General features: G+C 42.3%; 2 protein-coding genes across 6 annotated transcripts; both read right to left on the reverse strand.

Annotated features, from left to right (window-relative positions):
- Positions 1-1539: 1539 nt before the first annotated feature.
- IGSF9 (immunoglobulin superfamily member 9) lies at positions 1540-115038 on the reverse strand. 2 transcript variants are annotated; one of them, XM_073566975.1, is made up of 21 exons: positions 114904-115038; positions 93236-93623; positions 92799-92987; positions 68903-69055; positions 47804-47955; positions 43939-44056; positions 43716-43857; positions 43406-43551; positions 43173-43315; positions 42952-43092; positions 42757-42873; positions 41606-41756; positions 37681-37804; positions 35790-35965; positions 35398-35648; positions 33109-33193; positions 30769-30942; positions 22501-22546; positions 19928-21481; positions 5560-5696; positions 1540-3817 (listed from the first exon to the last, which is right to left on the reverse strand). In XM_073566975.1, exons 2-21 carry the CDS (start codon positions 93312-93314, stop codon positions 3597-3599), a joined length of 4299 nt encoding a protein of 1432 aa, XP_073423076.1. In that variant the 5' UTR covers positions 93315-93623; positions 114904-115038; the 3' UTR covers positions 1540-3596. The 2 variants fall into 2 exon arrangements, with proteins under 2 accessions (XP_073423076.1, XP_073423077.1); XM_073566976.1 differs by lacking the exon at positions 114904-115038 and adding an exon at positions 103586-103987.
- DUSP23 (dual specificity phosphatase 23) lies at positions 110007-116472 on the reverse strand. 4 transcript variants are annotated; one of them, XM_073566977.1, is made up of 3 exons: positions 116385-116472; positions 114904-115175; positions 110007-113204 (listed from the first exon to the last, which is right to left on the reverse strand). In XM_073566977.1, exons 1-3 carry the CDS (start codon positions 116419-116421, stop codon positions 113019-113021), a joined length of 495 nt encoding a protein of 164 aa, XP_073423078.1. In that variant the 5' UTR covers positions 116422-116472; the 3' UTR covers positions 110007-113018. The 4 variants fall into 4 exon arrangements, with proteins under 4 accessions (XP_073423078.1, XP_073423079.1, XP_073423081.1 ...); XM_073566978.1 differs by having other exon boundaries at positions 116352-116460; XM_073566980.1 differs by lacking the exon at positions 116385-116472 and adding an exon at positions 116178-116319.
- Positions 116473-144179: the final 27707 nt, after the last annotated feature.

The raw sequence follows: 144179 nt of genomic DNA on the forward strand, positions 1-144179 counted from the left end.
AACAGATGCTGTGTAGAAGAACTGAGGAACGGGAAGCATGTGAAGAGTCGGAGTAATGATTGCATGTGAAGAATGGGATGAACAGATGAGTGGAGGTGTCCAGAAAAGGACTGAAAATATAGGAAAGAACCTCATAATGGAAAATAATCTTCTGGAGGGTTGGTCCTCTTAAGTAACATGCATAGTACATGATGGCACTGAAAAGGGTGGTCTTAAACAGCTGGTCCTTTGGAGAGGTTTGTTGATATGGAGAAAATTAGAAAGAAATGAACCTTGGCATGGAAATTTGAAGAGCAGAAAGCAACAGTTAATTTGGCATAGGTGGGTATTGGTGAAAATACTCGATGGGTAATTGTAGAGGGAATAGACTGCTTGACGAGTAGAAGGCCCACAGAACTGCCGCCAGAGAAAAGCTACTCGGGAAGGCAGCGATTAAAAGTGAAAAGACATGGTGAGGATGCCCTGAGTATAGAGGCCTATAAAAAAAATGTGGAAAAAAAGCCACAAAGATTATACCAGAACAGAATAAGAAAGATAATTATGACAGTACTCACAATAACAATGGAAAAGATAGCATAAAAGATGATAAACCACATAAGGAGAGTCAACAGAATGGTGACAGAAAATACCTTACAGTAACAGGATGATTTCCGGGTTTTAGACATTATAGTCTAAACAAAAATTGTTCTGGGTTTTTCTGTCCATGTATCACTTCCCAGCCTGTCCATGTAAAGCTATTCTCAATGCAAAATTGTAGGTGGATGTTACTTACGATAACACTGTAATTGCTGATTTAATTTTAATAATTCACCCATTTTTATAAACAAGTTTGCATAAAATAAAAAAAAAAAAACAATATGCGACCCTTTTGCTCCTTTGGTGATTTGTTAATTGGGTTTGGAAAAGGAAGGGACTGAATGTATATCTGATAACATCATCATACAGATGACACTTCTTTAGAGGAAACCCAGTCTGTATATTAAGCAGAGACATCTGCTCTTAATCCTGGGCCTGGGCAAAGGGACATTTGCTAGTATATGAAGCAGAAAAAGAAAATCATGATCTTAAAGCTGCGATGCACACTGTACCTTATGTCTCCTGGTTGTCACAAATTTTGAAGGCTTTAATTCAATTTAAAGCCACAGTTATGTTATAATATAAATTATACTGTGTGCACAACACCCCATTAATCATGATTAATAGATGATTAATGGAGTCGTAACATAGTAATATAGAAAGAATTTTGGAATAACTTGCCTGCCTCAAAAAAATGCTAATACTCAACTAAGTGGTTACAATTATATACACTCTAGGGCAATAAGACGTCACCAATTAGCCCCAAATGAAGCGAACCAACCAATGTATGTAATAAAACTACACAATTTTATTGGGTATCAAACAAACAGAAAAAAGCTACATATCCATATTCTCATAACATACCCCAAGGGGGCAAATGCACAGACCAAATAGAAACAAGGGAAAATAATTTTCTATTGATAAAAAATGCATCAAAAAATGGATTCATATAATAACATAATACCTTAAATGGTTCATATTTCAATATCCCTACAGCACCACTAGAATAGAATCCCACGTCTTTTCACTTTTAATCGCTGCCTTCCTGAGTAGCTTTTCTCTGGCGGCAGTTCTGTGGGCACCCCCGGAAGAAGCAAGAGGGCGAAACGCGCGTCGGGGCACGGGGGTCATTGCACTGGACCATAATCACCACCACTTTCTGGCTAAGGTAATTACAAGCTATACTGCTACTACAATTTGGCTATATTTATTAGTGTGGCATTTATTAAGGGATGGGCTTAGGCTTATGATGCACTGGCATTTTATGAGAGCTAGATCTGTTTACCCCTTATAATGCTGCTTACTGAGATATTGCTGTAAAGGATTCTATTCTAGTGGTGGTGTAGGGATATTGAAATATGAACCATTTAGGGTATTATGTTATTATATGAATCCATTTTTTGATGTATTTTTTATCAATAGAAAATTATTTTCCCTTGTTTCTATTTGGTCTGTGCATTTGCCCCCTTGGGGTATGTTATGAGAATATGGATATGTAGCTTTTTTCTGTTTGTTTGATACCCAATAAAATTGTGTAATTTTATTACATACATTGGTTGGTTCGCTTCATTTGGGGCTAATTGGTGACGTCTTATTGCCCTAGAGTGTATATAATTGTGGTTGAAGTGCCAAATATTATCTTGGGGACACTTTAGTGTTTTGTTTAAGTGGTTACAAATGCCTGCCTGCACTTAGGACATACAACACTACCTGTCACTGTGTGCTGGAGGCCTTCATCGGTATTAGCACAGACCATGAATCACAGACTGGCCATGGGTTTCCTTACCCGAATTTCACCTGTCTGAATGCCACCTTATAGTGAAGGAGACTTATCAAGGGTCTATCTTGATTTTCCAGCACATGCCCAAGTAGGACATTTTTCATGGGATTATCTGAAAAATATATCCACAAAGCAATTAACACCAACTTGTCAAATACAAAATAAAGTACTGTGATATCCCAAGTTACGCACCCAAGTGGGAGTGAAAATATGGCCATAGGCACAGTGATAATTTGGCCAGTGTGATTCAAAAATTAGTATTCACATCAACATCCTATGCATCTATAACATACAGCTGTAATTTTAATCGTTGCAATGGCCAACACTTCCACTTTTCAAAAATAATCCTGGTAGACTCCATAGGGGGCCAATTTACTATAGTGTGAGCATCTAGGATGTGGCAAAAAAAAATCGCCAAATATTGGCACATTTTGGTGCCAACTGTCACATCAAGTTTTAGATCTATTTACTATGTGCTTAAAATCCTTTCACAGCTTACTCAAAGGAGTGTGGCTGACCTCTACAGAGAAACGGCTTGTGGTGTGCCAAATTTATCATCCAGCATGAGCCACTGTGATAAATTTAGGTGCATACTTAGACTCAGTTTACACTGTTTGTATATATTAGAAAGGATTAGTAAAGTTCCACTAGTGTGTTTGAAGTTTTTTTTGAATGAAGAAACCATGGCTTTTGGCAGTGAAGGCGCTAAGTTGAAAAAGATTGGTTTGGGGAAATGTGGCCGATTTCAATTCCGTGTTTAGAAGAAAAGTGATGAAAGGTTTCAGCTGCTTTTGTCTCCTCGGGGCTAACTCCTCAAAGCCAATAAAGAAGCTTGCGTCAAGGTCAATTCTAACATTCACATCAATATGCATGTATGGAGGTGTCTGTAAAAACACACCTCTCAGCTCTGTCTGAGAATGCAACAAATGGCAACAAGAAAAAAATACTAGAAAAAGTCCCCCTGAGAGACATCTGGAATATTTTATATAAAAAAAATTGTAAAGGTCTGTAGCCAGTATTTTTATTATGTGGGACCGCTATGGGATCACAGATGTTGAATTTATTTATCCCATATCACTGAACTAACCGACAATAACCCCGATGTATATTTGGCTGGTATTGGTAAACATGATGGTAAACTCAGAGGCGATATGGAAATACCCCTGATAACAAACTTAATAACAGTGTCCCTTCTGGTCTTGCACATAAAATGTTCCAGTCTAGGGAACTGCAATGGGGGTCATAACAGTGTCGCTTGTTCAAAACATTCTTCGTAGTCCTTGTTCCTTGTGTGTATTTTCTGTGCTGCCTGCCTGCGCCTTTGATATTCTAAAAATTCCTCCTTCAAGGCTGCACAACGTTCTTCTGGGCTGGATAAAGCCTGAGGGTATCGACTGTCCATTGAATCCACCAGTCCCGAACCAGCCGGGCATGGAGCCACCTCTGAAGGGAGTTTTACATCTGCACAGGAGAAAAAAGTTTTAGCTGTGAAATTCATCAATTACTACACACATGAAGCTTGATCTGTCCAACATCTTACTAGATCTATGTACAATTAGTGTTCTCATACCTTCACAACAAGTTATTTCCTCTGTAGACAGTCTAACAGTCTATGTAAGGAACTTGACGGAGATATATCTGACAGGAAATCTCCTTCACATCCTACGTATTCTATATTAAATCCAGAAGTAGGGTCTGATGAAGTTGCATAAACATGAGGGTTTGATATTGCCAACACTTTCAGGACATCTGCAAGATAACTTTGAATCTATTCGGATGGTATTTTTCTGGAACATAAACAAGTAATCTAATTCTTATTTCTTGTAAAATCCACCGGTTGAGAGACCAATGCAACTGAATATGTTGACAGTATTATGTGTAACATCTAAGCCCTGTCGAGTCATGACCCTATTTGTACATTTTGTCTCATCTCATAATACCATGATCAAGCAATAGAAATATAGATAAATTCAATGGACAATAAGCTTGTCACCGAGAATATGAGGGGATGGAAAATTTCTAAGCCGCTTTCTCTTTGGCAAGGGAGGCTCCATATCCCCAAGGAACGATTACTGTAATTACACACAGACTCATGTTTTTCTTGTAAAACCCTTTTGAGATATTGTAAGTCACAGGTCTTGTTAAAATACAGCCATGTCTTCTTTGTTTTTATTTCCATGCAACGCATAATTTTTCCAACTGGATACCTTTAAAAGTCAAATGGTGCTAATTTTTTTTACATGTTCCCTGTGTTCCTGACTGGCTCACGATAGTCTTGTCTAAGCACAAAACGTTAGTTTGTCGGTTGAAATTATCTTTTGATTTGCACAAAAGATCATCGTTCATGGCAGCACATCATTTTGTGTAAACAGGAGTAGTGCTGCTGAGAAAAATGGCTTACCTATCTTTTTCTGAACTTTATGCGGCTTTATGAACACAAACCACATCAAAGTTGAGCTGAACTTTGATGCGATCATCAATCAGCTTAGTGAAGTTTAGAAAAAGACAAATAAACTGTGTTACAAACTCTGTCAGAGCGACCTTCTTGAAGCAGGCAAAATCAGAAAGGACGGTCTAGATGGAGCGCCAGGCAGGCGGCCAATTAAGAGAGGTCCACTGCAGCTCCGGTCAGGTACCTCGGGAGAGGAGCAGACGGAGTGATGAATGGAAAAACCCGGTCACAAGGGAGCGCGAAGGACACAGATGAGGTTATTTAAATCTTCATTTACTGCTATCCACAACGCGTTTCAACGGTGTATATCCGTGTTCATCAGGTGGCAGTGACCTTTAGACTAAACTCTCAACCAAAATATATATTTTTTCTTTTGTGGGAATTTGCAGGACCTCTGATCAGGATATCCTGGCAATTCCAACAACCATGGGAGAGCCTAAGATTTCTGATAATAGATTCCTTCTGTTTTGGAGTGGGAGGCTTCTATGATCTCTGTAGTTAACCCATATTTTATGAAAACCCGCATGACTCCATGCTCGCAAGTGTTCAGAAGCTCATATGTTAATTCAGTTTGACAGCACTTAATACTGTCACATGGCCTGGTTACTCCACAGACTGCAAGTAAACGAATGGAAAAATCTATTTGGCATAGCCAGAAACATTGTATTTTCCAAACAATGGTTAAAGGCACTCCTATTATAACATGTTCTGCAGATCATAGCGATAGTAACATAGATAATGATTCACTCACTTTGTCTTTCTACCTTTCCTGCAGAGATGGTTTGGCCACTGTTACCGCTACGATAGATTTGGAGAGCATCCATAAGATCAACTTCAAGGGTAAACTCTGAGTCCCATTCATAGTTCTCATCGACAGATGTATTCCTCCTGTACAAAACACAAGCACTTGTTATCAATTACTAGGATAAGCTTGAAGAAAATGTTATATATACTCAGGGCTGGTTTTAGGCAAAGTGGGGCCCTAGGCAAAAGTTTAAAATGGGGCCCCAAATGCTAACATATTGTACATCACACAGAAGCATTTCTGTTGTAGTTACATGCGCTGAGTTCAGGCCGCTAAACGAATGTGATCGACAATATTGAAGTTGTTCGCTTGTTTCCCGGCCTTGTTACACCAACTGAGAAAGAATAATAGGAACAGAACAATCACTATTAGATCAATCTGCCCCCATACAGTATCGTCTTATGAGCAGCATATCTACAGTTTACACAGGCGATGCGCTGCTGAGAACAATGATTTTTGTTGCAGCATAAACAATCCAATCGCTCGATGAATATGAGGCATTTTGCTTGTTTAGTATAATACACCCCATAGTCCTCCACATGTGCACCACAGTCCTCCATATTGTAAAATGCACACCCCATAGTCCTCCATATGATATAACGTGCCCCATAATCCTCCACATAGTATAATACACTCCTCAGTCCTCCATATAGTATTATACACTACCCATAGTCATCCATATAGTATAATACACTCCTCATAGTCCTCCATATATTAATACACTCCTCAGTCCTCCTTATAGTATAATATACTTCTCATAGTCCTCCATATATTAAAATACACTGTTGAGTCCTCCTTATAGTATAATACACACCTCATAGTGCTCCATATAGTATTATACACTCCCCATAGTCCTCCATATAGTATAATATACTTCTCATAGTCCTCCATATATTAAAATACACTGTTCAGACCTCCTTATAGTATAATACACACCTCATAGTGCTCCATATAGTATTATACACTCCCCATAGTCCTCCATATAGTATAATACACTCCTTAGTTCTCCATATAGTATAATACACTCTTCAGTCTTCCATATAGTATAATACACTCCTCATAGTCCTCCATATGTTAAAATACACTACTCAGTCCTCCATATAGTATAATACACTCCTTATAGTCCTCCATATATTGAAATACACTCCTCAGTCCTCCATATAGTATAATACACTCCTGAGTCCTCCATATAGTATAATACACTCCTCATAGTCCTCCATATATTAAAATACACTACTCAGTCCTCCATATAGTATAATACACTCCTCATAATGCTCCATTTAGTATAATGCACCGCCATAGTCATCCATGTACAATTCACTTCCCATAGTATAATGCACCCCATAGTTCTTCATATAGTATAATATATTCCCCATAGTCCTCGATACAGTGTAATGCAGCCCACATATAGTATAATGCTGCCACCCCACAGAGTATAATGCAGCCACTCCACAGAATATAATGTAGCCCCCTGAGCATAATGCAGCCCCGCTATACAATATAATGTAACCCCCATAGAATATAATGCAGCCCCCCTCATAGTATAATGCAGCCCCTCCATATAATATATGGTAGCCCCCTCACAGAGTATAATGCAGCCCCTAAGAGTATAATGAGTCCCCCATACAATATAATGCAGCCCCTATAGAATTCAATAATACAATGTAGCCCCCCTCATATAGGATGATGCAATCACCCCTCATAGAATATAATACAGCCCACCTCCCCATAGAATATAATGTACTCCCATAGAATATAATACAGCCCACCTCACCATAGAATATAATGTACCCCCATAGAATAACACAGCCCACCTCCCCTTAGAATATAATGTACCCCCCACTGAATATAACAGCCCATCTCCCCATAGAATATAATGTACCACCATAGAATAAAATACGGCCCACCTCCCCACAGAATATCATGTACTCCCATAGAATATAATACAGCCCACCCCCCATAGAATATAATGTACCCCGCATAGATTATAATACAGTCCACCTCCCCATAGAATATAATGTACCCCCCATAGAATACAGCCCACCTCCCCATAGAATATAATGTACTCCCATAAATAACACAGCTCACCTCCCCATATAATATAATGTACCCCCCATAAAATATAATACAGCCCACCTCCCCATAGAATATAATGTACTCCCATAGATAACACAGCTCACCTCCCCATATAATATAATGCACACTACTGTTCAAACGTTTGGGGTCACTTAGACAATTTTGTGTTTCTCAATAAAACTCATACTTTTATTAATCAAATGAGTTGCCAAATGAATTTAAAATCTCGTCCAGACATTGACAAGGCTCAAAAAAAAAGATTTTTATTTGAAATAATAATTTTCTCTTTCAAACTTTGATTTTGTCAAAGAATGCTCCCTTTGCAGCAATTACAGCATTGCAGACCTTTGGCATTCTAGCAGTTAATTTACTGAGGTAATCTGGAGAAATTTCACCCCATGCTTCCAGAAGCCCCTCCCACAAGTTGGTTTGGCTTGATGGGCACTTTTTACGTACCACACGGTCAAGCTGCTCCCACAACAGCTGAATGGGGTTGAGATCTGGTGACTGCGCTGGCCACTCCAATACAGATAGAATACCAGCTGCCTGCTTCTTCCCTAAATAGTTCTTGCATAATTTGGAGGTGTGCTTTGGGTCATTGTCCTGTTGTAGGATGAAATTGGCTCCAATCAAGCGCTGTCCACAGGGTATGGCATGGCATTGCAAAATGGAGTGATAGCCTTCCTTATTCAAAATCCCTTTTACCTTGTACAAATCTCCCACTTTACCAGCACCAAAGCGACCCCAGACCATCACATTACCTCCACCATGCTTGACAGATGGCATCAAGCACTCTTCCAGCATCTTTTCAGTTGTTCTGCGTCTCACAAATGTTCTTCTGTGTGATCCAAACACCTCAAACTTGGATTCGTCTGTCCATAACACTTTTTTCCAATCTTCTTCTGTCCAATATCTGTGTTCTTTTGCCCATATTAATCTTTTCCTTTTATTAGCCAGTCTCAGATATGGCTTTTTCTTTGCCACTCTGCCCTGAAGGCCAGCATCCCGGAGTCGCCTCTTCACTGTAGACGTTGACACTGGCGTTTTGCATGTACTATTTAATGAAGCTGCCAGTTGAGGACCTGTGAGGCATCAATTTCTCAAACTACAAACTCTAATGTACTTGTCTTGTTGCTCAGTTGTGCAGCGGGGCCTCCCACTTCTCTTTCTGCTCTGGTTAGAGACTGTTTATGCTCTCCTCTGAAAGTAGTAGTACACACCGCTGTAGGAAATCTTCAGTTTCTTGGCAATTTCTCAAATAGAATAGCCTTCATTTCTAAGAACAAGAATAGACTGTCGAGTTTCACATGAAAGTTCTTTTTTTTCTGGCCATTTTGAGAGTTTAATGGAACCAACAAATGTAATGCTCCAGATTCTCAACTAGCTCAAAGGAAGGTCAGGTTTATATCTTCTCTAATCAGCCAAACTGTTTTCAGCTGTGCTAACATACTTGCACAAGGGTTTTCAAGGGTATTCTAACCATCCATTAGCCTTCTTACACAATTAGCAAACACAAAGTACCATAAGAACACTGGAGTGATGGTTGTTGGAAATGGGCCTCTGTACACCGATGAAGATATTGCATTACAAACCAGATGTTTGCAGCTAGAATAGTCATTTACCACATTAACAATGTATAGAATGTATTTCTGAATCATTTAAAGTAAGCTACATTGGAAAAAACTGTGCTTTTCTTTCAAAAATAAGGAAATTTCCAAGTGACCCTAAACTTTTGAACAGTAGTGTAGAATATAATACAGCCCACCTCCCCACAGAATATAATGTACCCCCACATAGAATATTAAACAGTCATCTTCCCATAGAATATAATGTACCCCCATAGATAACACAGCCCACCTCCCCATAGAATATAATGTAGCCCAAGCTATCGCCGGCCCTGTATATACTGGTTTTTCTTCAATTTGGGATGCACAATATTTGTTATATATTTATTATACATATATACACTACATTATATATACCAGTATATATACAACTCTGGCAAAAATTAAGAGACCACCACATCAAAACCCTGTGATGGGCAGCCCAATCTCTAGACTTGAACCCCATTGAAAACCTCTGGAATGTAATCAAGAGGAAGATGAATAGTCACAAGCCATCAAACAAAGAAGATCTGCTTACATTTTTGTGCCAGAAGCAGTGTGAAAGACGGGTGGCAAGCATGCCGAGACGCATGAAAGCTGTGATTAACAATCATGGTTATTCCACAAAATATTGATTTCTGAACTCTTCCTGAGTTGAAACATTAGTATTGTTGTTTCTAAATGATTATGAACTTGTTTTCTTTGCATTATTTGAGGTCTGAAAGCACTGTTGTTTTTTTTAATTTTGACCATTTTTCTTTGTCAGAAAAAAAAATACAAAATTTATTGCTTTGAAATTCGGAGACATGTTGTCAGAAGTTTATAGAATAAACTAGATGGTGGCCCGATTCTAACACATCGGGTATTCTAGAATATATATGCAGTTTATTTTTGAAGATTTAATAATAATGCAATAATGCACCCCCCAATCCTGATATGTATGGTTCTCTCACCCCCAATCCTGATATGTATAGTTCTCTCACCCCCATTCCTGATATGCATGCTACCCCTCAACCCCCATATCCTGGTATGCATGGTCCCGACCCCCCAATCCTGGAATGCATGGTCCTCTCACCTCTCTTTCCTGGTATGCATGGTCTTCTTACTCCCCTTTCGGGGTATGCATGGTCCCCTCACCCCCCCTTTCTTGGTATGCATGGTCCTCTCACACCCCAATCCTGGTATGTATGCTCACCGTCACCCTCCTTTCCTGGTATGTATGGTCTCCTCACCCCCCAATCCTGGTATGCATGGTATCCTCACCCCCCTTTCCTGGTATGCATGGTCCCCTCACCCCCCTTTCCTGATATGCATGGTCCCCTCACCCCCCAATCCTGGTATGCATGGTCCTCTTACCCCCCCTTTTGAGGTATGCATGGTCCCCTCACCCCCCCAGTCCTGGTATGCATGGTCCTCTCACCCCCAATCCTGATATGCATGGTCTCCTCACCCCCCTTTCCTGGTATGCATGGTCCCCTCACCCCCCTATCCTGGTATGCATGGTCCCCTCACCCCCCTTTCTTGGTATGCATGGTCCCCTCACCCCCCAATCCTGGTATGCATGGTCCCCTCAACCCCCTATCCTGGTATGCATGGTCCCCTCAACCCCCTATCCTGGTATGCATGGTCCCCTCACCCCCCAATCCTGGTATGCATGGTCCCCTCACCCCCCTTTCTTGGTATGCATGGTCCTCTCACACCCCAATCCTGGTATGTATGCTCACCGTCACCCCCCTTTCCTGGTATGTATGGTTTCCTCACCCCCCAATCCTGGTATGCATGGTATCCTCACCCCCCTTTCCTGGTATGCATGGTCCCCTCACCCCCCTTTCCTGATATGCATGGTCCCCTCACCCCCCAATCCTGGTATGCATGGTCCTCTTACCCCCCCTTTTGAGGTATGCATGGTCCTCTCACCCCATCATGATATGCATGGTCTCCTCACCCCCCTTTCCTGGTATGCATGGTCCCCTCACCCCCCTATCCTGGTATGCATGGTCCCCTCACCCCCCTATCCTGGTATGCATGGTCCCCTCACCCCCCTTTCTTGGTATACATGGTCCCCTTAACCCCCTATCCTGGTATGCATGGTCCCCTTAACCCCCTATCCTGGTATGCATGGTCCCCTTAACCCCCTATCCTGGTATGCATGGTCCCCTCACCCCCCAATCCTGGTATGCATGGTCCCCTCACCCCCCTTTCTTGGTATGCATGGTCCCCTCACCCCCCAATCCTGGTATGTATGGTCCCCTCAACCCCCTATCCTGGTATGCATGGTCCCCTCACCCCCCAATCCTGGTATGCATGGTCCCCTCACCCCCCTTTCCGTGTAGCCGCGACCAATCAGCGTCGCGGCCCTCTGTCCGCGACCAATTAGCAACGCGGCCCTGTTGCCGCGACCAATCACTGCAGCGGCCCTGTACAAAAATATTAAAAAATAAAAAAAAAAAAGTTATTCTCACCTTCCGACGGCCTCCTGTCTTCTTTCCACGTGCCCGGCCTCGCGTTCCCAGTAATGCTTTGCGGCTTAGACCGTTGATGACGTCGGTCTTCTTTCTCGCTCTCGCGAGCGATGTCATCAGCGGTCTAAGCCGCAAAGCATTACTGGGAACGCGAGGCCGGGCGCGTGGAAAGATGACAGGAGGCCGTCGGAAGGTGAGAATAACTTTTTTTATTTTAACTCTCTTCTTTACAGATTAAGGCCTGCGCTACAAACAGCCGCGCCTGTCGCTGATTGGTTGCGGCCTGGCGGCTGCGACCAATCAGCAGCCCGCGATTTCGGTTACAGACAGACACGATAAGGCGTATGTGTATATATATATATATATATATATATATATATATATATATATATATATATATATATATATATGAGCAATTTACATTTACTCAGAAATATACCTATAACGAGAAAAATCAGAGAAACTGAACGTTTTAAAGTGGTCTCTTAGTTTTTGCCGGGCTTTTCACATAATCTCAGTGCATATCTGGGCTGCAGAATGTTGACAATAAATAAAATTTACCTTCTGTGGCCAGTTTGCAGATATGATCTCTTGCTTCTATGAAAAACGTCCAGGGGGGGTGTGTTCTGTCATTGAAATGAGAACTGGTCGTTTCCTCCTCAATAGTTTCAATTTCCATAGATCACTGTTCAGTGTGTGTCTGGGGGAGGAGCAGCTGGGTGGCCCTGCTCTCTGCACTAAGGCTGCTAGAGGGGGAGGATTTGTTACTGTGTGAGGAGGGCTTGTTCATGTGGTCGGGGAGGGCCTGTTGCTATGGAAGGTGGGGTTGTTGCTATAGAGGGCAGGTTTTTAGTAGAGTAGGAGGAAACGACCAGTTCTCATTTCAATGCCAGAACACCCCCCCCTGGACGGTTTTCTTAGAAGCAAGAGATCATATCTTGGAAACCCTGCAAACTCGCCACAGAAGGTAAATTACTTATTGTCAGCATTCTGCAGCCCAGATATGCACGGAGATTATGTGAAAAGCCCGGACAACCCCTTTAATACTGTGTATTGCTCCCTCTAACATCAATGACAGCTTGAAGTCTTTTGTGGTAATTGTGGATAAGGTTCTTTATTTTCTCAGATGGTAAAGCTGGCCACTCTTCTTGGCAAAATTACTCCAGTTCCTGTAAATTCCTGGGCTGTCTAGCATGAACTGCGCGCTTGAGATTTCCTCAGAGAGGCTCAATGATACTGAGCTTAGGAGACTGAGATGGCCACTTCAGAACCTTCACTTTGTTCTGCTGTAGCCAATGATAGGTCGACTTGGTCTTGTGTTTTGGATCGTTATCATGTTGGAACGTCCAAGTATGTCCCATGCACAGCTTCCGGGCTGATGATTGCAAATTTGCCTCCAGTATTTGCTGATAAAGTGCTGTATTCATCTTTCCTTTAACTTTGACCAAGTTTCATGTTCCTTTGTAACTCACACATCCCCACAACATCAGCGATCCACCTCCGTGCTTTACAGTAGGAATGGTGTGCCTTTCATCATAGGCCTTGTTGACCTCTCTCCAAATGTAATGTTTATGGTTGTGGCTAAGAAGTTCAATGTTGGTCTCAACACTCCTAATTACCTTGTTCCGAAAGTTTTATGGCTTTTCGCTTGTGCTATTTTGCGTATTGTAGGCAGTATTATCTTGTACATAGGAGCGGTATTATAGTAGTTATATTCTTGTACATAGGAGCAGTATTATAGTAGTTATATTCTTGTACACAGGGGCCAGTATTATAGTAGTTATATTCTTGTACATATGAGCAGTATTATAGTAGTTATATTCTTGTACATAGGGAGAAGTATTATAGTAGTTATATTCTTCTAAATAGAGAGCAGTATTATAGTAGTTATATTCTTGTACATAGGGGGCAGTATTATAGTAGCTATACTCTAGTACATAGGAGCGGTATTATAGTAGTTATATTCTTGTACATAGGAGCGGTATTACAGTAGTTATATTCTTGTACACAGGGGCCAGTATTATAGTAGTTATATTCTTGTACATAGGAGCAGTATTATAGTAGTTATATTCTTGTACATAGGGAGCAGTATTATAGTAGTTATATTCTTGTAATTAGAGAGCAGTATTATAGTAGTTATATTCTTGTACATAGGGGGCAGTATTATAGTAGTTATATTCCTGTACATAGGAGCAGTATTGCAGTAGTTATATTCTTGTACATGGGGGGCAGTGTTATGATTGAGTCACCGTAGGAGGCAAAAATAGAAATGCTAGCTAAGTCCAGAAAACCAGAGAAGTTGGCAGCTATCGGATTGCAGACCCCTGAACCTATCAACACAACTAGCAGTAGCCGTGGGGGGCTCCTACGATGCCCTAGGCCCCTCGATCACTGCCGGAGGACTACATAGCCTAAAGACAGAAAGGGAAATCTAAACTGCCCCAGAGCAGACCCCAAAGCAAAAGGCAGCCCCCCACATATAATGACGGTGAAGCAAGAAGAAAGAACAAAACACAGACAGAAAGATAGACTGAGCAAGCCCATGCTAGCTTAGATAAGAAAGGACAGGAAGGCTGCTGTCTGCAATCCGTGAAAAACCCTATGAAAATAAGAGCCAACAAACTGACAGTAAAAAGGCCCTGAAGACGCTAGGCTTCAAAAAAGCCATGTCAGTACTCAGGAATATTCTGAAGACAGAGCAACAGGCAAAAGTAGATTCAGCTCACCCCAGCAGGGAATGGCAGAATCCAGAAAAGCAAGGAAAGCAAAACACTAATGCAAAAAGGCAAAGCAGAAATCTTAGCTTTAGAGCAGGAATCAGACTGGTTTCCTAGAAGTCCACAGAGAAATCACCCGCAGGCCAGAAGGGCGTCGGCAGCCTTATATCCAGTCATTAACTCCACTCAGCCAGTCATCATCATCGGCCCCAGGTGTTTGACAATTATTATAGTAGCTATATTCCTGCACATAGGGGGCAGTATTATAGTAGTTATATTCTTGTATATAGTGACAGTATTATAGTAGTTATATTCTTGTACATAGGGGGCAGTATTATAGTAGTTATATTCCTGTACAAAGGGGCAGTATTATAATAGTTATATTCTTGTACATAGGGAGAAGTATTATAGTAGTTACACACTTGGTCAAAATTATTGGTACCCCTCGTTTAATGACAGAAAAATCCACAATGGTCACAGAAATAAATTGAATCTGAGAAAAGTAATAATAAATAAAAAATCTATGAAAATGAACAAATAAAAGTCATACATTGCTTTCCAACCATGCTTCCACAAAATTTTACTTTTAAAAAAAATAAAACTCATGAAATGGGTCTGGACAGAAATGATGGTACCCCTGAAAATAATAAGACAAAAGGACATGTTAAATCAAGGTGTGTCCACTAATTAGCATCACAGGTGTCTACAATCTTGGAATCAATGAATGGGACTGAATAGAGGCTACAGATACTCACTGTGCTGTTTGGTGACATGGTGTGTATCAACTTGGACCAGAGGAAGCGAAAGAGTTGTCTCAGGAGATTAGAAAGAAAATTATTGACAAACATGTTAAAGGTAAAAGTTATAAGACCATCTCCAAGAAGCTTGATGTTCCTGTGACTACAGTTGCACATATTATTCAGAAATTTAAGCTCTATGGGACTGCAGTCAACCTCCCTGCTGGAGGAAAATTGATGACAAATCAAAGAGACGGATAATACGAATGGTAACAAAAGAGCCCAGAAAAACTTCTAAACAGATTAAAGGTGAACTTCAAGCTCAAGGAACATCAGTGTCAGATCTCACCATCCGACATTGTATGAGCCAAAGGAGACTTCATAGGAAACAACCAAAGAGGACACCATTGTTGCAAAAAAAAATCATAAAAAAGCCAGTAAGGAATTTGCCAAACTACATGTTGACAAGCCACAAAGCTTCTTGGAGAATGTCCTATGGACAGATGAGACAAAAATGGAACTTTTTGGCAAGGCACATCAGCACTATGTTCACAGACGGAAAAATGAAGCATATCAAGAAAAGAACACTGTCCTTACTGTGAAAAATGGAGGAGGCTCTGTTATGTTCAGGGGCTGCTTTGCTGCATCTGACACAGTGTGTCTAGAATCTGTGCAGAGTACAATGAAGTCTCAAAACTATCAAGGGATTCTAGAGAGAAATGTGTTGCCCAGTGTCAGAAAGCTTGGTCTCAGTCGCAGGTCATGGGTCTTGCAACAGGATAATGACCCAAAACACACAGCTAAAAACACCCAACAGTGGTTAACAGCCCTGTTGGGTGTTTTTAGCCCTGACCTAAATCCTATTGCGCATCTTTGGAAAGAGCTGAAACATGCCGTCTGGAAAAAGCAACCTTCAAACACGAGACAACTGGAGCAGTTTGCTATTGAGGAGTGGGCCAAAATACCTGTCGAGAGGTGCAGAAGTCTCATTGACAGTTATTACATGAATCGTTTGATTGCAGTGATTGCTTCAAAAGGTTGTGCCACAAAATATTAAGTTAAGGGTACCATCATTTCATGAGTTTTATTTTTTTAAATTCTGTGAAAGCATGGTTGAAAAGCAATATCTGATTTTCATTCGCTCATTTTCATAGATTTTCTATTTATTATTACTTTTGTCAGATTCAAGTTATTTCTGTCACCATTGTGAGTTTTTCTGTCATTAAACGAGGGGTATCAACAATTTTTACCCCATGTGTATATCCCTGTACATATGTGGGAATTATAGTAGTTATATTCTTGTACATAGGAGCAGTATTATAGTAGTTATGGTCTTGTACATAGGAGCAGTATTATAGTAGTTATATTTGTCATGATCCCAGTGCAGGTTTTGACCTGCACGTCAGGGGTTAATGTCTTGAGCCCAGTGCAGGCTTTGACCTGCATGCCTGGGGTTAATTATTGTGGCCTCCCTTTGGTTCAGGGAGAGTGTCTTATAGCCCTGGGAAACTCCAATCCCCGTCAGTTATACTTTTGCCTTTGGCCGAGTGTGTTGACCCCTGTGTGCCTGTGCCTGTTCGTCGTCTTCTAGCTTGCTTATATGGTCCTGACCTGGTTCTGTCCCCCGTTGTGAGTTTGCCTGTTGATTCGGTACTACGCCACCCTCTCTGTGTATGACTCCTTCCCTGTGACCTGATTATTCTTTCCTCGCCTCTCTTGTACTTTGCAGCTATCTCCGTGTATGACTCATTGGCTACATCTTGACTCCCCGTTCTGTCTATCCTCTGGTTTTGTCGTGCTACCTCGTGCTTTGACCCCAGCCTGTCTATGCCCCTTGGTAACTTTGTCCCGTAGTTACCCTGCTAGGAGTTTTCCTGCAGCTCCTAGCTCTCTGAGGTTTAGGCCACGCCCCCAGCAGTCACGTGCTCTAGGTCCTGCTGGTCTGAAGCACGCACCTTCTCTGCTGCTGCCCGCACCACAGGTATCGCTGAGCACAGTTTGTCTTACTCAGGACACGCACACTGGTTCAGTGAGCAAGTGCAGTGCGGTGTTCCTGACAATATTCTTGTACATAGGGGCAGTATTGTAGTAGTTATATTCTTGTACATAGGAGCAGTATTGTAGAAGTTATATTCTTGTACATAGGAGTATTATGGTAGTTATATTCTTGTACATAGGGGCAGTATTGTAGTAGTTATATTCTTGTACATAGGGGCAGTATTATAGTAGTTATATTCTTGTACATAGGGGCAGTATTATAGTAGTTATATTCTTGTACTTAGGGGAAGTATTGTAGTAGTTATATTCTTGTACATGGGGCAGTATTATAGTAGCTATATTCTTGTACATAGGGGCAGTATTATAGTAGTTATATTCTTGTACATAGGGGCAGTATTATAGTAGTTATATTCTTGTACATAGGGGCAGTATTATAGTAGTTATATTCTTGTATATAAGGAGCAGTTTTATAGTAGTTATATTCTTGTACATAGGAGCAGTATTATAGTAGTTATATTCTTCTATATAGGGGCAGTATTATAGTAGTTATATTCTTGTACATAGGAGCAGTATTGTAGTAGTTATATTCTTGTACATAGGGGCAGTATTGTAGTAGTTATATTCTTGTACATACGGGCAGTATTGTAGTAGTTACATTCTTGTACATACGGGCAGTATTGTAGTAGTTATATTCTTGTACATAGGGGCAGTATTATAGTAGTTATATTCTTGTACATAGCGGACAGTATTATAGTAGTTTTATTCTTGCACATAGGGAGCAGTATTATAGTAGTTATATTCTTGTACATAGGGAGCAGTATTATAGTAGTTATATTCTTGTACATAGGGAGCAGTATTATAGTAGTTATATTCTTGTATATAAGGAGCAGTTTTATAGTAGTTATATTCTTGTACATAGGAGCAGTATTATAGTAGTTATATTCTTGTATATAGGGGCAGTATTATAGTAGTTATATTCTTGTACATAGGAGCAGTATTATAGTAGTTATATTCTTGTACATAGGAGCAGTATTGTAGTAGTTATATTCTTGTACATAGGCATAGTAATATAGTAGTTGCCATATATATTCGAGTATAAGTTTTTCAGCACATTTGCATGTGCTGAAAACGCCCCCCCCCCCCCCCCCCCCCCGTCTTATACTCGAGTGACGTTTCAAGAACATGGAGGGGCAGCGGTGGAGCTGCGGGTCACAGAGGCAGGAGCCGGCTGCTGTGGCTAACTCCGGTACTCACTGCTAAAGAGAAATTAATATTCACTGCACTGGCAATGAATATTCATTTCTCTGTAATAGTGCGCACAGTGTCAGCCGCAGCAGCCGCCTTCTGCAGTTGCCGAGTGGTCACATTTGCCACTACTTAAGAGAGGTGAATATTCATTTCTCTAATGTAGCTGTACACATTATTGCCCGGCGGCTGACATTGTGCGTGCTACTTAATACTCACTGTCCTCCATGCACATAGTTCCGGCATTGGGAGCGGTGAGTATTCTGTGCTCTACTTGTGAGCAGCGCATGATGTCCCTGCCATGCGCTGCTTACAAGTATAAATCAGCTGCTGGCACCGCACGCTGCGAGGGAGCGCAGGAAGGTAAGTGTAATGGTTTATTTTTTTATGATTTTTGATGGGGACCAATCATACCAGGATAAGAATGGGGTCATGAATACACAGATAGGGATGGGGCCATGCATACAAGGATAGGGATGGGGCCATGCATACAAGGATAGGGGTGGGGCCATGCATACAAGGATAGGGAGGGAGCCATGCATACAAGGATGGGGATAGGGGCTAATAATACCAGGATATGGACAAGGAGTCTTGCATACAAGGATAAGGATGAGGAACCTTGCATACAAGGATAGGGATGAGGAGCCATGCATACAAGGATAGGGATGGAGCTATGCATACAAGGATAGGGATGGAGCCATGCATTCAAGGATAGGGATGGGGCCATGCATTCAAGGATAGGGATGGGGCCATGCATTCAAGGATAGAGATGGAGCGATGCATAGAAGGTTAGGGATGGAGCCATGCATACAAGGATAATGACTTCGGACCCATCATACCAGGATAGGGATGCAGAGCCTTGCATACAAGGATAGAAATGAGGAGCCATGTATACAAGGATAGCGATGAGGAGCTTTGCATACAAGGATAGGGATGAGGAGCCCGTGCATACCAGGATGGGGATGAGGAGTCATGCATAACAGGATGGAGATGAGGGGAAAATGCATACCAGGCTTACACTCGAGTCGATAAGGTTTCCCAGTTTTTTTAGGTAAAATTAGGTGCCTCGGCTTATACTCAGGTTTATACTCGAGTATATACGGTGTATTCTTGTACATAGAGGACAGTATTATAGTAGTTATAATAGTTATGTTCTTCAACATAGGAACAATGTTATAGTAGATAATCTCTTGTGCTGACATGTACATCTTTTCAGCATTTCAGCAGCTTATACAGTAAAGGACAGTTACGAGTACAGGAGATATTGGGCAAAAACAAAATGTAAATAATTGTGAATGATTGCACAATTAAACTTAATCTCACTTATGATTGGAACAATGTATGATCCAACCTTTGCAATTATATACATTTCTAGCAGAACGTGTTCTTAAATAACATTACTGGAATATCGGATTATCTTGGTCACCAGTACAATCATTGAAATAACTGAGACCTACTGTTAGGAGTTAACATACCTGTTGCATACAGTGGCCAACAAAGAGTCCTTTCTGTGTCTATAGTCCTCAGCACTGGAGCCCTGGGAGCCTCCTCCACTGTACCAACTAGATGTTTCACCTAATGGTGAGTTGAGGTAGCTGCCCCCCACAGACTGTGCCAAAGATGGGGGTCTAAGGAATGAAACACTCCCTCTGCCACTGCTCTGACTGGTGAGACTGCTCCGCATCACCTTCTCCGAGCCATGCAAAAAAAGGGATCTGTCTATTGGCGGCCTTTGCTTTTCCAAAGCATGGAAGTCTGTGAACACTGAGAGTGGATGGTCTTTTAAAGGAAATTCAAAATGAGAAGGATTATGATGGCCAAATCTACTATCCAGGTGGGTATTTCCATGGTCCCAATGTGCTCTTTGCCCTACCTTTAAACGTTCAGCATGTTCTGGTGGCTGAGTCCACATGAGACTACCAGGTAAGATTGCTTTTGCCGGTCCTAAATTAGGCTCTGGTGGTTTCAGAAAAGACTTAACAGGCACAGATTGCTCTTGTTTGCAGCTCAAGTAGTCAAGAGATAACAACTGGTGGGGGGCACACGGAGATTCTTCTTTCCGAACCCCGCTTGTGCCATCAACGTCCATTAATGTCCTATCATCCAAGTGTGCATTATTAGAAGAGTCTTTATTATCAGTCTCTGATGAGCTTTCCTCCGATGTCACGGTCTGAGCCACGTCTTCTACAGGCCAGTCTCCATCCACGCTCATCTCCTTGAAGAAAGGTAAACTCAAGTATTGCAGAATCCCACTTTGCGTGGACAAACTATGTGTCAGCTGATTCGTTTGGTCACTGAGTCCCAAGGGTTTCTGTAATAGTAAAGAAGGTGCCCTAATTACTGTGCTCAATGTCGAGAAACAGTCAGTCTCTGATTCTCTGAGGGTAGAAACAGTCCTTTCCATTTCACTTTCCATTTGAGTAGATTCCCCACATCGGGCCTCTTCGACTTGACTGTATGGAAGGGCAACTGAAGAAGTCACAGGACTGATGTCTGGAATTCGAAAGGGTTTTCCTTCATCCAAAGGGCTGCTGCTACAACCAAAGTATCTCCCTTGACGGTAGCCAGAATCTCTTGCTTCCTTACGAGCTTGACCTGTAGCTTTTGGTCTCAACTGCACTTCATCTCTCCAGCACTCTGGAGGTCGTTCAGGTAGTTGGCAAACCTGCAAATAAGTTTTGGCCTGTGAGCATTGGCTCAGGTCAGATGAGTCCCTGGCATTGAACTCTGGATACAGATCAGTCTCCGTCACATAAGGAAAGCCTCGGATGCTCCCTCTGTTTGGTTGAGTGTCAGTTTCCACCACAAAACGCCCATCAGGTCCTCTGCTTATCCTCTCCAAAGGAACACACTCTCCAACGTGACTCTCGTAAATGGTGCATTTGCCACTTGTGCTGCTCCCATAGCTTACGCCAACATTATTCACAGTCTTCTCGCCCAATTGGAGAGACTTCCGGAAGCTTTCGTACGGTGACACTTGAAACTTGAGCCTCACGAGACTGTCGGGGCTGTTAGAACCATTAGTATTTCTACGAAATAAAAGAACGAAAATGAAATTGAACAAAAATTGTAAAAAGCAAACAAAAAAAGAAAGAAGAGGGTGAAAATGTCACTAAAGGCACAATACAGCTAATGACTAATGGGTTCATAGTTAAACAAAATTAGGTATAAAACTGTCATAATGATGGTTTCAGAGTGGAATCTCTTAGATGAGGTTACCAGCGATTTTTGATAAATTTCATAACCAATTCAGGTAGAACAGAATTGGAAGTCTTTAACGTTAAAATGGATGACAAAAGCAGAGTTAACCTAGAGCAACCCTCAGAAAAAATAGTATACATAGTTGCTGCGGATTAACTCACCATACTGTAAGAAAAAGATGTCCGACCAATCACTTATGGGACAATTTTTTCTGCTGAAAATGTTCTTTCGGAAATTGAGATTTTTACAGGGGAGTTTTCAGGCTCGAGATAAATTTCTGCAGTCTATCTTTGTGGCTGCAGATTAGGGAATTACACACACTGTTAGGATTCCCCCTCAATTTCCTAAACGAGCATGCGTCACATTCCATCTAGATTTTCATCTGCTTCTTTCAATATTCTAAGAAGTGGATGGGAATCTAGTTGGCACATGACTGCCTTTTCGATCTGGTAGTTGAAGGAAATACTGTCAGTGGTCATAATATACACTGTCAGGATTCAACAATTTGCAGTCACATAGATTGACTGCAGAAATTTATCTCAAGTCCGGAACACCCCTTTAAGCCAGATAAACCTTTTTATCGAGGGCTTCAAAGTCACCTTGACCCTACTACAGGTCAACACTAAAGTCTGTGCGACTGTAAAGGAGATGCTTCATCAAGAGGACACAACACTGTTAAATTTAGACTTGCAACCACCATCGAGCAGGATCTACCAGTCGTTGATCGGTGATTGGAGCATAAAGACGTAAAGCAAAAAAGTAAACAAATACAGCAATGATCAAAGCAACAGACAGGCAGCATGAAATGAGTGAACGGGAAGTGACGTATGAGCATGAAGACACTTACTGTGAAGGAGAAGCTTTCTTGGGTTGGGAGAAGACCATTGGTGCATCTGGAAGGTTATGAGAACACAACAGGGATCAATGAGGAGTAGAACTCGAGCCAATGTGACCTGTACGTTTAGTGACCTACTTATCATCTTCATGCATCTAATGCTATCCAAAGAACTTAATCCCAAGAACACGTGGATCTAACCCAAGTGAAGGCGTCTAAAAACCTCAGAATTGAACTCTGTATTGCATATAAACCACTCAACTAGTTTAACAGCCATAAGGGACCATTCCTAATTGACATTTTACTTCATGCCTCAGTACCCCCAAAGAAACATTACAATTGAGCTTAGTGTTTGAAAAATTAGCTCAGACAAAAAGTAGACGTGTTGCCCATTATAACCACCAGATTTTAATTTTCTCCCCAGTGGCAGAAAACAGCACCGCCACTACTAGTCTGCGCTAGTTTTCATAAATCAGTGACTATATATGAATGTCTATTAATTTACACTTATCATCTATAGTCACCCTACCTCATGCCCTCCATTTATCTCCCGTCGCTGGGACCTTCCGGTCCCTCCTGCATCAAAGATGGCAGCCGTAGTGGCCTAGAGTTCAGTGGTAAGTTTGAAGTGTGCCTACACAGCACTAGGAAAACACATTTCAGACTTTCAGCTTTGCTCGCCATGTTGATGTAAGAGAACCAGAACGCCAACCTCAGGAGGCACAGAGTGCACCAGATATGGTGACTATAAATGACAAATGTGTAGTCACTCTTGAGTACCAGGACAGAAGGCCACTTTAAGTGCATGCCTAAGCTACATTGTAGAAGAATTGTGCTAACCATATTACACACATATGGTCAGCTGATTTGGACTTCTAAGACCATGACTTTGATTTCTAGCATACTGCTAATAGGAGATAGGGCCTATGGTAGAAATAATAGACATTTTAAAACCATAGAAGCAATCACAAAATTCTTTGATATAAAGGTTTTAGGTCACAGTCCAATATAATGATCTTAAAATCGGTCCCCTATGCTCCAGCTCTACTGATATGAATGTTCCAACATGTTTAGAAGTATGACAGGAGGGACATGCAGGGTAAACAGAAAGGTAAGGGCCACGTAATGTACACAATAAAGAAAAATGGATCCCAAACAGGCTGGGGGGCATATACTCCAATCCAAAAGAAAAACTGCACAATGTTTAGATGGAGCTGATGAATGATAGACAAATACATCACTGGAAGAACCGTACTCATGCAATGTCTGCGGTCATGGAGTAATGGAATGATTCGAGTGGAGCCTTTAGTCTGAAGAAAAGTGTTGTTTATTCATTATGAAAACAATAAGATACCTTACATATCTGAAAAAAACTAAATATTTGAAACTTAGTCCAAATAATGGCGTTGGGCTGTAATCAGCCTGAAATAGCAACACAGCCTTTAGAAAGTCATGAGAAAGAATTTAGCTACTTGTTTCCGTATTGTCAAACATAGTACAAGTAAACCTGACCAATGACTTAAAAAAAAAATAAGCAATTTTGCTCACTCATAACCCCACAAGGTGGTTTGCACGTTAATGACCGGGTCAATTTTTACAATTCTGACTACTGTCATTTTATGTGGTTAGAACTCTGGAACGCTTCAATTGATCCCATTGATTCTGAGAATGTTTTTTCGTGACATATTGTACTTGCATGCTAGTGGTAAAGTTTCTTCTATATGACTTGCGTTTACTTGTGAAAAAAATGGAAATTGGTGAAAATTAGGAAAATTTTGCAATTTTCAAACTTTGAATTCTTATGCCCTTAAATCAGAGAGTCATGTCACACAAAATAGTTAATAAATAACAATTCTCATGTCTACTTTACATCAGCACAATTTTTTAAACAAAATTTTTTTTGTTAGGAAGTTATAAGGGTTAAAAGTTGACCAGCGATTTCTCATTTTTCCAACAAAATTAACAAAACCATTTTTTTAGGGACCACCTCACAAGTGACTTTGAGGGATTTATATGAAGGAAAATCCAAAAGTGACACCATTCTAAACTGCTTCCATCAAGGTGCTCAAAACCACATTCAAGAAGTTAATTAACTCTTCAGGTGCTTCACAGGATTTTTTAGAATGTTGAAAAAAATGAACATTTAACTTTTTTTCACAAAAATGTTACTTTAGACCTCAATTTTTTTTTTCGCAAGGGTAACAGTAAAAAATGTACCCCCATTTTTTTTTTTTTTACAATTTCTCCTGAACATGCTGATACCCAGGGGTGGACACACCACATGTGCAGCCGGTGTGGCTACATCAGGGCCCAGAGGCTCTGGGGCCACTGCAGGGCGGCTAATAATGAGGGTAATCTGGCCTGTTTATCCGGGGGGGCCCCTGGCCAGATTGCCCTCATGTGCGGTAGGTAGGGAGAGATCCTACCTACAAGACAAAATGGCAGCAAAGCTGGAGCGATCTGTCCTGCTCGCGCTGTCTCGCACAGTAGTCAGCAGCACGGCTGGATGACATCATTCAGCCCGCAGCTGTACCAGAGAGAGGAAGCTGCCGTCGAAGGTGATGCTGGGGCTGCGGGAGAGCGTGCAGAGAGGTGGAAAGTGCGGTGTGTGTGTGTGTGTGTGTGTGTGTGTGTGTGTGTGTATGTGTACGTACATGTGTGTGTAGCGATGAGTGATGGTGTGTGTGTGTGCATTCGTATAGCTGCCTGAGAACATTCAGAGAGGTGAATGATGCTGTGTGTGTCTGTGTGTGTAGGTGGAGGAGAGGGGAATGATGGGGGTGATTGCGGAGAAGGCAATGATGGAAGTGGTGGAAAGGACAATGATGTTGGTGGTCGAAAGGGCAATAATGGGGTGGTGGGGAGGAGGAAATGATGGAGGTGGTGGAATAGGCAATGATGGGTATGGTGGGGAAAAAGGCAATGATGGTGGTAGTGGAAAGGACAATGATGTTGGAAAGGGAAATGATGGGGGTGATAAGGGAGGAGGAAATGATGGAGGTGGTGGAATGGGCAATGATAGGGTTGGTGGGGGGAGAAGGCAATGATGGAAGTGGTGGAATGGGAAATGATGGGGTGGTGGGGGAGAAAGCAATGATAGAGTGGTGGAAAGAGCAATGATGGGGGTGCTGGGGAGAAGGCAATAATGAGATGATGGGGGAGGAGGACAATGAGAGGTGTGGGGATTGAGAAGGGATGAAGGGGGATTTAGAATGGATTTAGGAACAGGGGAAGGTGGAGGAAGACGTTATTATCGCTTATTATGTTTAACACCGTCCCTTAGTGTATAGTGTACTCACTCATTATACATAGCACAGTCCCTTAGTATATAGTGTACTCGATTATTATGTTCAGCGCCATCCCTCAGTATAATAGTGTAGTCACTTTTTATGTATAGCACAGTCCCTTAGTATATAGTGTACTCACTTATTATGTATAACACCATCCTTAGTTATATAGTTTCCTCTTTTATCATCACCGTCCCTTATTACATAACATCCTCTCTAGTTACCGTATATATGGTGCTGTCTCTTATTATATAGCTTCCTCTGCTGTTATGTACAGTGCTGTCTCTTACATAGTCTTGTTGCTGTTGTTATTCACAGCGCCCTCTTTTATTACATAGTCTGCACTCTTGTTAGATATAAAATGACTGCTGATGGAGGAGCCGGTGACCACACTACCAGTACATTATCTCCTCCATTAGAAAAGAAGCATTCCCATGCTCCATCAGCCATCACTGCATTATATATCTAACAAGAGAGGACGGTATGTAATAAAAAACAGGGCTCTATATAATTCAGTATGTAAGGGATGGTGATGTACATAGCAAGAGAGGGCACTGTATAAGGGACGGCAATATACATATTAAAGAGGACTATGTTATATATACATATCTGTGTGCATGGCTATATATATATACATATATATATAGCTTTGTCACCATAAAAGGAGGGGGGTCCAGACACATTTCTTGCACAGGGGCCCCAAGCTGTCAGTGTCCACCCCTGCTGATACCCCATATGTGGGGTTTGGAAGCACGGCAGAGCTTGAAAGGGGAGGAGCACTACTTGACTTTTTGAATGAAAAATTTTCTGGAACAATAAGTGAACACCATGTCGTGTTTAGAGAGCCACTGATGTGCCTAAACAGTGAAGAAAAACCCACAAGTGACACCATTTTGGAAACTAGACTCCTCAGGGAACTTGTTTAGATGTGTGGTGAGCACCTGGAACCCCCAGGTGCTTCACAGAAATATATAAAGTTGGGCCTTGAAAATAAAAAAAAAATCACATTTCCCCACAAAAATGTTATTTTAGCCCCATTTTTTTATTTTCACAAGGGTAACCGGATAAATTGCACCATATAATTTGTTGTGTAATTTCTCCTGAGTACGCCGAAACCCCATATGTAGGGGAAAACTACTTTTGAGGCACAGTGCAAAGCTCAGAAGGAAAGAAATGCCATATTGGAGTTCAGATTTTGCTGGAATGGTTTGAGGGTGCCATGTCACATTGGCAGAGCCCCTGAGGTGCCAGAACAACAGAAACCCCCCATATGTTAACTCGTTTTACAGACTACACCAACCAATTAATTCATCTAGGGGTTCAGAGATCATATTAACACTACATGTGCCTCAAAGAATTGTATACTATTGAGCAGTGAAGAAAGACTAAATTACATTTTTACCATTAAAATGTTGTTTTAGCCCCAATTTATAAATTTTTCTAAGGGAGGGCTAATAGGAGAACTTTTTACAACAAACTACGGTCCATTTTTTCCTGAGTGTGCCAATATCCTACATGTAATCGGGAACTACTTTTCAGGCACAGTGCAAAGCTCAGAAGGGAAGGAGCTACATATTATAGTGCAGATTTTACTGTTATATTTGCAGGTGCCATTACCCACTGGGAGAGCCCCTGAGGTGCCAGCACAGCAAAAAAAAACCATAAGTGACCCCATTTTACGAACTACACCACTCAACGAATTCATCTGGGGTGCAGTGATCAAATTGACATCACGGGTGTGTCACAGAATTTTATACCATTGTGCAGTGAAGAAAAAATAATGATACCACCAAAATTTAGTTTTAGTCCCAGATTTTACATTTTCACACAAGAAGTGGGTAAAATTGGCACCATAATTTGTCCAACACTTTCTACTGACTATGGCAATACCCCATATGTGACTGTACAGTACTGCTTAGCCACACGGCGAGACTCGGGAGGGACGGAGCGCTATTTGCGTCGTGTAGCGCAGATTTTCCTAAAATAGTTTGCGGACTCATGTACATATACAGAGCACAAATAGAAAAAAATGGGCTAAAAGAAGCCCTAGCCAGCTCACCAACCACAGCCACAGCACGGAACCTCGTCTGGACCAAACGATAGTTGATAGTAGACAAGAAAAAAAAGAGGGGCGTTCCAGCTGATAAAATTTCTTGCTTTATTGAAAAAATTAAAATAGTACAGCGGCTTACTCCTCAAGAATGGATGGATGTGCTGTAAGGCACTGGAATAACAGCTACGCGTTTCGACCCTACATGGGTCTTTATCACAGCAGCACATCCATCCATTCTTGAGGAGTAAGCCGCTGTACTATTTTAATTTTTTCAATAAAGCAAGAAATGTTATCAGCTGGAACGCCCCTCATGTTTTTTTGTCTACATATACAGAGCCCCTAAGTGGTAGAAGAGCAGAATCCCTCCCTCAAATGACCCCATTTTGGAAATTATACCCCTTTGTGAATATATCTACATGTGTAGTGACGATTTTTACTCCATGGGTGTTTTCCAGAAAGCAGTGGATGTGAAAATTGCAAACTGCCTTTGTAGTGATCACTACATTATACCCAGCTCATGCTTCTTTCCAGAACACACACCTGTAAATTAGGCGGGCTGTCATCACTACTGTACAGAAATGCCAAGCAGGTGGACGCTATATTTGGGACACTGGGGCTCAGAATGGAGGAGGTCTTTTGGATTTGGGAGTGCAGAATTCACTGGTTTTCTTGGGAGGGGCGAGGGCCATTTCGCTTTTACAGAGTCTTTGTATTACCAGTTACATGGACCTCCCATATATTTCTGTTAACAGATGACGGGCCTGAGTGGGGACTTGCTTTTTTTTGTGGACTGAGTTGAAGCTTTTATTGGGAACATTTTACATAACGTTTGGGATCACACTTATCCTGCTCTCTACCCTGAGCACTTACATTAAGGTTTCCATCTAAATTTTCTAGTGACGTGATTCAGATGAAACCCCCTAGGGATCCATTCACAGTAGTGAGGCCTCTGTTCAGTTATGTCCTTTTCAGAACTGCACAAAACTGTGGCCAACTACGCTTTTATGCACGCCTAAAAAGATGGACACTGAAGGATCATAGGCAGCCAGATAGAATCCACAGTGCCTCTATCTGCCTCATTATAGGGAATCTTCCAGAGAATTACACAGAAACCCTGGTGTAAGCACTCAGCGTAGATCTCAGGGTAAATGTGCACCAAGCCTTACTGCGATCTTTGGGAGGCAGAATGAACAAATCAACAGCAGGAGAAATGGTATTTATTTTTTACGCTGTTCCTCGTGCAGTATAAGTGATTAGACGTCTTTATTCTTCGGGGCGGTGAAATTACAGCAATACCAGATATATATCGGGTTTTCATGCTTGGCTGCTGTCACACACTAAAAGACGCTTTTTATTGCAAAAACTACGGTATTTGCATCACCATATTTTGAAGCTATATTTTTTTCACATTTCAGCTAACAGAGGTATGTGATAGCTTGTTTTTTTGCGGGACGAGTTTACATTTTTATTGGTACCATTTTCGGACGCATGACATTTTTTTTTATCGCTTTCAATTCAGATTTTTGGGATGCAGAATAAACAAGAACCAACAATTCAGGAATTGTTTTTTTCATGTCGTTCTACATGTGGTAAAATTGATAAGGTAACCTTATTCTTTGGGTCAGCAGAATTATAGCAATACCCCATTTATATCTTTTTTATGTTTTGGCACTTTTACACAATAAAAACTCCCGTATTTTTTGGACTATAAGAAGCACCGGACCATAAGACGCACCTAGGTTTTAGAGGAGGATAGAAAAAAAATGAAGCAAAAAATGTGGCCAATTCTGTACAAATATCCCTTATCCTGGTATATATATGGTCCCCTCATCCCCATCCTGGAATGCATGGCCCTCTCATCCCTATCCTAGTATACATGGCCCCCTCATACCTATCCTGGAATGCATGGCCCCCTCATCCCTACCCTGGTATACATGGCCTCCTCATTCTCATCCTGGTATATATGGTCCCCTCATCCACATCCTGGTATGCATGGCCCCCTCATCTCTATCCTGGTATGCATGACCCTTCATCCCTAACCTGGTAAGCATGGTCTCCTCATCCCTATCCTGGTATTTATAGCCTCCTCATCCCTATCCTAGTATGCATGGACCCCTCATTCCCATCCTGATATGTAAGGCCCCCGTCTCCATCCTGGTATGATTGGCCGCCATATCCCCATTCTGGTATGTACGGCCCCCTCATCCCTATCCTAATATGCATGGAATCCTCATTCCTATCTTGGTATGCATGGCCCCCTCATTCCCATCCTGGTATGCAAAGGTGGTAAAGGGGTTAATCACATCCGCAGAATAATAACAACATTGTAATGTTCTCATTTTTGTACTGCTTGTAGAAAACTTGGGGGCTTGTCATGGATGTAAGGCACAGAATGGATCACTCGGAAATAATCATCAGAGCAGATGCAGCTATTGACCTAGTTTTTTTGGTATATTTTTGGCCAGGAATATATCCGTTTTAACTTTTTCCCATCAACATACATAACATTTTGAGCTACCTAGGCATGTCCAAGCCTGCATTTATATAAGTAGGACTCTCCCAAAAATGGCTTATTTTACACCAAGTCACTAGACTTATTTAGCCATCTATGGAAATAACATCTTGGCTATTCCATAACCAACTTCACTAAATTCACTAAAGGTAGTCTGCCAGCTGTTTTAAGGAATCGACACTAAACACACACTGCAAGTTTTAATCTGCCTAAAATGATGCAACATGTGGGCTCTCTGCCATGGATTCTCCCTAATGCCTCACTCCGCTCGTGTGTTGACTGTGAGGTTTTCTGGACATCCTTGTTGCTTTGTTCTCTACCACCCTCTTCCTGGCACTTGGCTGTACATGGGCATGTAATGCAATGCACTTCCATTGTTGAGGATGTCTTACTTCTAAGCTAGTTATATGTCTCTTTCCCTGTCTTACCTTGTTGCCTCCGTTTGCGCCGTCGCCTGGCTCGTCGCTGGTTCATCCAACAGGCCACAATGGTGCTAAGGATAATTGCCAGGGTAAGGAAACAGACACCCCCAACTACGCCGGCCATCAAGGACTTCTGCTGGACTTCGGGATTTTCTGTCTGCGAGGGGTATACTTTCATCCCTGTGTAATAGTGTGGCACAAGTCATTAGTGGCCAAGTCCAGCCCCGAACAGGAAGAACGATACGTACCGCGGGCCAAAATAGGAGGTACACTCATGGCCGAAAGTGTTGGCACCCTTGAAATTGTTCCAGAAAATAAAGTTTTTATCTCAGAAAATTATTGCAATTACACATGTTTTGTTATACACATATTTGTTTCCTTTGTGTGTATTGGAACAACACAAAAAAACACAGAAGGAAAAAAAAGGAAATTGGACATAATTTCACAAAAAACCCTAAAAATGGGCAGTACAAAATTGTTAGCACTTTTCAACATTGTGGGTAAACAACTTTGTTTCAAGCATGTGATGCTCATTCAAACTCATTTATGGCAAGTAACAGGTGTGGGAAATATGAAAGTCAGATAAAAGGGGAGAAGTTGACTCAATCTTTGCATTATGTGTATGTGTGTGCACACTTAGCATGGAGAACAGAAAGAGGAGAAGAGAACTGTCTGAGGGCTTGAAGGATATCAACAATCTCAAGGTTACACGTCCATCTCGAGAGAGATTTCTTTGTCCACATTGCGCAACATAATCAAGAAGTTTACAACCCATGGCACTGTAGCTAATTTTCCTGGATATAATGGCTGACAAAAATTGATGAACGGTTGCAACGCAGGATAGTCCAGATGGTGAATAAGCAGTCCAAATCAAGTTCTAAAGAAATCTGATCTGCCCTGCAGGTTCAGGGTGCATCATGGTCAGAGCGAACTATCCGTCGACATTTGAATGAAATAAAACACTAGGACGGAAGACCCAGGAGGACCCCAATAGTGACAGAGAGCCATAAAAAAGCTAGACTGCAGTTTGCCAAAATGGACGTGAGTAAGACAAACTCCTTCTGGGACACCATGTTGTGGACAGATGAGACCAAGATGGAGCTTATTGGTAAACCACAACATTCTACTGTTTAACAAAAATGGAATGAAGCCTACAAAGAAAAGAACATAGTACCTACAGTTAAATATGGTGGAGATTCAAAAGATGTTTTGGGGTTGTTTTGCTGTCTCTGGCACTATGTGCCTTGACTGTGTGCAAGGCATCATGAAATCTGAAGATTACCAAAGGATTTTGGATCACAATGTAGTGCCCAGTGTCAGAAAGTTAGGTGTGCGTCCTAGGTCATGGGTCTTCCAGCAGGACAATGACACTAAACATACTTCAAGAAGCAATAAGAAATGGATGGAAAGAAAGGGTTGGAGAGTTCTGAAAAGACCAGTAATGAGTACGGATCTAAATCCCATTAAACAACTGTGGAGAGATCTTAACATTGCTGCTGAGAGAAGGAGCCTTCAAATATGAAAGACCTGGAGCAGTTTGCAACAGAAGAGTGATCCAAAATTCTAGCTGACAGATGTAAGAAACTTGTTGATGGTTATAGGAAGCGATTGTATGCAGTTATTTATTAAAACGGGTGTGCAGCCAATTGTTAAGTTGAGAGTGATAATAATTTAGTCTGGCCCATTTTTGGGGGTCTTGTGTAAAATTTTGTCCAATTAGCTTTTTTCTGTTTTTTTTATTGTTCCAATACACAGAAAGGAAATAAACATGTGTATAACAAAACATGTCATTGCAATAATTTTCTGGAAAAAATACTGTATTTTGTGGAACACGTTCAAGGGTGTCGACACTTTTGGCCATGACTAAGTCTATGGGTTGGGGCCATATTGAGCTATTTATACAGTATATCATGCATATAAAGAAAAGACCTGAAGTATAAAGTAAAAAATAAAATAAAAGTTCACAAAAAAAGAAAAAAAAAATTAACAAGTCAAAAAAAAACAAACCCAGAACAAAACCCACTTTCCTTAAAGGATTAAAGTATAACTCCTGATCCTAAACTGTAATGCCATGTTCTTTATAGGATCACCTGTAGATCAATGGATCTGGCTTCATCGTGTTTGATCATAGTGCCATCTCGTGGCAAATTCTATTAGCATAGTGTAAAGATTTGGAAGTATCAGCAAGGTAAAAACGACTAATTTTATGAAAAATTACACAAGATTTGGTCTGGCATTTATGCCAGATGAAAGGTCTACAATTTATTTTTTTATTTTTAATTTTTTTTTAATGTAGCCACTTTCTGACCAGACATAATAACTGACTCATCTGTTTCCTCCACTCACCTGCTGTAGAGATATTCACAGAATTACTGGGGTCGCTGATATAATCTCCAGCAAACGCCACCAGACGGAATTCGTACATGGCGTCCTGGAAAACAAGGAAAGCTGTATTTTACTTTGGGATCAAATTTTTCAGTCACATGAGTAATTGAAGGGAACCACATGTCATTCCGACACCAGGGACCAAGAGGCTTGGCGTGAGCTCGGTGTAGAAAAAATTGAAGACGTATGGACACCTGGACCTCTAGAATAAAAGGCCTCATGGACAGGGCCGTAGTATGGATTCTATGATGCACGGTCACATCAATCCAACAGAAAAAATGGCATTCTCAATCAAAAGCCATACTAAGGAGCGACTCCCTTCTTCTAGCGCTATAGCGCTCTATTTGCAGACCATGCTTCCGAACCCAAACCGTGGGCACCAGTTCTCTGGACCCTACAGACCTGTTGTAATAGATGTATTGATAAAATGTCTGTTTCTCATCCAAAGGCTCCAGCACACACATGTCATGTTGAAAGCAATGATGAAAAAGGAAAGCTGTCCATTCTCTCCACCATCATTCTTCCTTTGCATCTGACGTCTTAGCGCAGCGGGAGCGGTGATGTCGCTACAACACACCTGCTGTGCAGAGGTTCAGAGCGCTCACTGCGAGCAAGAGGAGTTGTTTTTAATTATGTGGTGCCCTTATACTATATAAAGGACTATGTGAAGCTATTATACTGTATGGAGGATTATGTGGGGCTATTATACTGTATAAAGGGCCCATTATACTGTATGGCGGACTATGTGGACCTATTATACCGTATAGAGGACTATGTGGACCTGTTATACTGTATGGAGGACTATGTGGGCCTATTATACTGTATGGAGGACTATGTGGGGCCTATTATACCGTATGGCGGACTATGTGGACCTGTTATACTGTATGGAGGACTATGTGGGCCTATTATATCGTATGGCGGACTATGTGGACCTGTTATACTGTATGGAGGACTATGTGGGCCTATTATACTGTATGGAGGACTATGTGGGGCCTATTATACCATATGGAGGACTATGTGGAGCTATTATACTGTATGGAAGACAATTCAAGGCCGATCATACTGTATGGAGGACTATGTGGAGCCATTTTTACTGTATGGAGGACTATGTGTGAGACACTGTAGTTTATGGAGGGCTGTGGGGAATCATAAATGATGAGGTCACCCTACTTTGCCTGGTGTTTTGAGAATTGGAGTACAGTAGAGTCATACCGTACATGTGGAGGGTACTGTGGGGGTGCCTTACTGTGTTTGGCGGGCACTTTTTTTGACATCAGACTTTATTATCTGTATTACGTATTATTCAAGGTTTTTATCTTTTTTTACTACATATTTAAATTAGGCCATATGTTTTTACTGCTCTTGCAAAGCCTATTTTATTCCGGCATGCCCTATTTGTGATTATGTGTTTATTTTATTCTAAGATTTATTAATTCAAATGTAGTTGGGACATTCCCTTGAAGTTTGTTTCATATGGAAAGGTTCATCATTATATTTGATGAAAGGAAAAACTTCCTCAATTGTAGAAATTTGTTTTAATAAATATCATAGGTGGCCCGCGACTTTGTCCAAGCTTTTACTTTTGTCCCTTTGTGTATTTGCGTTTGACATCCCTGCATTGCGGAAGCACCGTCAGTCCTTGCCATGGCCAGCGTCAGGATGTTTGTAATGGTATCTCGGTGTGGACACTGGAATGGACGGTAACAGTTTTCTTTTTTTTTGTTCTGTTGGGAATTGACAATCATTTTATAGGTCTTGGGTCTGAATTAACTAGAGGGGTCTGGACCTTAATAAATTGGTATCTCTGTTGAAAGAAGTTATACTTATCATCAGGATACCAACAGAACAAGGAGCTTTTATCTTTGCTACAACCGATGCTCCAGTCATTCTTTATGAGAACTTTACTCTGTCAGTCCCATAAGGAATAAATGGATTGGTGGTATTGTAGTGGGGACACATGTGCCCTGTTCCAGCCATCATTGAGAGTCTCAGCCATTGGCTCCCACCGATATGGTTAAGTTATCACTTCTATTGTGAATAGATGATAAATGGGTATGCCAGTAGGAAGAAGTTAAGTAGAGAGGTTATGATCTGAAATCTAAATAGAGGGGATCTGAATTAAGTAGGGGGAAGTCTAAAATGGGGTTTTCATTATTGAATATATTGCCATAATTATCCACGTGTCTATTGTGCACTTCTAATTATATTAGAGCTTCACTGGAAAATGGTGGCTCTCCATCCGTTTCCCACCTTGACCAGTCCAGGAACGAGCAGCTGAGTCTGCGTTGTAGGTATGGCATCATCAAGCAACTCCCAGTCTCCTTCATCCCGCCGACACTCCAAGCCATATCCACGTAGAGGATACAAGGATCGCAGGGGAGGCACCCAAGTCAGCAGCACTCCGCGGGATGTCTCATTGGCAGTCAGGAAGCGAGGAGGGGTGAGGGTATCTCTAGAGTCTGTGGTGGGTATAGGAGGAGGCAATGTGGTGGGTGGGACACCTGAGAGGCCAAAATAGTAGTGAGTATTGAAGACAGAGAAAGAGATTAGGAGCTGTGAGACAGAAAGAAGGGAGACCACTGGCAACAAGAGGTAGGTAGACAGAGAACAGCAGAGGTTTCTTCTCTCTACTGTATACTTACTGAGAGGAGAGGCGGTCACGATCTCACTGAATGGGCCGCTCCCCAACTTATTCTGAGACAAAACACTGAACTGGTAGGGAATGTCAGCCTGCAGGTTCTCCACCACCAAGGAGCTGGCTCCAACTGGTGCCGAGAGGGAGATCCATTCATGGTGTCCGTGTGACACCCGCTTTACCCTGACAGCAGCACAAGAGACATCCAACAATGATTAAGGTCAGTTCGATACAAGAACAAGGAAACCACTGCTGACGGGCGGATTTGACTCGATTTGATGCCTGTTTTTAATTGCATTGCATCACATGAAATTGAGCGTTTTATCCGCAGGCAGCAGTTGGAGGAGCAGAGAAGATTGATAAATAATTTGTGGGGAAAGTTTTATTAGAAATTGTATGCTATTGATAAATATGGGCTTAGAAGTCAAGTGGGCGGTTTTACACAGTAACTGACAAACATTCTTGCATAAACCTATATAAATACTTGTCCGTCACATGTAGGACCACCCACTTGGCTCCTGAACAAGTTAGATTGCTTTTTTCCCCAAAAATCTACACATCAATCTAGTCTACTTCTGAGTTTCGCAAGCAGCAATTATTCTTCGGCAGTGTCCTTCTCACATTTTAATGTTAACCAGATCTCTTATAGAAATCCAGGGGAGGTGCCCCTTAAGCAAGATTTGTCATCAGACATGATCATATGTTAAAGGGGGTTCTTTAGGATGATTACATTGGAGGGCATGGAAAGTGGTACTTAAAGACAAGACCTTAGATTATTTTATTCTTATTAGATATTTTGTGACAAGTTAATGTAAAACTAAGATTTTTAACACTTTCCCCTAATTTTGAATTAACAAAGAAACCCCTTTAATACTTACAAAAAAAAAATGGACTAATTTTCAAAGCAGAGGTGCAAATTTACAGCCAGTGGGTCTTACCAGAATTTTATAGCATTGGAAAATATGGCAAAAAAATGGTTTCTTTAAAAGAGAAATACATTTATTTTTTTTTCAATCAAAAAAATGAAAGAAATCTGTACAAATTGAAATGCATTTTTAAATATTGGCAAACAATTTTTTTTTTTGTTTATTCCCTGCCGAGAATTCAGAAGCCTCTGCTAAAGTCACGTGTACACAGCAGAGGCTTTTTTTCCGGTCCGCTCTACAGACGGGGCAAGACTTCCAAAGTCATTCTGATTGACAGCCCATCGCGTCAGCAGATGGAACTGAATCCCCAGCAGCAGCAGCGGTCTGTGACCACTCGGTACCGGAGAGATCGGTGCCGTGCACAGCAGACAGGTAAGTTGCAATTACCTGCCTTTTAGTGCTTAGATGCTTTTTTTGTTAAGTCCCCGATATCCCCTTTAAGAACATTAATTTTCCAGCTATCTTCCCATCTTTGTCCATGACTTCACCTCTGTTGTGCAAATAGTCCCGTATCTACGTTCACAACACAGACTACCTGATTAGCTTAGAACTGAGCTAGAGAGATGAATCCATTATATATTTATAATGCACCGTAAAAGCAACCTACAAACCACAAATTGATTTACGATCTATATAATACATTTCCCATTGACCACTAGTATGGCTGCCATCATCGTTCCTACAAGGGTTGGCGCCTAGACTCATGGCGTAGAAAAAATCTGGCAAATTGGAGTCTAAGAAATCTCATAGATGCCAACAGTACCAATTTCTTTGTGAAGACCATCGCAAATTTGGTGAAGTTCTTGGCCAAATCCCCACTCAAAAGTGGGCACGTTCTTCTCATTTTGAGTGTTCCTTAACAAGACCGGTCATGCTACGTGTTATTTCTGTAGCAGGACAGCGTATATGGCCCCCAAGCCATGTATAAACAAAGATACATCTCTGACCTATGTTAGTAGAAAAAAGACTCACAGGGGAGCATACCAAACGCTGAACCGCTGGAAATAACCTCCATCGAAACCTGCCAGCCAGCTGATGTTCACCGCCGATACCAGTGCCTGGGCCGTAACATTGCTCACCATGTGCGGGCTGGTGCCTGAAGGTGAACAGAAAGGTAAGAAATTATTAACTATCTTACAATTTTAATTATCATATGTATTTAGAGGTCAAAACACTAAGAGAAGAAGCTTAAAAAGCGGATCTATTTTTAAACATTTCATATGGCTTTGTTCACACCACATAAGAGCGCTGTGGCACCATTTTTTGAGACCCGTAACGGTTTTATTTTTCCATCCACTGATCGTTATGAGGGCTTGTTTTTTGCTCAAGAAGCTGATGTTTTTATTGATACCATAGGAGGATACATAAAATGTTTTCATCGTTTTTTATTGTATTTTATACTGGAGTGTTAATTTTTTTTATTTTTTTTCCTGTTTAAAGTCCATTAAAATGGGGAAAAAAATCCTGTCTAAAAAGTTGTCAAAATATAAAATTATTTCAACTTTATATAAAAAAGTAAATATATACATAATATGTATATGATATGTATTGTTTTTTTTCTTTTTTGCAATATCCTTTAGTTTCTAGTTCCCATAAGGGACTTGACTTTGCAATTGTTTGATCGATTATATATAAGTATATTATATATACTGTAATACTATAATATATATAATAATTGCAGTTGTCAGGAGGACTCCGATGATACTGTAACTGTGATAGTAACCCATCAGTGTCAGGTACAATTCTTTAGTATATGGTCTCGCACATTGGGCCATGAAATACTGTTTTTGATGTAAATTATGTCAGCATTCTGGCGATCAATATGTATTAAAGGGTTATTCCCACCATCGTATTATTTTTCACAAAGCATAGTTAATATGCACTTATTGTTAATATGCAAACCAAGCCCAACATATAGCTTCTTTCTTGTACGTTTTGTATATTTTTGTCATCTCTTTCTGGCCTTCTGTGCATTCAGCTTCAGAGCTGAATGAGTGGTCCCTAGACTTAAGGCTCTGGGTATCGCTGATCGTGCTTGATCTTCCTGAGCCATTTTTTGATCGCTCGTCTCCCACTGGCCAGCACGCATCACTGCGTGTGAGACAGCGAGAGACCAGCGATCAGCGACGCTGGTTTCTAATGTAAACATTGGGTATCCAGGAGCCGCGGCTCTTGGATACCTGCTGTTTACCTTGGAAACCGGCGTACACGCTGGTTTCCAAGGTAAACAGCGGGTATCCAAGAGCCGCGGCTCCTTGATACCTGAAGTTTACATTAGAAACCAGCTTGCTCGCTGGTCCTGATCGCTGGAGGGGCTGTCTATGCGACAGCTCACCAGCGATCAGCCTAACGATGTCCCAGAGATCCCATCCATGTCGGATCGTTGGTGGGATCGCTGGGACATCGTTACGTGTAACGGGGCCTTTGATGTGAAGTATTTGATAATGTGCTTTATGAAAGTATTAATATATAGAAAACAGCTTTTAATGAAGAGATGAGAAATTTGAATAAAGATAAAGATAACTTCTAATAATAGAAAGTAGAAAATGTGAAAAGAAAGATGATGAAGAAATGTGTTGATGCAGATTACTTGAAGTGGTAGTAAGTTATTGCCAAAAGCACTTTTAAATTATGTACTGTATTGAAACATAGATAGTTAGTTAAAAAAATTGTTTGCAACATTCAAGAAACAGTGCCTCTCATATTGAGAAGATTAGATAAGAATTGTTTATCAGCATTCAAAAACTTTTGTATGTTCCTTTGTTTGTCTAACTTTTGTTTTCTTGCAGCCCGCGGACGTGCTGTGTTTAACGGAGGGGTATGTGGCGCCCCTGTACTGCACCTCCTCCTGAGGTGTGGTACCCCACTATCCAGGTAAGGTGGAGACACCTGACCACACTCCAACACCTGCACCCCACACCACAAAGTAGTGTAGCAAAGCACTTTCGGCGGCTCCCTGCTTGGAGTGTAGCATAGCACCCCTTGGTGGCTCCCTGCTTGGAACAGGAAACGTGCTGGGAGGTGGGTGGAGTTTAGTTCACATAAAAGAGCGGGAAGAGTTGAGTGAGTCGTTCAGTCAGTCTTTCATTCATTCATTCAGTCAGTGAGTGAGGATGTAGGACAGTGTGAGAAAGAGAAGATCCCCGGGAGAGGGATGGAAGAAGGAAGTGCTGCAGCAGGCCACAGTGATCTGGGTCTGCTGGCACAGGAAAGAGACAGAGAAAGGAAGCTTGATTCTCCATTGGGAAGAAGGATTAGCACGGAACGTGAGGAGAATAAGAGAACAAGGACCAGGGTTAGAGGAGAATCCTTTTCAAGTTCTAAGCGCAAGGCCGGGGTACGGTCCCCGAGGTTGTACAGATACTAATGGTCCTGCAGCAGACACCGGAGGAGTAGAAGTAGTGACCACTTTATTCCCACCCAAGACTTGGGGGCACAACAGCAACATATTAGTGAGCCGGGACTTAGTAGCAAGGAGTCCCCGAAGCGGGCACCTGTGCTTGCAACAGACTGTGAGTAAAGCTTTGGAACTACATGCCCTGGTATCCTCCACTTATTCCTGCGCCAACCTGCCCAGCACTGCTACATCCCTTGCGCTGGACACTACACCATCTAAGTGTCACTTCACCTACACTGCCCTGGGACTACAGCCTTGCCTGTGGAGGGCTATAACATCACTGCTGCGCCACACCATCTGTCCCAGAGGATCTGTCTGCAGCGCCGGCTTACATCTCTATTGCCGAACACCACAGGTGGCGTCACGAATCACTCATTATAAGCACACTGAACATTCCCCTTTTACAATGGGCGCCCAGGGCCACGGGCCGGGACCCAGCTGCAGTGACATCTCCCATTGAAGCTCATCGGGCCTGGTACCGAGTACCCCACAGCCCTGGGTGTGAGGGCGTCCCACACACATGACAGCAACCAAGATGACAAAAGCCACCTCAGTATACTGAGAGCTCTTGTCATTTCGCCAACTTCATATGCAAAACACAGCTGCCAATGACCAACTCACTTCAATACATACATATTTTTGTTCTTGTACAGTTATAGTATATGTAGTCTTTAGATTGCTGTGACACTGGTTATTGTCACTTCTCACAGACAAGCAGTGAGGCCATTGTGACGCTAGCTATCGTCACTTCTGGACCTTCCGTGAGGCGGGGAAGTCAAGAAGTCCGGGATCAAATACCAAGAGTCTACGTCAAAGGCAGAGGGTAGAGTAAACAGGTCACAGTCCTAGGTCAGCAGTACAAAATAGTGCAGATCGAGACAAATGGGCTAGGCAAATGAATAGTCAAAGGCAAAGGTTCAAGATCAGGCAGCAAGAGGTTAGAACAGCAGAACACTAAAGCATAAGGCATGCACTCCACCAAGCAAAGCTAAGACTGGTAATGATCAAGTCAGCCAGCTAAATAGCCAGGGGATCACACTGGAAGGACGACAATTCGAGGAAGCCCAGTTGGCCCAGCTGGTAATTTGGCTGCTGGGCAATTTTAAATTTGCATGGCAATAACCCAGCATGCTCCAGCACCTGATTGGGAGGCTGGACTATCGCTGATTAGCATGAGGATAATCAGCACGCTCCAGTCCCTGGTTGGGCAGCTGTGCTATTCCGTTTACAATACCGATAGCCCAGTACAAGCCAGTACGCCCCTGCCATCTATTGGGTGGCTGAGCTGTCACTCACTGTGTCACTAGGACACAGTGAGCAGTGGATTTGTGACAATTGCTGCATTTTAAATATGCTGTGTTTTTTTTTTTTTAATTTTAGTTGCAGAACACCAATAATTTTGCAAAGTAAATTTCCAAATAAACATCCTCACTTTCCAAATATGTCTATCATTTTATCAGCCTAAAACGCATTTGACTGGCGAATGCATACATAACTCACCCAAAACGAAGATGGCGGTGCGTGTACTGATGCTTGCCACATCGTTGGCTGCGGTGCACTCCCAATCGCCATGTTCCTCCTTGGTGAGTGGCCGAAACACCAAGCTGCCATTGATGTCCATTTGAGCAATGCTTTTTCCAGGTATCCCCAGCTGCACAACAAAATGAGTGCCTTTAGACCAATATACAGTGGATAAGTCAAAAACGCCATTTCAATCATAAAAGAAACGAGTGGTGGAAAGGTCTTGCACTGAAGAAGTTTTTCAATCACGGCCATAGAAGGGTTTTAAAGGCAGAGGGCAAAGTACAAGAAAAATCAGGTGGAAAACCAACTGTAGGCTACAAGAGAACTGCAACTTAAGAAGTGTACAAACCTAGCTGCACATCTCGTAGGCTAGGAGAAGAGTGGAGGGAATGCTTAAAGCAAACCTATTACCAGGTTTGGCCAATATGAGATACGACCACCAACTTTCAGTACTGAGATACAGCATTCTATAATGCTGTATATTTGCCCCCAACCCGACCTGTGAGAGAAGGAAAATAACTTTTATTATACTCACCTACGTGGCGGTCTGGTCCGTGGGGTGTCGCTGGTCTTGGTCCACCGCCTCCCATCTTCTTGCAATGCCACCCTCCTGCTTGCTTCATGTGGATGTCCCTACATCATCCACACAGTCTCTTCAGCACCGCAATCCTGCACAGGCGTACTTTTCTGCCCTGCTGAGTGCCGAGCAAAGTACGGCACTGCGCAGGCACTGCGAAAGGTCAAAGAGCCTCGGCGTCTGCGCGCTGCAGTACTTTGCTTTGCTATCAGCGAGGCAGAGGAGCACACCTGCGCGGGAGCGCAATGCCGAGCCCATAGGGATGAGTCATCCACACGAAGCAAGAAGGAGGATGGCATCGCAACAAGATGGGAGACCCTTGACTAAGAACATAGATACCCCTCATACCGGACCGCCTCGCAGGTGAGTATAATCAGGTTCTTTTTCTTCTCTTACAGTTAGGGCTGAGGTCAGATATACAGCATTATAGCATTACAGAATCCTGTATATCAGCTCTGAAAGGCAGTGGCCGTATAAATCATATCGGCCAAACCTGGCGACAGGTTCCCTTAAAAAAAATAAATAACAATTAATTGTCTCCCAGTCTCACCTTAGTCCAGCTGATCATGGGGAGAGGGTCTCCAGTTGCTGAGCAAGGAACAATCAGCTCTCTCCCAACATCCTGGAAGTATTCGTCCTTCGGGAACTCGATGAATGATGGAGGATCCTAGTGACAAGACAAACCATTAGACAATGATATGGATCCATACAATGACAGTGTACACTGCCTGGTGGTATACTGTACCTTTAAAATGACTATGGTGGGCAGCGACATGCCGGCTGTACCATAGCTATTATATGGGGTACATGTGTATGTGCCAGGAGCATCGTCATTACCCATGGCCACCACGATAGAGCCGTCTTCTTGTAAATACCATCCAGGAAACTAGGAAAGAGAGCCGTCATATCATATCTGAGAGGTTGTCAAACGTGCCTACTGGTTTTGAAACCTTGGATACTTTATACCTTGTCAAGATCTAGAGGAATCCCATTCTTGGTCCAATTGACAAATAACAATGGTGGGTTGGCTCTGGTGGGGCAGCGGATCACACCCATCATTCCGATGGGCAGGAAGGTTTCTGGCGGCATGTCAGTCACATAGGCGGGATCTAAGAAGAAAATGTTGATGTAACAAACCAAGCCTAACTAATGCAGTGATGACAATGTCAATGCCGTGGTATTAGGGCGCCGGTACGTACGTAGCACAGTGAGGTAGGCGGAGGCAGACGGTGACTTCCACATCCCGTTACTTGGAATACAGGTGTATTTCCCAGAATCATCTGGGGTGACCTGATGTAGCAGAAAACTTCCGTCCACCAAGATGCGAACCCGTGACTGGAGACTGCTGAAAGTAACAAAAGCAGGATGTAAAAGGGAGGGTCCACAGCATGTAAGTGGCATCCAGAACCTGCACATGATGCTGAGACTGATACACATGTAGCATTAGAAGCAGCAGATAGCATCACACATGATGAGCTTAGATACAGCTGACAGTATCACAAATCTCACCTGAGCAGATAGACGTTGCTATTTCCGTGGAACCAACTGTATGTTAGATTGGCGGGGTAGGCCTCAGCCTGGCAGGTCATAAAAGCATCTTGGGAAACATTCACGGTGATGTTTTCTGGAGGGAGGACGATGATGGGTGGGCCTACACAGAAAATACAGGAATGACGACAAAACATTTCTAGAGGTCTTCTCACCTTCCATATTACGTGGGATCACTTAATACCTTGGACCAGGACACGGCTGGTGTGGGTCACCTCGCCTTCTTTACTAACAGCATAGCAGGTGTAGGCACCGGCATGGGAGCGCTGCACCCCGACTATTCGTAATGATCCATTATTAACCTACGTGCATCAAGAGGGAGATAAAATTGAAAAAAAAAATAGAAAAGAAACAATTTAAATCAATCTATAATCAACAAGTCTACAGAATAATATTTCCCATTTTCAGTCTTAAATCAAATGGTGAAGTTTCCCTTTAATTAATGTGTCTGGCTAATGCTCTAAATGCTGACTATGCACTATAAAACAAGTGCTGTTACCAGCAATTAACACTAGAGGGCGCCGGTTACATACAGACAGCTGCTTCCAACATCCTCAGTATAATGTGCCCCAGTCTCCTATTGTTAAAAGGGAGGAAGACAATGCGAGCTCTGAGTAAACAGGGCGATACTGGGACCACACATCTGACTTCCAAAAACAACAGCAGATTAGTGTTTACTGTCTACAGCTTGAATCCATCCCACCATATAAGCGAGAAAGGGTGTGCTGTGTACATATGGCTTCACGCCTGCTGTACCAGTTACTGGAAGCCACAGTCACCACAATGTCTTCCCAGAGACTTCCATTAGTATTAAAGTGATACAGGGTAAAAAAAAAATGACAACAGTCAGGAAAAAACATCACTAAAACCACTTTACAGAATATGTGTTTGGATTTAAAAGCTGTATCGTGTGTACCTTATTTTCAGCTGTGCAAGTACATTTAATACCAATAAAGCGTGCTCCTTAAACCACGTGTCAATCTAGCTAAGCAGAGGTGGTGAAGTGACAGCTGCAACCTCCCACGCTCATCACCTTCATTAATACAAGTAAAGCTAAGCATGGGCAGAGCTGTGCAGCACGGTGGCTCAGTGGATAGCGCTGGGGTCCTGGGTTCAAATCCCATCAAGGACAACATCTGCAAGGAGTTTGTATGTTCTCCCTGTGTTTCCCACACTCCAAAGACATACTGATAAGGAATTTAGATTGTGAGCCCCATCGGGGACAGTGATGATAATGTGTGCAAAACTGTAAAGCGCTGCGGAATATGTTAGCACTATAGAAAAATAAAGATTATTATTATTATTAGCTCTGACAACTGCTACTCCCCACACAGCACATTTATTAATACGAGTAGGGCATGTTATACTCAAAGCTAAATGTATATCTAGCTAAGCATGGGCAGAGCGCTGACAACTGCTACTTGTTGGCAGCGGATTCTTCAGGATACTTTCCAAGTGTGTGACAACAGAGCTTCTTTATTCAGGAACAACATATGATAAGCTTAATAGATCAGGAATAAATCATTTGGGTGCCTCTATCTGTGCAGCATCTACAGCAGGCTGCTTCTCTCATACACAGACACAGGAAAACAGGAAATACAGTCACATCAGGGCCGGACTGGGACTAAAATTCAGCCCTGGCATTTGAAGTTACACAGGCCCACTAGTCACATGGTGACTATATAATATCTTTGTACACTTGTAGGTCACAAGAAGTGAGAGGAGATTAACACGTAACACGTAACATGTAGTCAGAGCTGTGCCCAGTATTTCAGCTCAGTCCTATTTATTGCTTTTAGGTACAGTACTCTTCCCAAAGCTCTGTTCTCGTTTGTATGCACGGTGACAGAATTCCTGGCAGAACTGCTATCCATTGGGCAACCAGACCCCCTGGTCATAGCTGCCCCTATCATACCTCCCAACTTTTGAAGAAGTGAAATTTTAGGCCACGCCCGGCCACACCCATTTCACAACTAGTCACACCCATGTCCAAGCCTAATCGCACCCATTTAGCACTGCTGATCACACTGACTTGTACTGAGGGCACAGCGGCTGGCATAAAGGGCACACTGACTAAAAAAAAAAGATTAGAGAGAGAAAGAAAGAACAGAGAGAGAGAAAGAAAATGAGGGAAAGACAGAACAGAGAATGAGAAAGAAAGAAAAAGAGAGAAAGAAATAAAGAAAGATTCTATAAAGATACTATAGCAGCCCGGCTCCCATTGTAGTGCCCACCTGAGCCTCCCAGTGCAGGACATATCATGATCCGCTCATATGGCCGACATCCCCGAGTCCAAGGCGATCCTGCTGTCTGCGCTGTCGGAGGAGGACATGGTGATGGAACTGAAGCATTCCTGGTTCCGTCACAATCTCCTCATGAAATTATCTCATTTCCAGTCAGCTTCCAGCACATCACTTCCGGTGGAACGTCATGTGTGAGTTTTAAAATGCTCCTCGGGGCTCCGCCATGTACTCCTCTGTCCGTGGGAAAAGCCCGCTTTGTATGCTTCGTACACACTTGGCTCCGCTCCGTACATCCCGTACACATATGGCTCTACTCCGTATACCCCATACAAACGCGGCTCCGCTCCGTACACCTCGTACTCACGCGGCTCCGCTCCGTACACCTCGTACACACGGCTCCACTCTGTACACCTCGTACACGCGGCTCCGTTCCGTACACCTCATACACACACGGCTCCTCTCCGTACACCTCATACACACACGGCTCCTCTCCATACACCTCATACACACACGGCTCCTCTCCATACACCTCATACACACACGGCTCCTCTCCATACACCTCATACACACACGGCTCCTCTCCATACACCTCATACACACACGGCTCCTCTCCATACACCTCATACACACACGGCTCCTCTCCATACACCTCGTACATACACGGCTTCGCTCTGTACACCTCGTACACACACAGCTCCGCTCCATACACCTCACACACACGGCTCCTCTACATAGAACATAGACCTCATACACACACGGCTCCTCTCCATACACCTCGTACACACACGGCTCCACTCCGTACACCTCATACACACACAGCTCTGCTACATCTACCCTGTAAACCCCTCCTGACCCCACACATACTTTCCTCATCCAGCACCATGACAACAGCACAGCAGAGTCTTGCAGACACCAAGAGGCAAGGCTGAGCGCACAAGACCTGTGATGTCACAGGAGGGGCGGAGTCAGGGGTCACATGATCAGGGGTCTGGACAAAGGCTCCTGATCATGTGACCCCTGACTCCTCCCCTCCTGTGACCTCATTACAGGTCCTGTGAACAGAGAAGAGAGCAGGCAAGCGACGCTGTGAGTGGCTGCGGGGGGGAGGTCTCATGCTACGGCGAGGATGGGGTGCGTGGCGGCTTATCTCCTGCAGTGCGGGAGGGTTGGAAACTATAACCGCCGTGCCGCATAGGGCCGGCGGCAGGAGCAACAGCCAGGCCAGTGGCCGCATCAGCTGGCAAGCGGCCAGATGATCGGGCGCTGCCGCCCGCGGCCCACATGACAGCGGCCCAGAAGGAAAATGCCCGGTTGGTTATATTACCAATCCGGGCATGAGTCACATGCTTTCCCTGTGTGAGCCGCTGGGAGGTTTTTTTTGTTCTAATGTTATAAACAGCACATTTATTAATACGAGTAAGACATGTTGTACGCAAAGCTAAATGTAGATCTAGCTAAGCATGGGCGGAGTTATGACAACTGCTACTCCCCACACTCCTCACCTTAATGAACAGCAGTAAGGCATATCAAATGCATAAAACTACATGTGAATCTAGTTAAGCGGGGATGGAGTTCTTACAACTGCTACCTCCCAAGATCAGCACCTTATTAGCAGTAAGGCATGTCAAACTTCTAAAACTACATGTACACTTAGCTGAGCATGGGCGGAGCTGACAGTTGCTAACTCCCACGCTCAGCACCTTAATCAATAGCAGTAAGGCAAACTTCTAAAACTACATGTAGAAATAAGCAGGACTGGGCCTCCCCTCTCCCACACTCTGCAGCTTTGTGAATTTCCTGACTTGCCTGGATCTTGTCTCCATTTGGTATGTTGAGATTATTCTGCTTCCAGGAGACGACTGGCTGTGGATTCCCGTTGGCGACACACGTGAGAGTCAAGGTGTCTCCAATACGAACCTCTACGTATGTGGGTGGAGTCTCAATAAAAGAAGGCGGGGCTGTGAAAAAAATTGGAAAAAGTTTAAATGAAGTACCGTATGTTAAAATCTTGCATTACGAAGGGGAAGGTGAATAGGTTGAGATGGAGCAATTCTATATAGGCACTCTATGAAAAGTGTCATTTTTATACCCTTATGCATAAACATATCTACCCTTTTATGTAGTGATAAATCCTTGCCTGACACCACTGCATGGTGGCCATATATATTGGTTGTTACTCAGCTTTCCTACATAATCCCCCTTTATTTCATTGAGCACATTTGGGATGTCAATGGTCAGAAATTGCAAAAGTAGCTGCCAGCAGCAGATCTTGATGATCTGCTGACGAGCTATCAGCAGCAGAACCTTCCTCCAACAAGCATTAATAACCTCACTGATAGCAGCCTCACTAATGACTAAATTGAAATATGTCAAACATTTTGTTTTCATTATTTGCACATATTAATCCTGTTGTTTCTATGATCTCACACCTTTTTTTTTTTCTTGGTGTTGCAATTTCATTGTTGAGGAGTGTAATTCTTGCTATACATCAGTCTCGGCATTTGGCCTGGCTCTGCTCATATGGCTGCTGCCCTTTGCTTTGCTCCAAGTTGCCTCTGTGATGCCATCAACCAAGGCCTTTTAAGGTTCACTTAGACACACCTGAGGTGTCTGAGATTGTAATTTGTTCAGTCGCTGTTGGTTTGAAGATTGTCACCATCACCTCAGACTCCAGTGACTGTTTAGGTATGTGTGCTGCTTTAATCCTACAATTTTTTACATGCCACTGTACATACATCTGGTATAGCCCGGGCCTTTCCTGTATATAATTACAGTGCCATGTAAAAGTTTGGGCACCTCTGGTCAAAATTACTGTTATTGTGAACAGTTAAGGAAGTTGAAGATGAAATGATCTTTTAAAGGCCTAAAGTTAAAGATGACACGTTTCCTTTGTATTTTAGGAAGAAAGGTCTCAGACCTTAATTAGCCTGTTAGGGTTATGGCTTCTTCATTATCATCGTTAGGAAAGGCCAGATGATGCAAATTTCCAAGCTTTATAAAAACCCAGCCTCCTCTAACCTTGTGTAAAAAAAAAAAATCAACAGCCATGGGTTTTCTAAGCAGCTGCCTAGCACTCTGAAAATGAAAATGGTGTTTCAAGTTGCCCTTTCCTCAGTGTGAAATGTAAAGTGTAAATTACAGTTACCAGGAACAGTGGGGTCAAGATAAGGTCTGAAAGACCAAGCAAAATTTCAGTGAGAGCTGCTACTAAAGGGCATGTCACACTAAGAGATATCGCTAGCAATATCGCTATAACTAGTGACGTTATAGCGATATTGCTAGCGATATCGCTGTGTGTGATACTTACCTACGACCGGCTCCCCCGCTGGTTATCGCTGATCGCGCGAGAACATTCAGGACTGTTTCTCGTCGTCAGCTTCCTGTGGCGCTTCCTGCTGTGAGGACGAGCGACGCGTGGAGCCGGGCGGGAGGACGCAGGATCGCCTGGTGTGACAGGTAAGTAGCGATCCCCGTCCCCAGCGATGTCGCTAGTGAGATCTGCCTATGTGGCAGCTCACTAGCGACCACTTAGCGATGTACCAGCGATCCTGACCGCGTCATATCGCTGGTCGGGATCGCTGGTATATCGCTAAGTGTGACAGTACCTTAAGATTGCTTTGAGACAAATCAGAACCCCCCACTTGACTGCAAAAGACCTTCAGAAAGATTTAGCAGACTCTGGAGATCAGGAACACCTGCAAAAATATGACCTTCATGGAATAGTCATCGGAAAAAAAAATCACCTGCGTCCTCATCATAAAATTAGTATTAATTATGCAGAAGCATGTAAAATAACATGAAAACAAGCATGGTGCATTTTGCAAACAAGTCCTGTGGATCGATGAGGTTACAATAGAACTCTGTGGCCACAATGATCAAAAGTATGTGTGGAGAAAAAAAAAAGAATTTTAGGAATAGAACATCTCACCAACCATTAAGCATGGGCGTGGATCAATCATGCTTTGGGGTTGTGTTGCAGCCAATGGATTTCAAGGGTAAATGGAAGAATGAATTCAATTAAATTCTTGATGCACATATGACATCATATATAAAATAGCTGAATTTGAAAAGAGGATGGCTTCTACACATGGATAATGATCCTAAACACACGTTAAAAACCAGAATAGATGGCCTCAAAAGGCGCAAGTTGAAGATTTTACAATGGCCCTCACAGTCCCCTGACCTGAATATCATTGCAAATCTGTGGTTATACCTCAAAATAGAGAACGACCCAGGAATCTCACGGAACTGGAAGAATTGTCCACGGAAGAATGGATGAAAATCCCTCAAACAAGAATTGAAAGACTCTTGTCTGGCTTCAAAAAGCGTTCACAAGTTGTGATACTCACAAAAGGGGTGCTACTAAGTACTAACCATGCAGGGTGCCTAGACTTTTGCATCGATCCATTTTCCTTTTTTCTAATTTTTAAAATATAAAAGATGACATCTATATATATATAAAAATGTGTGTGTATCGGCCACGCCCACTCCACATAGCCCCACCCAATCACTAAGCATTTTTCATTTCACCAGAGCTGTTTAACCCCTTCATGACCCAGCCTATTTTGACCTTAATGACCTGGCCATTTTTTGCAATTCTGACCAGTGTTCCTTTATGAGGTAATAACTCTGAAACGCTTCAACGCATCCTAGCGATTCTGAGAATGTTTTTTCGTGACATATTGGGCTTCATGCTAATGGTAAATTTAGGTCGATAATTTTTGCGTTTATTTGTGAAAAAATCAGAAATTTGGCGAAAATTTTGAAAATTTCACAATTTTCACATTTTGAATTTTTATTCTGTTAAACCAGAGAGTTATGTGACACAAAATAGTTACTAAATAACATTTCCCACATGTCTACTTTACATCAGCACAATTTTGGAAACAAATTTTTTTTTTGTTAGGAAGTTACAGTGGGGCAAAAAAGTATTTAGTCAGTCAGCAATAGTGCAAGTTCCACCACTTAAAAAGATGAGAGGCGTCTGTAATTTACATCATAGGTAGACCTCAACTATGGGAGACAAACTGAGAAAAAAAAATCCAGAAAATCACATTGTCTGTTTTTTTTTCATTTTATTTGCATATTATGGTGGAAAATAAGTATTTGGTCAGAAACAAAATTTCATCTCAATACTTTGTGATATATCCTTTGTTGGCAATGACAGAGGTCAAACGTTTTCTGTAAGTCTTCACAAGGTTGCCACACACTGTTGTTGGTATGTTGGCCCATTCCTCCATGCAGATCTCCTCTAGAGCAGTGATGTTTTTGGCTTTTCGCTTGGCAACACGGACTTTCAACTCCCTCCAAAGGTTTTCTATAGGGTTGAGATCTGGAGACTGGCTAGGCCACTCCAGGACCTTGAAATGCTTCTTACGAAGCCACTCCTTCGTTGCCCTGGCGGTGTGCTTTGGATCATTGTCATGTTGAAAGACCCAGCCACGTTTCATATTCAATGCCCTTGCTGATGGAAGGAGGTTTGCACTCAAAATCTCACGATACATGGCCCCATTCATTCTTTCATGTACCCGGATCAGTCGTCCTGGCCCCTTTGCAGAGAAACAGCCCCAAAGCATGATGTTTCCACCACCATGCTTTACAGTAGGTATGGTGTTTGATGGATGCAATTCAGTATTCTTTTTCCTCCAAACACGACAAGTTGTGTTTCTACCAAACAGTTCCAGTTTGGTTTCATCAGACCATAGGACATTCTCCCAAAACTCCTCTGGATCATCCAAATGCTCTCTAGCAAACTTCAGACGGGCCCGGACATGTACAGGCTTAAGCAGTGGGACACGTCTGGCACTGCAGGATCTGAGTCCATGGTGGCGTAGTGTGTTACTTATGGTAGGCCTTGTTACATTGGTCCCAGCTCTCTGCAGTTCATTCACTAGGTCCCCCCGCGTGGTTCTGGGATTTTTGCTCACCGTTCTTGTGATCATTCTGACCCCACGGGGTGGGATTTTGCGTGGAGCACCAGATCGAGGGAGATTATCAGTGGTCTTGTATGTCTTCCATTTTCTGATTATTGCTCCCACAGTTGATTTCTTCACTCCAAGCTGGTTGGCTATTGCAGATTCAGTCTTCCCAGCCTGGTGCAGGGCTACAATTTTGTTTCTGGTGTCCTTTGACAGCTCTTTGGTCTTCACCATAGTGGAGTTTGGAGTCAGACTGTTTGAGGGTGTGCACAGGTGTCTTTTTATACTGATAACAAGTTTAAACAGGTGCCATTACTACAGGTAATGAGTGGAGGAAAGAGGAGACTCTTAAAGAAGAAGTTACAGGTCTGTGAGAGTCAGAAATCTTGATTGCTTGTTTCTGACCAAATACTTATTTTCCACCATAATATGCAAATAAAATGAAAAAAAATCAGACAATGTGATTTTCTGGATTTTTTTTTCTCAGTTTGTCTCCCATAGTTGAGGTCTACCTATGATGTAAATTACAGACGCCTCTCATCTTTTTAAGTGGTGGAACTTGCACTATTGCTGACTGACTAAATACTTTTTTGCCCCACTGTATAAGGGTTAAAAGTTGACCAGCGATTTCTAATTTTTACAACAAAATTTACAAAACCATTCTTTTTAGGGACCACCTCACATTTGAAGTCACTTTGAGGGGTCTATATGGCAGAAAATACCCAAAAGTGACACCATTCTAAAAACTGCACCCCTCAAGCTACTCAAAACTACATTCTAGAAGATTATTAACCCTTCAGGTGCTTCACAGGAACTAAAGCAATGTGGAAGGAAAAAATGGACATTTTAATTTTTCCAACACAAATTTTCTTTTAGCATCATTTTTTTCATTTTCGCATGGGCAACAGGATAAAATGGATCCTAAAATTTGTTGGGCAATTTCTCCTGAGTACACCGATACCTCATATGTGCTCATAAACCACTGTTTGGATGCACGGCAGGGCTCAGAAAGGAAGGAACACCATTTGACTTTTTGAATGGAAAATATGCTGGAATATTTAGCGGTTGCCATGTCGCGTTTGGAGAGTCGCTGTGTGCCTAAACACTGGAGCTTCCCCACAAGTGACCCCATTTTGGAAACTAGACCCCCCAAGGAACGTATCTAGATGCATAGTGATCACTTTGAACCCCCAGGTGCTTCACAAATTGATCCGTAAAAAAAAAAGTACTTTTTTTTCACAAAAAATTTGTTTTAGCCTCAGTTTTTTCATTTTCACATAGGCAACAGAATAAAGTGGATCCTAAAATTTGTTGGGCAATTTCTCCTGAGTACACCGATACTTCAGATGTGGTCATAAACCACTGTTTGGGCGCACGGTAGGGCCCGGAAGGGAAGGAGCGCCATTTAACTTTTTGAATGAAAAATTAGCTCCAATCGTTATCGGACTCCATGTCGCGTTTGGAGAGCCCCTGTGTACCTTAACAGTGAAAAACTCCTACAAGTGACACCATTTTGGAAACTAGACCCCTTAAGGAACTTATCTAGATGTGTAGTGAGCACTTTGAACCCCCAAGTGCTTCACAAAAGTTTATAACTTAGAGCAGTGAAAATAAAAAATCATTTTTTTTCCTCAAAATTGATTTTTTAGCACGCTATTTTTTATTTTCACATGGCTAACAGGACAAACTGGACAACAACTTTTGTGGTCCAATTTCTCCTGGGTACGCTGGTACCCCATATGTGGGGGGGAACCACTGTTTGGGCGCATGGCAGGGCTCAGAAGGGAAGGAGCGCCATTTGACTTTTTGAAATAAAAATTAGCTCCAATCGTTAGCGGACACCATGTCGTGTTTGGAGAGCCCCTGTGTGCCTAAACTTTGGAGCTCCCCCACAAATGACCCCATTTTGGAAACTAGACCCCCTAAGGAACTTATCTAGATCCATAGTGAGCACTTTGAACCCCCAGATGCTTCACAGAAGTTTATAACGCAGAGCCGTGAAAATAAAAAAAATTTTTTTTTGCTAAAAAAAATATTTTTTAGTCAGCAATTTTTTTTTTTCACAAGGGTAACAGGATAAATTGGACCCCAAAAGTTGTTGTCCAGTTTGTTCTGAGTACGCTGATACCCCATATGTGGGGTATGACCGCTGAATGGGCACACGTCAGTGCTCGGAAGGGAAGTAGTGACATTTTGAAATGCTGACTTTGATGGAATGGTCTGCGGGCATCATGTTACATTTGCAGAGCCCTTGATGTACCTAAACTGTGGAAACCCCCCACAAGTGACCCCATTTTGGAAACTAGACCCCATAAGAAACTTGCCTAGATGTGTGGTGAGCACCTTGAACCCCCAAGTGCTTCACAGAAGTTTATAATGCAGAGACGTGAAAATGAAAAAATCATTTTTTTCCACAAAAATCATTTTTTAGCCCCCAATTTTTTATTTTCCCAAGGGTAACAGGAGAAATTAGTCCCCAAAAGTTGTTGTGCAATTTTTCCTGAGTACGCTGATACCCCATATGTTGGGGTAAACCACTGTTTGGGCACATGTCGGGGCTTGGAAGGGAGGGAGCACCGTTTGACTTTTTGAACACAAAATTGGCTGGAATCAATGGTGGCACCATGTCGCGTTTGGAGACCCCCTGATGTGCCTAAACAGTGGAAACCCCTAAATTCTATCTCCAACCCTAACCCCAACACACCCCTAACCACAGCCCTAACCCCAACACATCTCTAACCCTAATCTCAACCCTAGCCGTAAACCTAACCCCAACACACCCCTATCCCTAATTCCAACCCTAATCCCAACCCTAACCCTAACACACCCCTAACCCTAATTCTAACCCTAACCCTAATTCCACCCTAACCCTAATTGCAACCCTAACCCTAATTCCACCCTAACCCTAATTCCAACCTTAACCCTAACCCTAATTCCAACCCTAACCCTAATTCCAACCCTAACTCTAACCCTAATTCTAACCCTAACCCCATCTCTTCAAACAAGCCTACCACATCAACTACTCAGTAAACTAACTTGGCCCTGTTCCCTCCTTCCAAATATTATTCTGAATCTGCACTCTACTATTCATCTGTCTCCACACCCTCCATGCACACGATAGCTGCACTTGATACTTGACTATTGCACTTAAACACATGGGCTGATGACCGGATCAAGCAGCTTTATATGAAAATCCCTATTTATTAAAATTGCCAGACCTGAATTAACAAGCACTTTTCACCTACTGTGTCCCCCCCCCATTTTCTTGTAGATTGTAAGCTTGCGAGCAGGGACCTCACTCCTAATGTCACTGTTTAAATTGTGTTAACTTGTATTGAATTTATTGTCTGTACATGTTCCCGCTTAATTGTAAAGTGCTGCGGAATATGTTGGCGCTATATAAATAAAAATTATTATTATTATTATTATTATTATTATTAACCCTAATGGAAAAATAAAAATAAAAATATTTTCTTTATTTTATTAGTTGTGCCTACCTTTGGGGGTGATAATCGGGGGGTTTATTTACTTTTTATTTCATTTTGATCACTGTGAGAGTGATCAAAATGAAAGAATGGAATCTACAGCCGGCAGATTCGGGCGGGCGCACTGCGCATGCGCCCGCCATTTTCCCGGGAGCGACAGGGGGACTCAGAAGGTACCGGGGGGGGGGGGGGGGGTGAGGGGGGGGATTGGAAGCTGGCAGGGAGCGGAGGGAAAGGGGGGCAGATGATGACAGCGGCGCAGTGGCAGAGGGGGGCGATAGCCGGTGGAGGGGGTCGGATCGGTGTCGGCAGCCATGTCCGATGCTACTGCAGCATCGGCCATGGCTGGATTGTAATATTTCAGCAATTTTCATTGATGAAATATTACTATAGCTCTGACTGGCTGTTTCACTTTTAACAGCCAATCAGAGCGATCGTAGCCACGTGGGGGTGAAGCCACGCCCCCTGTGGTGAATTACAAAGCCCCCTGTATCTGCGGGTCAGGTGACCTTTCATTGACCCCGGTCACCCGACCCGCAGGGGGGCTTTGAAGTCATGACACAGGGTATGCGTCATGGGTCGGATTGGCACCGACTTTCATGACGCATACACTGTGTCACAGGTCGGGAAGGGGTTAAAAGAAGTTGAGCTGTGATTGGTTGCTATGAGCAACAGTTTTCCCACTCCACAACACCTCAGCAAACACTGACCAGGTGGGAGAAATCTAGCATCCCTGGGAACATAAGCTCCCAGCCATTGTCTGCCCCCCAGAAAGGAGCACAGAGCATATGACAGATATGAATCACCCCCTCCTCCATTACTGCCGCTCTCTATTGTTACCGGCATAGAAAAAAATACTGATTAAATACTGAGGTAAAATACTGACCAAATACTGAAGTAAAATAATGATCAAACACTGAGGTAAAATACTGATTAAATACTGAGGTAAACCACTGACCAAATACTGAAGTAAAATAATGATCAAACACTGAGGTAAAATACAGACCAAACACTGAGGTAAACCGCTGACCAAATACTGACCAAATACTGAGGTAAACTTCTGACCACATACTGAGATAAATTACTGACCAAATACTGATGTAAAATAATGACAAAATACTGAGGTAAAATACTGATAAAATACTGACCAAATACGGAGGTAAAATACTGACCAAACACTGAGGTAAAAAAAAGTCTGACCAAATACTGAAGTAAACTACTGACCAAATACTGAGATAAAATACTGATCAAATACTGATGTAAAATACTGATTAAACACTGAGGTAAAAGTCTGACCAAATACTGAGGTAAAATACAGACGAAACATGGAGGTAAGATACTGATTAAAAATTGAGGTAAAATACTGATCAAACACCGAGATATAATACTAAAACACTTAGGTAAAATACAGACCAAACACTTGAGGTAAAATACTGATTAAATACTGAGGTAAAATACTGACCAAATACTGAAGTAAAATACTGATCAAACACTGAGGTAAAATACTAAAATGCTGAGGAAAAATACAAACCAAACACTGAAGTAAAATACTGACCAAATACTGAGGTAAAATACTGTCCAAACACTGAGGTAAAATACTGACCAAATACTAAGGTAAAATACTGACCAAACACTGAGGTAAAATACTGACCAAATACTGAGGTAAAATACTGACCAAATACTGAGGTAAAATACTGACCAAACACTGAGGTAAACCACTGACCAAATACTGAAGTAAAATACTGATCAAACATGGAGGTAAAATACTAAAACACTGAGGTAAATCCCATAGTCCCGGTGCCCATATACCCATCATACATATCCTCCATCCCACAGTCCCATGCCCATATACCTATCATACATATATATGGGCACTAGACTATGAGATGGAGGTTGTGTGATGGGTATATGGGCACAGAACTGTGGGATGGAGGATATGTGTGATGGGTATATGGGCATGGACCTGTTAGGAGTCAGGTTTCTGCAGTCGCTATGCAGGAATCCAGACCCTCACATTCTGCAGTCTCCTGCTCTTTATCTACTGCAGAGCAGATTGCAGAGGAGATTGCCTTGCAACAAATCTCTCCAGAGGCTAAGTCCTTCTGTCCATCTTCTGAGCATGCTCATAAGACAATCTCCCATTGGAGATCAGGAGTCATGTGCTCAGGTCCTGCTCCAGATCTCATTGGTCCATTTCGGAGATCTGGAGGCTTCCGGAAGGTCCCGGCTGCTATAAAAGGCGCGCATGGCTGTTCCGCCATGTGCTAGTATAGACTATACTTGCTGCTGTGTGAATGGTGACGGATGCATGATTCTGGTGACTGACTCATTTGAAACCCCTTCCCTCTGTTATTACGCATGTGGTTAGGGAATTAGTTTAGTAGTCAGCGCCAGTCAGTGGCAAGCCTTAAGCCACTGTGCTCACCGCACCGCTAAGCTAGCGTCCGAGATCGCGCTTGCTTTCTGCTTTGTCGTCGAGCGGCAGTGTCCTGCGCCGCGCTGCAGTTGCAGCCCTTCTTGGCGTTCGCAGCAGCGACGCTGCACACACGGTAGGTCTAGAGGGATGCAGCTCCTCTGTCTTGAAGCCCGTGTCACTAACAGGTTCAGCGTTTTGTATGTTTTTTGTTGCGGCACCTCTGTGTGTGAACAGAGGTGAAGTCTAACCCGTGCGCATTATACCGCCATATTGCTTGTCTGCCACCACTTAGCAGCAGTTATACCACCTACTGCACGGTGGACCCCGAGCGGCGAACGCACTTTATTATTATATTTAGTGCGTTCCACCGTTCCTAACAGGGACTATGGGATGGAGGATATGTATGATGGGTATATGGGCATGGGACTATGGGATGGAGGATATGTATATGGGCACGGGACTATGGGATGGAGGATATGTATGATGGGTATATGGGCACGGGACTATGGGATGAAGGATATGTATGATGGGTATATGGGCACGGGACTATGGGATGGAGGATATGTATGATAGGTATATGGGCACGGGACTATGGGATGGAGGATATGTATGATGGGTATATGGGCACTGGACTATGGGATGGAGGATATGTATGATGGGTATATGGGCATGGGACTATGGGATGGGTATATGGGCACTCTACTATGGGATGGAGGATATGTATGATGGGCATGGGACTATGGGATGGAGGTTGTATGATGGGTATATGGGCACTGGACTATGGGATGGAGGATATGCATGATGGGTATATGGGCATGGGACTATGGGATGGAGGATGTGTGATGGGTATATGGGCACTGGATTATAGGATGAAGGATAATCATTATAATTTGTTAGAACTAACCACAGTTAGTTACTATGCCCGGGCAACGCAGGGTTCTTCAGCTAGTATATACAGTATATATATTGCCTAAAATACAAAAGGAAATGTGTAATCTTTAAATTTAGGCCTTTTAGAGATCATTTAATCTTCAACTTGCTTAACTGTTCACAATAGTAGTAATTTTGACTAGGGGTGCCCAAACTTTTACATGCCACTGTATGTGTACAGCTGGTAAAACATAGGCATCTCCTGTATATAATTATATATGTACAGCTGATATAACCTGGGCATCTTCAGTATATAATTATATATGTACAGCTGGTATAACCTAGGTATCTCCTGTATATAATTATATATGTACATGTGGTATAACCTGGGAATCCCCAGTATATAGTTATATATGTACAACTGGTATAACCTGGGTATCTCCTATATACAATTACACGCGTTGTCAAAATTGTTGGTACCCCTCATTTAATGACAGAAAAACCCACAATGGTCACAGACATATCTTTATTCTGACAAAAGTAATAATAAATAAAAAATCTATGAAAATGAACAAAAGTCAGACATTGCTGTTCAACCATGCTTCCACAGAATTTTTAAAAATATAAAACTCATGAAATAGGCCTGGATAGAAATGATGGTACCCTTAAACTTAATATTTTGCTGCACAACCGTAACTGTCAATGAGACTTCTGCACCTCTCAACAGGTATTTTGGCCCACTCCTCAAGCGCAAACTGCTCCAGTTGTCTCGTGTTTGAAGGTTGCCTTTTCCAGATGCCATGTTTCAGCTCTTTCCAAAGATGTTCAATAGGATTTTGGTCAGTGCTCCTAGAATGCCACTTCAGAATAGTCCAATGTTTTCCTGTTAGCCACTGTTGGGTGTTTTTAGCTGTGTGTTTTGGGTCATTATCCTGTTGCAAGACCCATGACCTGCGACTGAGACCAAGCTTTCTGACACTGGTCAGCACATTTCTCTCTAGAATCCCTTGATAGTCTTGAGATTTCATTGTACCCTGCACAGATTCTAGACACCCTGTGCCAGATGCAGCAAAGCAGCCCCTGAACACAACAGAGCCTCCTCCATGTTTCACAGTAGGGACAATGTTCTTTTCTTGATATGCTTCATTTTTTGTCTGTGAACATATAGCTGATGTGCCTTGCCAAAAAGTTCCATTTTTGTCTCATCTGTCCATAGGACATTCTCCCAAAAGCTTTGTGGCTTGTCAACATGTAGTTTGGCAAATTCCAGTCTGGCTTTTTTGATTTTTTTCAACAATGGTGTCCTCCTTGGTTGTCTCCCATGAAGTCTTCTTTCTCTCATACAATGATGGATGGTGCGATCTGACACTGATGTTCCTTGAGCTTGAAGTTCACCTTTAATCTGTTTAGAAGTTTTTCTGGGCTCTTTTGTTACCATTTGTATTATCCATCGCTTTGATTTGTCATCAATTTTCCTCCTGCGGCCACGTCCAGGGAGGTTGGCTACAGTCCCAAGGAGCTTAAATTTCTGAATAATATGTGCAACTGTAGTCACAGGAACATCAAGCTGCTTGGAGATGGTCTTATAACTTTTACCTATAACATGTTTGTCTATAATATTCTTTCTAATCTCCTGAGACAACTCTTTCCTTCGCTTCCTCTGGTCCATGTTGAGTGTGATACACACCATGTCCCCAAACAGCACAATGAGTATCTGTAGCCCCCTATACAGGCCCACTCACTGATTCCAAGAGTGTAGACACCTGTGATGCTAATTAGTGGACACACCTTGATATAACATGTCCCTTTTACCACATTATTTTCAGGGGTACCATCATTTCTGTCCAGGCCTATTTCATGAGTTTTATTTTTTTTATTTCTGTGGAAGCATGGCTGAAAAGCAATGTCTGACTTTCATTTGTTTATTTTCATAGATTTTTTATTTATTATTACTTTTGTCAGATTCAAGATATTTCTGTGACCATTGTGGGTTTTTCTGTCATTAAACGAGGGGTACCAACAATTTTGACCACATGTGTATATATGTACAGGTGGTATAACCTGGGGATCTCCTGTTTATAATATATGTACAGGTGGTATAACCTGGGCATCTCCTGTATATAATTAAATATGTACAGCTAGTATAACCTGCGTATCTCCTGTATATAATTATATATGTACGGCTGGTATAACCTGGGTATCTCCTGTATATAATTAAATATGTACAGCTGGTATAACCTGCGTATCTCCTGTATATAATTATATATGTACAGCTGATATAACCTGGGCATCTCCTGTATATAATTATATATGTACAGATGGTATAACCCGGGCATCTCCTGTATATAATTATATATGTACAGATGGTATAACCTGCGTAACTCCTGTATATAATTATATATGTACAGCTGGTATAACCTGGGCATCTTCTGTATACAATTATATATGTACAGCTGGTATAACCTGGGCATCTTCTGTATACAATTATATGTGTACAGCTGGTATAACCTGGGCATCTCTTGTATATAATTATATATGTACAGCTGGTATAACCTGGACATCTCCTGTATATAATTATATATGTACAGCTGGAATAATCTGGGCATCTCCTGTATATAATTATATATGTACAGCTGGAATAACCTGGGCATCTCCTGTATATAATTATATATGTACAGCTGGTATAACCTGGACATCTCCTGTATATAATTATATATGTACAGCTGGTATAACCTGGACATCTCCTGTATATAATTATATATGTACAGCTGGTATAACCTGGGCAGCTTCTGTATAGAATTATATATGTACAGCTGGTATAACCTGGGCATCTCTTGTATATAATTATATATGTACAGCTGGTATAACCTGGGCATCTCCTGTATATAATTACTAGCTGAAGAGTCCGGTGCTGCCCGGGCATAGTAACTAACTGTGGTTAGTTATAGCAAATTATAATTATCCTCCATCCCATAGTCCCGTGCCCATATACCCATCATACATATTCACGATCCCATAGGCCCGTGCCCATATATCCATCATACATATCCTCGATCCCATAGTCTCATGGCCATATACCTATCATACATATTCGCCGTCCCATGCCCATATACCCATCATACATATTCGCCATCCCATAATCGAGTGCCCATATACCCATCACACATCCTTCATCTCATAGTCCCATGCCCATATACCCATCATACATATCCTCCATCCCATAGTCCCGTGCCCATATACCCATCATACATATCCGCCATCCCATAGTGCCGTGCCCATAAACCCGTCATACATATCCACCATCCCATAGTCTTGTGCCCATATACCCATCACACATCCTCCATTCCATAGGCCCGTGCCCATATACCCATCATACATATCCTCCATCCCATAGTCTCATGGCCATATACCCATCATACATATTCGCCGTCCCATGCCCATATACCCATCATACATATCCGCCATCCCATAGTCGAGTACCCATATACCCATCACATGTCCTTCATCTCATAGTCCCATGCCCATATACCCATTATACATATCCTCCATCCCATAGTCCCGTGCCCATATACCCATCATACATATCCGCCATCCCATAGTCCCGTGCCCATATACCCATCACACATCCTCCATCCCATAGTCCAGTGCCCATATACCCATCACACATCCTCCATCCCATAGTCCCGTGCCCACATACATATCCGCCATCCCATAGTCCCGTGCCCATATACCCATCATACATATCCGCCATCCCATAGTCCAGTGCCCATATACCCATCACACATCCTCCATCCCATAGTCAACCATTATGACATCATAATGAGGGGTGGGGCTTAATACGCACAAACTGTTTCCCCATTATGCAAATTGGGGCATTATGACATCATAATGAGGGGCGGGGCTTGCAACCTATGATGACATCAGCGTCACCATGGCAACCATTGTGACATAATGAGGGGCGGGGCTTGATACGCACACACTGTTTCCCCATTATGTATATAGGGGCATTATGACATCATAATAAGGGGCGGGGATTGACATGCACACACTTTTTCCCCAGTATGTAGATTGGGGCAAAATTGTTTGGTGAATTGGAACGCGCGGGGTTAAAATTTCACCTCACAACCTAGCTTAGGACGCTCTTGGGGTCCAGACGTGCGACACTGCCAAATTTGTGGCTGTAGCTGCGACGGTGCGGATGCGTATCCCGGACATACACACATACATACATACACACACATACGTACACACTTTGAGCTTTATATATTAGATATATGTACAGCTGGTATAACCTGGGCATCTCCTGTATATAATTATATATGTACAGCTGGTATATACAGGAGATTCCCAGGTTATAATTATATATGTACAGCTGGTATAACCCGGGCATCTCCTGTATATAATTATATATGCACAGCTGGTATAACCTGGGCATCTCCTGTATATAATTATATATGTACAGCTGGTGTAATCTGGGCATCTTCTGTATATAATTATATATGTACAGCTGGTATAACCTAGGCATCTCCTGTATATAATTATATATGCACAGCTGGTATAACCTGGGCATCTCCTGTATATAATTATATATGTACAGCTGGTATAACCTGGGTATCTCCTGTATATAATTATATATGTACAGCTGGTATAACCTGGGCATCTTCTGTATATAATTATATATGCACAGCTGGTATAACCTGGGCATCTCCTGTATATAATTATATATGCACAGCTGGTGTAACCTGGGCATCTCCTGTATATAATTATATATGCACAGCTGGTGTAACCTGGGCATCTCCTGTATATAATTATATATGTACAGCTGGTATAACCTGGACATCTCCTGTATACAATTATATATGTACAGCTGGTATAACCTGGGCATCTCTTGTATATAATTATATATGTACAGCTGGTATAACCTGGGCATCTCCTGTATATAATTACATATGCACAGCTGGTATAACCTGGGCATCTCCTGTATATAATTATATATGTACAGCTGGTATAACCTGGGCATCTCCTGTATATAATTATATATGTACACCTGGTATAACCTGGGAATCTCCTGGATATAATTATATATGCACAGCTGGTATAACCTGGGAATCTCCTGTATATAATTATATATGTACAGCTGGTATAACCTGGACATCTCCTGTATATAATTATGTATGTACAGCTGGTGTAACCTGGACATCTCCTTTATATAATTATATATGTACAGCTGGTGTAACCTGGGCATCTCCTGTATATAATTATATATGTACAGCTGATATATAATTATATACAGGACATACCCAGGTTATATCAGCTGTACATATATAATTATATACAGGAGATGCCCAGGTTACACCAGCTGTACATATATAATTATATACAGGAGATGTCCAGGTTACACCAGCTGTACATACATAATTATATACAGGAGATGTCCAGGTTATACCAGCTGTACATATATAATTATATACAGGACATACCCAGGTTATATGTACAGCTAGTAGAACCTGAGCATCTCCTGTATATAATTATATATGTACAGCTGGTGTAACCTGGGCATCTCCTGTATATAATTATATATGTACAGCTGGTGTAACCTGGGCATCTCCTGTATATAATTATATATGTACAGCTGGTATAACCTGGGCATCTCCTGTATATAATTATATATGTACAGCTGGTATAACCTGGGTATGTCCTGTATATAATTATATATGTACAGCTAGTAGAACCTGAGCATCTCCTGTATATAATTATATATGTACAGCTGGTATAACCTGGGCATCTCCTGTATATAATTATATATGTACAGCTGGTATAACCCGGGCATCGTCTGTATATAATTATATATGTACAGATTGTATAACCTGCATATCTCCTGTATATAATTATATATGTACAGCTGGTGTAACCTGGGCATCTCCTGTATATAATTATATATGTACAGCTGGTATAACCCAGGCGTCTTCTGTATATAATTATATATGTACAGCTGGTATAACCTGGGCATCTCCTGTATATAATTATATATGTACAGCTGGTATAACCCGGGTATCTCCTGTATATAATTATATATGTACAGCTGGTGTAACCTGGGCATCTCCTGTATATAATTATATATGTACAGCTGGTATAACCCAGGCGTCTTCTGTATATAATTATATATGTACAGCTGGTATAACCTGGGCATCTCCTGTATATAATTATATATGTACAGCTGGAATAACCTGGGCATCTCCTGTATATAATTATATATGTACAGCTGGTATAACCTGGGTATCTCCTGTATATAATTATATATGTACAGCTGGTGTAACCTGGGCATCTCCTGTATATAATTATATATGTACAGCTGGTATAACCCAGGTGTCTCCTGTATATAATTATATATGTACAGCTGGTATAACCTGGGCATCTCCTGTATATAATTATATATGCACAGCTGGTATAACCTGGGCATCTCCTGTATATAATTATATATGTACAGCTGGTATAACCTGGGCATCTCCTGTATATAATTATATATGTACAGCTGGTATAACCTGGGCATCTTCTGTATATAATTATATATGTACAGCTGGTGTAACCTGGGCATCTCCTGTATATAATTATATATGTACAGCTGGTATAACCTGGGCATCTCCTGTATATAATTATATATGTACAGCTGGTGTAACCTGGGCATCTCCTGTATATAATTATATATGTACAGCTGGTATAACCTGGGCATCTCCTGTATATAATTATATATGTACAGCTGGTATAACCTGGGCATCTCCTGTATACAGCTATATATGTACAGCTGGTATATTTTATTACCGCACAGTCCCATAGGTAGAGAGATGTATAAGGCGTGCACTTTTGGTATCATGTTGTGTACCGCAGCTGGCACATTATCGCTACGCTCCAGGCCCTGCAGTGTTTACGAGTTATTATTGCTGTATTTTGTAAGCAATTTAAAAAAAATCATAACATGCCGCCTGTGGGTGCGCACACTTCACTGGATGGAGAGGGAAGAGTTAATCGGTATGTGTCTAGACTGGCAGCCTCTTGTGAATATGTTTCTCTCCCGGAGGTGATCTACACATGTTTACACAGATGTGCTTGGTGGGAAGTAATAATTCATGCAAGTTCACCTGAGCCGTTGCCAGATAAAATCACGCTAATGACAGCTAAAATCCGACAAGTTGTATAGTGGGCGCCATCACTTTACCTAAAACGATAGTCTATCAAATAACATGGCTTCAGAAACCTCCGAAACCAGTCAGCGACCCATGCCATGTGGTCAGATTTGGTGGAGAAAGATCTCAGTGGTGGAGATTACAAAAGATCGAAGACACATGGTTTCACGATGGAGGTCTGCTAGGTGGTATCACATCATCATCGCAGATTGTGAAGCCTCAAAAACCAACAAGAACCCATTTTCTGAATAAAAAACAATCACGGACTGAGGGGTTGTTCGGGAAGGGTTGAGGCCATGACGTAAACCAGCAGTCAGGAACATCCCCGATGCCCATTCATAAATCTTGGTTTTATTCTCCATAACAACTTTTCGGGTCAAACTAGTCTCTTCCTCAGACCGTACTTTTTTTTTCATTCTATTGCAGGTTTTAAGACGAACCCAGAAAGATCTAGAGCCTCAGAAGGGCTTCACATTGGAGGATGTGGGTCAGAAAAGGGGCAACGAGGGGGGGTTGGGCATGGCTTGTGGTCAAAGGTCTTCTCAAACCTCAGTTCAGATCTAATTAGTGTCGGGTTGCCTTTCTTTTCAAATTCTTTGGTTTCATAGACTTTCCACTGAGTTGTTGGCTTTTATCTAGGATAATGAAGACAGACTTGGGGACTTTTTTGGCACAACAAGCCATGGGCAAGGGGTCTCGGAGGACACAAAGCCCAACACTGGGCAGGCTAAATTAGGGGGTAGGAAATTGAGAACATCCTCCACATGTTGTTGTGTGTAGAGGTCCTCGAGCCTTCGCTGCAAGGATTAGACCCACTGTCAGGATGTCATCATCTCCATGGCCTCCGCCCGATGAGGCGCAGCTGTATGTACATGTCAGTATGAACAGAAGAGATAGGGGCACAAGCCATAATCCTGGCAATCACCCGGCCTGCCATCCTATTATAAAAAAAAAATAAGCCCCCTCCAATCCAATAAATTGAAAAATGATGGGATCTGCTGATGGACAGAGGCAGACCATTTACTTTCTGTAGCTGGTGTACAGCATATACATCTGGGTTATACATTCCCCAGAGCCTATTGTGCTGCTCCTGTGTCAGTCTTCACTGCTGTCTGGCATTTTATTCATGAATCTCGAAGCTCAGCATGCACAGAATACAATAGTCCTGCATTCAAAGCTCCTATTAATTGTAAACCTGGCACAGGGCATACGTCCGGGATAATGGGAGTAGCGCTATTTACTGTTGGCACTGGTACTTTTCACGTCTCTGCCAGTCTAAACAGCACAGTGTTGTGTTGGCAACAATCCCTCCATCTCTATATGGGGTATTGCTGTTACCAGACATAGCTATTCCATATAAAGAAAAAGTAAAGGTGCCCCTCATGCGGAATCTTTCAAATTGTAGATACAGGACCTAAATAATATGTATTATACAATTAATAACGCCATATACAGCACATACAACACAACTAAACATCTAGAGCCCTGGTATAAATAGACCCAAGGGAATGAAGAGATCCATTAAACGGTAAAATATATCATTTTTTATTTAAACAATGTTAAAAAAAAAAATCACAGTAAAAAAAAGCAGAGTGTCTCAAAAAGGAGATGCCACCAAAAGACTCAAATACACCAAATCAGTATGGTTAGATCATCAGCTGTCCGAATGGACTATATAATGGTTTAGAAAAAAATAGTAATATTAATTAGTAGATACCATAGAAGTGGGGGGTATGAGTGGAATAATGGCCACTTCAGATAACATGGCTCATAGGCAAGGTCAAATATAGTAGTTGTCCATCCATAATAAAGTGCTTAGTGCTTATACAATAATTGCCTCATAACAATACCATCCTAAATCTCCCTATTACTATCCCATAGGACAAAAAGGCATCTCCATAAGGTATATGTGGAACTGTATGTATGGCTAGGACACAGCAGTGTGGAGGAATATATAGAAAAGACCATCAATACATATTGTGCGCAGAGAAGAATAGAGAACTAGATTCACCTGGAGAGTTAATGGTGGCGTCCCCTCACCCCGACGTGCGTTTTACTGATGGCTTCTTCCCCACTTCCATGGTATCTGCTAGCTACTATTTGTACTATTTTTTCCTTTTTCTAAACTATTATATATATATAGTCCATTCGGACAGCTGATGATATAACCATACTGATCTCCATTTTGAGACACTCTGCTTTTTTTACTGTGATTTTTTTTTTAACATTGTTTAAATAAAAAATGATATATTTTACCTTCAATCCCTTGGGTCTATTTATACCAGTGCTCTAGATGTTTAGTTGATATGAACTTCCATTGCTTGATTATTTTTTGGACACCTTAGATAATTGACATATAAAACAACTGTAAAGTGGCCAAATAATATGCATTATACAAGAGCCCACATAATATTGCCATATACAGCACATATAAAGCAAGCATATAGCGCTGAAATATGCATTATACAAGTAAGAGACCACATAATACTGCCAAATACTGCTCATATAAAACTACTCTATAGTGTCCAAGTATGCATATTATAGGTAACCGTCCACATGCAATATGCAGGCCATGTAAAGTCACCATATAGTGCCCAAATAGCATGCATTATACTAGAACCAAAATAACATTGCCATACACAGCCAATACAAAAACATTGTGTAGTGCCCAAGCAGTATGCATAACACTGCACTATACAGCCTACATAAACACTGTAATGAGACCAACTAATATCCATTACACAAGTAAGAGCCCATGTATTACTGGCATATAAAACCACCATATAGTCCTCAAATAATATGCATTATATACAACAAACAGCACACATAATACTGTCATATACAGCTCATATAAAACCACTGCCTAGTGCTCAAGTAATACCACCATATAGCTCCCACATAATATTACACATATATCTCCAAATATCACCATACAATGCTAAAAAAATGTGGGTGATGCCAGATTGCTCCTAGAATCAATGTCCACAATGCCAACCCCACATATGCAACTATTTATGGGGTGGTAAAAAACGTACAGTTCACAGTGAGATGGATCCAAGTCCCATTCTTAAAGTCCTCATCTTTGTGATGACGATCCAGAAACAGCACCCGACACTCATACCAACCCTGGTCCTCAGATCGGAGGGAGTCAATGCGTAGAGAAGCGCCTTCCTCTATCCGCGTGCGTCCTGTGAAGAGATGGTTAAATAGTGTGATTAAGGCAGAAAGATGTAACTCAGTATACAGTGACTGCACCAGCAGAATAATGAGCGCAGCTCTGGGGTATAATACAGGATGTAACTCAGGATCAGTAATGTAATGTAATGTATGTACACAGTGACTGCACCAGCAGAATAGTGAGTACAGCTCTGGAGTATAAAAAAGGATGTAACTCAGGATCAGTACAGGATCAGTAATGTAATGTATGTACACAGTGACTGCACCAGCAGAATAATGAGCGCAGCTCTGGGGTATAATACAGGACGTAACTCAGGATCAGTAATGTAATGTAATGTAATGTATGTACACAGTGACTGCACCAGCAGAATAGTGAGTGCAGCTCTGGAGTATAATACAGGATGTAACTCAGGATCAGTACAGGATCAGTAATGTAATGTATGTACAGAGTGACTGCACCAGCAGAATAGTGAGTACAGCTCTGGAGGATAATAAAGGATGTAACTCAGGATCAGTACAGGATCAGTAATGTAATGTATGTACAGAGTGACTGCACCAGCAGAATAGTGAGTACAGCTCTGGAGGATAATACAGGATGTAACTCAGGATCAGTACAGGATCAGTAATGTAATGTAAGTACAGAGTGACTGCACCAGCAGAATAGTGAGTGCAGCTCTGGAGGATAATACAGGATGTAACTCAGGATCAGTACAGGATCAGTAATGTAATGTATGCACACAGTGACTGCACCAGGAGAATAGTGAGTGCAGCTCTGGAGCATAATACAGGATGTAACTCAGGATCAGTAATATATATACACAGTGACTGCACCAGCAGAATAGTGAGTGCAGCTCTGGAGTATAATACAGGATGTAACTCAGGATCAGTAATGTATATACACAGTGACTGCACCAGCAGAATAGTGAGTGAAGCTCTGGAGTATAATACAAGATGTAACTCTGGATCAGTAATGTATGTACACAGTGACTGCACCAGCAGAATAGTGAGTGCAGCTCTGGAGTATAATACAGGATGTAACTCCGGATCAGTAATGTAATGTATGTACACAGTGACTCCTCCAGCAGAATAGTGAGTGCAGCTCTGGGGTATAATACAGGATGTAACTCAGGATCAGTAATGTAATGTATGTACACAGTGACTGCACCAGCAGAACAGTGAGCGCAGCTCTGGGGTATAATACAAGATGTAACTCAGGATCAGTAATGTAATGTATGTACACAGTGAATGCACCAGCAGAATAGTGAGTGCAGCTCTGGAGTATAATACAGGATGTAACTCAGGATCAGTAATGTATATACACAGTGACTGCACCAGCAGAATAGTGAGTGCAGCTCTGGAGTATAATACAGGATGTAACTCAGGATCAGTAATGTAATGTATGTACACAGTGACTGCACCAGCACAATAGTGAGTGCAGCTCTGGAGTATAATACAGGATGTAACTCAGGATCAGTAATGTAATGTATGTACACAGTGACTGCACCAGCAGAATAGTGAGTGCAGCTCTTGAATATAATACAGGATGTACCTCAGGATCAGTACAGGATCAGTAATGTAATGTATGTACACAGTGACTGCACTAGCAGAATAGTGAGTGCAGCTCTGGGGTATAATACAGGATATAACTCAGGATCAGTACAGGATCAGTAATGTATGTACACAGTGACTGCACCAGCAGAATAGTGAGTGCAGCTCTGGAGTATAATACAGGATGTAACTCAGGATCAGTAATGTAATGTATGTACACAGTGACTGCACCAGCAGAATAGTGAGTGCAGCTCTGGGGTATAATACAGGATATAACTCAGGATCAGTACAGGATCAGTAATGTAATGATGTAATGTACAGTTGTGGCCAAAAGTATTGACACCCTTGCAATTCTGTCAGATAATAGTCAGTTTCTTCCTGAAAATGATTGCAAACACAAATTCTTTGGTATTATTATCTTCATTTAATTTGTCTTAAATGAAAAAACACAAAAGAGAATGAAGCAAAAAGCAAAACATTGATCATTTCACACAAAACTCCAAAAATGGGCCAGACAAAAGTATTGGCACGCTCAGCCTAGTACTTGGTTGCACAACCTTTAGTCAAAATAACTGCGACCAACCGCTTCCGGTAACCATCAATGAGTTTCTTACAATGCTATGGAATTTTAGACCATTCTTCTTTGGCAAACTGCTCCAGGTCTCTGATATTTGAAGGGTGCCTTCTACAAACTGCCATTTTTAGATCTCCCCACAGGTGTTCTGTGGGATTCAGGTCTGGACTCATTGCTGGCCACCTTAGAAGTCTCCAGTGCTTTCTCTCAAACCATTTTCTAGTGCTTTTTGAAGTGTGTTTTGGGTCATTGTCCTGCTGGAAGACCCATGACCTCTGAGGGAGACCCAGCTTTCTCACACTGGGCCCTACATTATGCTGCAAAATTTGTTGGTAGTCTTCTGACTTCATAATGCCATGCACATGGTCAAGCAGTCCAGTGCCATAGGCAGCAAAGCAACCCCAAAACATCAGGGAACCTCCGCCATGTTTGACTGTAGGGACCGTGTTCTTTTCTTTGAATGCCTCTTTTTTTCTCCTGTAAACTCTATGTTGATGCCTTTGCCCAAAAAGCGCTACTTTTGCCTCATCTGACCAGAGAACATTCTTCCAAAACGTTTTAGGCTTTTTCAGGTAAGTTGTGGCAAACTCCAGCCTGGCTTTTTTATGTCTCGGGGTAAGAAGTGGGGTCTTCCTGGGTCTCCTACCATACAGTCCCCTTTCATTCAGAAGCCGACGGATAGTATGGGTTGACACTGTTGTACCCTCGGACTGCAGTGCAGCTGGAACTTGTTTGGATGTTAGTCGAGGTTCTTTATCCAACATCCGCACAATCTTGCGTTGAAATTTCTTGTCAATTTTTCTTTTCCATCCACATCTAGGGAGGTTAGCCACAGTGCCATGGGCTTTAAACTTCTTGATGACACTGCACACGGTAGACACAGGAACATTCAGGTCTTTGGAGATGGACTTGTAGCCTTGAGATTGCTCATGCTTCCTCACAATTTGGTTTCTCAAGTCCTCAGACAGTCATCTTTCTTTTCTCCATGCTCAGTGTGGCACACACAAGGACACAGGACAGAGGTTGAGTCAACTTTAATCCATGTCAACTGGCTGCAAGTGTGATTTAGTTATTGCCAACACCTGTTAGGTGCCACAGCTAAGTTACAGGTGCTGTTAATTACACAAATTAGAGAAGCATCACATGATTTTTCGAACAGTGCCAATACTTTTGTCCACTCTCTTTTTTATGTTTGGTGTGGAACTATATCCAATTTGGCTTTAGGACAATTCTTTTTGTGTTTTTTCATTTAAGACAAAATAAATGAAGATAATAATACCAAAGAATTTGTGTTTGCAATCATTTTCAAGAAGAAACTGAGTATTATCTGACAGAATTGCAGGGGTGTCAAACAATACTTTTGGCCACAACTGTATGTACACAGAGACTGCACCAGCAGATTAGTGAGTGCAGCTCTGGAGTATAATACAGGATGTAACTAAGGATCAGTACAGGATCAGTAATGTAATGTATGTACACAGTGACTGCACCAGCAGAATAGTGAGTGCAGCTCTGGAGTATAATACAGGATGTAACACAGGATCAGTAATGTAATGTATGTACACAGTGACTGCACCAGCACAATAGTGAGTGCAGCTCTGGGGTATAATACAGGATGTAACTCAGGATCAGTAATGTAATGTATGTACACAGTGACTACACCAGCAGAATAGTGAGTGCAGCTCTGGGGTATAATACAGGATGTAACTCAGGATCAGTAATGTAATGTATGTACACAGTGACTACACCAGCAGAATAGTGAGTGCAGCTCTGGAGTATAATACAGGATGTAACTCAGGATCAGTACAGGATCAGTAATGTAATGTATGTACACAGTGACTGCACGAGCAGAATAGTGAGTGCAGCTCTGGAGTATAATACAGAATGTAAATATCTGCACACAGTCCAAGCTTGTTTGCTGTCCACAATGTGTTACACAATGTGTTAAGTAGAAAGTGAGGAATATGGGTTGTATTAAGGCTTAGCTCTGACTCTACATCTTATTGTTCTGCACCTCTCACCGTGGTGCTATACAATTTTAAAGGGACAATACATCACACAATACAAAACTCCATACTGGCCCAGCTGTGCTACTGCACACTTATTTCTGCCATTGTGATTGAAGACAGACACTGCACACACTTTAATGTAAAAACTGTAATGTCTCACTGTCACAACACTGTAAATAACATTATAATGAGATTAAGGGTCAGGGATTCTGTGGTGACTCAAGCTACAAAACGACAGGAGGGACTGGTATAAAGGTACTACTCCCTCTTGGCTGTGTAGATGGGACACTGTACAGGGTAGGCCGAGCTGACACAGGAATGTTATGATGGCCATCACTTCTGATAAAAGTGCCTTTTAAGGACAGAGCAAGGCACAGATTTTTGCTTCTCCACTTTTAAAGTGAAGTTCCCAGATCACTCCTGTCTAGCCTGATGTGTCTAGCCTGATGAAGAGACCTGAGTAGTCTCGAAAGCTTGCAATGTATTACCATCTTTTCAGTTAGCCATTAAAAGGTATCAACTACTGAGGACTCTCAATCCTGAATATTTTTCAGATCACTCCTGTGATTGTGACTTCCATTTACTATAGACAAAACAGCAGAAAAAAAGAAAAAAACATGTTCAGAGGACTTAATGGAGGTCACTATGGCAAGGAGAGGTCAAAAGGTTAAAGGTCAACTGCATTAAGTGCTCAATAATGTGGTGTTGTTATCAAGCAGATCAATCAAACAGGACAGAGCCATAAAACAAGAAAAGGATATCTAGTCAAAATCACTTGAGAAGCTAGTGCAAATACAGTATATGTACGGTACTTACCAACATAAAAAAAACTAAAAAACTGCCCCTATGTACCAGAATATATTTATAATACTGCCTCCTATGTGCAAGAATATATCAACTATAATACTGCCCCTATGTACAAGAATATAGCTACTATAATACTGCCCCCTATGTACAAGACGATAACTACTATAATACTGCCTCATATGTACAAGAATATAACTACTATAATACTGCCCTCTATGTACAAGAATATAACTACTATAATACTGCCCCCTATGTACAAGAATATAACTACTGCCTCCTATGTACAAAAATATAACTACTATAATACTGCCCCTATGTACAAGAATATAACTACTATAATACTGCCCCCTATGTACAAGAATATAACTACTATAATACTGCCCAATATATACAAGAATATAACTACTATAATACTGCCTCATATGTACAAGAATATAACTCCTATAATACTGCCCCCTATGTACAGGATAACTACTATAACACTGCCTCATATGTACAAAAATATAACTACTATAATACTGCCTCATATGTACAAGAATATAACTACTATAATACTGCCCCTATGTACAAGAATATAACTACTATAATACTGCCTCATATGTACAAGAATATAACTACTATAATACTGTCCCATATGTACAAGAATATAACTACTATAATACTGTCCCATATGTACAAGAATATAACTACTATAATACTGCCCTCTATGTACAAGAATATAACTACTATAATACTGTCCCATATGTATAAGAATATAACTACTATAATACTGCTCCCTATGTACAAGAATATAACTACTATAATACTGCTCCCTATGTACAAGAATATAACTACTATAATACTGCCCCTATGTACAAGAATATAACTACTATAATACTGCTCCCTATGTACAAGAATATAACTACTATAATACTGCTCCATGTCCAAGAATATAACTACTATAATACTGCCCCCTATGTACAAGAATATACTGTAACTACTATAATACTGCCTCATATGTACAAGAATATAACTACTATAATACTGTCCCATATGTATAAGAATATAACTACTATAATACTGCTCCCTATGTACAAGAATATAACTACTATAATACTGCTCCCTATGTCCAAGAATATAACTACTATAATACTGCCCCCTATGTACAAGAATATACTGTAACTACTATAATACTGCCTCATATGTACAAGAATATAATTACTATAATACTGTCCCATATGTATAAGAATATAACTACTATAATACTGCTCCTATGTACAAGAATATAACTACTATAATACTGCCCCCTATGTACAAGAATATACTGTAACTACTATAATACTGCCTCATATGTACAAGAATATAACTACTATAATACTGTCCCATATGTATAAGAATATAACTACTATAATACTGCTCCCTATGTACAAGAATATAACTACAATAATACTGCTCCCTATGTACAAGAATATAACTACTATAATACTGCTCCATGTCCAAGAATATAACTACTATAATACTGCCCCCTATGTACAAGAATATACTGTAACTACTATAATACTGCCTCATATGTACAAGAATATAACTACTATAATACTGTCCCATATGTATAAGAATATAACTACTATAATACTGCTCCTATGTACAAGAATATAAAGACCCCGTCACACTAAGCGACTTACCAGCGATCCCGACAACGATATCAACGTGTCAGGATCGCTGGTGAATCGCTATGTGATCACTGGTGAGCTGTCAAACAGACAGCTTCACCAGCGATTAGCACAGCGACGCCGCGCGTGCGGCATCGCTGTGTTCAGCGCTGTTTCATGTCAAAAATAGAATTAAAATAAAAAATATATGGATTTTTGTGAGTACTCACCGTAAAATCCTTTTCTCCGAGATGCTCATTGGGGGACACAGAGACTGTGGGGTGTGTGCTTCTGCCGTCTGGAGGCTGACACTAAGTATACAAAAAAAGAGTTGGCTCCTCCTCCGCCACATACACCCTCGCCCCCAGACCGGGTGTAACTCAGTTTAGTGCATAAGCAGTAGGAGAACGCGCCTTAAACTCAGGCAAGAAATTATACGTCTGAAAAAGGGGCCACCCTAATCCTTACACAAGGATTTGTATAACTCAAAATAAGTAAATGCCAACTGGCTAATAGGGTGGGTGCTGTGTCCCCCAATGAGCGTCTCGGAGAAAAGGATTTTACGGTGAGTACTCACAAAAATCCATGTTTCTCCTTCGTCTCATTGGGGGACACAGAGACTGTGGGACGTTCTAAAGCAGTCCTCTGGGCGGGATCTTAGCTCACCCAATCCATGCTAATTTGCGCCCCTGATTAGAGGTGCGCAACTGCTGCCTGGAGAATCTTTCTTCCCAGGCTTGCATCCGAGGATGCCTGGGTATGTACGTTATAATGTTTGACAAACGTATGCAAACTGGACCAGGTAGCTGCTTTGCACACCTGCTCCGCTGAAGCCTGGTGTCGCAGTGCCCATGAGGCACCCACTGCTCGAGCCGAGTGTGCCTTGATCCCTGCCGGAACCGGCGTGCCACTGATTTGATAAGATTCTTGGACCGTCAGGCGAACCCATCTGGCCAAAGTCGCTCTGGACGCAGCGAGCCCCTTTCGCCGCCCTTCTGGAATCACGAATAGAGAGTCTGTCTGGCGGAATGGCGCTGTCCTTGTCACATACCTCCTAAGGGCTCTTACCAGATCCAGGGTGTGCAATGCCTTTTCTACCCTGTGCACCGGTGCCGGGCAAAACGAGGGTAAGACAATGTCTTCGTTGATATGGAATGCAGACACAACCTTCGGCAAGAAGGGAGGAGCTGGCCTTAAAACTACCTTATCTTTATAAAAGGTCAGGAACGGCGGTTTACAAGATAAGGCCGCCAATTCCGAAACCCGCCTAATAGACGTTATAGCTACCATAAAAACGACCTTTCTGGACAGGTAAGGTAAGGAGACTTCTTGCAATGGTTCGAAAGGAGCCTCCTGAAGGGCCCTGAGCACCAAGTTCAGGTCCCATGATTCCGTCGGCGCCTTATAGGGGGGTACTAAATGTGCGACCCCCTGCATAAACGTCCTAACCTGCCAGACGGAAGCGACTTTTCGTTGGAAAAGCACAGACAGGGCCGAGATTTGCGTTCTGAGCGAACTCGGAGCCAATCCCGCGTCCAGCCCTGCCTGCAGAAAAGCCAGTACGTTGGGGATCGAAAAAACCAGAGGAGCCACTCCGCGATCCCTACACCAACGGAAAAAAACTTCCCAAGTCCGGTGATATACTCTCGCCGAGGAAGGCTTTCGGGCACTCACCATCGTGGCCGCCACATCGCGCCTGAATCCTGCCTGTGTTAACAGCCGAGATTCAATGGCCACACCGTCAAACACAGGGCCCCTAAGTTCGGATGGCAGATCGGCCCCTGGGACAGTAAGTCCGGCCGATCTGGGAGACGCCAAGGTACGTCCACCACTAGTTGAACCAGATCTGCATACCAGGCCCGCCGGGGCCAGTCTGGGGCCAGCAGAATTGCTGGAACCTTCTCTCTCCTTATTTTTCTGATGACTCTTGGAAGCAGAGGCAGCGGGGGAAACAAGTACGGGAGACGAAACTGGCTCCACGGAAGCACCAGAGCGTCTGCTGCGATTGCCTGCGGGTCGAGGGATCGAGCGACAAACCTTTGTACTTTGGCGTTCTCTCTGGATGCCATAAGGTCCACGTCTGGTGTCCCCCACCGTTGGCAGATCTGTTGAAAGACCTCGGGGTGCAGGGACCATTCCCCTGCCGCGACCCCCTGTCGGCTGAGAAAATCTGCCGCCCAGTTTTCGACTCCCGGAATGTGCACCGCTGAAATTACCACGTGGTTCTTCTCTGCCCAACGCAGTACCAGCCCAACCTCGCGCATGGCTGCCTGGCTGCGTGTGCCCCCTTGATGGTTGACATATGCTACTGCTGTAGCATTGTCCGACTGAATGCGCACCGGCCGGTGTCTCAGCAAACGCTGAAAATGTTGCAGGGCCAATCGTATTGCCCGTATCTCCAGAATGTTGATCGGGAGAATTACCTCCCGAATGGACCACCGCCCCTGAGCTGTGTGACTCTGGAAAACTGCTCCCCAACCATGCAGGCTTGCATCGGTCGTCACCACCAACCACTGTTCCGGGGGAAAAGGTTTCCCCTGGACCAGAGACGAGTCGCGAGTCCACCATCGGAGTGATCGCCGGACCGGCGGAGACAACTTGCACCGATGACTGAGAGACAGCAGCCTCCGGTCCCATGCTGACAAGAGCGCATGCTGAAGCGGACGGAGATGGAACTGGGCAAACGGGATTACCTCCATCACCGCCACCATTCTGCCCAACACACTCATGCCGTACCGGATGGATCTGGTGCCCGGCTGTAGAAGGCTCCGAACCCCCTGCTTGATCCTTCGCGCCTTGTCCTGAGGGAGGTTCACCAGCCCCCGGGAGGTGTCGAAAACCATGCCTAGGAATACGATTCTCTGGGCTGGAACCAAGGACGACTTGTTTCGATTGATCAACCAGCCTAGACGGGCCAGGGTATCCAGTGTGATACTGACATTCCCCTGGCACGCCTGAAACGACGGCCCCTTTACCAAAAGGTCGTCCAGGTACGGTAGTACCGTTATGCCCCGTGCATGCAGGATGGCCATAACCACCGCCATTATCTTTGTAAAGACTCTGGGGGCAGTGGCCAAACCGAAGGGCAGAGCCACAAATTGGAAATGTCGCCCTCCGATCGCAAAATGCAGGAACCTCTGGTGTGGAGGAAATATCGGAATGTGTAGATATGCATCCTGCACATCGATCGAGGCCAGGAATTCCCCTGGATCCATGGCTGCAATGACCGAGCGGAGGGACTCCATCCGGAACCGCCTGACCCTGATGAATTTGTTCAGGATCTTTAGATCCAGTACTGGCCTCACAGTCCCGTCTTTTTTGGGGACCGAAAACAGGTTGGAGTAAAAACCTTGCGTCTCTTCGCCTTGCGGCACTGGGACAATGACCCCTTTGCGCTGTAGCGTCATTATAGCCTGTAACAAATCTTCCGCCTGCGATTCTGTCCCGGAAAGTCGGGAACGGAAGAATCGCTGTGGCGGGAGTCCGACAAACTCTATCTTGTACCCGGACGATATCAATTCCGCCACCCAAGCGTCGCGTGCCACTGCGACCCAAACGTGGCTGAACCCTAGTAGGCGTCCGCCCACTCTGTCGTCCGTAGGTACGAAGCGCCTCGAGTCATTTTGCTGGAGGCTTTTGGGATCTGGCCCCCCTCGCTCTGGGCAAACGGCCTCGGCCTCTACCCAGCGGATTGGCCCTGTAAGAGGTTTGCCTTTCCCTACTCTGGCCATCGTTTGCGGAGGAGGATGCCCTGGCCGAAGTCCCCCCCCAGGGGCTACGAAAGGGCCGAAAACGCCTCTGCGTTTGCCTGAATGCCGGGCAACTCCTCTGCTGCGGGAGGAAACTACTTCTCCCCCCTGTGGCTTCTGAGATAAGCTTATCAAGCTTCTCACCGAACAACCGATTGCCCTGAAAAGGCAATGAGGTTAAGGATTTTTTAGAGATAGAATCCGCTTTCCACAACCTCAGCCATAATGCTCGCCTAATGGCGATCGCATTTGCTGCTGCCACAGCCGAACACTCGGCCGCGTCCAGTGAGGCGCTGATGAGATAATCACTCGCTCCTGATATCTGATTTGCCACCTCCAAGACCTCCGCGGGCAGATCCCTGTCTTGGAGGGCCTTATGCAGAGCGTCCGCCCATGAAACCATGGCCTTAGCCACCCAAGTTGCCGCAAAGGAGGGGGCCAGAGCCGACCCTGCTGCCTCATACACCGAGCGGGCAAGCCCCTCTATGAGGCGATCAGTTGGGTCCTTGATGGAAGAAACACTGGGTATCGACAATAGCGATCTTGATGCTAAACGTGATACCGGTGGGTCCACTACTGGCGACTCCACCCATCCTTTATGGAGCTCAGGAGGAAACGGATACTTTGCTTGCAGCGCTTTTTGCATTGCAAAACGCTTATCCGGGTGTTCTCTATGTTTCTGGACTAGATCCTCGAACTCCGGATGCGTGGCAAACCTTCTATGCGGTCGCCTGGTTTTCTTGAAGGAGACCTTGTGACCTGAGGCCGTGGACACATCGTCCTCGATCTCTAATGTCTGGTTGACTGCCTCAATGAGGCTGTCCACCGAGTCTTGGTACCCCAGGCTTTCTAGATTCCAGGCCTCCTCCTCCTCGCCCTCATCCTGATCGCTCCCTGAGCTCAGCGACGGGGAACGAGATGCCCTAATACCCGCCGCCGAAGCCCCGGAGGGCCCGGCCGACAGGGAATGAGCTCTTTTGCCATGAGGTTGTCTGGTTCTGGAGCGGCCTCTAACGGTCGGAGGGTCCTGAGACGTGGACGAGCTGTCTTCCGCTGGCAGACCACCATCCTTGTCCCTGCCCGGGCCTCGAAGGGATTCAATTGCCTTTGTAAGGGACAACATAGAATGCGATAAAGACACCGCCCATTCCGGGGGGTCCTGACCCCTGGGCTCTGAAACAGTGGGGGGCTCCTGGGCGCGCTCCGACTCGCAGGCTTCACAAAATTTACCCGCCTGCGCCTTTGGCAGCCTGACCCCACAGGAAACGCAAACAGCGTATAGGAAAGAGTGAGCTTTCCCTTTGCCAGACATATTGCCCAAGCTTGAAGGTAGGGTAGAAGGAGGAGGAGGGTAACCCCTTCCTTGACTACCAGTGCGGCTCTCGAAACGGGGTTGCACTCACCCACAGGTAACGTTCCACTCCTGTTGAACGACCGCGGAAATGCGAGGGGGGGGGGGGCGGGAGTTTCCACTCCGGTACTGTGTGCGCCCGCCGCTCTCCACCCCCTGGGCTGAGCCGTACCGGAAGTCAGTGGGCGGGTCTTCCGGCTACCACCGGAAGTCGGCGGGCGGGGCCTCGCGCGGTACCCACGGACTTCCTCATGCAGCGGGGGCCGCGGCCGCCGGCGGGGCTTCCGGCCGCACTCCGGTACACGGGGCGTGCGGCGTTACTCGCCGGGGGCAGCACCGGGTTCCGAAAACTTGCGGTGCGCTCCGGGAGAGAGGCGGACCTCCCCATTATCAAAGGTGAGCAGGGCGTTCCGCCGTGGGAGCTCTCTTGGGGTGCTCTCAACTCCATCCCCGGGCAGGGAGGGGGAGGCTTCTGGTATCGGGACGAATCTTCGATCCCTCGGCTCACCTGCGCCTCCAACTCAACCCCTGGTCTCACTACCTAGGGGTGGAAGGGGCCTCAATGAATCGCGTTGCAGGAGAGGAACAACGTGGAGGGTCGCTCACACGTGCTCGCCCGTTGAGGTTATGGGGAAACCGAATCCTCTTATCAGGATGCGTTGCCGCCTCTTTACAAAATAAAAAAGAAAAATGGTTGTCTGGGGAAAAGTCCCAGATGTGTCCCTCGGTGCGGGAGAGGAAAACACGTGGAGGGTTACTCACACGTGGTCGCCCGTTGATGATTTGGGGAGATCGGACCCTCTCTATAGGATCCGTCGCCCCTGTCTTATCTTCATAGAGAAGAAGAAAGAAAAAAAAAAAATCTAGTCTGGAGCTCCAGACAGCGTGTGCCTCCATCAGACACTAAGCAAAAAACTGAGTTACGCCCGGTCTGGGGGCGAGGATGTATGCGGCGGAGGAGGAGCCAACTCTTTTTTTGTATACTTAGTGTCAGCCTCCAGACGGCAGAAGCACAAACCCCACAGTCTCTGTGTCCCCCAATGAGACGAAGGAGAAATTGTTATTCTCACCTTCCGACGTCCCGCGCAGCATTCCCGCCTCTCTCCACGCTCCGGTCCCAGTAATCCTTTGCGAGAATTACCGCGATGACATCCGTTCTCTCGGGATCGCGAAGTCTCGTGGTCATTCTTGCAAAGGATTACTGGGACCGGAGCGTGGAGAGAGGCGGGATGGCTGCACGGGACGCCGGAAGGTGAGAATAACAATATTTTTTTTCTTTATTATTATTTTATCGCTGATCGCTGGTCTCCCGCCTGTCACATGCAGCGATGCGTGCTGGCCAGCGGGAGATCAGCGACGAAAGAAATGTCCAGAGATTTCCCAGAGCGATCAGCGATACCGGCAGGGGGCCGGTCGCTGATCGCTGTCACACATAGCGATCTCGCTGGTGAGATCACTGTTGCGTCACAAAACTTGTGACTCAGCAGCGATCTCACTAGCGAGATCGCTATGTGTGACGGGGCCTTAACTACTATAATACTGCCCCCTATGTACAAGAATATAACTACTATAATACTGTCCCCTATGTATAAGAATGAATAAGAATAGAAGTACAGTTATAGTGCCCCTTTTCAAATCAGTCACAGATTAAATATTATATGGTTAATGTACTTCTTTTCTCAGGATTCTTGATGGACACAGCAGCAGAGGATGAGATGGGAGATAAGACAGGAGGAGAAGATTCAATCTCCTTAATTGCCTGCTGCTATTATCAGTCCCCTGATCCGATCAGAACGACATTAGTAAAATTTGAATTGGCTAAAACCACAGACCCTCGTCGTAGTGGATAAGCTCGGGATAGTCATTGTGACTCCGCAGCTTACCCACAACAGGTCTTAGCCCTCTGTAGAATGCCAAGTCTGAGGTACAGGCCCCACCTAGGCTTAACCCCTTCACCAATAGCGGCTATTGACAAGCCCTTCCATTCGAGAAAGCCAATCTGTATCTTAAGGCCTATGGGATACCAAAAGAAGACAGTGTAAATGAGAGATCTATTGAGTAGTATACCGATACTTTACACATATGGCACGTTTTCTGTGGTGCCTTATGTAAAATGTGCACACAAGTCGTCTTTGCAGTAGAGCTTACAATCTAATATCCCTACTTAGGGTAACAAAGGGAGAGGGTTAAACATCCTGTGTAAATCTTGGATTGCATGTGGCTGAGGTCACCTGGGGTCGTGAGGAAATCTCTCTAATCTCCTGAAGACGACTCAAGTACTTGCCATTCTTTACAGTAAATACACGCGGCTTCGTCATGAGCACCTATGAGACGTAACCCTATATCTAGACAGCAGCGAGGTCACATCACCATCACCACAAATGTGTATTCAGGCCTCCCAATTTGCCTGAACCTTTTGTCTAAACCACTGTCTTGGTACCCAGTCAGGGCCCATCATTGGGCAAGTGCCAAGAGACAGTCCTCTAGGATGGATTCTTTTGAGAGTTCAAAGGACACCACTAATTGTGCCGCGAAAAGATCCATCTTGTCCTAAAACTTGGGCCGAGAGGCAGCTTGCTGAAACAGAAGTCTACCACCCCACACTGGTTCATGCTGAATCTTCTCCTCACACCTTAACATACCCAATTGGGCCGAGAGGCAGCTTGCTGAAACAGAAGTCTACCACCCCACACTGGTTCATGCTGCAAGAGGCAACGCATCTTTTCCAAAAACCTTAACAAACCCAATTGAGCCGAGAGGCAGCTTGCTGAAACAGAACTCTCCTGCCCTACACTGAGTTATCGATCTGTGTCTGTAAAGTGCGGCTGACTAACCACGCACAATCGAATAGGGGGTAAAGCATACCAAACTGCACATTTCTGGCAGAGATCTAGTGAGTCCTGGATTAGTGCCTAGGATTCTCTTCTTAAAGGTGACCAATTTAGAATATCTAGCCCTTTAAATCGTATTAAGCCTAGACCCCCGTCCTCATGCATATTTCGATATCATGACCGTAAGAGGCTGCGATTCTGATTGGCTGAGGAGAAGCCGGGGTGTTCTGCAGTGTGTATATATAGCCTTCATGTTTGCAGCCTCCGCTTCGTCATTAACTTCCATTCATGAATTTTTCTTTTTTTTTTCAATGACATTATTGTTGTCTTAGTAACCGGCCGCAGACTGCATAGCAACTGACAGCATCGCTCTGAGAGGAGGATTTTGAGTAAAGCAGGGAGAGGCTATGACAACACTCTCCCTGAATTTATGAGCCGAAAAGAAAATGTAATGGTCAATCCTTAGCCAGGGTGGAGGTTCTACGAAAAAGAAAAGATGACGAACCCCAAGAGACCATTGGTGATACACTTATTCCATTCATCTGATGATTTCATAGACTTACTTGTCACCCAGCTTTCCACGCTGTATCCTAAAATGGAAAATTGTGACTCTCAGGTACCCTATATGAAAAGATTCATGAAATGTGGTATGAAAAAAAAAGTATGTGCCCCCCTTCCTCTCAGGCATTCACATCATTGCACCTTATACAAGAGAGAGCAGGGAGAAAGAAGAATGGAGATAAGAGAGAGGAGGAAGGGGGTGGTGGGTTCAAGACTAGGGGTGGAGTGGAGGGGGCGAGGGATTTGGGGCCAGAGAGTGGGGGGGAGGGTTGCATCAAAGCTAAATATGCATTTTTCAAACTTTCAAAAGACGCATCCAGGAAAAGCCTCAGCGTCGGCCATTAACGCTCTCATTCCCAGGGTCATGGGGTGCAGATGAGGGACCCAGACAAAAGCTGGGGAGGAAGCGACTGCTTGATTATTCTCACTAATCAGATCCCGGATCAGGAGCGTAATACAGACAATGACAATTATAATCCATTCCCATTAACAGGACAATAAATGCGGGAGTTTACAATCTACAGGCTCCTCGTAAAAAGAAAAAAAAAAAGAATACAGACAGGACAGTATCCCACATGACGGGATTAGATACACCACTTGGTATTGTGTGAGGAGATGTTTTTCCATTTTGTACATATATTTTTCTGACATTTGCTATAGAGAAAATAATTCGGGAAAAAAAAAAAAAGGTCATGTCAGAAGCACGCTGCTTTTCAAGGGAAAAAATGTCACAATCACCTGTAAAAAAAAAACTCTGCACAAAACGTTGTGTTTTCTATAGTTATTACCTTAAAACGACGGCAGTGTGTTTATGAGGGTGTTATGTCAGCCCCTCGCTGGTCCCGTTCTTGGAGCTGCACGTCGCTCCGCACACCGTGGCCTTCGCTTTGTGGATTGTCATATGTCTCCACATATGAAGTGCGCAGAGCAGCACATCGAGGACTCGGGAGGGGACACAGTGTCCTCCACAGTTTTTATTGCCCTGGCTTCTGCCACAGTCACATTTCAGTCATTTTACAGCCAGAAAACAAAGAATAGCAATTTATTAGAAAAGACGAATGATTGCGCCATTACACGCGGAAGAAAGGTATTCCCAGGGCAGCACCAAAGTGTCTGCCATACCACAGTAATGAGAGGCTTGGATACATGGCTCAGCACACAGTATCACACTTGACATGCTTAGATACAGCAGCTGAGGTATTCTGTGATGCAATGTGTGCACACTCCTGGTAGCTCCCCTTTCCCTAATCAAATCTATTAGTGCACGGCCTCAGTCTTCCTCCACCAGTGAGTACACGCCAAATGCGGGCTCCTGTTAAAATCTCTAATTCGAAACTTTGAAAAATGCAAAAAAAAGATAAAAACAACCACGAGCAACAGCACCACACCTCTGCCTGCCTACCCGCCCCTCCTCCATCACCGCCCTGAGACAATCCCTCCGTCCACCTGGTAACCATGGCAAAGGAAATTCAAATCTAAGCACTTGGACAATGGCCGTCCGCATCCCCTGTCGCCCCTCCGTCCGTGTCCCTGCACTCCCGTCCTTCCCTGGGACTGAAAATAAACAAGCTGTTACCAGGGAACCAGAGACCACGCAACAAGCCCCAAACCTCTGCCTTTTGCCTGTCGTTACCCAATCACATCACTTGGTGATGCCCGGCACTAGTCACCTGGCCTTTTTATGCTCCATACCATGGCCGCCCTCTACTGAGGCTCCCATCATCGAGAAGGAGACAATTAATAAATAACAGAGGCAAAAAAACGCATGCCACACTCTGCTCCTGGCAACCAAACAACAGCTAATGTCACAGCCCTTCATAGATGAGGAGGATAGGGACTTTTCACCTATTGTGTCCCCCTGTTTCCTTGTAGACGGTAAGCCTTTGGAGCAGGCCCCTCACTCCTACTCTAACTGTCCAAACTGTCTTACCTGGTATGGAATTTGTTGTCTATATATGTCACCCCTTAATTGTAAAGTGCTGCAGAATATGATGGCACTATATAAATAAAATTATTATTATTCATTGCTGGGACTTTTCGTCCACTTGCACTGTTGAACTCTAGCTCGAAGGGGGAGAATTGAGCTCTGACAAAGAATGCCGAGTGCATTGGAAAAGCGTAGCTTTTTACAATCGTGACATGGAATCTTTTTAACCTAGTTTTCCAATAATGTTTTTGCATCTTAAGAAGCTGGATTTCTATTCGATTGAATCTTCACATTTCGGTCCCATGGAATCCTCAGCTTCACTACGCCTAGAGCCTTGGCGAGCATGGTTTCCTTTCTTTTTTACTTCTACTGAAAATGTATCGAGTATGTCCAAATGGGTTTGAAAAGGCAGCAGATACCTTCAGCCTGTGACTATATGCCCACTTCTGATACTCGGGTGCCTTAAGGCCCCGTCACACATAGCGACTCACCAGCGATCCCGACAACGATATCAACGTGTCAGGATCGCTGGTGAGTAAGTACATGATCGCTGGTGAAACAGACAGCTTCACCAGCGATCAGCACAGCGACGCCGAGCGCGCGGCGTCGCTGTGTTCGTTAGTTACCAGTGCGCTGATGCAGGGAGCTGGTAACTAACGTACACATCGGGTATCCAAGGGACGCACGTCCCTTGGATACCCGATGTGTACGTTAGTTACCAGCAGATCGCTGGTCTCCCGCCTGTCACACGCAGCGATGCGTGCTAGCCAGTGGGAGACAAACGACAAAAGAAATGTCCAGAGGTTTCCCAGAGCGATCAGCGATACCGGCAGGGGGGCCGGTCGCTGATTGCTGTCACACACAGCGATCTCTCGCTGGTGAGACCGCTGTTGTGTCACAAAACTTGTGACTCAGCAGCGATCTCGCTAGCGAGATCGCTATGTGTGACCGGGACCTTAGATACTAGGCCTCCTCATCAGTGAATCTGGTGTATCCATCACAGATGTGATATATGACCCCTACCTGCTGTTAGGGAACAGAGATCACCCTTGGGGATGGTCATCAACATCTTGTAGGAATTAAAACACGGCACAAAGAGGGTTAACAGATTAGAATGGGAGAAAATAATTGCACCACATCCAATATAAATCCTACAATTGGCAACTCTTTGGGGGGGCCGTACAGAAAAAAATATTTCCCCAAATATCTCAAGCAATAATTTTTGGCATGAGTTCTCTTTTTAGTTATGCGTATCCTATAGTGAGTGATGATAGTACCACTCTATGAATCTAATAGAGGTAGCGTAGCTGTGAGTAACTATTAAAAGTGGCTCTCTGACTAGATATTTTGGCCACAGTTAATTTTTTAAGTCTGGAAGAAAAATGGTGGCTAACTAACCTCTACCTTAGTAGCAGAGTGGCTCATTAGAGATGGCGGTAACAAGTTGTGTGGCCGATTACCATTTGAGTAACTTTTGACTGAAGTGACAAACTTATCCACATTGGACTTTGTGTGTTCTTAGGGGTGATGTCTTAGAGGGTTTACCATGTGCCTACCTTAGGGTACCGTCACACTTGGCAACGCACCAGCGATTCCCAACAACGATGTGTCGCTGGTGAGATGTCAAACAGTCAGATCTCAACAGCGACGCAGCAGCGATCCAGAACGATACCACGGTCGTTGGGACCCTGTCTCTCAGACCTGTAGTGTCCCTGTCAAACACAGCGATGCATGCTGGCCAGCGGGACACCAGAGATCAAAAAATGGCCTAGGACATTCGAGCACAATCACCAACATCGCAGCAGGGGCCCGATCGCCGCTATGTGTCACACGTAGCGAGATCGCTGTTGCGTCACAAATCTGTGACGCAACAGCGATCTCGCTATGTGAGACGGGGGCTTTAGGAAAATTTGGAGACTGGACCCCCCACCACCAGACGTGACATTTCCAGACCCAGATTTACTTCTACATAACTACAATTTAAGGAAAGGTTTAGGTCGACAAAATACCGTAGTGAGGATACATAAATCTTCAGACCATGCAAGGACCCAAATAGTTTTTGGGGAGCATTCTCGGCCACTCATTGAAGTTACTAAGAAACTCTAAAATTTCTGTTGGTCACATTACTTAGAAGTTGATACCATAAAAAAATTTAAGGCAAAAGTTTTAAAAAAATATTTAATTTTCTTCACACTTCTATTATTATTGCTACTGTTTTTGCTGTGTAACCTCGAAGTTGTGTGAGCTGCTGGGAGTTTACATTCGCATTTTGTCCCATAATCCACTAGTTGTAAATACACCCGCTTTTCTCCTCCAATACACGTCTTACATTTAAACCTAATCCCAAGAACACAGAAACTTTCAGAGTAAAAATATTCCTGTGAAAGGACCGAATGTTCCACACCCTAGTGCTGGAGGCCACTAACTTGTTCTGAAGTGACCCTTGGGAACCCTCCCCTGTTGAGAAGATAAAGATTCTTTTGTCCCTGCGGGAGACAATGCTTGCCTTCCCAAGAGAATAGGATCTCCTCTCATCTCTGGTGACACCACCTGGGATCATCTCATGACAAGAACTGCAGGTTCAGAGAATGGAGACAATGTTTGCTCTCCTCTTAATTATGCTCATTAACGTATATTAATTATGTGGATGATTTTTTTTTCTATGTTCACAATGGATACATTATAAAAATTAACAGACCAATAAATATGACCCTGTTGAATCTGAAGATGTAGAACTAAAAATGCCTGTTCTTGGGTATCAATTTCAGTGGGATTCACAAAACTGAGGAAAACCTGGACTGGGCAAACTGTTTTTTTACCTATCCATGGAGATAAATGGCACCAGGAGTCTCCGGCAACAGCTCAACCCTCCGGTTCTAATGAACACAACCAGTTGGTCAAGTTGTCTACATGTTAGTTAAATTCAAGAAATGTATAAACTAACGGAGAACTTCAGAGATGGCCTTCTTCAAATAGACGCCCTAAAAATCCTAAGCTGATTGGGACAATAGCTTTCAATGGATTTCCCATTGTCAAAAGGAGGCCACACAGTTTTCACTATTCCTTTGTCCACTGTCCTCTACTCCCCTATATAATAGAACAGAAGTCTTGGTAATACAAATTGGTATTTCAGGAGTCTTTTGGTGGGTGACACCGAGCTCATTAGTTCATGGCCTAAATACAACACAATGCCATAATATACACGTAGTGATGCGTAGAAGGAACAAGCTGAAGACCAGAAATCCGATAGCTTGATACTATCAAGATAACGGCGTAGAAGACCTTGGTGGACCAATCTAGGCTTGCACAAAGATCTTCCTACAGGACGTTCATCCACCAAGTCACCATGGCTCGAGATCGAGCTAAAGGCTGTTAAATAATAATAGTGATACAGTTGTAGTCAACTTAAGTGTTACTTTGCTGACATGATGGTAGGTCAGAGACTTTATTTGTCTTCACTTTGACCAACTTAGAGAACGTCTAGAGACATATTTCTTTGACTAGGCACCTAGTAATCCTAAAATAATGAAGGCAACATCTACCAGTCGATACCCACTCTTAAGCTTGTCATGAGCTGAGAGGGATAACCTGACTCCGTTTTCTTTATTCATTTATCCAATATCCTCTTCTACCCAATTTGCATAAACTAGATTCTCAGGAAAACAAATTGGTAGTTCAGGGGTCAAATGGTGAACGATTTCACACTCATTTGGCTCATGATTTAGATACACCACCACCATACATTGACACAGTTGTACTCCACTTTATTGCGACTTGCTTATCAAGTAACAGTCAGCTGTACCATAAGTGATGAAAGACCAAATATTCTTCCAAATCTCAACGTGGGGGAGGGTGGATATGTCAATTTAGTTCGCATGACCTGCATGTGTCTGGGATTATTGCCTAAAGTCTCCGTCTCGGGTGTAACCCTAATCTAAATGAGAGCATTAATTCATAAAATGTGCTCCTCCCTCTTCCAACTGTCAAGTAGAAGCCCCCCTTTCCCCACCATATGCAATAAGGCATGAATAATGCAGTATGACACCTGAGGCAAAACTGCAAGGCGTCTTAGATTCCTAAAGGCAAAGTAACCCTTCATCTGCCAAGAACCTGTGAAATTTGTTAAGCCCTCTCCCTCATCAAAACAAAAAAGATAGTGAAAGTAGTCCAGTCCCAAGAGCTGACAATTGAGACAAAATGCATAACAAGCCTAAGCACAATACAGTGGCATGTAAAACTTCAGGCACCCCTGGTCAAAATTACTGTTATTGTGAGTAGGTAAGTAAGTTGAAGATGAAATGATCTCTAAAATACCTAAAGTTAAAGATGACATATTTCTTTTGTATTTTGGGCAAAATAAAAATAAATTATTTTCATCTTTTACATTTTAAAAATCACAAAATGAAAGTGGACTGATGCAAAAGTTTGGGCACCCTTGGAGAATTGTGTGTTCAAATTACTTTTACCAAGGTTTCAGACCTTAATTAGCCTGTAAGGGTACCGTTACACTTAGTGATGCACCAGCGATCCCGACAACGATATGGATCGCAGGTGCATCGCTAAGTGGTCGCTAGTGAGCTGCCACACAGGCAGATCTCACCAGCGACATAGCAGGGGTCGGGGGTCGCTACTTACCTGTCAGACGAGGCGATCCTGACGTCCTCCCGCCCGCGTCCACGCGTCGCTCGTCGGCGCCACAGGAAGACCAGCAGGAAGCGCCCGACGAGAAATGGGCTAGGACCTTCTCGCGTGATCAGCGATAACCAGCGGGGGGCCGGTCGGAGGTAAGTATCACATGTAGCGATATCGCTAGCAATATCGCTGCTACGTCACAAAATCGGTGACGTTACAGCGATATTGCTAGCGATATCGCTATGTGTAACGGGGGCTTTAGGGTTACTGCTTGTTCACCATCATTAGGAAAGGCCAGATGATGCAAATTTCCCAGCTTTATTAAAAAAAACAGCCTCTAACCGTGCACCAAAAACAGCATCCATGGGTTCTTTTGAGCAGCTACCTAGCACTCTGAAAATGAAAATGGTGGCGGTCCACAAAGCAGGGGAAGGCTATAAGAAGATAGCAAGTGTTTCATGTTGCTCCTTCCTCAGTTTGAAATGTAACTAAGAAATTGCAGTTAACAGGAACAGTGGAGGTCAAGATAAGGTCTGGAAGACAAGCAAAATTTCAATGAGAGCTGCTCATTGGATTGCTAGAGAGGCAAATCAGAACCTCTGCTTAACTGCAAAAGACCTTCAGAAAGATGTAGCAGATTCTGAAGTTGTGCTACATTGTTCTACTGTTCAGCGACACCTGCACAAAAATGGCCTTCATGAAAGAGTCATCAGAAGAATACCTCTTCTACATCCTCACCGTAAAGTCCAGCGTCAGAAGTATACAAAAGAACATCTAAACAAGCTTGATACATTTTGGATACAAGTCCTATGGACCAATAATGAGGTTAAAATAGAACTCTTGGGCCAAATGATCAAAAATATGTGTGGAGAAAAAAGGGCACGGAGTTTCAGGAATAGAACATCTCGCCAACCATTAAGTATGGGGATGGATCAATCATGCTTTGGGGTTGTGTCTCCAATAGCACGGGAAACATTTCATGGGTAGAGGGAAGAATGGATTCAATTAAATTTCAACATTCTTGATGCAAACATAACACCATCTGTAAAAAAGTTGAAGATAAAACGAGGATGCCTTCTACTCATGGATAACGATCCTAAGCACACGTCAAAATCCACAATAGATGGCCTCAACATATGCAAGCTGATGGTTTTACAATGGCCCTCACAGTCCCCTGATCTGAACATCATTGAAAATCTGTGGCTAGACCTCAAAATAGCAGTGCATGCAAGACAACCCGGGAATCTCACAGAACAGGATGAATTTTCCAAGGAAGAATGAATGAAAGTCCCTCAAACAAGAACTGAAAGACTCTTGTCTGGCTACAAAAAGCGTTTACAAGCTGATACTACGAGGTACTAACCATGCAGGGTGCCCACACTTTTGCATCTGCCCATTTTCCTTTTTGCAATTTTTAAAATGTAAAAAATGATATATTTTAGCCTAAAATAAAAAACAAATGTGTCATCTTTAACTTTAGGCCTTTTAGAGAATATTTCATCTTCAGCTTGCTTAACTTTTCACAATAACAATAATTTTGACCAGGGTGCCCAAACTGTTACATGCCGCAGTACATCAAGTAAAGCAACTAAGTCAGAGTGTAACTAGTAATACATGCCAATCTGTTATCAGGCACCAGTGACCCATATCACACCATCCCACATATTCCTTTATATAGTAGTCGCTCATGCATTCACATCCTCATTCCCTTAAGAGTCATCTCCACCTGCGCTGGCGGACTGAGATGTTTATATTACAGCAGGTAAGGAACAGGAAGCCTGTGTCTGGCCATGTAACTCTATCCCCAGGCTCAGGTGACAGATACTGATCTTCATGATCAGTCAACATGTCCACACAACTGTTACTAGGAGCCTCAGGCTGCAAGCTCACGTATATACCGACACACTGTATTCAGCATACGCATCCCGGCACACACCAGAAACTGCAGACGTATGTATCCCACACTGCAGACGGCACGCGTATCTCGACGCGTACTGTAAACTGAACACATATGCAGATGGTACACCTGTCCATGCGTGTCTACATTGAAGTGAATATGGATAGTTAGATAATTGAGGACATAATTACCTTAATTACTTAAACGATGTCGGGAGAACTCTACATTTTGGACACTTACCAAGATACTGAGGGTCCACACGAGGGGAGAAGAGACCAAATTTAATAAAAATGGGGAGGATGAAGCCAAAGCGCACCCACTCGATGACATAGAGAGGAGGGCGGCCAGCTTCATGGAGAAGGCTGCATGGCAGCACCGCACTCTCTCCTACGCGGCCAACCACAGCCTGAGAGTCCGATCGGATGGTACCTGAGGGAAGAAGACAGTGGCGTGAAGACAACCATCAACATGTATCTTTCAGGAGACAGGACAGATATGGAGCGAGATAAGTAGTGTAATAATCTGCAGGATATATTACAATGGAGCGAGCAGGGCCTGTGCATTTCTCTGAAGCCTGATTAAAAAGTTGACTAGATGACAAAACGGGTAACAATGGTCGTTACAGGTTATCTACCGCCAATAGTGTGTGATGTGTCTTTTTAATCATCACCACTTACCTTCACTGCAGTAGAATGACAGGCTGAGGAAGAATATCCAGGAAGCCCAATGCATAGCACACACTTGCCAGCCACACATAGGCAGACGGCCACAGTAATTTCAGCTGTCCTTTCATGCAGCATCAGGAGACCCAATGCAGTGACCTCCAGCGTGCCTGAACACTCCACAGCACAGAGATACGGACAATATGTCCCTCCAGGAAAATGTCACTCAGTCTCAGGCCGGAGTCCAAGCTCACGATGCTGAAGTCACCCTAAGGCGTCAGCTGAACGCCCAGTTATTAGGTAATATCCAGTGTGTGGAGCTGCAGCTCGTCCTATAAAGAGACCCTCGTCTTCTTCCCTAGTGGGGTATACGTCCCGAGCTGCACAGCGTCGCCTTACAGACCTGCAACAGAGAAGTTCAAGAGTAATGAGTACCACTGTTCCTCAGCAGATCAGTCAATATTTGCTCAGTCCACACCTATCTACATAGTGTCCACTAAACTCTGAACAGGGGGCAAGGCAAACAGTAAATTCCTGAGCAGGACTGAAGCTGAAAAGAGCAGAGATCACCCTAACCAGATGAAATCACCATGAACTTGACCTGGCGATCCAAGTGTAGGACCAATCACTTTCAGACGTCCATACTGCCTATGCCGGTAATCACTGCCTGACTATACTCCCTTTTATAGCAGACAATAAAGAAACCCAAGATTTGATCGGCAGCTCGAAGGCCAAAGGATTAAACTAATATTCCAGAGGAACCTGATCCATCAAAATTCTGAGAACTATTCCAGCTCAGCAGAGGAATGTTCTCCAGAAGAACTGATTCATAGCATTAACTTTATTTTTCCAGTTATGCACTACAAAACCGCCTGGAACCTCATGCCTCACTGCCGCCGCAGACACAGCTTTTATTCTTTTACATTTATCTTCCCAAAATCTGGAATTCTACATCAACGTTCCCCATGATGGTTTTCTCAGACTTGCACCTCCAAAGCTTTATTTTTATACTGAAGTCGCTGAATATTAAGAAGAAAATAGTTTATTTTTCTTGGAGAGATGCTTGGAAAAAAAATCGGGCACTTTGTATTTCTTGCCATGTTGGGCGGACATTTAATATCCCAATGATAATTGAAACAGTCCCTGCATGGTTCTGGCACCAAGCAGCCTCAGCCAATATAAGACAGATGTCTGGAAAGAAGGAACTTTGAGCTCTTCGAAACTCTTCTCTATTTGTGTGCACTTCACAGTGGCTGGAGAACAGCAAATATAAGCTGGGAAGACCTATGGATGTCTCTCAAGACCCCCACTGTGAGCCAGAATTGAGAGCTGTCCTTTTCATCTGAATGGCCATCATGTAATACTATATTTCTCCTCTAGTGGCTGCTAGAGCTTTTTGCTAGGGGTGTAAGAACTGGGACCCATGGCAATCAAGTGATCACCACAACCGAGAGTGGGTGTCTTAATGGCTTAAATGACTGGATCCTTTGTGCCTAAGTGAATCCATATGTAATATGTATCACTTTGCTCCAATAAATCAAATCTACTCTTAAGCCCTTCAGGTCCCAACACTTTCAGGACATTATATTATTTTTTTTATTCCATCATTGTGGGATTTTTTTTATAATCAACTTTTATCATAAATGGGGAAGGGTTACAGAAATAATAATGATCATTCAAAAGGGTAGACACTGTTTTTTTATATTTTAAACATTAAAAAATATACTCCGTAAAGGTAGGTATTAATAAAGAATAAAGAGGTAGGCGACTGCAGGGGTAGGAAAGGAGGGGGGAGGGAAAATGTGTTTTTTTTTTTAAATTTTTTCAACCATTTTGGTTTACATATAATGTATGACTACTCCCCCCCAACATAAAAAAGCTTGTTCTGACGCATTTCAAGACACATATGTTTTTCTTTGAACAGAGCAGAGTTAAGACGTGTTTTATTTTGTTTTGTTTTGTTTTTTGCTGGGCAATATGTCATTGCATTGCTAATATTTTAAAGCAATTTCAATTTTTATTTTTTTTTGCTTTTAGCAGGCAATTCCGTTATTGCCTTTAGGAGTTTTTTTATCTGGGGGGAAAGTGGGTGTTAAAAATTGTAGCATAAATAGATGAGGTGACACTGATTATTCTCTTTTTTAACAGAAACACTATTTTTTTCATATTTTAGAGAAAAAAAATGTTTTGTGTGTATATAAAATATATATATTATTATATATCTCTCTATATAAAACTGAATGTATGTATGTATGTATGTGTGTATCACCAATCAATCACGAAGCATCTTTCATTTCACCAGAGCTGTTCAAAGGAAGCTGAGCTGTGATTAGTTGCTATGAGCAGCAGTTTTCCTTGCAACCAATCACTAAGCATCTCTCATTTCACCAGAGCTGGTTAAAAGAAGCTGAGCTGTGATTGGTTGCTATGAGCAAGTTTTCCCAATTGACAACACCTCAGCAGACACTGACATGGTGGGAGAAATCTAGCATCCCCGGGAACATAAGCTCCCAGCTATTGTCTGCCCCCCAGAAAGGAGCACAGAGCACATGACAGAAATGAATCCCCCCTTCCATGGATCATTGGTACGTAAGTTAGGGCAAATCCACTCAGCATTTTGGTGCTGACACCAGGCCTTTCCTAAAGGGATCTCCGGTATGGAAGGCGGGGCAAATCCATCCAGTGCTTTGGTTCTGACCCCAGTCCTCTCTTAAAGGGATCCCCGGTATGGAAGTCAGGGCAGTCGCCTTCATATGCTCTGGTACTGACCCCAGGCGCTCTTAAAGGGATCTCCTGTACGGAAGTTAGGCCAAATCCCTCAGCGCTCTGATTCTGACCCCATGGTTCTATTAAAAGGATCATTGGTATGCAAGTCAGGGCAAATCCACTCAGCGCTCTGATTCTGATCCCAGGCTTTCTTAAAGGGATCTCCGGTATGGAAGTTAGGGTAACACCCTCAGCGCTCTGATTCTCACCCCAGGCTTCTATAAAAGGGATCACTGGTATGAAAGTCAGGGCAAATTCACTCAGCGCTCTGGTTCTGACGCCATGCCTCTCTTAAAGGGATCCCCGGTATGGAAGTTAGGACCGTTCCACTCAGCACTCTGGTTCTGACCCCAGGCTGACGGGATAATGTGGGATATTCAGGGTAGTAATCCGGTGGCTCTGGCTGACAGAATGATGTGGGATATTACGGGTAGTAGTCCGGTGGCTCTGGCTGATGGGATGATGTGGGATATTAGGGGTAGTAGTCCGGTGGCTCTGGCTGATGGGATGATGTGGGATATTAGGGGTAGTAGTCCGGTAGCTCTGGCTGACGGGATGATGTGGGATATTAGTGGTAGTAGTCCGGTGGCTCTGGCTGATGGGATGATGTGGGATATTAGGGGTAGTAGTCCGGTGGCTCTGGCTGATGGGATGATGTGGGATATTAGGGGTAGTAGTCCGGTGGCTCTGGCTGATGGGATGATGTGGGATATTAGTGGTAGTAGTCCGGTGGCTCTGGCTGACAGGACGATGTGGGATATTAGTGGTAGTAGTCCGGTGGCTCTGGCTGACGGGATGATGTGGGATATTAGGGGTAGTAGTCCGGTGGCTCTGGCTGATGGGATGATGTGGGATATTAGTGGTAGTAGTAGGGTGGCTCTGGCTGATGGGATGATGTGGGATATTAGGGGTAGTAGTCCGGTGGCTCTGGCTGACAGGACGATGTGGGGTATTAGGGGTAGTAGTCTGGTAGCCCTGGCTGACGGGATGATGTGGGATATTATAGTGAATGTGGCTATGCGGAGTGGGCGGGGCTCTACACAGCTTATATATATATATATATATATAATCATTATAATTTGGTATAACTAACCGTTGGAAGTTACTATGCCCGGGCAACGCCGGGCTATTCGGATAGTATTATACAATTTATGATATATATTTTTTTGCAGTTCCAGTAGGGTCCTAGATTATGCTTGCCCACTGATATAATGCTCTGCCATAAATCTGTATGGCTGTAAATTCTTTTAATAGAAGTACAAAATGGCAACTTTGTGGTCTTAATAAGAAAAAAAAAGCAGCTTAATAAAGTTACATGGGTGTCACAAGATGTTATCCATAATTGTTATTTTCTTAATCACAAAGGGAATTATCTCCCATCATTGAAGGAGCCGCTTTGTGCTTCATGCCTCAGTGATCATACTAGTCAACAGATAGACTTAATGATCTTACAATCCATAGAAAGAGTAAACACTTACCATAGAAGTCCCTTGTTCATAGTCCCTTCATATATCTGATGCGTTTCAGGGTTAATCAGTTGACAGAATGGGAGACATCAGTCTCTCTCCATGTGGTCAGACAGTGCAGGGACTATGAACAAGGGACTTTTAAATAATAAGCGTTTACTCTTTCTGATACCATATTTGATGGTGGGAATATGAATAAAGAATTTATAACAAGTGTGAATACTTCCCTGATACCATACTGAAGGTTGTTTTTAATGATACTATATTGCTGGGTTTTTGGGCAGGGGCGATATCTGCCCAAACGGCTTTCACTGACTGGAGATACTGCTATTGTATTACATGTGTATAACTTTGCCCCTCTGGATATTACTGATGCCCTCAATGGTGGTTTGCAGTGAGAACCATTATTCACATGGGACCTCTTGCATTCCATATGTGTGATCCCTGATATGAAGGACTATATATTCTGGTGACCCTCCAGAACCATATTTTGGAACGGAGTACTCTTTACTCTCACTGCTTATAGGGATAATATCTGTATATATGAGTTCTATGCCTTATTCATCTCCATCTACATATGGCGCACACTCACATCCTGGAAATGACATGGAACCAGGCTGCATACACAGGTATTTCCATTAGATTAATTGGGCACTTTGATCTACAGGCACTGTAATTTTTTCCCATTTTTTATTTGTATTGTTTCTACAATTTGGGCGAGGGTGAAGAGGGACACAGACGTTGAGCGGGGGCACCACGTAATAAAAATTAGGGTGCCAACCTCCTCTGCCAGGAAAGGAAAGAAATAAGGGAGAATTAGGGACTTATTAGGTCCACATATTTTACTTTCTGTTGAACTTTGGCTCAGTGACATCATAGCATCCACTGCAACAAGAGCTCTGCCCTCATTGACATCATAGCATCCACAGGCCTGCTCTTAGTGACATCATAGCATCCACTGCGACCACAGGCCTGCTCTCAGTGACATCATTGCATCCACTGCAACAAGAGCCCTGCCCTCAGTGACATCATTGCATCCACTGCAACAAGAGCCCTGCCCTCAGTGACATCATAGCATCCACTACGACCACAGACCTGCTCTCAGTGACATCATAGCATCCATTGCAACCAGAGTCCTGCCCTCAGTGACATCATAGCATTAACTGCAACGAGACCTGCCCTCAGTGACATCATAGCATCCACTGCGACCACAACCCTGCCCTCAGTGACATCATAGCATCCACTGCGACCACAGGCCTGCTCAGTAACATCACATCATCTACTGTAACCACAGCCCTGGCCTAAGTGACATCACATCATCCACTGCGACCAGAGCCCTGCCCTCAGTGACAACATAGCCTCCCCTGCGACCAGAGCACTGCCCTCAGTGACATCATAGCATCCACTGCAACAAGAGCTGACCTCAGTGACATCATAGCATTAACTGCAACGAGACCTGCCCTGAGTGACATCATAGCCTCCCCTGCGACCAGAGCACTGCCCTCAGTGACATCATAGCATCCACTGCAACAAGAGCTGCCCTCAGTGACATCATAGCATCCACTGCAACCAGAGTCCTGCCCTCAGTGACATCATAGCATTAACTGCAACGAGACCTGCCCTCAGTGACATCATAGCATCCACTGCGACCACAACCCTACCCTCAGTGACATCATAGCATCCACTGCGACCATAGCCCTGCCCTCAGTAACATCACATCATCTACTGTAACCACAGCCTTACCCTCAGTGACATGACATCATCCACTGCTACCAGAGCCCTGCCCTCAGTGACATCACATCATCTACTGTATCCACAGCCCTGCCCTCAGTGACATATCATCTACTGTAACCACAGCCCTGCCCTCAGTGACATCACATCATCTACTGTAACCACAGCCATGCCCTCAGTGACATCATAGCATCCACTGCGACCAGAGCCCTGCCCTCATTGACATCATAGCATCCACAGGCCTGCTCTTAGTGACATCATAGCATCCACTGCGACCACAGGCCTGCTCTGTGACATCATTGCATCCACTGCAACAAGTGCCCTGCCCTCAGTGACATCATAGCATCCACTGCAACCAGAGTCCTGCCCTCAGTGACATCATAGCATCCACTACGACCACAGGCCTGCTCTGTGACATCACAGCATCCACTGCAACCAGAGCTCTGCCCTCAGTGACATCATACCATCAACAGCAACGAGACCTGCCCTCAGTGACATCATAGCATCCACTGCGATCACAACCCTGCCCTCAGTGACATCATAGCATCCACTGCGACCACAGGCCTGCTCAGTGACATCATAGCATCCACTGCAACAAGAGCCCTACTATCAGTGACATCATAGCATCCACTGCGACCAGAGCACTGCCCTCAGTGACATCATAGCATCCACTGCGAGCAGAGCACTGCCCTCAGTGACATTATAGCATCCACTGCAACAAGAGCTGACCTCAGTGACATCATAGTATCCACTGTGACCACAGCTCTTCCCTCAGTAACAGCACATCATCTACTGTAACCACAGCCCTAGCCTAAGCGACATCACATCATCCACTGAGACCAGAGCCCTGCCCTTAGTGACATCATAGCATCCACTGCAACAAGAGCCCTGCCCTCAGTAACATCATAGCATCCACTGCAACCAGAGCCCTGCTCTCAGTGACATCATAGCATCCACTGCAACAAGAGCCCTACCTCAGTGACATCATAACATCCACTGCGACTACAGCCCTGCCCTCAGTGACATCATAGCATTCACTGCTACCAGAGCCTTGCCCTCAGTGACATCATATCATCTACTGTAACCACAGCCTTACCCAGTGACATCACATCATCCACTGCAACTAGAGCCCTGCCCTCAGTGACATCACATCATCTACTGTAACCACAGCCCTGCCCTCAGTGACATATCATGCACTGTGACAACAGCCCTGCCCTCAGTGACATCACATCATCTACTGTAATCACAGCCCTGCCCTCAGTGACATATCATCAACTGTAACCACAGCCCTGCCCTCAGTGACATCACATCATGTACTGTAACCACAGCCATGCCCTCAGTGACATCATAGCATCCACTGCAGTCAGAACCTTGCCCTCAGTGACATCATAGCATCCACTGCAACCACAGGCCTGCTCAGTGACATCATTGCATCCACTGCAACAAGAGCCCTGCTATCAGTGACATCATAGCATCCACTGCGACCAGAGCCTTGCCCTCAGTGACATCATATCATTTACTGTAACCACAGGCCTGCTCAGTGACATCATAGCATCCACTGCAACCAGATCCTTGCCCTCATTGACATCATAGCATCCACTACGACCACAGGCCTGCTCAGTGACATCATACCATCCACTGCAACAAGAGCCATGCCCTCAGTAACATCATAGCATCCCTTGCAACAAGAGCCCTGCCCTCAGTGACATCATAGCATCAAACTGCGACCAGAGCCCTGCCCTCAGTTAAATCAAATAATCTACTGTAACCACAGCCTTGCCCTCAGTGACATATCATCTTCTGTAACCACAGCCCTGTCCTCAGTGACGTCACATCATCCACTGCATCCAGAGCCCTGCCCTCAGTGACATCACATCATCTACTGTAACCACAGCCGTGCCCTCAGTGACATCACATCATCCACTGCATCCAGAGCCCTACACTCAATGACATCATAGCATCCACTACGACCACAGGCCCACTCTCAGTGACATCACAGCATCCAGTGCAACAAGAGCCCTGCCCTAAATTACATCATAGAATCCACTGCAACAAGAGCCCTGCCCTCAGTAATATCATAGCATCCACTGTGACTATAGCCTGCCCTCAGTGATATCATAGCATCCACTGTAACCACTGCCCTGCTCTCAGTGACATATCATCCACTGCGACCAGAGCCCTGCCCTCAGTGACATCATATCATCCACTGTGACCACAGCCCTGCCCTCAGTGACATAAAATCAAACAATACAACTACAGCCATTCCCCCAATGACAATGATAAGTGAAATCACATCATCCATTGTAGCCACAGCCATGCCCTCGGTGACATCACAAAATTCAAATAACCTTAGCCCTGCCCTCGGTGCCATTACATAATCAGGAACTACAAGTCACATTCTAAATAAATAAAAAATATTTTACTTGGTGAAGATAATATTCTATTGTACAATGATTGATATCATTACATTTGGGTATCGCATATAAAGATACATATAGGGGCAACACCGTGTGGATGATGAGCCCTAACTGCATTCTAAAAATGGTGATGATGTCATTTATGACATCATCAAAATATCAATGGCAGTGAAGTCATAGTTTACAACAGACTTCAGGATTTGTGGATTTGCAAAAGTAACACAGCTGGGATAATTAAACCTGATGGCATGGGATATCGCACCCTTGTCTGTACCTCCAAAAGATTCTTCAGAGTAAGATGATGTCATAGACGATGACATCATATACTGTGTCAGATATGCCTTAAACAGTTTACAAGATAGTGCTGATAGTCCTTCCTTCTTGAAAATGTTCACCATTCCAATAATAAAATGGTAAGTAGAAGTACTTGGTTATTAGTTACCTGTGGTGTTACACAGGACTGCAGGTAGCATCTACTATATTATCTGTAATCAGTTATCGGTGGTGTTACATAGGACTGCAGGTAGCATCTACTATATTATCTGTAATCAGTTATCGGTGGTGTTACATAGGACTACGCAGATGATGCAGCCACAAACAGTTCTGAAAACAAAATTTTAAGTGAAAAGGACAAGGAAGTCGTAGCGATAATAAAAACTGGATGGTAGCATGCAGACTACATGAAAACTACAAAACAAAAAAATAAACTAATAAACAAAAAATAAGAAACACATATATAAAAATAACTAAATATTCCGCTTTTCTTAGCTGACGTTAGTCGCTCTCCAAGTCCAAGTGTTAGATAATTCAATAAAACTACAACACAAAAAGTTGCTTTTTTCGGCATTTTGGTAGAGCCCCGAGGCCTAAGTAGGTGACGACAGGTGCGTTGTACACAGGCCACGCGTTTGTTTCCTTATACCTGTTCTTCCCAAGTTAACCTCCCGGCTGCCACATGGTATTTAACACTAGCACCCCCACCTTCCCCATCCATGTAACGAGGGTCTGCCATCACACCACAAGGCGTAGACTGGAAACCTGCATAGCACTTTACCCAGGCCGATGCTGAACACACAGAGCAGGTTTGACTGCAAACCTATTCTTCTCCAGCTCCGCAGTCGCTGATTTTACGAGGGAAAGAGGGCGGACCCCACACCCATCGCCTCACGGCGATATAAAATCCCCGTTGAGACAAAGTGAGGCCTCGGGATTTGGATTCAGACCCGACTGAAATAGTTTTATTGTGGCACGGAAGGAATAAAGGCCCTTACCACACAATGTGACACATTCACAACCATCGTCGCCCCCCAGGATCACCCCGCTGACGGATAGGCACTAAATGTCACAAGGAATAATTGGCATTTTATTGCGCCGTCCAGTCTACGAGGGCGATCCTGCCCCTCGCCTCCATTGTCTGCGCGGAAGGGAAGAGATAATATGGATTACAGTCCCTTTGTCCCTTCCGAAAGGACCCTAATCCCCGACAACACCCCGTTATCACCACCCCCCTCCATCTATGTGACCTTGAGTTGATGTTAGATTGTAAGCTCTTCTGCTACTTCTTTCACAAGAGACAAATATAACCCCCCCATCCCTGGATTATTTACATACGGCGTAGTTATACAAGACCTCGGGAGGAGAGTCGGCCGGAGAGTTCAGGATTTTTTTTGGGGGGCAGGATATAACATTGATTTGGGGGGTTATACAAATAGGATTGGAGCGACTATGCCGGTACCAAATTACTACAGGATTGGTGTATGGGGTGACCGTAGAGGGCACTCGCCTGGGCTTTGAAGGCTACTTCACCTATGGTAACCGGAATGTCCTGGCACATAGAAATGCCAGTGTACCACCAAGGCAACCAGGGTACGAAAAAAGGAAAATTATCAAAATTACGGAATCAAACAAAAGATCAACAAGTCCCAGACATCCGACGGTGCCCGGTGTTTGGGCATGGGTTACCAGGCGCAACACCTTCGGCTTACCTGGTGGAGCAGGGCCCATGAACTTCCTGGGATATAAGCATGGATAAGAAGGTATGGTGTGTAGGTCCTGATGGCCAGACCACCTAGCACACCATAAGCTGTCGGAGGGCATGAAGCTGGACCGCCCAGATCCAATCCACCCTCTACCTGTTGCCAGCGTGCCAGGGATCCTTCATTAGTGGCAAATTCTATTATAGGAGGTAGGAGGCTGGCAGGGACCTCCCGCCTCATGGGATGAGGATGCACATGTTGGAGGCGCACCCCAATAATTGCTGCATTGGCAGGGATGATGGACGGTCTCAGTACCTGTACCTGTGCTGCATTTGCTAGGGGAAATTTTGCCAGAGAAGCTTGCACTCTGCTCTCCAAGCTCCTGTGTCTTAATTCCCCCCTCTCTCTCCTCCTTTCTATTCCTGCCTGAACTCCCTGCCAGCCTGCAACTTGCAAACATAATAGTAGGTGTGCCCCATGATGCTGGAGCCCACCCACTCTTTCAATCAAGCGCCCATTGTTTCCACAGCAACAACCAATGAAGCTGCTGGCTGCCAAGACTGCCCTGCTGCTGTCTACCCATCACAGGCTGAGCACCTGCAGCCAATCAGCTGTAGTCACAAGTGCACTATGGGAAATGTAGTCCTTTGCTCTGGCTGGAGACATGGCTGCTATGCTGTCTCCCCCCGGTGGAAACTTGGTGTACTGCACCACACCTAAAATTTCTAACCTAAGAAATGCACATTCTGCAAATTCGCAAAAAAAAAAGAAAGTAAATTCTGTAATTTCACCCAGTAAATCTTGATGCATAAGATAAAGACACCAAGATACATCCACGATCATGAGAAACATCCCCCAATTCTGCATGATCCTTCAGATATTTTTACTAAGCTCAGAAACTACCATTCAACTACTTTTTTTGCATTTTTTTCTTTTAATTAAATTTTTGGTAATTTGTTTATATAATTTTAACATATTATTTATATACATTTTACACCAATTTATGTAAATATTAAAATAGTAAAAAATATATCAAAATGTTTAAAAAATAATTACATTATAATAACATTATAAAACATAAAAATATGATGAGTATTACTAGAATATTTCATTTATAATATTATAATAATATAAATTAATCAAAATCTTAAACATTGAACTTACATTTTTATTTTGCAATATCAAAAATAAAAAAATAATTTCTGGAATTAATAAATATATATTTAAAAAAGTCAATATTTTTACATTAATTTTAATTTTGTAATAGCCTCATTTTTAAGTCAAAATTTTTATTTTATTTTACTTCCAAACAAATAAATGGCACCCCCTGGTGGCCACTGTAGAGAACACTAAAATTACAGTATTTAAAATTTTTCATTTTATTTGAGTATGCAAATATTTTCATATTTAAGTTAACAGAGGAACATTGCACGGCCTATAGGTCTCTCTACTCCGACTTGGCTCTCTCCACAAGGAGACATATTATCCTTAGTGAGACATTTTGTAAAACTGACATTTACAAATGATAACATTTTTTGGGAGGTGGGGGTGGAGTTTGTTTTTGTGTTTTGTACAAGTGAGCATAACATGGCAACTTATATGCCATTTATTAGTACAAAAAATGTACAAAAAATGTTACATTGTAGAGTGGAATGAGCATCCGGTCATAATTCAGGGGCAGCTTCGGCACTTTCAATTATCCTTATGTCTAAAGTCCTTTGGGCCACCTCAAAGTAGGGGGTCAAATGTACCTCTGATAGGTGTACAGAGTAGATATCCAAAGTGAAATTTTGGAAAATTCAGTTAATGCAGTTCAGGATTGATGGAGTATATCCATGATTTTCCTTTTTTGGCCTCAGGATTATTGGACAACTGCTCATGCATGGAGAATATTTTACCGATATTCTGGACTACTTGACTGGCGGCCAAATCATGGATTTTCAGAATACCAGAACTTTACTGTATCAGGAGACTGCAATTTACTAAGGGTCATGAATCCTCCTCTTAGTGTGGGGAGTGGCAGCTCAGCCTTCCAATCTGAGGCTTGGGCGTGCTGAACTATCAATAATTCTGAGTGACAGTTCAGTTGCCCAATCCGGGCCGGGACGTGCTGGGTATCCTACAGGTCTCTCATGTTCGGATTGATTCCCTGGCTATCTGCCTCTTACCTCTTCCAGTTGTAGCTGTGCTCAGTTTGGTGTGTGTTTGCTCTGTAATGTGGGTTAAAGATTGGTCGTAAATGGCTGCACATCCAGTTGGAAGAATGTCTCAAGTGGGGTACCACAGGGCTCTGTCCTGGGCCCTGTATTGTTCAACATCTTTATCAATGATTTAGATGAAGGAATTGAGGGTAAACTGATTAAATTTGCTGATGACACAAAGCTAGGAGGGATAGCTAATACTAGAGAAGAGAGAGAGGATTCAAAAAGATTTAAATAAACTGGAGAAGTGGGCAGCAACTAAGAGAATGGTTTTTAACAGGGAGAAATGCAAAGTACTACATCTGGGCAATAAAAATGAAAAAAGCATATATAGAATGGGAGGAATAGGGCTAAGTGACAGCACATGTGAAAAAGACTTGGGTATACTAATAGATCACAGACTGAATATGAGTCAACAGTGTGATGCAGCAGCAAAAAAGGCAAATGTAATTCTAGGATGTATTAACAGAAGCATACAGTCTAGATCACGTGAAGTCATTGTTTCCCTCTACTCCTCTTTGGTCAGACCTCATCTGGAATATTGTGTCCAGATTTGGGCACCACATTTTAAAAAAGACATCAACCAACTGGAGCAAGTTCAGAAAAGAGCAACCAGAATGGTGACCGGTCTGCAAACCCTGTCTTATGAGGAAAGGTTGCAGGATTTGGGAATGTTTAGTTTGCAAAAGAGAAGACTGAGAGGAGACTTCATGAGACTCCATGAGAGAAGGCCTCATGGAGGCCGAAACGTTGTATCTTATTTGATGATGGCAGAATAAAGTTACAGAACTTCTCACCTGGAGACGGATGCTGTTCCTTTTTCTTATATTCAGGGCATTATCTTTGTCCCCACAAGCCCCAGAATGGCCTTCTGTTGACACCATTTTTGATGCCTTAGGTTTGATCTATGATGAACCGGACAGGATCTAAGTCACTGAGGCAAGATAATGAACCTAGCACAGGGGGGCCGCAGTGTTGAGGACTACTGCACTGCATTCCGGCAATGATCCACTGAAGTTCAATGTAATAATGCAGCTCTCACGTGCTAGTTTTGCAAAGGTAGTTCCGAGACTCTTTTTTTCAATCAGATAATTTTTTATTGTGAAAAATATCAAGATATATTCACATTTTGATTTTGTTTTTTGAAACAATCAAAACTAAATGGAACAAACACACAAATAAAAAAACATATACAACATTAGAAACCAAATACAAAACGGTTCACATTAACATTCATCGTAGGTATTATCATTTGCTTACTACTGTTTACATACGTGACTGCAAATATAAATGAATACCATCTGACTGCTTGTGTATTGCACCAGAATACAGAGAATCACAGCATTTAGACATAGTTATCTAGGACCCCTTTGTTTCCGAGAACCAAAATCAAACACTTTTGGTAGCTGAGATAGGGATCCAAGATGAGTTAGATTTTACAGGTTTATGATAATGAAAGGTATAGACGGTCTATCATAGCACAATCCCCGGAGTAGTTAACCATTGTTCCCATATCTTTAGAAATTTTTTGAGAGCGTCTCTTTTAATATATGTTCCCCTTTCCATACATAAGACATTATTTAGTTTGGATTTTAATTCTTCTATCTTTTGGGGGGCCGAGACTCTTTAAGGACACTCTGGTTCTTAATGATTCCCATTGTTCTCTGGTGGAGGCCATGGCTCAAGCAATACAGATTGACAGCAGAATCCAGGGTAGATCCATTTTTACATAGTAACATAGTTATTAAGGTTGAAGGAAGACTTTAAGTCCATCTAGTTCAACCCATATCCTAACTTGCCCTAACATGTTGATCCAGAGGAAGGCAAAAAAAAACCATGTGGCAAACAGTAAGCTTCACACTGGTGATGACAGTGGAGGTGGGAGTTGCCAGTTTTCGAGCTACGGAGAAAAGATGTACACAATGTCTTCGACTCTGTCTATACTGTGGTCTCACAGGACATTTTTTAAAGGACTGTCCAACTCACCCTCAAGTGAACAAGCTATTGGGAAACACCAATGTCCAGGTGATAGTCGGAAATCATCCAGACTTCCAGGTCCTAGTTTCTTTCCTCAGATAAAGTACTGCTTAATACAGTTTTGCTCTTCAAGAACCAGGTAGAGCCAGCATTGGCTTTCATAGACTGCGGGTCTGCAGCTATATTAAATGATTCGGGACTGGTTCTGAAATTTTGCTATTGACTAAATACAGCTACTTCAAAACTTTACTAAATGGCTTACAGTGAAATTCACGATTCAAGTGGGAGCAATTCACTTTACAGTGGTCACTGACCATAAGAATTTAACGTATATTGAATCAGGTAAACTACTAACTCCTAGACAGGCCAGATGGTCTTTATTTTTCTCTAGGTTCAATTTCTCTTATCCCATTCAGGCCAGGGTCCAAGAATGTTAAGGCGGACGCATTATCACGCAATCATAGTTCAGTTTCTCCTCCTGAACTACCATCCTCCGTTCTCCATAAGGGCATTGTGGTTTCTGTTTTATCCTCAGAGTTCGAGGCGGATATCCGCAAAGTCCAGGCGTTGGCCCCATTCGCTACTCCAGGGTCCAAATTATTTGTACCTGTGTACCTAGGATTGAATTTGTTGCAGGAGTTTCATGATTCTATCTTGGACATCCTGAGGTCACAGCTACGCAGAAAGCGATTCCTAGACTTTTTCGGTGGCCATCTATGAACAATGGTATTAAAGATTTTGTATTTGCCTTTAGTGTGCACACTTGCAAAAGTCTGTCATAACCGGCCGGCCGTGGAATTGTTTCCATTGCCAATTCCAGAAAGACAGTGGACTCATTTTTTGGTGGAAAACTGTTATTTGGGTGGTGGTTCTCTGATTCAGTAAACAGGCTCATTTTGTTCCTTTATCAGGGTTACCTAATGCTAAGACACTTGCCTGGTTGCTTATTTGCTATGTTCTGAGATTACATGGAATTCCTCTTAACATTGGTGCAAATATGTCTCTAAATTCTGGAGAGTGTATAGTAAGAAACTGGGGATGCATTGTCATTTTCCTCTGCCTACCACTCTGAAACCAATGGTCAGACTGAGAGGAGAAATCAATATTTGGAACAAATTTTAAGGTATTTTATTGTAGCTCAGCAGGAGGACTGGTCTTAATTTTTACCTCTTGCTGAGTTGGTCGTTAATAGGGTGAATCAGTCCACTCTGACCTTACCGTGTTTTGTAATTATGGTTTTCATCCCCATTTTGGTGAGTTTTCTAGGATAAGTTCTGAATGTTGTGGGGTGGATTTCAAAATACAGAAACTCAGGGATGTTTGGAGGTAGGTTCAAAAGAATATGGAGGCCGTTGAGATTCACCAAAAACTAAAGGTATATAGAAAACATTTAGTGGGATCTTTCTTGAAAGTTGGTGATAAGGTTTGATTGTCATCCAAAAATATTAAACCTAAAGTACTGTCGGCAAAGTTAGATTCGAAGTTCATCGGTCCTTATGAGATTCTGAAAGTTGTCAATCCAGTGGCTTTTAGGTTGAAATTTCATCCATTTCTTCACATCCTTAACTTATTCCATGAATCCCATTACAATGAGTTTGTCCCTTCGATTTTGTCTCCCTCATCCCAGCCTTCTTTGGTTTCTGTCTATGACAGTTTAGAGTACAAGGTACAAAAAATTATGGATTCTCAGATGGTCTGTAATTCCCTCCAGTATATCATTCATTGGAACAGATATGGACCAGATGCGTCCTCTGTTGACCATCCTTTTGCCTAGCCCCTTTGCCTTGATTACTACCTTCTTGAAGTTCTGACCCAAAACTGTGACCTGACTACACCTTTGCCTCACCCCTCTGTGTATGACGTACCCTCCATACTTTTGACATCAGACTCCCTGACTTCCACAAGTAGTAACTAGTATCACACTAACATTTCATGTGCAAAGAAACTTAAAAATTGGTGGGTTCCAACTATGCAGTGACTGCATCTCATGAAGTGTTGGAAAGTGCGCCCCCTAGGTGAGAAATGATAGGATTCAGTTACTTTATTTACCACCAGGACAATTATTTCTTATGTTTTTGAGGTTTTTTTACCATCAAGTATATGTGATTTATTACTAGCTGTCACTGATGTCCTCCTCAGGGTCACTGTACAGTGGCTCCTATTGTGCCCATCCAGGTCAGGGGGTTAATATTTTCAGTAATAACACACTCAATGCTTAGCTGGTGGTTTCTTTGTCTTCGTTGATCCAGTGTTCTTTTTCCCCTCCGGATGTGGCTTGTTGTAACAAGCGCCGGATATTTCTATACAAAGACACAGCCGCTGACTAAATCAGCAACACACGGAGAGCAGAACCTTACATCACTCACAGACCACATGAATTGCCCATGTCGGAACACTCCAGATCATCCTGTATCTGCCTTTTATTATCATCCACTTAAAACTATCTATAGATTGCACCCCTAGTAATGATAAATGCAGAAAAGAATAAAATGCAGTTTATAATCGGCATCACCTAAAAATTGAGGCAGGTGGGCCCCATTTAGTCCAGTTCATCTCCTTGAGTTAAGTCTAAGGTTGTGTTCACATGTTGCGGTTTTTTTTTGTGTGTTTTCGCGGCGGTGTTTAACGCGCGATTTTGCCACGAAAACACAAAAAAAAAAACCAGCATCCCGTGCAATGCTATGGGATTCCGCAATGCTGTGCTAATACTGCAGATTTTCCGACGGCAGAATCGCATCGCGGAAAAATACGCAGCATGCTCATTAGTTTTGCGTAATCCCGGTGATCCCTCACCCATAGGAATGCATTGTTCTGCTTACTTTCCGCATGTGGCTGTGCCCACTATGCGAAAAGTAAGAAGAACATTTGCGGATGGTACCCAGGGGGTGGAGGAGAGGAGACTGTCCTCCGGGCTGTGGGTACCATATCCCTGTAAAAAAATAGAATTAAAATTGAAAAAAAAAAAAATTGGGTTATATTCACCTTCCGGCATCCCGCGCAGCCTTACCGATGCTCCCGCCAACTCCCGTTCCCAGTAATGCCTTGCGGCAAGGACCTGTGATGACGTAGCGGTCTCGCGAGACTGCTACAGTATCGCGAGACCGCTACATCATCAAAGGTCTTGCAAGGCATTACTGGGAACGGGAGCATCACGAGGATCTGGAACGCTGCGCGGGACGTCGGAAGGTGAGAAAAACACGATTTTTTTTTTTTTAATTACTTTTAACATTAGATCTTTTTACTACTGATGCCGCATAGGCAGCCTCAATAGTAAGAAGTTGGTCACACTAGTCAAACACTATGTTTGACGAGTGTGATCAACCTATCAATCAGTTCTCCAAGTGATGCTACAGATCGCTTGGAAAACGCTAGCATTCTGCAAGCTAATTACGCTTGCAAATCGCTAGTTTTTCCGCAGGAAATTCGCGGGAATTTAAAATGCGGTTTTCCCGCGGAATGGAATTCCCGCGGTAACTTCCGCGGGAGTTCCGCAACGTGTGCACATAGCCTAAGCCTCTCAGTGGTTATCAATGGCCCTCTCCCTGCGGAATAGGAGGAAGAGGGGACCTGATGCCAACATTTTTCTACAAGGTCTGGAGGCAGACCAAATCTCTTGGAAAGATGGGGCCAAGCCTTGATTGAATATATCTGTTGGCTACATGGGTGCCATATACAAGGATTTGGGGAGGGTACTAGTAAGTCCCCTATGGTTCTCTATGGCTAAAGTGAATATGCACCAAAGTACACCTTCAGAGCAAAGCAGATCCTGGATCCTTACAACTGTGCCCCAAGCCAGGTAGGTACTATAATGGCAATAGATGTGTTACTGACTGCTAGAAAGAAAGCTTTTATTTTCTTACTGAGCCCCCTCCACACCCTTGGCTGCTTATCTGTATTTACGGATAAAATAGTGAGAAATCCTTAAGTGATGCAGCAGTTAATGCCCATAATCCAGGTTTCCTGATGGCCAAGCAGCAGTCATGTGATAACCCATGCTTTTCACAAGCGGATTGGGAATTTCAAAAAGTGACAAACTATGCAAATAGCGATGAGCGAATATACTCGTTGTTCAGGTTTTCCCAAGCATGCTTCAGGCTGTCAAAGCAGCTGCATGATTTGCAGCAGCTAGACAGTCTGAATACATGTGGGGATTCCCTAACAAACTGGCATTCCTCACATGTATTCAGCCTGTCCAGAAGCCGCAAATCATGCAGCTACGTCGACACAAACTAAATCTCCGAGCACACCAAAATACTCGGAGGACACCCGAGCAACGAGTATACTCGCTCATCACTATATGCAAACTCCATCCAGTCACTATAGGGTCTACTCATTAAATGGAAAAATGGTGGCACCAGTGGTGTACATAGCACAGAAATGGCCTCATAGCAAAAATCAAAATGAGTTCCCCTTGATATGCTAGTATTGCACATGTTCTCCCTCCCTAGTAACAAGAGAGCAGAGACCAACCGGGGCTGGCTCCCATCTATTGTCAAGGGCCCCTTTGGCAGCCACATATTTTCTCTTCATTATCTGTCCGTTGTGTAGGTAGAGGTAATTTTAGAGTATATTGGGGATTATCATAGGTAATGCTATTGGAATTTAATATCATTGGATGATCAGTGGTGACCAGGTTATTACAAAGGGGCTGAAGATTAGAGGAAAAGTCATTACAGAGAGGTTGAAGAAAAGAGGAAAGGTCATCACACAAGGGCTGGACAATAGCTGAAAGTTCATTACATAAAGGCTGGAGTAGAGGAAAGGTCACTGTAGAAGTTTGAGGCGTTTCATCTATTTTTCAGGCCGTGTAAAGACCTTTCCTCTATTCTTCAGCCTCTTTTTAATGATCTATTAAATCAGCCCATACGTAATGATTATTCTTTCATTCATCAGCCTCTATCAGGACATGACTCCCACATGTTATTTCCAACATACAATGCTTCATCAACATACTTATTTACTTTACTCACTTATATAGCGCCGTTAATTCCACAACACTTTACAGACATAATCACTGTCCCCATTGGGACTCACAATCTAGATTACCTATCAGTCTTGGGAGTGTGGGAGGAAATGCACACAAACACGTGGAGAACATGCAAACTCCTTGCAGATGTTGCTGGGACTTGAACCCAGGACCCCAACATTGCAAAGCAACAGTGCTAACCACTGAGCCACTGTGCTCCCCGATAATCTACATAAATACTACGTGTTGCACTGATTGCCTTCATTATATTGCATAGTTGCTGGGAGGGTATACTTTGTCACTTAATGTGGTTGTGGAACTGTATCACTGCCTTTTCCTGCTCGGTTGTCTCTATGGATCCACGCCGGAGCTGGCGGATTTCATGAATGGCGTCCACTCCGGTGATCTTTCTGGATTTTACCAGATAGCAAGCCAACATGGTACCAGTCCGGCCGTAACCGTGAAGGCAATGAACTGCGACAGCCTAGGCGAGAAGGTAGAATGTCAGATTTTGTGGGTACTGTGAAAGTAAGAGACCTTGTGCTGAATGTGTATACATATGTCTTATTCGTCATTATTATAACGGCACAGCATGGTACATCATTTTTAAAATATACCTGCTTGCTGTCAGAGAATGGAAGGCAAAAGCTGAACACATCTAATTGTTCTCACTGCAGAGGGTTTGCTACAATTATATCTAGTCTAGACAATCCTCCATGAGCTACACAGTCTGTATTCACACAGGACTGCCTGGGTTGAACCTTGTAACAAACCCTCAGCTGTGACAACCATTAGGTCTGTGTGAGGGACGAGGGAGACCCCATTTTGGATTATAGGGTCAGGACATCTAACTTCACTCCTGGAATGTGCCTCCCACCATTGGCATTCCCCAGGATCAATGTTTTTCTTTAATTAAAAACTCCAGGAACAAGCTCTTTGAGGCTTGGTGACTAGCAATTAGCACAAGGGTGTGAGTTCTAGTGCAGGAACAGCCAAACTGGATTCCTATTGTCTAACTCATGCACTACAGGCCACAGCAAGGCTCTAAGGTATTGAATCTGGGAAATGACCTATAATAACAGAATATCTCTGAGACTAGCCAAGCACATAATCGTAACTGGCATTCCTTCTCCCACACGCCCGTGCCCGGCAGCCACCTGTAGCACTCTGCGTTATGGAGTTATGAAGCGTAGCTACCAGGGATTACATACGGTAGGAATATTTGGTCTCCCTGCACAGATCAAATCCAGCGGAACTCAGTGGTGGCACCACTAACCCATTTGGAGCTACAGGCGGAAAGTTATGGGCCATCCACAGTTCTGCTTGGAAAATCATACTCTCAGAGATGGGAGGAGAGAGGCTGCACAAGCCCAGAGGTGGGCACAGAGTGTGGGAGGGAACAGCCTAGGAGATAAGAGACAGCTGCTCATTTTGAGCTTAGTTTTCTACTGGTAGGAGGATCCGTTAGCTGACGCAGCCAAGAAAACCACGTAACTAAGTTTTGGACCTGTGATCCATCAGCGCCTCCCTGTGGTCACATGCTACATAACATGGTAATTGCAACCTATCCTTTTACTACTCTTGACTGTTTACCTGTATATTGCTCTTGTAAATATATACCTGTATATTTCTAGCGCGCCTTTTCGGCGATTAAATACAAAATTAATCTTGTGCTGCTCTTTTATATTGATACACGAATCCCCACGTCCGCACGCTCCGTTGGTTATTATACGCTACCTGGGTTGGTTTCTGACCTGACATAAGCCTGCTGTCGGAATAGGCTTTTCAAATGAGGCGGCAGCAAACGGTACTGTGTTAGTGGGTAACACTGACAGTGATGGCCGGGAGGTTTATATATATATCCCCAGCCTGGACTGGTGATATGTATATCCCCCCCTCACTGGCAGCACCTCAATAACTCGTACCTATAAGGGAAGCCTTTCCGGCGACTATTTACCCTTGATGCCGTGTGACAAAGTCCCAATGACCGCCCAGGATCGCTGGATGGTTGCTGCGTCGCTGAAGAGATCTGCCTGTTTGGCAGCTTACTAGCGACCATTTAGCAACGCACCAGAGATCTTGACCGGGTCGTATCGTTGTTAGGATCGCTGGTGCGTCGCTAAGTGAAACGGGACCCTAAGACCCTCATCATAACATATCGCCTGCAGGTCTTTGACACTGACCTCTCCTTTGACTCTGGCATCCTCCACAATCTTCAGGAAAGTCTTTATCTGCTCCAGGCTGGGTGGGCAGAAGTCCACGATACGGATACGGTGAAGAGTGATGCCAGGGCAGGTGTCCTGGTAAGGGGGTTTGTGCTCAGTCAGGGTCACGAGGTGTCGGATACCATTCTCGTAGAGGTAGTCATAATGAGCCGGTAGACGGGGCATCGCCATGCCAGCCACAAGGCCGGGTTCCACCCAGGAAAAGTTGTGTGGTGGGACAGGGGGCATTGCTGTAAGAGATATCAAAAGGGTCTGGGTGAATGCGAATAAGCTAAGACTGGCACCTATTACGTGACTGGAAATGCAGTGTAATACCACCAATGTAGTGTGGCACTATGCAAGCAGGCTGCCCCTGAAGCACACAACATGGCAGAAGGGCTGTGACTTGCCCATTGTGCAATGGATGCCATACTATAGGTGCCAGTTATAAAGATGCAAATCTAGGTCCTGATTGATGGGGAATGAAGGCATCACAGTGAAAAGGGCAGTAAGTGCGCCTGGTTTTACTGCTTTGGGCAACATGGCTCTTTGTCTCCCAACAGACAGCACCCAGTGCTGATGGGGATGAATGGGAGATGCCAACTAGACTAGGGCGGGTGCTAAAGATATGACATTCGGCTCCCAGTCTGACTAGAGTATAAGACAGGTCAACAGAGGGCATGGTCTGGCTATAACCCGGCAGGTTTGGTCATTAGTGCCCCCTAGTAAACTATCTTAGAATCGATATATTTATACATTTTGCCCATGGGATTAAAAATAATGCCAGAAAAATGGACAAGAGACCATGTTGTACCTTCTGCTGGGCATCAGATGTCACAAAGCTACAACCAGTGGCAGGAGATATACATAGCCGTTCACCCCATGTATATTAGGACACAGTGTAACATGAGCCCCCACCTCACCAGTGCCAGACACAGAAGCCCCTTCCTGGGCCGCAGGAGAGTAGGGGCCAACCTGGCCTCAAACTAAAAAACATTGATAAGGTCCTCTTTTCTGCTGAGGTGTATTCAGTCTCTTTCTGGGAGAGCCGAGTGTCAATCACAGGACACTAGCGCCCCCCAACGTTCCCAGGCCATCACAAGTATCGCGCACCAGGCCGGCATACATGAGTTCACTACACAGTAAGTGACGGAGAGCAATTTACCATGAGCTCAGAGGAAAAAAAGTCATAAACCAAACACAAATGTATAGAAAACCCTACATTGTATCATTCAGCCTACCGCATCCATTACCAGGAAGGGTGCACTCAAGTTAGGAAAGACTCGACTGCAGGCATAGAGCCAGTACTAGAGAAGCAACCATTCAGGAAAAGGACAGGACCTCAGTTGTATTAAGCCCCTTAACGACCAACCCCAAGGTCACCCGTACAAGGGTGGAACATAAAACCCCATTACTCAGTCACGCACCAACCCCAGGGCCTCAGGAACACCCACACTGACCGAACAGCTGCAGCCAGGAATACCCTCCAAGTGACATCACATGATAGGGCCTAGGGACTGTAAACCAAGCGCTGCAACAACCACCGACCTAGGGACAGTGTGCAAAGCACAAAGCTTGGACACTGAAGAAACCGGAGATCTCCTTATATCTATATATGTATACACTACACAGTACCACTTCTCCTGTCCTGTACACTGGGTGTAATTCTCAGTATCTGTATTATTCTGTATATATACACTGCACAGTACCACTTCTCCTGTCCTGTATACTTGGTGTAATTCTCAGTATCTGTATTATTCTGTATATATACACTGCACAGTACCACTTCTCCTGTCCTGTATACTGGGTGTTATTCTCAGTATCTGTATTATTCTGTATATATACACTGCACAGTACCACTTCTCCTGTCCTGTATACTGGGTGTAATTCTCAGTATCTGTATTATTCTGTATATATACACTGCACAGTACCACTTCTCCTGTCCTGTACACTGGGTGTAATTCTCAGTATCTGTATTATTCTGTATATATACACTGCACAGTACCACTTCTCCTGTCCTGTATACTGGGTGTTATTCTCAGTATCTGTATTATTCTGTATATATACACTGCACAGTACCACTTCTCCTGTCCTGTACACTGGGTGTAATTCTCAGTATCTGTATTATTCTGTATATATACACTGCACAGTACCACTTCTCCTGTCCTGTATACTGGGTGTTATTCTCAGTATCTGTATTATTCTGTATATATACACTGCACAGTACCACTTCTCCTGTCCTGTATACTGGGTGTAATTGTCAGTATCTGTATTATTCTGTATATATACACTGCACAGTACCACTTCTCCTGTCCTGTATACTGGGTGTAATACTCAGTATCTGTATTATTCTGTATATATACACTGCACTGTACCACTTCTCCTGTCCTGTATACTGGGTGTAATTCTCAGTATCTGTATTATTCTGTATATACACTGCATAGTTCCACTTATCCTGTCCTGTATACTGGGTGTAATTCTCAGTATCTGTATTATTCTGTATATATACACTGCGCAGTATCACTTCTCCTGTCCTGTATACTGGGTGTAATTCTCAGTATCTGTATTATTCTGTATATATACACTGCACAGTACCACTTCTCCTGTCCTGTATACTGGGTGTAATCCTCAGTATCTGTATTATTCTGTATATATACACTGCACAGTACCACTTCTCCTGTATACTGGGTGTAATTCTCAGTATCTGTATTATGCTGTATATATACACTGCACAGTACCACTTCTCCTGTCCTGTATACTGGGTGTAATACTCAGTATCTGTATTATTCTGTATATATACACTGCACTGTACCACTTCTCCTGCCCTGTATACTGGGTGTAATTATCAGTATCTCTATTATTCTGTATATACACACTGCACAGCACCACTTCTCCTGTCCTGTATACTGGGTGTAATTGTCAGTATCTGTATTATTCTGTATATATACACTGCACAGTACCACTTCTCCTGTCCTGTATACTGGGTGTAATACTCAGTATCTGTATTATTCTGTATATATACACTGCACTGTACCACTTCTCCTGTCCTGTATACTGGGTGTAATTCTCAGTATCTGTATTATTCTGTATATACACTGCATAGTTCCACTTATCCTGTCCTGTATACTGGGTGTAATTCTCAGTATCTGTATTATTCTGTATATATACACTGCGCAGTATCACTTCTCCTGTCCTGTATACTGGGTGTAATTCTCAGTATCTGTATTATTCTGTATATATACACTGCACAGTACCACTTCTCCTGTCCTGTATACTGGGTGTAATCCTCAGTATCTGTATTATTCTGTATATATACACTGCACTGTACCACTTCTCCTGTCCTGTATACTGGGTGTAATTCTCAGTATCTGTATTATTCTGTATATATACACTGCACAGTACCACTTCTCCTGTCCTGTATACTGGGTGTAATTCTCAGTATCTGTATTATTCTGTGTATATAGACTGCACAGTACCACTTCTCCTGTCATGAATACTGGATGTAATTCTCAGTATCTGTATTATTCTGTATATATACACTGCACAGTACCACTTCTCCTGTCCTGTATACTGGGTGTTATTCTCAGTATCTGTATTATTCTGTATATATACACTGCACAGTACCACTTCTCCTGTCCTGTATACTGGGTGTAATTCTCACTATCTGTATTATTCTGTATATATACTGCACAGTACCACTTCTCCTGTCCTGTATACTGGGTGTAATTCTCAGTATCTGTATTATTCTGTATATATACACTGCACAGTACCACTTCTCCTGTCCTGTATACTGGGTGTTATTCTCAGTATCTGTATTATTCTGTATATATACACTGCACAGTACCACTTCTCCTGTCCTGTATACTGGGTGTAACTCTCAGTATCTGTATTATTCTGTATATATACACTACACAGTACCACTTCTCCTGTCCTGTATACTGGGTGTAATTCTCAATATCTGTATTATTCTGTATATATACACTGCACAGTACCACTTCTCCTGTCCTGTATACTGGGTGTAATTCTCAGTATCTGTATTATTCTGTATATATACACTGCACAGTACCACTTCTCCTGTCCTGTATACTGGGTGTAATTCTCAGTATCTGTATTATTCTGTATATATACACTGCACAGTACCACTTATCCTGTCCTGTATACTGGGTGTAATTCTCAGTATCTGTATTATTCTGTATATATACACTGCACAGTACCACTTCTCCTGTCCTGTATACTGGGTGTTATTCTCAGTATCTGTATTATTCTGTATATATACACTGCACAGTACCACTTCTCCTGTCCTGTATACTGGGTGTAACTCTCAGTATCTGTATTATTCTGTATATATACACTGCACAGTACCACTTCTCCTGTCCTGTATACTGGGTGTAATTCTCAGTATCTGTATTATTCTGTATATATACACTGCACAGTACCACTTCTCCTGTCCTGTATACTGGGTGTAATTCTCAGTATCTGTATTATTCTGTATATATACACTGCACAGTACCACTTCTCCTGTCCTGTATACTGGGTGTAATTCTCAGTATTTGTATTATTCTGTATATATACACTGCACAGTACCACTTCTCCTGTCCTGTATACTGGGTGTAATTCTCAGTATCTGTATTATTCTGTATATATACACTGCACAGTACCACTTCTCCTGTCCTGTATACTGGGTGTAGTTCTCAGTATCTGTATTATTCTGTATATATACACTGCACAGTACCACTTCTCCTGTCCTGTATACTGGGTGTAATTCTCAGTATCTGCATTATTCTGTATATATACACTGCACAGTACCACTTATCCTGTCCTGTATACTGGGTGTAAATCTCAGTATCTGTATTATTCTGTATATACACTGCACAGTACCACTTCTCCTGTCCTGTATACTGGGTATTATTCTCAGTATCTGTATTATTCTGTATATATACACTGCACAGTACCACTTCTCCTGTCCTGTATACTGGGTGTAACTCTCAGTATCTGTATTATTCTGTATATATACACTGCACAGTACCACTTCTCCTGTCCTGTATACTGGGTGTAATTCTCAGTATCTGTATTATTCTGTATATATACACTGCACAGTACCACTTCTCCTGTCCTGTATACTGGGTGTAATTCTCAGTATCTGTATTATTCTGTATATATACACTGCACAGTACCACTTCTCCTGTCCTGTATACTGGGTGTAATTCTCAGTATCTGTATTATTCTGTATATATACACTGCACAGTACCACTTATCCTGTCCTGTATACTGGGTGTAAATCTCAGTATCTGTATTATTCTGTATATACACTGCACAGTACCACTTCTCCTGTCCTGTATACTGGGTGTTATTCTCAGTATCTGTATTATTCTGTATATATACACTGCACAGTACCACTTCTCCTGTCCTGTATACTGGGTGTAACTCTCAGTATCTGTATTATTCTGTATATATACACTGCACAGTACCACTTCTCCTGTCCTGTATACTGGGTGTAATTCTCAGTATCTGTATTATTCTGTATATATACACTGCACAGTACCACTTCTCCTGTCCTGTATACTGGGTGTAATTCTCAGTATCTGTATTATTCTGTATATATATACACTGCACAGTACCACTTCTCCTGTCCTGTATACTGGGTGTAATTCTCAGTATTTGTATTATTCTGTATATATACACTGCACAGTACCACTTCTCCTGTCCTGTATACTGGGTGTAATTCTCAGTATCTGTATTATTCTGTATATATACACTGCACAGTACCACTTCTCCTGTCCTGTATACTGGGTGTAGTTCTCAGTATCTGTATTATTCTGTATATATACACTGCACAGTACCACTTCTCCTGTCCTGTATACTGGGTGTAATTCTCAGTATCTGCATTATTCTGTATATATACACTGCACAGTACCACTTCTCCTGTCCTGTATACTGGGTGTAATTCTCAGTATCTGTATTATTCTGTATATACATTGCACAGTACCACTTCTCCTGTCCTGTATACTGGGTGTAATTCTCAGTATCTGTATTATTCTGTATATATACACTGCACAGTACCACTTCTCCTGTCCTGTATACTGGGTGTAATTCTCAGTATCTGTATTATTCTGTATATATACACTGCACAGTACCACTTCTCCTGTCCTGTATACTGGGTGTAATTCTCAGTATCTGTATTATTCTGTATATATACACTGCACAGTACCACTTCTCCTGTCCTGTATACTGGGTGTAATTCTCAGTATCTGTATTATTCTGTATATATACACTGCACAGTACCACTTCTCCTGTCCTGTATACTGGGTGTAATCCTCAGTATCTGTATTATTCTGTATATATACACTGCACAGTACCACTTCTCCTGTCCTGTATACTGGGTGTAATTCTCAGTATCTGTATTATTCTGTATATATACACTGCACAGTACCACTTATCCTGTCCTGTATACTGGGTGTAATTCTCAGTATCTGTATTATTCTGTATATATACACTGCACAGTACCACTTATCCTGTCCTGTATACTGGGTGTAATTCTCAGTATCTGTATTATTCTGTATATATACACCGCACAGTACCACTTCTCCTGTCCTGTATACTGGGTGTAATTCTCAGTATCTGTATTATTCTGTATATATACACTGCACAGTACCACTTCTCCTGTCCTGTATACTGGGTGTAATCCTCAGTATCTGTATTATTCTGTATATATACACTGCACAGTACCACTTCTCCTGTCCTGTATACTGGGTGTAATTCTCAGTATCTGTATTATTCTGTATATATACACTGCACAGTAACACTTATCCTGTCCTGTATACTGGGTGTAATTCTCAGTATCTGTATTATTCTGTATATATACACTGCACAGTACCACTTCTCCTGTCCTGTATACTGGGTGTAATTCTCAGTATCTGTATTATTCTGTATATATACACCGCACAGTACCACTTCTCCTGTCCTGTATACTGGGTGTAATTCTCAGTATCTGTATTATTCCGTATATATACACTGCACAGTACCACTTCTCCTGTCCTGTATACTGGGTGTAATTCTCAGTATCTGTATTATTCTGTATATATACACTGCACAGTACCACTTTTCCTGTCCTGTATACTGGGTGTAATTCTCAGTATCTGTATTATTCTGTATATATACACTGCACAGTGCCACTTCTCCTGTCCTGTATACTGGGTGTAATTCTCAGTATCTGTATTATTCTGTATATATACACTGCACAGTGCCACTTCTACTGTATACTGGGTGTAATTCTCAGTATCTGTATTATTCTGTATATATACACTGCACAGTACCACTTCTCCTGTCCTGGATACTGGGTGTAATTCTCAGTATCTGTATTATACTGTATATATATACACTGCACAGTACCACTTCTCCTGTCCTGTATACTGGGTGTAATGCTCAGTATCTGTATTATTCTGTATATATACACTGCACAACACCACTTCTCCTGTCCTGTATACTGGGTGTAATTCTCAGTACCTGTATTATTCTGTATATATACATTGCACAGTACCACTTCTCCTGTCCTGTATACTGGGTGTAATTCTCAGTATCTGTATTATTCTGTATATTTACACGGCACAGTACCACTTCTCCTGTCCTGTATACTGGGTGTAATTCTCAGTATCTGTATTATTCTGTATATATACAATGCACAGTACCACTTCTCCTGTCCTGTATACTGGGTGTAATTCTCAGTATCTGTATTATTCTGTATATATACACTGCACAGTACCACTTCTCCTGTCCTGTATACTAGGTGTAATTCTCAGTATCTGTATTATTCTGTATATATACACTGCACAGTACTACTTCTCCTGTCCTGTATACTGGGTGTAATTCTCAGTATCTGTATTATTCTGTATATATACACTGCACAGTACCACTTCTCATGTCCTGTATACTGGGTGTAATTCTCAGTATCTGTATTATTCTGTATATATACACTGCACAGTACCACTTCTCCTGTCCTGTATACTGGGTGTAATTCTCAGTATCTGTATTATTCTGTATATATATACTGCACAGTACCACTTCTCCTGTCCTGTATACTGGGTGTAATTCTCAGTATCTGTATTATACTGTATATATACACTGCACAGTACCACTTCTCCTGTCCTGTATACTGGGTGTAATTCTCAGTATCTGTATTATTCTGTATATATACACTGCACAGTACCACTTCTCCTGTCCTGTATACTGGGTGTAATTCTCAGTATCTGTATTATTCTGTATATATACACTGCACAGCACCACTTCTCCTGTCCTGTATACTGGGTGTAATTCTTAGTATCTGTATTATTCTGTATATATACACTGCACAGTACCACTTCTCCTGTCCTGTATACTGGGTGTAATTCTCAGTATCTGTATTATTCTGTATATACACTGCACAGTACCACTTCTCCTGTCCTGTATACTGGGTGTAATTCTCAGTATCTGTATTATTCTGTATATATACACTGCACAGTACCACTTCTCCTGTCCTGTATACTGGGTGTAATTCTCAGTATCTGTATTATTCCGTATATATACACTGCACAGTACCACTTCTCCTGTCCTGTATACTGGGTGTAATTCTCAGTATCTGTATTATTCTGTATATATACACTGCACAGTACCACTTCTCCTGTCCTGTATACTGGGTGTAATTCTCAGTACCTGTATTATTCTGTATATATACATTGCACAGTACCACTTCTCCTGTCCTGTTTACTGGGTGTAATTCTCAGTATCTGTATTATTCTGTATATACACTGCACAGTACCACTTCTCCTGTCCTGTATACTGGGTGTAATTCTCAGTATCTGTATTATACCGTATATATACACTGCACAGTACCACTTCTCCTGTCCTGTATACTGGGTGTAATTCTCAGTATCTGTATTATTCTGTATATATACACTGCACAGTACCACTTCTCCTGTCCTGTATACTGGGTGTAATTCTCAGTATCTGTATTATTCTGTATATATACACTGCACAGTACCACATCTCCTAGTCCTGTATACTGGGTGTAATTCTCAGTATCTGTATTATTCTGTATATATACACTGCACAGTACCACTTCTCCTGTCCTGTATACTGGGTGTAATTCTCAGTATCTGTATTATTCTGTATATATACACTGCGCAGCACCACTTCTCCTGTCCTGTATACTGGGTGTAATTCTCAGTATCTGTAATATTCTGTATATATACACTGCACAGTACCACTTCTCCTGTCCTGTATACTGGGTGTAATTCTCAGTATCTGTATTATTCTGTATATATACACTGCACAGTACCACTTCTCCTGTACTGTATACTGGGTGTAATTCTCAGTATCTGTATTATTCTGTATATATACACTGCACAGTACCACTTCTCCTGTCCTGTATACTGGGTGTAATTCTCAGTATCTGTATTATTCTGTATATATACACTGCACAGTACCACTTCTCCTGTCCTGTATACTGGGTGTAATTCTCAGTATCTGTATTATTCTGTATATATACACTGCACAGTACCACTTCTCCTGTCCTGTTTACTGGGTGTAATTCTCAGTATCTGTATTATTCTGTATATATACACTGCACAGTACCACTTCTCCTGTCCTGTATACTGGGTGTAATTCTCAGTATCTGTATTATTCTGTATATATACACTGCACAGTACCACTTCTCCTGTCCTGTATACTGGGTGTAATTCTCAGTATCTGTGTTATTCTGTATATACACTGCACATTACCACTTCTCCTGTCCTGTACACTGGGTGTAATTCTCAGTATCTGTATTATTCTGTATATATACACTGCACAGTACCACTTCTCCTGTCCTGTACACTGGGTGTAATTCTCAGTATCTGTATTATTCTGTATATATACACTGCACAGTGCCACTTCTCCTGTCCTGTATAATGGGTGTAATTCTCAGTATCTGTATTATTCTGTATATATACACTGCACAGTACCACTTCTCCTGTCCTGTATACTGGGTGTAATTCTCAGTATCTGTATTATTCTGTATATATACACTGCACAGTACCACTTCTCCTGTCCTGTACACTGGGTGTAATTCTCAGTATCTGTATTATTCTGTATATATACACTGCACAGTACCACTTCTCCTGTCCTGTATACTGGGTGTAATTCTCAGTATCTGTATTATTCTGTATATATACACTGCACAGTACCACTTCTCAAGTCCTGTATACTGGGTGTAATTCTCAGTATCTGAATTATTCTGTATATATACACTGCACAGTACCACTTCTCCTGTCCTGTATACTGGGTGTAATTCTCAGTATCTGTATTATTCTGTATATATACACTGCACAGTACCACTTCTCCTGTCCTGTACACTGGGTGTAATTCTCAGTATCTGCATTATTCTGTATATACACTACACAGTACCACTGCTTCTGTCCTGTATACTGGGTGTAATTCTCAGTGTCTGTATTATTCTGTATATACACTGCACAGTACCACTTCTCCTGTCCTGTATACTGGGTGTAATTCTCAGTATCTGTATTATTCTGTATATATACACTGCACAGTACCACTTCTCCTGTCCTGTATACTGGGTGTAATTCTCAGTGTCTGTATTATTCTGTATATACACTGCACAGTACCACTTCTCCTGTCCTGTATATTGGGTGTAATTCTCAGTATCTGTATTATTCTGTATATATACACTGCACAGTACCACTTCTCCTGTCCTGTATACTGGGTGTAATTCTCAGTACCTGTATTATTCTGTATATATACATTGCACAGTACCACTTCTCCTGTCCTGTTTACTGGGTGTAATTCTCAGTATCTGTATTATTCTGTATATACACTGCACAGTACCACTTCTCCTGTCCTTTATACTGGGTGTAATTCTCACTATCTATATTATTCTGTATATATACACTGCACAGTACCACTTCTCCTGTCCTGTATACTGGGTGTAATTCTCAGTACCTGTATTATTCTGTATATATACACTGCACAGTACCACTTCTCCTGTCCTGTATACTGGGTGTAATTCTCAGTATCTGTATTATACTGTATATATACACTGCACAGTACCACTTCTCCTGTCCTGTATACTGGGTGTTATTCTCAGTATCTGTATTATTCTGTATATATACACTGCACAGTACCACTTCTCCTGTCCTGTATACTGGGTGTAATTGTCAGTATCTGTATTATTCTGTATATATACACTGCACAGTACCACTTCTCCTGTCCTGTATACTGGGTGTAATACTCAGTATCTGTATTATTCTGTATATATACACTGCACTGTACCACTTCTCCTGTCCTGTATACTGGGTGTAATTCTCAGTATCTGTATTATTCTGTATATATACACTGCACAGTACCACTTCTCCTGTCCTGTATACTGGGTGTAATCCTCAGTATCTGTATTATTCTGTATATATACACTGCACTGTACCACTTCTCCTGTCCTGTATACTGGGTGTAATTCTCAGTATCTGTATTATTCTGTATATATACACTGCACAGTACCACTTCTCCTGTCCTGTATACTGGGTGTAATTCTCAGTATCTGTATTATTCTGTGTATATAGACTGCACAGTACCACTTCTCCTGTCATGAATACTGGATGTAATTCTCAGTATCTGTATTATTCTGTATATATACACTGCACAGTACCACTTCTCCTGTCCTGTATACTGGGTGTTATTCTCAGTATCTGTATTATTCTGTATATATACACTGCACAGTACCACTTCTCCTGTCCTGTATACTGGGTGTAATTCTCACTATCTGTATTATTCTGTATATATACTGCACAGTACCACTTCTCCTGTCCTGTATACTGGGTGTAATTCTCAGTATCTGTATTATTCTGTATATATACACTGCACAGTACCACTTCTCCTGTCCTGTATACTGGGTGTTATTCTCAGTATCTGTATTATTCTGTATATATACACTGCACAGTACCACTTCTCCTGTCCTGTATACTGGGTGTAACTCTCAGTATCTGTATTATTCTGTATATATACACTACACAGTACCACTTCTCCTGTCCTGTATACTGGGTGTAATTCTCAATATCTGTATTATTCTGTATATATACACTGCACAGTACCACTTCTCCTGTCCTGTATACTGGGTGTAATTCTCAGTATCTGTATTATTCTGTATATATACACTGCACAGTACCACTTCTCCTGTCCTGTATACTGGGTGTAATTCTCAGTATCTGTATTATTCTGTATATATACACTGCACAGTACCACTTATCCTGTCCTGTATACTGGGTGTAATTCTCAGTATCTGTATTATTCTGTATATATACACTGCACAGTACCACTTCTCCTGTCCTGTATACTGGGTGTTATTCTCAGTATCTGTATTATTCTGTATATATACACTGCACAGTACCACTTCTCCTGTCCTGTATACTGGGTGTAACTCTCAGTATCTGTATTATTCTGTATATATACACTGCACAGTACCACTTCTCCTGTCCTGTATACTGGGTGTAATTCTCAGTATCTGTATTATTCTGTATATATACACTGCACAGTACCACTTCTCCTGTCCTGTATACTGGGTGTAATTCTCAGTATCTGTATTATTCTGTATATATACACTGCACAGTACCACTTCTCCTGTCCTGTATACTGGGTGTAATTCTCAGTATTTGTATTATTCTGTATATATACACTGCACAGTACCACTTCTCCTGTCCTGTATACTGGGTGTAATTCTCAGTATCTGTATTATTCTGTATATATACACTGCACAGTACCACTTCTCCTGTCCTGTATACTGGGTGTAGTTCTCAGTATCTGTATTATTCTGTATATATACACTGCACAGTACCACTTCTCCTGTCCTGTATACTGGGTGTAATTCTCAGTATCTGCATTATTCTGTATATATACACTGCACAGTACCACTTATCCTGTCCTGTATACTGGGTGTAAATCTCAGTATCTGTATTATTCTGTATATACACTGCACAGTACCACTTCTCCTGTCCTGTATACTGGGTGTTATTCTCAGTATCTGTATTATTCTGTATATATACACTGCACAGTACCACTTCTCCTGTCCTGTATACTGGGTGTAACTCTCAGTATCTGTATTATTCTGTATATATACACTGCACAGTACCACTTCTCCTGTCCTGTATACTGGGTGTAATTCTCAGTATCTGTATTATTCTGTATATATACACTGCACAGTACCACTTCTCCTGTCCTGTATACTGGGTGTAATTCTCAGTATCTGTATTATTCTGTATATATACACTGCACAGTACCACTTCTCCTGTCCTGTATACTGGGTGTAATTCTCAGTATCTGTATTATTCTGTATATATACACTGCACAGTACCACTTATCCTGTCCTGTATACTGGGTGTAAATCTCAGTATCTGTATTATTCTGTATATACACTGCACAGTACCACTTCTCCTGTCCTGTATACTGGGTGTTATTCTCAGTATCTGTATTATTCTGTATATATACACTGCACAGTACCACTTCTCCTGTCCTGTATACTGGGTGTAACTCTCAGTATCTGTATTATTCTGTATATATACACTGCACAGTACCACTTCTCCTGTCCTGTATACTGGGTGTAATTCTCAGTATCTGTATTATTCTGTATATATACACTGCACAGTACCACTTCTCCTGTCCTGTATACTGGGTGTAATTCTCAGTATCTGTATTATTCTGTATATATATACACTGCACAGTACCACTTCTCCTGTCCTGTATACTGGGTGTAATTCTCAGTATTTGTATTATTCTGTATATATACACTGCACAGTACCACTTCTCCTGTCCTGTATACTGGGTGTAATTCTCAGTATCTGTATTATTCTGTATATATACACTGCACAGTACCACTTCTCCTGTCCTGTATACTGGGTGTAGTTCTCAGTATCTGTATTATTCTGTATATATACACTGCACAGTACCACTTCTCCTGTCCTGTATACTGGGTGTAATTCTCAGTATCTGCATTATTCTGTATATATACACTGCACAGTACCACTTCTCCTGTCCTGTATACTGGGTGTAATTCTCAGTATCTGTATTATTCTGTATATACATTGCACAGTACCACTTCTCCTGTCCTGTATACTGGGTGTAATTCTCAGTATCTGTATTATTCTGTATATATACACTGCACAGTACCACTTCTCCTGTCCTGTATACTGGGTGTAATTCTCAGTATCTGTATTATTCTGTATATATACACTGCACAGTACCACTTCTCCTGTCCTGTATACTGGGTGTAATTCTCAGTATCTGTATTATTCTGTATATATACACTGCACAGTACCACTTCTCCTGTCCTGTATACTGGGTGTAATTCTCAGTATCTGTATTATTCTGTATATATACACTGCACAGTACCACTTCTCCTGTCCTGTATACTGGGTGTAATCCTCAGTATCTGTATTATTCTGTATATATACACTGCACAGTACCACTTCTCCTGTCCTGTATACTGGGTGTAATTCTCAGTATCTGTATTATTCTGTATATATACACTGCACAGTACCACTTATCCTGTCCTGTATACTGGGTGTAATTCTCAGTATCTGTATTATTCTGTATATATACACTGCACAGTACCACTTATCCTGTCCTGTATACTGGGTGTAATTCTCAGTATCTGTATTATTCTGTATATATACACCGCACAGTACCACTTCTCCTGTCCTGTATACTGGGTGTAATTCTCAGTATCTGTATTATTCTGTATATATACACTGCACAGTACCACTTCTCCTGTCCTGTATACTGGGTGTAATCCTCAGTATCTGTATTATTCTGTATATATACACTGCACAGTACCACTTCTCCTGTCCTGTATACTGGGTGTAATTCTCAGTATCTGTATTATTCTGTATATATACACTGCACAGTAACACTTATCCTGTCCTGTATACTGGGTGTAATTCTCAGTATCTGTATTATTCTGTATATATACACTGCACAGTACCACTTCTCCTGTCCTGTATACTGGGTGTAATTCTCAGTATCTGTATTATTCTGTATATATACACCGCACAGTACCACTTCTCCTGTCCTGTATACTGGGTGTAATTCTCAGTATCTGTATTATTCCGTATATATACACTGCACAGTACCACTTCTCCTGTCCTGTATACTGGGTGTAATTCTCAGTATCTGTATTATTCTGTATATATACACTGCACAGTACCACTTTTCCTGTCCTGTATACTGGGTGTAATTCTCAGTATCTGTATTATTCTGTATATATACACTGCACAGTGCCACTTCTCCTGTCCTGTATACTGGGTGTAATTCTCAGTATCTGTATTATTCTGTATATATACACTGCACAGTGCCACTTCTACTGTATACTGGGTGTAATTCTCAGTATCTGTATTATTCTGTATATATACACTGCACAGTACCACTTCTCCTGTCCTGGATACTGGGTGTAATTCTCAGTATCTGTATTATACTGTATATATATACACTGCACAGTACCACTTCTCCTGTCCTGTATACTGGGTGTAATGCTCAGTATCTGTATTATTCTGTATATATACACTGCACAACACCACTTCTCCTGTCCTGTATACTGGGTGTAATTCTCAGTATCTGTACTATTCTGTATATATACACTGCACAGTACCACTTCTCCTGTCCTGTATACTGGGTGTAATTCTCAGTATCTGTATTATTCTGTATATATACACTGCACAGTACCACTTCTCCTGTCCTGTATACTGGGTGTAATTCTCAGTATCTGTATTATTCTGTATATATACACTGCACAGTACCACTTCTCCTGTCCTGTATACTGGGTGTAATTCTCAGTATCTGTATTATTCTGTATATATACACTGCACAGTACCACTTTTCCTGTCCTGTATACTGGGTGTAATTCTCAGTATCTGTATTATTCTGTATATATACACTGCACAGTACCACTTCTCCTGTCCTGTATACTGGGTGTAATCCTCAGTATCTGTATTATTCTGTATATATACACTGCACAGTACCACTTCTCCTGTCCTGTATACTGGGTGTAATTCTCAGTATCTGTATTATTCTGTATATATACACTGCACAGTACCACTTGTCCTGTCCTGTATACTGGGTGTAATTCTCAGTATCTGTATTATTCCGTATATATACACTGCACAGTACCACTTCTCCTGTCCTGTATACTGGGTGTAATTCTCAGTATCTGTATTATTCTGTATATATACACTGCACAGTACCACTTTTCCTGTCCTGTATACTGGGTGTAATTCTCAGTATCTGTATTATTCTGTATATATACACTGCACAGTGCCACTTCTCCTGTCCTGTATACTGGGTGTAATTCTCAGTATCTGTATTATTCTGTATATATACACTGCACAGTGCCACTTCTACTGTATACTGGGTGTAATTCTCAGTATCTGTATTATTCTGTATATATACACTGCACAGTACCACTTCTCCTGTCCTGTATACTGGGTGTAATTCTCAGTATCTGTATTATACTGTATATATACACTGCACAGTACCACTTCTCCTGTCCTGTATACTGGGTGTAATGCTCAGTATCTGTATTATTCTGTATATATACACTGCACAACACCACTTCTTCTGTCCTGTATACTGGGTGTAATGCTCAGTATCTGTAATATTCTGTATATATACACTGCACAGTACCACTTCTCCTGTCCTGTATACTGGGTGTAATGCTCAGTATCTGTATTATTCTGTATATATGCACTGCACAGCACCACTTCTCCTGTCCTGTATACTGGGTGTAATGCTCAGTATCTGTAATATTCTGTATATATACACTGCACAGTACCAGTTCTCCTGTCCTGTATACTGGGTGTAATGCTCAGTATCTGTATTATTCTGTATATATACACTGCACAGCACCACTTCTCCTGTCCTGTATACTGGGTGTAATTATCAGTATCTGTATTATTCTGTATATATACACTGCACAGTACCACTTTTCCTGTCCTGTACACTGGGTGTAATTCTCAGTATCTGTATTATTCTGTATATACACTGCACAGTACCACTTCTCCTGTCCTGTATACTGGGTGTAATTCTCAGTATCTGTATTATTCTGTATATATACACTGCACAGTACCACTTCTCCTGTCCTGTATACTGGGTGTAATTCTCGGTATCTGTATTATACTGTATATATACACTGCACAGTACCACTTCTCATGTCCTGTATACTGGGTGTAATTCTCAGTCTCTGTATTATTCTGTATATATACACTGCACAGTACCACTTCTCCTGTCCTGTATACTGGGTGTAATTCTCAGTATATGTATTATTCTGTATATATACACTGCACAGTACCACTTCTCCTGTCCTGTATACTGGGTGTAATTCTCAGTACCTGTATTATTCTGTATATATACACTGTACAGTGCCACTACTCCTGTCCTGTATACTGGGTGTAATTCTCAGTATCTGTATTATTCTGTATATATACACTGCACAGTACCACTTCTCCTGTCCTGTATACTGGGTGTAATTCTCAGTATCTGTATTATTCTGTATATATACACTGTACAGTGCCACTACTCCTGTCCTGTATACTGGGTGTAATTCTCAGTATCTGTATTATTCTGTATATATACACTGCACAGTACTACTTCTCCTGTCCTGTATACTGGGTGTAATTCTCAGTATCTGTATTATTCTGTATATACACTGCACAGTGCCACTTCTCCTATCCTGTATACTGGGTGTAGTTCTCAGTATCTGTATTATTCTGTATATATACACTGCACAGTACCACTTCTCCTGTCCTGTATACTGGGTGTAATTCTCAGTATCTGTATTATTCTGTATATTTACACGGCACAGTACCACTTCTCCTGTCCTGTATACTGGGTGTAATTCTCAGTATCTGTATTATTCTGTATATATACACTGCACAGTACCACTTCTCCTGTCCTGTATACTGGGTGTAATTCTCAGTATCTGTATTATTCTGTATATATACACTGCACAGTACCACTTCTCCTGTCCTGTATACTAGGTGTAATTCTCAGTATCTGTATTATTCTGTATATATACACTGCACAGTACTACTTCTCCTGTCCTGTATACTGGGTGTAATTCTCAGTATCTGTATTATTCTGTATATATACACTGCACAGTACCACTTCTCATGTCCTGTATACTGGGTGTAATTCTCAGTATCTGTATTATTCTGTATATATACACTGCACAGTACCACTTCTCCTGTCCTGTATACTGGGTGTAATTCTCAGTATCTGTATTATTCTGTATATATATACTGCACAGTACCACTTCTCCTGTCCTGTATACTGGGTGTAATTCTCAGTATCTGTATTATACTGTATATATACACTGCACAGTACCACTTCTCCTGTCCTGTATACTGGGTGTAATTCTCAGTATCTGTATTATTCTGTATATATACACTGCACAGTACCACTTCTCCTGTCCTGTATACTGGGTGTAATTCTCAGTATCTGTATTATTCTGTATATATACACTGCACAGCACCACTTCTCCTGTCCTGTATACTGGGTGTAATTCTTAGTATCTGTATTATTCTGTATATATACACTGCACAGTACCACTTCTCCTGTCCTGTATACTGGGTGTAATTCTCAGTATCTGTATTATTCTGTATATACACTGCACAGTACCACTTCTCCTGTCCTGTATACTGGGTGTAATTCTCAGTATCTGTATTATTCTGTATATATACACTGCACAGTACCACTTCTCCTGTCCTGTATACTGGGTGTAATTCTCAGTATCTGTATTATTCCGTATATATACACTGCACAGTACCACTTCTCCTGTCCTGTATACTGGGTGTAATTCTCAGTATCTGTATTATTCTGTATATATACACTGCACAGTACCACTTCTCCTGTCCTGTATACTGGGTGTAATTCTCAGTACCTGTATTATTCTGTATATATACATTGCACAGTACCACTTCTCCTGTCCTGTTTACTGGGTGTAATTCTCAGTATCTGTATTATTCTGTATATACACTGCACAGTACCACTTCTCCTGTCCTGTATACTGGGTGTAATTCTCAGTATCTGTATTATACCGTATATATACACTGCACAGTACCACTTCTCCTGTCCTGTATACTGGGTGTAATTCTCAGTATCTGTATTATTCTGTATATATACACTGCACAGTACCACTTCTCCTGTCCTGTATACTGGGTGTAATTCTCAGTATCTGTATTATTCTGTATATATACACTGCACAGTACCACATCTCCTAGTCCTGTATACTGGGTGTAATTCTCAGTATCTGTATTATTCTGTATATATACACTGCACAGTACCACTTCTCCTGTCCTGTATACTGGGTGTAATTCTCAGTATCTGTATTATTCTGTATATATACACTGCGCAGCACCACTTCTCCTGTCCTGTATACTGGGTGTAATTCTCAGTATCTGTAATATTCTGTATATATACACTGCACAGTACCACTTCTCCTGTCCTGTATACTGGGTGTAATTCTCAGTATCTGTATTATTCTGTATATATACACTGCACAGTACCACTTCTCCTGTACTGTATACTGGGTGTAATTCTCAGTATCTGTATTATTCTGTATATATACACTGCACAGTACCACTTCTCCTGTCCTGTATACTGGGTGTAATTCTCAGTATCTGTATTATTCTGTATATATACACTGCACAGTACCACTTCTCCTGTCCTGTATACTGGGTGTAATTCTCAGTATCTGTATTATTCTGTATATATACACTGCACAGTACCACTTCTCCTGTCCTGTTTACTGGGTGTAATTCTCAGTATCTGTATTATTCTGTATATATACACTGCACAGTACCACTTCTCCTGTCCTGTATACTGGGTGTAATTCTCAGTATCTGTATTATTCTGTATATATACACTGCACAGTACCACTTCTCCTGTCCTGTATACTGGGTGTAATTCTCAGTATCTGTGTTATTCTGTATATACACTGCACATTACCACTTCTCCTGTCCTGTACACTGGGTGTAATTCTCAGTATCTGTATTATTCTGTATATATACACTGCACAGTACCACTTCTCCTGTCCTGTACACTGGGTGTAATTCTCAGTATCTGTATTATTCTGTATATATACACTGCACAGTGCCACTTCTCCTGTCCTGTATAATGGGTGTAATTCTCAGTATCTGTATTATTCTGTATATATACACTGCACAGTACCACTTCTCCTGTCCTGTATACTGGGTGTAATTCTCAGTATCTGTATTATTCTGTATATATACACTGCACAGTACCACTTCTCCTGTCCTGTACACTGGGTGTAATTCTCAGTATCTGTATTATTCTGTATATATACACTGCACAGTACCACTTCTCCTGTCCTGTATACTGGGTGTAATTCTCAGTATCTGTATTATTCTGTATATATACACTGCACAGTACCACTTCTCAAGTCCTGTATACTGGGTGTAATTCTCAGTATCTGAATTATTCTGTATATATACACTGCACAGTACCACTTCTCCTGTCCTGTATACTGGGTGTAATTCTCAGTATCTGTATTATTCTGTATATATACACTGCACAGTACCACTTCTCCTGTCCTGTACACTGGGTGTAATTCTCAGTATCTGCATTATTCTGTATATACACTACACAGTACCACTGCTTCTGTCCTGTATACTGGGTGTAATTCTCAGTGTCTGTATTATTCTGTATATACACTGCACAGTACCACTTCTCCTGTCCTGTATACTGGGTGTAATTCTCAGTATCTGTATTATTCTGTATATATACACTGCACAGTACCACTTCTCCTGTCCTGTATACTGGGTGTAATTCTCAGTGTCTGTATTATTCTGTATATACACTGCACAGTACCACTTCTCCTGTCCTGTATATTGGGTGTAATTCTCAGTATCTGTATTATTCTGTATATATACACTGCACAGTACCACTTCTCCTGTCCTGTATACTGGGTGTAATTCTCAGTACCTGTATTATTCTGTATATATACATTGCACAGTACCACTTCTCCTGTCCTGTTTACTGGGTGTAATTCTCAGTATCTGTATTATTCTGTATATACACTTCACAGTACCACTTCTCCTGTCCTTTATACTGGGTGTAATTCTCACTATCTATATTATTCTGTATATATACACTGCACAGTACCACTTCTCCTGTCCTGTATACTGGGTGTAATTCTCAGTACCTGTATTATTCTGTATATATACACTGCACAGTACCACTTCTCCTGTCCTGTATACTGGGTGTAATTCTCAGTATCTGTATTATACTGTATATATACACTGCACAGTACCACTTCTCCTGTCCTGTATACTGGGTGTAATTCTCAGTACCTGTATTATTCTGTATATATACACTGCACAGTACCACTTCTCCTGTCCTGTATACTGGGTGTAATTCTCAGTATCTGTATTATACTGTATATATACACTGCACAGTACCACTTCTCCTGTCCTGTATACTGGGTGTAATTCTCGGTATCTGTATTATACTGTATATATACACTGCACAGTACCACTTCTCCTGTCCTGTATACTGGGTGTAATTATCAGTACCTGTATTATTCTGTATATAGACTGCACAGTGCCGCTTCCCCTGTCCTGTATACTGGGAGTAATTCTCAGTATCTGTATTATTCTGTATATATACACTGCACAGTACCACTTCTCCTGTCCTGTACACTGGGTGTAATTCTCATTATCTGTATTATTCTGTATATATACACTGCACAATACCACTTCTCCTGTCCTGTATACTGGGTGTAATTCTCAGTATCTGTATTATTCTGTATATACACTGCACAGTACCACTTCTCCTGTCCTGTATACTGGGTGTAATTCCCAGTATCTGTATTATTCTGTGTATATACACTGCACAGTACCACTTCTCCTGTCCTGTATACTGGGTGTAATTCTCAGTATCTGTATTATTCTGTATATATACACTGCACAGTACCACTTCTCCTGTCCTGTATACTGGGTGTAATTATCAGTATCTGTATTATTCTGTATATATACACTGCACAGTACCACTTCTCCTGTCCTGTATACTGGGTGTAATCCTCAGTATCTGTATTATTCTGTATATATACACTGCACAGTACCACTTTTCCTGTCCTGTATACTGGTTGTAATTCTTAGTATCTGTATTATTCTGTATATATACACAGCACAGTACCACTTCTCCTGTCCTGTGAACTGGGTGTAATTCACAGTATCTGTATTATTCTGTATATATACACTGCACAGTACCACTTTTCCTGTCCTGTATACTGGTTGTAATTCTTAGTATCTGTATTATTCTGTATATATACATAGCACAGTACCACTTCTCCTGTCCTGTGTACTGGGTGTAATTCTCAGTATCTGTATTATTCTGTATATACACTGCACAGTACCAATTCTCCTGTCCTGTATACTGGGTGCAATTCTCTGTATCTGTATTATTCTGTATATACACTGCACAGTACCACTTTTCCTGCCCTGTATACTGGGTGTAATTCTCAGTATCTGTATTATTTTGTATATATACACTGCACAGTACCATTTCTCCTGTCCTGTGTACTGGGTGTAATTCTCAGCATCTGTATTATTCTGTATTTATACACTGCACAGTACCACTTCTCCTATCCTTTATACTGGGTGTAATTCTCAGTATCTGTACTATTCTGTATATATACACTGCACAGTACCACTTCTCCTGTCCTGTATACTGGGTGTAATTCTCAGTATCTGTATTATTCTGTACATATACACTGCACAGTACCACTTCTCCTGTCCTGTATACTGGGTGTAATTCTCAGTATCTGTATTATTCTGTATATATACACTGCACAGTACCACTTCTCCTGTCCTGTATACTGGGTGTAATTATCAGTATCTGTATTATTCTGTATATATACACTGCACAGTACCACTTCTCCTGTCCTGTATACTGGGTGTAATTCTCAGTATCTGTATTATTCTGTATATATACACTGCACAGTACCACTTCTCCTGTCCTGTTTACTGGGTGTAATTCTCAGTATCTGAATTATTCTGTATATATACACTGCACAGTACCACTTCTCCTGTCCTGTATACTGGGTGTAATTCTCAGTATCTGTATTATTCTGTATATATACACTGCACAGTACCACTTCTCCTGTCCTGTACACTTGGTGTAATTCTCAGTATCTGTATTATTTGTATATATACACTGCACAGTACCACTTCTCCTGTCCTGTATACTGGGTGTAATTCTCAGTATCTGCATTATTATGTATATACACTACACAGTACCACTGCTTCTGTCCTGTATACAGGGTGTAATTCTCAGTGTCTGTATTATTCTGTATATACACTGCACAGTACCACTTCTCCTGTCCTGTATACTGGGTGTAATTCTCAGTATCTGTATTATTCTGTATATATACACTGCACAGTACCACTTCTCCTGTCCTGTATACTGGGTGTAATTCTCAGTGTCTGTATTATTCTGTATATACACTGCACAGTACCACTTCTCCTGTCCTGTATACTGGGTGTAATTCTCAGTATCTGTATTATTCTGTATATATACACTGCACAGTACCACTTCTCCTGTCCTGTATACTGGGTGTAATTCTCAGTATCTGTATTATTCTGTATATATACACTGCACAGTACCACTTCTCCTGTCCTGTATACTGGGTGTAATTCTCAGTACCTGTATTATTCTGTATATATACATTGCACAGTACCACTTCTCCTGTCCTGTTTACTGGGTGTAATTCTCAGTATCTGTATTATTCTGTATATACACTGCACAGTACCACTTCTCCTGTCCTGTATACTGGGTGTAATTCTCAGTATCTGTATTATTCTGTATATATACACCGCGCAGCACCACTTCTCCTGTCCTGTATACTGGGTGTAATTCTCAGTATCTGTATTATTCTATATATATACACTGCGCAGTACCACATCTCCTGTCCTGTATACTGGGTGTAATTCTCAGTATCTGTATTATTCTGTATATATATACTGCAAAGTACTACTTCTCCTGTCCTGTATACTGGGTGTAATTATCAGTATCTGTATTCTTCTGTATATATGCACTGCACAGTACCACTTCTCCTGTCCTGTATACTGGGTGTAATTCTCAGTATCTGTATTATTCTGTATATATACACTGCACAGTACCACTTCTCCTGTCCTGTACACTGGGTGTAATTCTCATTATCTGTATTATTCTGTATATATACACTGCACAATAACACTTCTCCTGTCCTGTATACTGGGTGTAATTCTCAGTATCTGTATTATTCTGTATATACACTGCACAGTACCACTTCTCCTGTCCTGTATACTGGGTGTAATTCCCAGTATCTGTATTATTCTGTGTATATACACTGCACAGTACCACTTCTCCTGTCCTGTATACTGGGTGTAATTCTCAGTATCTGTATTATTCTGTATATATACACTGCACAGTACCACTTCTCCTGTCCTGTATACTGGGTGTAATTATCAGTATCTGTATTATTCTGTATATATACACTGCACAGTACCACTTCTCCTGTCCTGTATACTGGGTGTAATCCTCAGTATCTGTATTATTCTGTATATATACACTGCACAGTACCACTTTTCCTGTCCTGTATACTGGTTGTAATTCTTAGTATCTGTATTATTCTGTATATATACACAGCACAGTACCACTTCTCCTGTCCTGTGAACTGGGTGTAATTCACAGTATCTGTATTATTCTGTATATATACACTGCACAGTACCACTTTTCCTGTCCTGTATACTGGTTGTAATTCTTAGTATCTGTATTATTCTGTATATATACATAGCACAGTACCACTTCTCCTGTCCTGTGTACTGGGTGTAATTCTCAGTATCTGTATTATTCTGTATATACACTGCACAGTACCAATTCTCCTGTCCTGTATACTGGGTGCAATTCTCTGTATCTGTATTATTCTGTGTATATACACTGCACAGTACCACTTCTCCTGTCCTGTATACTGGGTGTAATTCTCAGTATCTGTATTATTCTGTATATATACACTGCACAGTACCACTTCTCCTGTCCTGTATACTGGGTGTAATTATCAGTATCTGTATTATTCTGTATATATACACTGCACAGTACCACTTCTCCTGTCCTGTATACTGGGTGTAATCCTCAGTATCTGTATTATTCTGTATATATACACTGCACAGTACCACTTTTCCTGTCCTGTATACTGGTTGTAATTCTTAGTATCTGTATTATTCTGTATATATACACAGCACAGTACCACTTCTCCTGTCCTGTGAACTGGGTGTAATTCACAGTATCTGTATTATTCTGTATATATACACTGCACAGTACCACTTTTCCTGTCCTGTATACTGGTTGTAATTCTTAGTATCTGTATTATTCTGTATATATACATAGCACAGTACCACTTCTCCTGTCCTGTGTACTGGGTGTAATTCTCAGTATCTGTATTATTCTGTATATACACTGCACAGTACCAATTCTCCTGTCCTGTATACTGGGTGCAATTCTCTGTATCTGTATTATTCTGTATATACACTGCACAGTACCACTTTTCCTGCCCTGTATACTGGGTGTAATTCTCAGTATCTGTATTATTTTGTATATATACACTGCACAGTACCATTTCTCCTGTCCTGTGTACTGGGTGTAATTCTCAGCATCTGTATTATTCTGTATATATACACTGCACAGTACCACTTCTCCTATCCTTTATACTGGGTGTAATTCTCAGTATCTGTACTATTCTGTATATATACACTGCACAGTACCACTTCTCCTGTCCTGTATACTGGGTGTAATTCTCAGTATCTGTATTATTCTGTACATATACACTGCACAGTACCACTTCTCCTGTCCTGTATACTGGGTGTAATTCTCAGTATCTGTATTATTCTGTATGTATGCACTGCACAGTACCACTTCTCCTATGCTGTATACTGGGTGTAATTCTCAGTATCTGTATTATTCTGTATGTATGCACTGCACAGTACCACTTCTCCTGTGCTGTATACTGGGTGTAATTCTCAGTATCTGTATTATTCTGTATGTATGCACTGCACAGTACCACTTCTCCTGTGCTGTATACTGGGTGTAATTCTCAGTATCTGTATTATTCTGTATATATACACTGCACAGTACCACTTCTCCTGTCCTGTATACTAGGTGTAATTCTCAGTATCTGTATTATTCTGTATATATACACTGCACAGTACCACTTCTCCTGTCCTGTATACTGGGTGTAATTCTCAGTATCTGTATTATTCTGTATATATATACTGCACAGTACCACTTCTCCTGTCCTGTATACTGGGTGTAATTCTCAGTATCTGTATTATTCTGTATATATACACTGCACAGTACCACTTCTCCTGTCCTGTATACTGGGTGTAATTATCAGTATCTGTATTATTCTGTATATATACACTGCAGAGTACCACTGCTCCTGTCCTGTATACTGGGTGTAATTCTCAGTATCTGTATTATTCTGTGTATATATACACTGCACAGTACCACTTCTCCTGTCCTGTATACTGGGTGTAATTCTCAGTATCTGTATTATTCTGTGTATATAGACTGCACAGTACCACTTCTCCTGTCCTGTATACTGGGTGTAATTCCCAGTTTCTGTATTATTCTGTGTATGTACACTGCACAGTACCACTTCTCCTGTCATGTATACTGGGTGTAATTCTCAGTATCTGTATTATCCTGTATATATACACTGCACAGTACCACTTCTCCTGTCCTGTATACTGGGTGTAATTATCAGTATCTGTATTATTTTGTATATATACACTGCACAGTACCATTTCTCCTGTCCTGTGTACTGGGTGTAATTCTCAGCATCTGTATTATTCTGTATATATACACTGCACAGTACCACTTCTCCTATCCTGTATACTGGGTGTAATTCTCAGTATCTGTACTATTCTTTATATATACACTGCACAGTACCACTTCTCCTGTCCTGTATACTGGGTGTAATTCTCAGTATCTGTATTATTCTGTATATATACACTGCACAGTACCACTTCTCCTGTCCTGTATACTGGGTGTAATTCTCAGTATCTGTATTATTCTGTATATATACACTGCACAGTACCACTTCTCCTGTCCTGTATACTGGGTGTAATTCTCAGTATCTGTATTATTCTGTATATATACACTGCACAGTACCACTTCTCCTGTCCTGTATACTGGGTGTAATTATCAGTATCTGTATTATTCTGTATATATACACTGCACAGTACCACTTCTCCTGTCCTGTATACTGGGTGTAATTATCAGTATCTGTATTATTCTGTATATATACACTGCACAGTACCACTTCTCCTGTCCTGTATACTGGGTGTAATTCTCAGTATCTGTATTATTCTGTATATATACACTGCACAGTACCACTTCTCCTGTCCTGTATACTGGGTGTAATTCTCAGTATCTGAATTATTCTGTATATCTACACTGCACAGTACCACTTCTCCTGTCCTGTATACTGGGTGTAATTCTCAGTATCTGTATTATTCTGTATATATACACTGCACAGTACCACTTCTCCTGTCCTGTACACTTGGTGTAATTCTCAGTATCTGTATTATTTGTATATATACACTGCACAGTACCACTTCTCCTGTCCTGTATACTGGGTGTAATTCTCAGTATCTGCATTATTATGTATATACACTACACAGTACCACTGCTTCTGTCCTGTATACTGGGTGTAATTCTCAGTGTCTGTATTATTCTGTATATACACTGCACAGTACCACTTCTCCTGTCCTGTATACTGGGTGTAATTCTCAGTATCTGTATTATTCTGTATATATACACTGCACAGTACCACTTCTCCTGTCCTGTATACTGGGTGTAATTCTCAGTGTCTGTATTATTCTGTATATACACTGCACAGTACCACTTCTCCTGTCCTGTATACTGGGTGTAATTCTCAGTATCTGTATTATTCTGTATATATACACTGCACAGTACCACTTCTCCTGTCCTGTATACTGGGTGTAATTCTCAGTATCTGTATTATTCTGTATATATACACTGCACAGTACCACTTCTCCTGTCCTGTATACTGGGTGTAATTCTCAGTACCTGTATTATTCTGTATATATACATTGCACAGTACCACTTCTCCTGTCCTGTTTACTGGGTGTAATTCTCAGTATCTGTATTATTCTGTATATACACTGCACAGTACCACTTCTCCTGTCCTGTATACTGGGTGTAATTCTCAGTATCTGTATTATTCTGTATATATACACTGCGCAGCACCACTTCTCCTGTCCTGTATACTGGGTGTAATTCTCAGTATCTGTATTATTCTATATATATACACTGCGCAGTACCACATCTCCTGTCCTGTATACTGGGTGTAATTCTCAGTATCTGTATTATTCTGTATATATATACTGCAAAGTACTACTTCTCCTGTCCTGTATACTGGGTGTAATTATCAGTATCTGTATTCTTCTGTATATATGCACTGCACAGTACCACTTCTCCTGTCCTGTATACTGGGTGTAAGTCTCAGTATCTGTATTATTCTGTATATATACACTGCACAGTACCACTTCTCCTGTCCTGTATACTGGGTGTAATTCTCAGTATCTGTATTATTCTGTATATATACACTGCACAGTACCACTTCTCCTGTCCTGTATACTGGGTGTAATTCTCAGTATTTGTATTATTCTGTATATATACACTGCACAGTACCACTTCTCCTGTCCTGTATACTGGGTGTAATTCTCAGTATCTGTATTATTCTGTATATATACACTGCACAGTACCACTTCTCCTGCCCTGTATACTGCGTGTAGTTCTCAGTATCTGTATTATTCTGTATATATACACTGCACAGTACCACATCTCCTGTCCTGTTTACTGGGTGTAATTCTCAGTATCTGTATTATTCTGTATATATACACTGCACAGTACCACTTCTCCTGTCCTGTATACTGGGTGTAATTCTCAGTATCTGTATTATTCTGTATATATACACTGCACAGTACCACTTCTCCTGTCCTGTATACTGGGTGTAATTCTCAGTATCTGAATTATTCTGTATATATATGTGACGAACAGCCCACCGCCGTTCGTCCACTTACGGGCGACACTAACGGGAGTCCCGCTGCCACCAAAACGCGACGGACAGCGGACCCTGTGTCACCACTATGTCACAGTCCCACCACTGACAC

This window comes from Dendrobates tinctorius, unplaced genomic scaffold, assembly GCF_039654945.1.
Source record: "Dendrobates tinctorius isolate UK_male_01 unplaced genomic scaffold, ASM3965494v1 ptg000019l, whole genome shotgun sequence".
NCBI lineage: Eukaryota > Metazoa > Chordata > Amphibia > Anura > Dendrobatidae > Dendrobates > Dendrobates tinctorius.

Bases quoted from the DNA above. Each gene is read 5' to 3' on its own strand.
- DUSP23 (XM_073566977.1), bottom strand. From the start codon at position 116,421: ATGTCACTTGGAGGGTATTCCTGGCTGCAGCTGTTCG. The intron at 115,176-116,384 runs GTCAGTGTGGGT...TATCTCTTACAG, and splicing joins TTCCTGGCTGCAGCTGTTCG to CAATGCCCCCTGTCCCACCA. The intron at 113,205-114,903 runs GTCAGTGTCAAA...CTTCTCGCCTAG, and splicing joins ATGCCAGAGTCAAAGGAGAG to GCTGTCGCAGTTCATTGCCT.
- IGSF9 (XM_073566975.1), bottom strand. From the start codon at position 93,314: ATGTGTGGCTGGCAAGTGTGTGCTATGCATTGGGCTTCCTGGATATTC. The intron at 35,649-35,789 runs GTAAGTATACAG...TTGGCCTCTCAG, and splicing joins CGTGACCGCCTCTCCTCTCA to GTGTCCCACCCACCACATTG. The intron at 21,482-22,500 runs GTAAGTGTCTTC...TTTATTTCGTAG, and splicing joins AAGAAAGCTTCTCCTTCACA to AAATACTAATGGTTCTAACA.